The sequence below is a fragment of the Coregonus clupeaformis genome, chromosome 10 (assembly GCF_020615455.1).
Source record: "Coregonus clupeaformis isolate EN_2021a chromosome 10, ASM2061545v1, whole genome shotgun sequence".
NCBI classification, from domain to species: Eukaryota; Metazoa; Chordata; class Actinopteri; order Salmoniformes; family Salmonidae; genus Coregonus; species Coregonus clupeaformis.
Window position 1 is genome coordinate 60,367,834 of NC_059201.1, and position 144,179 is coordinate 60,512,012.

General features: G+C 43.0%; 2 protein-coding genes across 12 annotated transcripts; one reads left to right on the plus strand and one right to left on the minus strand.

The window, feature by feature from the left end:
- Nucleotides 1–24,468: 24,468 nt before the first annotated feature.
- rbpjl (recombination signal binding protein for immunoglobulin kappa J region-like) lies at nucleotides 24,469–54,768 on the minus strand. The gene is made up of 11 exons (XM_045223334.1): nucleotides 54,749–54,768; nucleotides 54,314–54,448; nucleotides 53,944–54,014; nucleotides 53,720–53,835; nucleotides 42,696–42,870; nucleotides 41,945–42,082; nucleotides 41,337–41,449; nucleotides 40,029–40,169; nucleotides 39,419–39,574; nucleotides 38,937–39,040; nucleotides 24,469–25,773 (listed from the first exon to the last, which is right to left on the minus strand). Exons 1-11 carry the CDS (start codon nucleotides 54,766–54,768, stop codon nucleotides 25,500–25,502), a joined length of 1,443 nt encoding a protein of 480 aa, XP_045079269.1. The 3' UTR covers nucleotides 24,469–25,499.
- A 2,195-nt stretch (nucleotides 54,769–56,963) lies between these two features.
- On the plus strand, nucleotides 56,964–118,438 carry matn4 (matrilin 4). Of its 11 annotated transcripts, none has more exons than XM_045223106.1 (16): nucleotides 56,965–57,257; nucleotides 62,289–62,436; nucleotides 62,681–62,856; nucleotides 63,105–63,495; nucleotides 65,562–65,684; nucleotides 66,453–66,575; nucleotides 70,394–70,516; nucleotides 82,317–82,439; nucleotides 82,544–82,666; nucleotides 94,583–94,705; nucleotides 94,808–94,930; nucleotides 95,787–95,909; nucleotides 105,456–105,860; nucleotides 109,349–109,501; nucleotides 109,748–109,852; nucleotides 116,907–118,438. In XM_045223106.1, exons 2-16 carry the CDS (start codon nucleotides 62,364–62,366, stop codon nucleotides 116,963–116,965), a joined length of 2,346 nt encoding a protein of 781 aa, XP_045079041.1. In that variant the 5' UTR covers nucleotides 56,965–57,257; nucleotides 62,289–62,363; the 3' UTR covers nucleotides 116,966–118,438. The 11 variants fall into 11 exon arrangements, with proteins under 11 accessions (XP_045079048.1, XP_045079051.1, XP_045079041.1 ...); XM_045223108.1 differs by having other exon boundaries at nucleotides 62,294–62,436; XM_045223107.1 differs by lacking the exon at nucleotides 56,965–57,257 and adding an exon at nucleotides 57,368–57,568.
- Nucleotides 118,439–144,179: the final 25,741 nt, after the last annotated feature.

A 144,179-nucleotide genomic window follows, 5' to 3' on the forward strand; every position in this document is an offset into this window, starting at 1 on the left:
TAGTTTCTGAGGTTGAAGTTGGGAGAGTTATATTTGGGAGTTGTGGTGAGGGAGGCCCCGCTCTCTCCTTTCCCAGATGTTTAGTTCATTTCATTCCGATCTCCTCTGCATCATTATAGCCATTTGCTACAGCCTGTCAACTATGCCTCTGCCTATCCCTGTTCTCTCCTCTCCGCACAGGCTACACAAACGCCTCACACCGCGTGGCTGCTGCCTCTCTAACCTGGTGGTCCCTGCACGCACCACACACCTGGAGTTCAGGTCTCAGGCAGCCTCTGGAACTGCCGTTCTGCTGCCAACAAGGCTGACTTCATCCCAGCCTATGCTACCCTCCAGTCCCTCGACTTCCTGGCGCTGACGGAAACATGGATTACCACTGAAAACACTGCTACTCCTACTGCTCTCTCCTCGTCTGACCATGTGTTCTCGCATACCCCGAGAGCATCTGGTCAGTGGGGTGGTGGCACAGGAATCCTCATCTCTCCCAAGTGGACATTCTCCATTTTTCCCCTAACCCATCTGTCTATCTCCTCATTTGAATTCCATGCTGTCACAGTCACTAGCCCATTTAAGCTTAATATCCTTGTCATCTATCGCCCTCCAGGTTCCCTTGGAGAGTTCATCAATGAGCTTGACGCCTTGATAAGTTCCTTTCCTGAGGATGGCTCACCCCTCACAGTTTTGGGGGATTTCAACCTCCCTACGTCTACATTTGACTCATTTCTCTCTGCCTCCTTCTTTCCACTCCTCTCCTCTTTTGACCTCACCCTCTCACCGTCCCCCCTACTCACAAGGCAGGCAATACGCTTGACCTCATCTTTACTAGATGCTGCTCTTCTACTAATCTCACTGCAACTCCCCTCCATGTCTCCGACCACTACTTTGTATCCTTTTCTCTCTCGCTCTCCTCCAACACTACTCACTCTGCCCCTACACAGATGGTAATGCGCCGCCGCAACCTTCGCTCTCTCTCTCCCACTACTCTCTCCTCTTCCATCCTATCATCTCTTCCCTCTGCTCAATCCTTCTCCCTCCAATCTCCTGATTCTGCCTCCTCAACCCTCCTCTCCTCCCTTTCTGCATCCTTTGACTCTCTGTGTCCCCTATCCTCCCGGCCGGCTCGGTCCTCCTCTCCAGCTCCATGGCTTGATGACTCATTGCGAGCTCACAGAACAGAGCTCCGGGCAGCTGAGCGGAAATGGAAGAAAACTAGACTCCCTGCGGACCTGGCATCTTTTCACTCCCTCCTCTCTACATTTTCTTCATCTGTTTCTGCTGCTAAGGCCACTTTCTACCACTCTAAATTCCAAGCATCTGCCTCTAACCCTAGGAAGCTCTTTGCCACATTCTCCTCCCTGCTGAACCCCCCCTCCCCTCCTCCCTCTCTGTGGATGACTTCGTCAACCACTTTGAAAAGAAGGTTGACGACATCCGATCCTCGTTTGTTAAGTCTAATGACACTGCTGGTCCTGCTCACACTGCCCTACCCTATGCTTTGACTTCTTTCTCCCCTCTCTCCAGATAAAATCTCGCGACTTGTGACTGCAGGCCGCCCAACAACCTGCCCTCTTGACCCCATCCCCTCCTCTCTTCTCCAGACCATCTCCGGTGACCTTCTCCCCTACCTCACCTCGCTGATCAACTCATCCTTGACCGCTGGCTATGTCCCTTCCGTCTTCAAGAGAGCGAGAGTTGCACCCCTTCTCAAAAAACCAACACTCGATCCCTCTGATGTCAACAACTACAGACCAGTATCCCTTCTTTCTTTTCTTTCCAAAACTATTGAGCGTGCCGTCTTTAGCCAACTCTCTTGCTATCTCTCTCAGAATGACCTTCTTGATCCAAATCAGTCAGGTTTCAGGACTGGTCATTCAACTGAGACTGCTCTTCTCTGTGTCACGGAGGCTCTCCGCACTGCTAAAGCTAACTCTCTCTCCTCTGCTCTTGTCCTCCTAGACCTGTCTGCTGCCTTTGATACTGTGAACCATCAGATCCTCCTCTCCACCCTCTCCGAGCTGGGCATCTCCGGCGCGGCTCACTCTTGGATTGCGTCCTACCTGACCGGTCGCTCCTACCAAGTGGCGTGGCGAGAAGCTGTCTCCGCACCACGTGCTCTCACCACTGGTGTCCCCCAGGGCTCAGTTCTAGGCCCTCTCCTATTCTCGCTATACACCAAGTCACTTGGCTCTGTCATATCCTCACATGGCCTCTCCTATCATTGCTACGCTGACGATACACAACTAATCTTCTCCTTTCCCCCTTCTGATAACCAGGTGGCGAATCGCATCTCTGCATGTCTGGCAGACATATCAGTATGGATGACGGATCACCACCTCAAGCTGAACCTTGGCAAGACGGAGCTGCTCTTCCTCCCGGGGAAGGACTGCCCATTCCATGATCTCGCCATCACGGTTGACAACTCCGTTGTGTCCTCCTCCCAGAGTGCGAAGAGCCTTGGCGTGACCCTGGACAACACCCTGTCGTTCTCCGCTAACATCAAGGCGGTGACCCGATCCTGCAGGTTCATGCTCTACAACATTCGGAGAGTACGACCCTGCCTTACACAGGAAGCGGCACAGGTCCTAATCCAGGCGCTTGTCATCTCCCCGTCTGGATTACTGCAACTCGCTGTTGGCTGGGCTCCCTGCCTGTGCCATTAAACCCCTACAACTCATCCAGAATGCCGCAGCCCGTCTGGTGTTCAACCTTCCCAAGTTCTCTCACGTCACCCCGCTCCCTCCGCACACTCCACTGGCTTCCAGTTGAAGCTCGCATCTGTTACAAGACCATGGTGCTTGCCTATGGAGCTGTGAGGGGAACGGCACCTCCGTACCTTCAGGCTCTGATCAGTCCCTACACCCAAACGAGGGCATTGCGTTCATCCACCTCTGGCCTGCTGGCTCCCTTCCTCTGCGGAAGCATAGTTCCCGCTCAGCCCAGTCAAAACTGTTCGCTGCTCTGGCACCCCAATGGTGGAACAAGCTCCCTCACGACGCCAGGACAGCGGAGTCACTCACCACCTTCCGGAGACATTTGAAACCCCACCTCTTTAAGGAATACCTGGGATAGGATAAAGTAATCCTTCTACCCCCCCCCTAAAGAAATAAATAAAAATTGTAAGGTGGTTATCCCACTGGCTATAGGGTTAATGCACCAATTTGTAAGTCGCTCTGGATAAGAGCGTCTGCTAAATGACGTAAATGTAAATATTCTGAGTCGTCCTTATGTTCGCCATATGTCATATGGCTGGGGGATACACTAGTTCATTTAGCAGATAAGATTTGCTTATAATTGCCATGGCATTATTTTAAATTATTTTATAGTACGACGAATACAATTGAACATAGCTGAATAAATTGAAAGGATATTTGTGCACATGCAGCTATTCTGTGTTGAGTGGTTAACAAAGTGGTAATTTGAAACGGGTCCTTCTTCATACTTCATTTACTGTAGAGTTATTTATGCAACTTTAGTTGTGATACAAACTTAGGCTATATGTTTTGATTTCTAATACATTCTAAGGCTGTATGATGTGACTCTAATGATTATTTGAAAAAAGTCTAATGAAAGGCATGCACTCTGCTCTGTTTCTTGCGCAGACTGCACACACTTCATCAGTCTCTCATTCACAATTTGACAAGCATTTGATAATATTCTCACCCATCAGATTATTCTCAATGTAATCTGGTCTTTACATATAGTCTACTAATATAGAGTTGAAGTCGGAAGTTTACATACACTTAGGTTGGAGTCATTGTTATTGGTTGCGTACACATATTTTGTAGATGTTATCACAGGTGCAGTGCTATTATCGACTTACAGTTAGTGAGTGCATACGTTTTCATACTGGCCCCCGTGGGAATCGAACCCACAACCCTGGCGTTGCAAATGCCATGCTCTACCAACTGAGCTACACGTTACAATACAAAAACAATACACACAAATCCAAAACAGAAAAATAAAATAATTAAGAAATATCAGAACTAGCAATGTCAGAGTCCGGAATATAAATATATACACTGAGTGTACAAAATGTTATGAACACCTGCTCTTTCCATGACATAGACTGACCAGCTGAATCCAGGTGAAAGCTATGATCCCTTATTGATGTCACCTGTTAAATCCCATTCAATCAGTTTAGATGAAGGATAGGAGACAGGTTAAGGAAGGATTTTAAAGCCTTGAGACAATTGAGACATGAATTGTGTATGTGAGGCATTCAGAGGGTGAATGGGCAAGACAATATATTTAAGTGCCTTTGAACGGGTTATAGTAGTAGGTGCCAGGTGTGTCAAGAACTGCAAAGATGCAGGGTTTTTCACGCTCCACGGTTTCCTGTGTGTACTGTATCAAGAATGATCCACCACCCAAAGGACATCCAGCCAACTTGACACAACTGTGGGAAGCATTGGAGTCAACATGGGCCAGAATCCCTGTGGAAGGCTTTCGACACCTTGTAAAATCCATGCCCCGATGAATTGAGGTTGTTCAGAGGGCAAAATGGGTGCAACTCAATATTAGGAAGGTGTCCTAATGTTTTATATAATCAGTTTATGTACAGTATACTGTGTGATGGTGGGTATAGACATTATGGACAGTATATGAATAGAAAAGATGTACGCAGCAGAACTTATATAGGATGAGCCTTGACTAGAATACAGTATATACAGTTGAAGTCGGAAGTTTACATACACTTAGGTTGGAGTCATTAAAACTCGTTTTTCAACCACTCCACAAATTTCTTGTTAACAAACTATAGTTTTGGCAAGTCAGTTAGGACATCTACTTTGTGCATGAAACAAGTAATTTTTCCAACAATTGTTTACAGACAGATTATTTCACTTAAAATGTACTGTATCACAATTCCAGTCGGTCAGAAGTTTACATACACTAAGTTGACTGTGCCTTTAAACAGCTAGGAAAATTCCAGAAAATGATGTCATGGCTTTAGAAGCTTCAGATAGGCTAATTGACATCATTTGAGTCAATTGGAGGTGTACCTGTGGATGTATTTCAAGTCCTACCTTCAAACTCAGTGCCTCTTTGCTTGACATAATGGGAAAATCAAAAGAAATCAGCCAAGACCTCAGGAAAAAAATTGTAGACCTCCACAAGTCTGGTTCATCCTTGGGAGCAATTTTCAAATGCCTGAAGGTACCAAGTTCATCTGTACAAACAATAGTACGCAAGTATAAACACCATGGGACCATGCAGCCATCATACCGCTCAGGAAGGAGACGTGTTCTGTCTCCTAGAGATGAACGTACTTTTGTGCGAAAAGTGCAAATCAATCCCAGAACAACAGAAAAGGACCTTGTGAATATGCTGGAGGAAACAGGTACAAAAGTATCTATATTCACAGTAAAACTAGTCCTATATCGACATAACCTGAAAGGCCGCTCAGCAAGGAAGAAGCCACTGCTCCAAAACCGCCATAAAAAAGCCAGACTACGGTTTGCAACTGCACATGGGGACAAAGATCGTACTTTTTGGAGAAATGTCCTGTGGGGATGCTTTGCTGCAGGAGGGACTGATGCACTTCATAAAATAGATGGCATCATGAGGAAGGAAAATTATGTGGATATATTGAAGCAACATCTCAAGACATCAGTCAGGAAGTTAAAGCTTGGTCGCAAATGGGTCTTCCAAATGGACAATGACCCCAAGCATACTTCCAAAGTTGTGGCAAAATGGCTTAAGGACAACAAAGTCAAGGTATTGGAGTGGCCATCACAAAGCCCTGACCTCAATCCTATAGAAAATGTGTGGGCAGAACTGAAAAAGCGTGTGCGAGCAAGGAGGCCTACAAACCTGACTCAGTTACACCAGCTCTGTCAGGAGGAATGGGCCAAAATTCACCCAACTTATTGTGGGAAGCTTGTGGAAGGCTACCCGAAACGTTTGACCCAAGTTAAACAATTTAAAGGCAATGCTACCAAATACTAATTGAGTGTATGTAAACTTCTGACCCACTGGGAATGTGATGAAAGAAATAAAAGCTGAAATAAATCATTCTCTCTACTATTATTCAGACATTTCACATTCTTAAAATAAAGTGGTGATCCTAACTGACCTAAGACAGGGAATTTCTACTAGGATTAAATGTCAAGAATTGTGAAAAACTGAGTTTAAATGTATTTGGCTAAGGTATATGTAAACTTCCGACTTCAACTGTAAATGCGACATGTTGAAGACCTAAGACAATTTTCTATTATATGTCATGAGGTTCTCATAAGATACGCATTTATTTAATATATTCGACAGTTCTTTGATGATGCGTCTAAGCAGATCAGTGTCTGACTCAAAGGGCTCTCTCCAAGGCATCAGGTCAGAGGATGTGGACTTGCTGAGGTACCTCAATCCTTAATACCCATCACAATGGCACCAGCCTCAGACGGATTCTGACAACTTTGTCTGCTCCGTAAGTCGTCGCCTTATTTAAATACTCAACCTGTGTGTTCCAGATTCTGAACCAAGGGTCTGAATGAAGATGTTCAACTCAATCATATTGTTGCTTATGTATTACAGTTGGCAGAACTCGAGGTTCACAGCCTTATGGTGGAGACACAGGAACTCGTTGAGTCAGCATTGTGGCGTCTTCGTCGATCCCATGCCACGTATGCGGTGACGAAGGTGACGTGACAGGTATGTAATTGGAGTCCACCTCATAGTTGATGCAACATTTTGCAATTGGAATATAACGTTTGCTCTCCACTGCCACCTCGGCATTGATGCCCTCACTAACGAAGACATTGAGGTTATTTTCTTGCCTGAAGAAATTATAATTGTCTCGATGAGTCGCTCAACTAAAATGTGCTTACAATTCACATGACTAAGGGTACCCTTCCACTTAACGATTAAATTGCATACCGGGAGCTTTCCGACGGCACAGTCACAAACGTCTGGATGAGCAAGTAGTTGGATCCTTCAGGATCGTCCAGGGTGAGACAATAAGGCTCCAAGTTTGTTCATCCTGCAGTCTCCAAGTGCCAAGAGGCCCTCATAAGGAAGATATTCAGGGTCATCGCACGGCTGGACAAGGACTTTGACACAGACACCCACTTCTACTTCATTGTAGAAGTTCTGTTCTATGAGGTAATGAAATGTGGTATTAGATGTTTTTGTATGTTATAGGAGTGTACATTTTGCGTCTGTGTGCATTCTTATCTTACAGGTCACAGTGTGGATTCTGCAGAAGCATGAGAGTTTCAGTTGGGAAAAGTTGTACTTAGTTATCCTCACACATATTGCCTCCCCATAACTTGTTTATTTTATTTCACTATTTAGTTGCATCTGCATGTTCATTTGAGAGGCAGACAAAGGGGTTAAGGGGGCCATATCGGAGCTAGCCAACATTCTCTGCCTCGTCAGATGTGCATTGTGTTGAACTGTTTTTTTTTTTTTTTTAAACCTTTATTTAACCAGGTAAGCCAGTTGAGAACAAGTTCTCATTTACAACTGCGACCTGGCCAAGATAAAGCAAAGCAGCGCGATAAAAACAACAACACAGAGTTACATATGGGGTAAAAAAACATAAAGTCAAAAAATACAACAGAAAATATATATACAGTGTGTGCAAATGTAGCAAGTTATGGAGGTAAGGCAATAAATAGGCTATAGTGCAAAATAATTACAATTAGTATTAACACTGGAATGCTAGATGTGCAAGAGATTATGTGCAAATAGAGATACTGGGGGTGCAAAAGAGCAAAATAAATAACAATATAGGGATGAGGTAGTTGGGTGGGCTAATTTCAGATGGGCTGTGTACAGGTGCAGTGATCGGTAAGGTGCTCTGACAACTGATGCTTAAAGTTAGTGAGGGAGATAAGAGTCTCCAGCTTCAGAGATTTTTGCAATTCGTTCCAGTCATTGGCAGCAGAGAACTGGAAGGAATGGCGGCCAAAGGAGGTGTTGGCTTTGGGGATGACCAGTGAGATATACCTGCTGGAGCGCAGACTACGGGTGGGTGCTGCTATGGTGACCAATGAGCTAAGATAAGGCCGGGATTTGCCTAGCAGTGATTTATAGATGGCCTGGAGCCAGTGGGTTTGACGACGAACATGTAGTGAGGACCAGCCAACAAGAGCGTACAGGTCACAGTGGTGGGTAGTGTATGGGGCTTTGGAGACAAAACGGATGGCACTGTGATAGACTACATCCAATTTGCTGAGTAGAGTGTTGGAGGCTATTTTGTAAATGACATCGCCGAAGTCAAGGATCGGTAGGATAGTCAGTTTTACGAGGGCATGTTTGGCAGCATGAGTGAAGGAGGCTTTGTTGCGAAATAGGAAGCCGATTCTAGATTTAACTTTGGATTGGAGATTCTTAATGTGAGTCTGGAAGGAAAGTTTACAGTCTAACCAGACACCTAGGTATTTGTAGTTGTCCACATACTCTAGGTCAGACCCGTCGAGAGTAGTGATTCTAGTCGGGTGGGCTGGTGCCAGCAGCGTTCGATTGAAGAGCATGCATTTAGTTTTACTAGTGTTTAAGAGCAGTTGGAGGCTACTGAAGGAGTGTTGTATGGCATTGAAGCTCGTTTGGAGGTTTGTTAACACAGTGTCCAATGAAGGGCCAGATGTATAAAAAATGGTGTCGTCTGCGTAGAGGTGGATCTGAGAGTCACCAGCAGCAAGAGCGACATCATTGATATACACGGAGAAAAGAGTCGGCCCAAGAATTGAACCCTGTGGCACCCCCATAGAGACTGCCATAGGTCCAGACAACAGGCCCTCCGATTTGACACATTGAACTCTATCTGAGAGGTAGTTGGTGAACCAGGCGAGGCAGTCATTTGAGAAACCAAGGCTATTTAACTGTAATCATCCTCCGTGTATTAAGGTTCAACCTAAAATGCATCGTTCATGTATCGTATCGGAGCCCATATATCTAGATACATATCGAATCGTCTTGAAAGGAAAAGATTGCTCATCCCTATTAACATGTATTTTTTATGTACCAACACACTGTTCTTACAGTATGTCTCTCTTATCATGTCAAGTAAATCTCATTTATGTGTTATAGTTGCACATAGGATTTCATAACTGTTTTGTTTTCTTAAAGATAGCCTGTCCACTTACTGTTTAGGGGTCTGCTTCTTGTTACTTTGTTAGCACTTACTCTTAGCTCAAAGTAGCCTACAGCTTTGTTTACTTATATAATAATAAAGTCAGACACACACTGTATACTCTAATCATTTAATGAATGTGTCAAACTCATTCCACGGAGGGCTGAGTGTCTGCTTGTTTTTGTCCTCCCTTGTACTTGATTGATGAATTAAGGTCACTAATTAGTAAGAAACTCCCCTCACCTGGTTGTCTAGGTCTTAATTCAAGGCCCTCCATGGAATGAGTTTGACACCCTTGATTTAATGGAAAGAACCAACATTTGAGCACCTTCTTCAGGGAGGGTTGAGGAAGCCACATAGGCTGCATTTACACAAGCAGACCAATTCTTATTATTTTCCTACTAATGGGTCTTGTGACCAATCTAATCTCTCGTGGACAGATTCATGTGTTAAACGGGATGTGACAACTTTTGCGGGAATTTTTACTTTACGGTTACTGGGTAACTGAGATTAGACCAATGAAATTAGCTCTTTTGCCTATAATTGGTCAGCGTCGTGGGGGGGTTATCTATCAACTCATTTCATTTGCTTTTTAAAGTGTCATAAACACCTGCTATAAGACAGAGATCGCTGAGACTTTATGCAGGTTTTACATCTAATACTTTTGGTCTGATATCTGCCAGGGGGGAGCCTGTAATGTCTCTCCCCCTCATTCCCTGAAATAAAATCTGTTCACTCAAATATTTCACTGCCAATTTCTGTTATCAACCTACTAATTAAGCATATGGCCATAAATGACATGAAGTACTTGCTTTCTCCTTGGCAATCTTCTGGCAAGCAGGAAGATTGAAGATACAAGCAACTTGAGTGAGACCATTCCGCACATTTTAAAGTTTGAACTGAGTTTCTAGGTTAAACGTGTAGGAGGAGTAGCGTGCTAAATAATAATAATAATAATAATAAGAAGAAGTATGTCGAAGATTGAAGCTGGGGCTTTTGCTGCGCAAGCCCCACAATAACTAGATGGTAACTTTACAAGTAAAGTTGTCGGGCTTGCTAAAGCTCTTTAAAAGTATTTTTGTGGTAGTGGTAGAAGTTTAAAACATTTTACTTTACTTTTTAAAGCAAAAAGGTTTTAAAGTACAGTGGGGAAAAAAGTATTTAGTCAGCCACCAATTGTGCAAGTTCTCCCACTTAAAAAGATGAGAGAAGCCTGTAATTTTCATCATAGGTACACGTCAACTATGACAGACAAATTGAGAAAAAAAATTCCAGAAAATCACATTGTAGGATTTTTTATGAATTTATTTGCAAATTATGGTGGAAAATAAGTATTTGGTCACCTACAAACAAGCAAGATTTCTGGCTCTTACAGACCTGTAACTTCTTCTTTAAGAGGCTCCTCTGTCCTCCACCCGTTACCTGTATTAATGGCACCTGTTTGAACTTGTTATCAGTATAAAAGACACCTGTCCACAACCTCAAACAGTCACACTCCAAACTCCACTATGGCCAAGACCAAAGAGCTGTCAAAGGACACCAGAAACAAAATTGTAGACCTGCACCAGGCTGGGAAGACTGAATCTGCAATAGGTAAGCAGCTTGGTTTGAAGAAATCAACTGTGGGAGCAATTATTAGGAAATGGAAGACATACAAGACCACTGATAATCTCCCTCGATCTGGGGCTCCACGCAAGATCTCACCCCGTGGGGTCAAAATGATCACAAGAACGGTGAGCAAAAATCCCAGAACCACACGGGGGGACCTAGTGAATGACCTGCAGAGAGCTGGGACCAAAGTAATAAAGCCTACCATCAGTAACACACTACGCCGCCAGGGACTCAAATCCTGCAGTGCCAGACGTGTCCCCCTGCTTAAGCCAGTACATGTCCAGGCCCGTCTGAAGTTTGCTAGAGTGCATTTGGATGATCCAGAAGAGGATTGGGAGAATGTCATATGGTCAGATGAAACCAAAATATAACTTTTTGGTAAAAACTCAACTCGTCGTGTTTGGAGGACAAAGAATGCTGAGTTGACTCCAAAGAACACCATACCTACTGTGAAGCATGGGGGTGGAAACATCATGCTTTGGGGCTGTTTTTCTGCAAAGGGACCAGGACGACTGATCCGTGTAAAGGAAAGAATGAATGGGGCCATGTATCGTGAGATTTTGAGTGAAAACCTCCTTCCATCAGCAAGGGCATTGAAGATGAAACGTGGCTGGGTCTTTCAGCATGACAATGATCCCAAACACACCGCCCGGGCAACGAAGGAGTGGCTTCGTAAGAAGCATTTCAAGGTCCTGGAGTGGCCTAGCCAGTCTCCAGATCTCAACCCCATAGAAAATCTTTGGAGGGAGTTGAAAGTCCGTGTTGCCCAGCGACAGCCCCAAAACATTACTGCTCTAGAGGAGATCTGCATGGAGGAATGGGCCAAAATACCAGCAACAGTGTGTGAAAACCTTGTGAAGACTTACAGAAAACGTTTGACCTGTGTCATTGCCAACAAAGGGTATATAACAAAGTATTGAGAAACTTTTGTTATTGACCAAATACTTATTTTCCACCATAATTTGCAAATAAATTCATTAAAAATCCTACAATGTGATTTTCTGGAATTTTATTTCTCATTTTGTCTGTCATAGTTGACGTGTACCTATGATGAAAATTACAGGCCTCTCTCATCTTTTTAAGTGGGAGAACTTGCACAATTGGTGGCTGACTAAATACTTTTTTTCCCCACTGTATGTATGGTTTTGAAAAACGTTATAGTAGTGGTAGTGTCTGCAGTAGTAATTCTGGAGCCCATGTGTGTCTGCGAGCAGGAGTTTTGTGCAGATATGGGATATACATTTTAAAATAGATTATAAGTATAGTTTATTTATTTATTGTCTTAACATGATGGAGCGGTCCCCAACCCTGTACCTTAGACACCCAGCTGAGCGACCCACACACTAAGGAGAAATCCTTATCTGTTTTATAGGCCTACTGCAAGTAGCCTCTATGCGGTAAATTATAAATGATCAATGCGGTCAGAGACCCACTAAAGCAGCACTGGCCCCTCAAGAGGCTGAGCCTGCATGGCAGGGTTGGTCCAACAAAGCCAAAGTCCCCGGATGGGGTGAGCATAATATACAATAAATTTCTCAAAGCTGCTAATGAGAACCTTGGTGACCTTGTACCTAGCTGGTGGGGATTCCGGTGGGGTGCCCCCACCCAGGTTGTGGCAGTGCTGGCAACACTAGCTGGTATAAGCCATGGAGAGGGGGTCACACTCGGACAATCAGAGAGGGGGCAAATTATTGTGGCCCTGGTGGCACAAAATAATCAAAAGGTCTGACTGCACAGAGATGCTTGGGAAAATGGTCACAACGGGGGACCAGTGTGTGTGTGTTTCATGGTAGGGGGGTGTACAGTTTCTCTCTCTCTGTGTGTGTGTGTGTGTATCCCACATCTGTTGCTATGGGGTAATGAAGTTAGGGACAATACAGGATGAATGACAATAATTTTTGGCCAAAAATGTAGTTTTTGTAATGCCAATCCTGGTTATAGGTAACAATCATTCGTATGAACTGCCAGCATTATTACACATATTATTAGTTAATTGTGGAAATAAATTAAGATATGCAAGATTTTTTTATATATATATACAGAACCAGTCAAAAGTTTGGAAACACCTACTCATTCAAGGGTTTTTCTTTATTTTTACTATTAATCAAAACTATGAAATAACACATATAGAATCATGTAGTAACCAAAAAAGTGTTAAACAAATCAATATATATTTAGTTATTTAGATTCTTCAAAGTAGCCACCCTTTGCCTTGATGACAGCTTTGCACACTCTTGGCATTCTCTCAGCCAGCTTCATGAGGAATGCTTTTCCAACAGTCTTGAAGGAGTTCCCACATATGCTGAGCACTTGTTGGCTGCTTTTCCTTCACTCTGCGGTCCAACTCATCCCAAACCATCTCAATTGGGTTGAGGTCGGGTGAATGTGGAGGCCAGGTCATCTGATGCAGCACTCCATCACTCTCCTTGGTCAAATAGCCCTTAGACAGCCTGGTGTGTTTTGGGTCATTGTCCTGTTGAAAAACAAATGATAGTCCCACTAAGAGCAAACCAGATGGGATGGCGTATCGCTGCAGAATGCTGTGGTAGCCATGCTGACCTATTCTATTTATCATAATATATGTTTTTAAACGTACCATTAAAAAGTACCATAATGATTGAGTGTCCATGTAGCTCTACCATAGTATTTGCACTGCTACTGAGTAAACCTCCAATTGTTCTCCACTATTCCACCCGCTAAAACCACCACTCATTCCAAGTTGGATTGTCGTCCCAGTGACTGGCAGACCACCCCTGTCCAACTGTATCCTAGGGCCTTTGAGAGATTGGGATCCATCCTTTAAAAAGAACACAGTGCCACCCACAGAACAGAAGCAGATTAACTGCCAAAGCATTTCCAACGCACTCGATTGTATAAGTAGTTGTGTTCAGTAGTTTTGTGGTTTGTGGTTGTGGTCAGTAGTGATGGTATAGTGATGGTATAGTAATTGTGTTCATTAGTTGTTTGGTTTAGTTCAGTAGCTGTGGTCGGTAGTTGTGGTCAGGAGTAGTGGTCAGCAGTTGTGTGGTTGTGGTCATTAGTTGTGCGGTTCAGTAGTTGCGTGGTCAGTAGTTGTGTGGTTGTGGTCAGTAGTTGTGGTCAGTAGTGGTCAGTAGTTTTGCTAAGTATGTGTGTGGTTCAGTAGTTGTGATCAGTAATTGTGTGTTTGTGGTCAGGAGTTGTGGTCAGTAGTTGTGTGGTTGTGGTCATCAGTTGTATGGTTCAGTATTTGTGTGGTCAGTAGTTGTGGTGAGTAGTTACGGTCAGTAGTGGTTAGTAGTTTTGGTAAGTAGGTGTGTGGTTGAGTAGTTGTGGTAAGTAGTGGTCAGTAGTTGTGGCCAGAAGTTTGTGGTTGTGGTCAGTAGTTGTGGTCAATAGTTGTGTGATTGTGGTCGTTAGTTAGGTGGATCAGTAGTTGTGTGGTCAGTAGTTGTGTGGTTGTGGTCAGCAATTGTGGTGAGTAGTTGCATTCAGTAGTGTTATGTAGTTTTTGTAAGTAGGTGTGTGGTTAAGTAGTTGTGGTCAGTATTTGTGTGGTTGTGGTTCAGTAGTTGTGTGTTTATGGTTAAAGTTGTGGTCTGTAGTGGTCAGTAGTTGTAGTAAGAAGTTTTGTGGTTGTTGTCAGTAGTTGTGGTTTAGTAGTTGTGTTCAGTAATTGGGTGGTTATGGTCAGTAGCTGTAGTCAGTAGTTGTGGTTAGTAGTCATCAGAAGTTGTGGTCAGTAGTTTTGTAGTTGTGGTCAGTAATTTTGGGCAGTAGTTGTGTGATTGTGGTCATTAGTTGTATGGTTTAGTAGTTGTGGTCAGTAGTTGTGTGGTTATGGTCAACAGTTGTGTGGTTCAGTAGTTATGTGGTCAGTAATTGTGGTGATTAGTTGCGGTCAGTAGTGGTCAGCAGTGTGGTTAAGTAGTTTGTAGTTGTAGTCAGTAGTTGTGGTCAATAGTTGTGTGATTTTGTTCATTAGGTGTGTGCATCAGTAGTTGTGTGGTCAGTAGTTGTGTGGTAGTGGTCAGTAGTTGTGGTCAGTAGTTTGTGGTTGTGGTCTGTAGTTGATGTCAATAGTTGTGTGGTTGTGGTTATTAGTTGTGTAGTTCAGTTGTTGTGTGGTCAGTAGTTGTGTAGTTGTGGTCAGTAGTTATGGTCAATAGTTGTGGTCAGTAGTGGTCAGTAATGTTGGTCTGTCGTTTTGGTAAGTAGTTGTGTGGTTCATTAGTTGTGGTCAGTAGTTTGTGGTTGTGGTCAGTAGTTGTGGTCAGTAGTTGTGTTCAGTAATTGTGTGGTTATGGTCAGTAGCTGTGGTCAGTAGTTGTGGTTAGTATTGGTCAGTAGTTGTGGTCAGTAGTTTTGTAGTTGTGGTCATTAGTTGTGATCAGTAGTTGTGTGGTTGTGATCATTAGTTGTTTGGTTCAGTAGATGTGTAGTCCAGTATTTTTAGTCAGTAGTTGTGGTTCAGTAGTTGTGGTCAGTAGTTGTGTGGTTGTGGTCATTAGTTGTGTACTTCAATAGATGTGTAGTCCCGTATTTGTAGACAGTAGTTGTGAAGAGTGGTTGCGGTCAGTAGTGGTCAGTGGTTTTGGTAAGTAGGTATGTGGTTAAGTAGTTGTGGTCAGTAGTTGTGGTCATTAGTTGTGGTCAGTAGTTGTGTGGTTGTGGTCAATATTTGTGGTCAGTAGTAGTGGTCAGTAGTTGTGGTCAGTAGTTTTGTGGTTTTGGACAGTATTTGTGGTTTAGCAGTTGTGGTCAGTAGTTGTGTGGTTGTGGTCATTAGTTGTGTGGTTCAGTAGTTGTGTGGTCAGTAATTGTGGTCAGTAGTTGTGTGGTTGAGGTCAGTGGTTGTGGTCAGTAGTTGTGGTTGTGTTCATTAATGACCAGCCTTTTTGTTTAGCAACTTCAGAACCCCAGAACTAACAACTGGCTTTAGCCCAGGCTATGTCTTCTGGTGGAAGGATAAAATAAAACACATTTAATGAAAAATATGTTGTTATTCTTTACAGAAATATGTTGGCAACCATTTTATAAAATCAATAAGGCCCTCCAACCCTGGAATTATTGTGTGATCACTCCCTCCAAAGGGCTGTTTCCCGGCCCTTGTCTTCACCTAGGGCCTAAGAACAGCCCTTATTTGAAAGTTACACATGATAATCCCTGGGTTCTCATGCCTTATTGCTTAAATATACTACATTATTTTTACTACAGTATTTATACCATAGTAAAGTGTAATTACTATAGTATACTACAGTAGTATCTGCAAAAACACTATAGTAAATACTACAGTATGCTACAGTCCGCAAAAACATTACAGTCTGCAAAAACAATATAGTCCGCAAAAACACGACAGTTTTTTAACTATAGTAATACTACAGTATTTATATTATAGCAAACAATATTATTTTTCCATGTGGGAGATCACAAAGAGCAATCCCCATTAATATTATTCTCATATTTCTCTCTTTGGGATTCCTTTCAGACAGCGTCTTTCACCATCACCAAACTATGAGCAGCTTCTCAATCGATCTGCGATCCCTCAGTCTCCAGATCAGAGGAACAGTTTGCTGTTTGATACGAGGGTGATGAGTAATAGGAAAAGGCCTCTGCTATAAGAGCAGACTGTCTGGACAGTAGCCTCTTTTATCCTCACAGTGGAACACACAGAGCCAGGGGCCTCTGGACTTCACTGTAGGGAGCACTGCCAGAAGAATGCTCCGGGGGCTTTATCACTGGCTCAACACTGCCGGATAATACAATCGTAGGCACGCACACACACGCTGGGCTTGATGACTTGTTTCCGAGGACGAAATGGACTCCTCGGTTCCTTGAAGACCCGTTATATAAAATAGGAGGGGGAAATATAGAATGGAAGTGGGTCTTTCTATAAAGAAAGGGGCCAACGTGTGACATTGGGATCAACATTTCTAAATTATAAAAAAAAAAAAAAAAATCATCCACGTGTACCTTAAGGAATAAAAGTGAATATATGAAGATTAACCCATAACTCCACCTACATAAAAACATATGAAAACATGAACATTTTCCCTTGATGCTTTCTCTGTTAAATCTAACAAGACCCTGCTGTAAATCAAGCACACAACATCAGATGATCAACCTCAATTCACTAGGGATATTAGATCCAACGGGGATCCAGGCACAACTGTCTTCACCGGTGTAACGAATGAGACACCAAAATATTCTGGACATTCATCACAAACACCTTTGTTCATGCACTTGGGATGTTGTTGCATTGCATGCGGTATCACAGCAGCTGTTCGTCACTTTACTGTCCTTCGGAAAATTCCTTCCTGGATCAGATGGGGATATGTGGAAATCACGGCGTAACTAATCAGCTGTACACCAAATGCGCATCCAAGAAGTATTATGCATAATTATTGAAGAACCACGTTAATGACAGTAGCGATTTAGGTTTTAAGCATTAAGGTAAGGTGACTCTTGGTTAGAAGCATTCGATTTTGCCATCACATTTATTATTTGGGATTTGTGTGCCCATGAAAACTGTTTTCACCTCATGACATAAGGAGGCATGAATATTACATAGTTACACTGCATTTCTGAGATTGCTATACAAAAAACTGTCAAAGAGCTAGATCCAGGATTCTTACAGATTTCAAGTTCAATGTCTAATTTAACTAATTAATGCTTAATATATGATATAACAACAACTTACACTGCCATAAATGCAAGGACAGAAAAGTAATGTTTTATGTCACACAATTTTGGACAAATCCATCAAGACACCAACCATGATAAAGGGTTAAACATAGGTTTTAAATTAACTCGTGAATTTGATCGAATATAGCTATTATTCCCCCTTATATTTTAATGTTATGACATGAAACAAATTGGCAGATTATTATCAATGACTTACCAACAGTTGTAACAAGTTGTCCAGTGTAGGAAATCCTCATTGGTACCCTAGTTTATAGAAAGACCCAAGTGCAAGAATGGGCCCTTTCATATTGTGGGTTTGAAGAGTTCTTTGTTCCTCAACACATTAAACAGTTTAGGGGGACCACAGAGATTTCCTCAGCCAGTTGGCCTCCTCTCACGCATGTTTGTCTTGTTAATGACGAAAGGAAGAGAGGCACACGTCTCTATTCCCTCCAGACAATCACACGTGCAATTTCGGTGTTCCTATAGAGCCTACACCGGTAGCACTTTCTAATAATTCCACGTAATAAAGCATTTATAATGGATTAGTAAATAGTTTTTTTTAGCATTTGTTAATCATTACTCCATTCATACAATGTTTAATATAGGTCCTTATAAACAATTTACTAAATCATTAGTTAAGTCTAGTTGCATGGCCTAATCTAGTGTGGGCTATTTCTACTTTACAAATACTTTATAAATGTTTTGAGTGACCAGTGTAATTTCGCACAAAAAGATGGGCATGCCATTGGTAGACATTCCAGCAGTACCTGATGCTCCTGAAGACTCAAAATGTTTCCTAGACATATCAATGGTTAAACAATAAGCATACAATACAGAGGATGTTTAAATATATTAAACATTTTATTCCAAAACAGTCACACTGTTGGAATAGTGTGATGTGTAATTTCAGACACACTCTAGGTAAAATAACGTTTTTCATCCGAAAATGCTAACATTAGCGTTTCTTGGCAGTGACTTTTCTGTCAAAACCAAAGTGTGGATTGTAATCTTTCCTTAGACAAGTTCACAGACTGCTTACGAGGTAAGGAAACAAGTATCTGAACACATCATTTAGCTGAACTATCCCATTATGTTGAAAGAGTTACTACCTTTAAAGGTCCAGTAAAAGTGCAGCTAAACAAAGCCATTTGTGAAAATTGTCTGAAGCACTGGAAGCATTTCAAGGTTATACATGCAACATTTCAACCTGCAAATCATACATGTAACATTTCTACCGCAATCACATATAGGTAGTAATGAAATAATAAAAATCCACTCGAGTCCGTCCAGCTGTTGTGTGTAGGCTACATTTCCCTGTTTTATCATTTGTTTGCATTCACAAGGTTGACAACATTAGCAAAACCTTCACATTACAACTCTTCCGCACGTCCTTGCAACAGTTGTTTTACAAAAGTTTTTGTGAATAAAAACTACCAAAAATGTTCTGATAGTATCAATATTACTGAACACTTCACATCATAGATGATTTGCCCAGAGTGACACACTGCCTGCCTGGCTGGTGTGTGACACAAGGCTGTATTGTTCTCTTTCTCAGGCCTGCTGGTTTTCCCAGGTCAAGTGATAAATATCTGCCTTTAGCTCTCAGGGCAGCTGCACCACAGCAGCAAGAAGACAGCTAGCCAATAAGGACCTATCATGTAGTCTGTAATCTCAGAGCCTTGTAATTGGCCCACTGACTGAGTGTTGTCGCTGCCACCCGATACCTTTAATAAATGGAGCAATAAGTTAATCACGTTGAGAATGACAAATATGCCAGGCATCCTCTGGATTATAGATTAATACACCATGGCCTCGTCATGGCATGTTATAAAAAAATGCTTTGTCTGGGAAATCATACTTGCCAAAAAAGGTATGTTTCTCTCCGAGCTTAACTGAGACATGCGTGCTTATGTTCGCATTCATTATCTACCTATTTTAGGCAACATGTCACAGTTGTTTGAAAACAGGCCTCTTCTGTCCTTACCGAAGAAGTGAAGAGAATACCATTGTAATGAAGATACACTAAGCATTGCTGTGTCATTCCACAAATGGAGTGCCTTTTGGGTAGTGTAATTTGTAAAAGAATAACTATTTATTTCACCAAATTTTAACATTCTGTCATAAAGAGCACATGTTCAACTTCATCAAAAACATGCTTCCCATCTCAAGAGGTTAATTAAGAAAGATTACTATAAAAGTGACTATTACAGCGACAGGGTTGACCGTAACAGGGTTGTGGATTTAATCTTAAATCAGCAATATCTCCCCTTGTGACAGGGGGAATGGGAGCATTTTGCGTGCAACCGGGAGAGGCAATTTTATGCGTCCTTAACAAAAATGCTTACTTGTTAACCTCTTCACGTGTGAGTTCCAAATATCTCAAACCGTTGCCCCTGATTGAGTTTTTTCATGAGCATGATGTTAGAATTTCTCACTGTTCCAAAATGTGATTTTTACACAACAGGACTGTTACTGTCACGATCGTTGACTGATGAAGCGGACCAAGGCGCAGCGTGATAAACGTACATACTTTATACAGTACTTAACACGAACAAAAGGTTAACAACACAAACCTTAACGGAACAAGATCCCACCACCTAAGTATGGTCCCCAATCAGAGACAACGAGCTACAGCTGTCTCTGATTGGGAACCACCCTGGCCAACATAGAAACTAAACGATCTAGAACAAAAACCATGAAAACTAAACATAGAAAATCCACACCCTGGCTCAACATTTAAGAGTCCCCAGAGCCAGGGCGTGACAGTTACCAACGCTACCCTCAAACCAAGACACGCTGCCTGCTAATTATCTATAGGCTGTTTCAACTTGTCAATTTAAAATTATTTTCGAACAAGTTCTATTTTCTAACAACAGTTTGAATTGAGGTGTGTTCCGCCTCCTCGTTAATTCAAATAAGAAGTAGCCCATTTCAGTGTTGCAGACAATTTATGTTTGAGGCTTTACTGAGCCGGACAAACTTCTCTCTTCAATGAGAGCCCAAGCACTTCCCTAGTGTTTCCCCAGATCAAGTATGAAGACATTGTGCATCTCTAGTCAGAACAGGCCTTGCACAAACGTTTTCCCCCAGCACATTTTCTGGCTGGTGCCCGCATTGCCTTCATGGTTGTTTTCCTTAAAAATTGGATTTTGGACATGTGTGCGTTCCTATCAAAGTAAGTGGCTTATTTTCTGTATATCGTGTTGTCGTTTCTGCTGTAGCACACTGTATGAATGTATGGATCATAATGTATTTACTGTTTTATTCACATGTTTTCAAGTACTGGTGACAAATCATGCATTCCGATTCTTGCATAGTAATGGACACATGATGTGTGTAAAATACTTTTTTGAATATTGTACTGATTATGATGAGCTAATGCTAAGCTACTTGCCAGCTATGTGTGGCACCATGTTTGTTGACATTATACAATGCATTCTGGTTGTCACGTAAGCGTCTGTCAGACCAAAGATGTTATAACAAGGGATAGTTCACGACTGACTTATGGTGCTTTCAAGACAACTGTGAATCTGAAAAATACTAGGTAAAATCATGGCGTCAATGATCTTCAGGTTGGAAGGTCGAAGCTCTAGAAAGACGCCCAAGTTCCCGAGGTGGAATTCCGAGTTGGATGACCGTTCAAAACAATTTTTCTCAGTCGGAGCTGGGAGTTGTCGTGCCAGTTGTCTTGAATGCACTGAAGTCGGAAGTCGGAGATTTCCCAGTTCCCAGTTGTTTTGAACGCGGCATTAGATTGTAATTTTGGTAACTCAGGGTTGCCAACTCAGACCCCCTTTCCAGGGGTTTTATTTTTATTTAGTGTATAAACTTCTCTTGTGTTTGCCCCCCTTTTATTGATAAATCCCTCATCATAGTAATATTTCCTGCATCATATCCCCCCATGATACCTTCCCCCATTTCTACCCCCCATGGACTTGAAAACCCCCCACAAACCCCCCAAAAATGGTTTCACCCCTGTTTAGCTTTCGCGCTACGGTTAGGCTAGGCAGTAGGCTTGTATTTGGTGTGATTTGTCAAAAACAGTAAACGACTTGTCAAGTCATGTGCTCCGGTTCTTGTATACACTGTAACAAGTACATCAACGATTTGTAATATGCTGAAAAGTGGCTAAACTAAGTTCATATTTTTCAGGCAATGAGCGCAGCAATCTTTTACTTTTTTGGTTTGCGTCTTATAGTGAATGGCATTCTGGGATTAGGGAGTTTTTGCCAAGTCAAACATAAATAAACATGGCTGCCATCATAAAGAATTTAGCTGCTGTTAGCTTAGCTGACACGCATTTATTTTCTAAACAATATTACATTAGTCTCTTGTGCTCACCAAAGATGTGGTACATTGTAAACTAGTCTAGCTGTTAGGTCGCTAACTTATGTTTTTTTTTTTTGTCAGTGCAACCTGTTTTTTTGACTGGTTTATGGAATGAGTTTGGCTGTGGGTGTGTTCCGTGTGATGCTTGGATGATGAAGTTCGCATTTATCTTTTACAATAAAAGGTACAATTGAGTAATAAAGATGAAGACCTTTATTTTCTATCAGAACCCAAAAATATTTAGATGCTGTTCAGACAACAATGCTGTTTAGACGCGTTTGTTGCGTCATACGTTCTGTTGCTACTGTTCCAATCACATATTTGAGATCGTACGCTGCAGGGACCACTCAACAATGATCACAAATACGTGATCATACGCATCAAAGGGTTAAAACACTTATATCTATTGGTAACAGGGTTGACGTGTTATGCTCGACGCGGTTAAGTTTTCCAACACAAAATACCAGAAAATGGCCAAAAAGAGTAGAACCAGCTCACCTGACCGACACATGTAAATTAATTACTAACTACATTAAATAAGTAAAACATCTTTCAAAATGTCTTTCCCAAAGCTACAAAATTACTAGGGCTTTAAAATGATAGTGAAAACTTGGTGAAATCTTAGAGTTAAGTGGGTTCAATTCTTCCTAGAAGTTGGACGTACATGACGTGGGACATGCCAAAATGGGGATTTACAGAGAAAACAAATAACTTATTTTAATGAAAACAGTAGTTATTTTACTGCATAGATGTATGTATGTATGTATGTATGTATGTATGTGATCCAACTGTTAAATTGAGTGTTCATCAAAATGTACATACATAATTCCTGAGGGACATAAAAAGCACTCTATTCGTGAAACGACCCTACTGTGGGACAAAAATACAAAAAAACTGTTTAATTTGGATGTGAAATTATTTTACTTCAATTATCTTGTGTCCAGGTAATAGTTTATGACTGCACTACATTGCTAATTGAAAATAAATTGATACCGATAAAAGTAACCATGCTTTGTCTAGCAGATTAGCAGAAAATAAGAGGGAAATAAATAAAAAGTGAATTATTATAATGGCAGTGCTGTTCAGTTAAAGGGCAATACAAGCTCAGTCCAATGCAGTCACAAATTTAGATTAAATTACAAGTATCTCTCAATTTTTTCCACATATACAGTATTTGCTTGAAAGGAGTTTCTTGGAGTTATGATATACAGTGGGGAAAAAAAGTATTTAGTCAGCCACCAATTGTGCAAGTTCTCCCACTTAAAAAGATGAGAGAGGCCTGTAATTTTCATCATAGGTACACGTCAACTATGACAGTCAAAATGAGATTTTTTTATCCAGAAAATCACATTGTAGGATTTTTTATGAATTTATTTGCAAATTATGGTGGAAAATAAGTATTTGGTCAATAACAAAAGTTTCTCAATACTTTGTTATATACCCTTTGTTGGCAATGACACAGGTCAAACGTTTTCTGTAAGTCTTCACAAGGTTTTCACACACTGTTGCTGGTATTTTGGCCCATTCCTCCATGCAGATCTCCTCTAGAGCAGTGATGTTTTGGGGCTGTCGCTGGGCAACACGGACTTTCAACTCCCTCCAAAGATTTTCTATGGGGTTGAGACCTGGAGACTGGCTAGGCCACTCCAGGACCTTGAAATGCTTCTTACGAAGCCACTCCTTCGTTGCCCGGGCGGTGTGTTTGTAATCATTGTCATGCTGAAAGACCCAGCCACATTTCATCTTCAATACCCTTGCTGATGGAAGGAGGTTTTCACTCAAAATCTCACGATACATGGCCCCATTCATTCTTTCCTTTACACGGATCAGTCGTCCTGGTCCCTTTGCAGAAAAACAGCCCCAAAGCATGATGTTTCCACCCCGATGCTTCACAGTAGGTATGGTGTTCTTTGGATGCAACTCAGCATTCTTTGTCCTCTAAAGACGACGAGTTGAGTTTTTACCAAAAAGTTATATTTTGGTTTCATCTGACCATATGACATTCTCCCAATCCTCTTCTGCATCATCCAAATGCACTCTAGCAAACTTCAGACGGGCCTGGACATGTACTGGCTTAAGCAGGGGGACACGTCTGGCACTGCAGGATTTGAGTCCCTGGCGGCGTAGTGTGTTACTGATGGTAGGCTTTGTTACTTTGGTCCCAGCTCTCTGCAGGTCATTCACTAGGTCCCCCTGTGTGGTTCTGGGATTTTTGCTCACCGTTCTTGTGATCATTTTGACCCCACGGGGTGAGATCTTGCGTGGAGCCCCAGATCGAGGGAGATTATCAGTGGTCTTGTATGTCTTCCATTTCCTAATAATTGCTCCCACAGTTGATTTCTTCAAACCAAGCTGCTTACCTATTGCAGATTCAGTCTTCCCAGCCTGGTGCAGGTCTACAATTTTGTTTCTGGTGTCCTTTGACAGCTCTTTGGTCTTGGCCATAGTGGAGTTTGGAGTGTGACTGTTTGAGGTTGTGGACAGGTGTCTTTTATACTGATAACAAGTTCAAACAGGTGCCATTAATACAGGTAACGAGTGGAGGACAGAGGAGCCTCTTAAAGAAGAAGTTACAGGTCTGTGAGAGCCAGAAATCTTGCTTGTTTGTAGGTGACCAAATACTTATTTTCCACCATAATTTGCAAATAAATTCATAAAAAATCCTACAATGGGATTTTCTGGATTTTTTTTCCTCAATTTGTCTGTCATAGTTGACAGGTACCTATGATGAAAATTACAGGCCTCTCTCATCTTTTTAAGTGGGAGAACTTGCACAATTGGTGGCTGACTAAATACTTTTTTCCCCACTGTATGGAACTGACAGTATTTCACTTATAACATTCATGTTTCAGCGATGACTGTCATTTCTCCAGAAATAACAACCTCCTCTGCTCTGTCGCCACATGCACTTTCCTTCTCTACTGTAATTTTGCTTCAAGGCATTTACAATTCATTTTCCACTAAAATGTTGTATTTTTCAACAGTGCCATTGAACAGGCTGTATAATGGGTCTCTTTACTGGAAGAGCTGTGACTGGGTAAAGAGATCGTGACTCACTGTGTTAGCATTCTCTTCAGCTTAGCTTAGCCTTCTGTCATAAAGCGTCAAGATTAGCCAGGATACCTAACTGTTTCTGCACTTAGCAATGCTACGTCGTTGTCTTAGTAAGACAATGGACAAGCTGAAAACAAAAACAGAACAGCACCACCCAGGCTACATCACTACTGTATATGTATTCTGCCATCAGCACATAATAACAAATGTGCGAGTGTTCTGCAAATGCTAGCAAGTAAGCTGTACGAGAGATAAGTTGCTCTGGGATAGCACTAGCTCTCCATAGCGCTACAGATGTAGGATCTTAATTTTATTGATTGATTTTGTTGGAAAGAATTTGCAAACTTGTAGTGCAGTTGAGTTTTAAAAAGGCTTCCAAAGTTTGTAATTTCCATTTAGATATGTGCAACCCCTACATAAATGTCCATTAATTATAATTCACATAATAATTCACATTTCCTGTTGCTGCAGGAGTATTTTCCTTCTGTAGAAAACTTGCTCAAATTAAGATCCTACATCTGTAGATGTATTAGCACCCCGGCTACTTTCCGATTCTCTACCCTTCTGCCAAAGTGTGCACTTGTACACTCCCCCAATGGCTATAAAAGAAATGAGCTGCTGTGAGGAATATGGTGGAAACTTCCTCCAGCCTTGCTTGCTCGAATCCAATGCTTTTAAATGCAGGAAGAGGAGTGAATGAGTGCACACTTCAGGAGAAGGGTAAGGAATCGGAATGCAGCCCAGCTCTCCTTAAGGCTATTAGCGCTAGCTAGTTCTGCATGAACAAGTGGAAGTTGGTGCGTGTGAACTCTTGGTGGATGGAGTCTATGAGAGTGTCAGAGTCTGGGGCATTTTGCAGTGCCCCTCTGGCCTGCGGGGGGGCGTTGTGTTCGGGGGTGTAGGTGAAGCTGAAGGTGCTCCTGTAGATCAGACCGTCCAGACGGATGAGGGACAGAGGTACGGTGATGGGGTGCCGCAGCCATCTCCACTCCCCACTGAACACAGACACGTCTGGAACCACACACAGCATGGACTTTGGTGACCTGCAGTGACACAATTGAGAGGTGAGTCGGGCAGCTCTTGCTGTAGAATCCAGGCATGGTCGCTTAGTGCTAAATAAGTAGTGGTTTAAGTTAGAAGTAAAGCAGAGTTGTTTCAAATATTTTTTTGTTGTTGGTTTAAACTGGTTAATCGAAATGTGCTTCTTTTGAAGATATAGAGAACACACTGCTCATGGTCTCACCAATACTAGATTAGACAGGGTTTTAGGCTGGGATTCAAAGACAGTGAAACAAGCTGTATACTGCAATGTACTGCAGGCGATTTCTGCTTGAGCTGACATCCACGTGACCCACAGTGAACACGGACATTGTTGCAATTGAAATTGTCTTTATAGGTTTACCGCTGTGTTCAAGTCGTTAATTGGATTGAATCCCGGCCTTAATCTTCATGGGTTCTGCTGGAAGCATTGGCAAATATTTTCAGTTTTGAGACCAATAATAGCAGAGATGGGACCAAGTCACAATTTATCAAGTCCTAAGCAAGTCTCAAGTCTTAACCTTTGGTTCTCGAGTCAAGTCCCAAGTAACAATGGGCAAGTCTCAAGTCAAGTCCCAAGTTCCAGAGCTCAGGTCAAGTCAAGTCACGTCCCTAATTTTGGGTTTCGAGCCCTCAAGTCAATGGTTAAGTGTTTTATACCAATATCAATGCAATTTTTGAATTCAGGTTATATTTTCTGTTTTCCTTACACAAGGCATAGTAATACAGTACATATGCCTACATAATAAACTTCACAGATCATTAAATAAATGGTTTTTGAATCATCATTACCAATAGAAAGGCCATCCAAATGATGATGTACAGTTAGTGTTGATAGTACAGCTACAGTTTGACTGTTATTGTGACATTTCCAATTAGAATCAAGTGTTGTTGCTTTCTCCCCGCCCACTACATGCGCGTTGAGAGGTCTGTGGTTGGCTGAGAATAAACATTCACGGAAACTCTTGCTGAGAGTGCATATTTTCAAGTGACAAGCGTTGAAAATATAGGACAGTGCTCTATATTTCCCCCTGCCTTTCCGCACCTGCCAGCGCAGCGGCACTAGGCAGAACAGAATTTAACAGTAATTTCCCATATAACCCATTAAGATTCTCTGCTTTGAGTAACATAATTGCCACGAATGTATGTTCACGGTGTAATAACAGAATTTAACAGGAGGTGAAGGTGATGCTGCTCTTTTGGAAGGGGGAAATCCAAGTCTCTCGAGTCTCTTGAGTCATACAGCTCAAGTCCAAGTTAAGTCCCGAGTCATAGATGTTTAAGTCCAAGGCAAAAATCTCGGAATAATAGGATTGATTTTAAGCACTTCATTGAAAAATCATGAATCCAGCCTCATTTACATGGCAGTGGAAGATCATGTTTCTCTCACAAATTGCCTGCAGCCTGGGTACAAAGAGCATATTGTGGATTACGATGTTATACAAACACTGATCTTGTGGTGGTGAGGATATTTGCGGAACCTTATGGCCAGACCCTAGCATGTGATATGTCAGCATTTTGGGTGAGGTTTAAGGGCGGTGATGACGTCAGCACAAATGCTTGGACTTGGTCACATTACCTAAAACCTCAGCGACACCTGATGCTGCAGTGGAACATTCTGTACACCCCTACAAGGGGCTGAAGAGTGGGCCAGCTGAGCCAAGCAAATCCAATGGTACTCAAGCCACTTGAACTCCATTGTGGACCATGGGTCCTATCCATTGGATTAATTAAAGAACATGTTTTGTAGAGGACAAAAATGAATCTTCATCTGAAACACGGTACCTCCTTTTTACATGAGAATGTTGGCTAAGTGGAACAGTCTTTTTAATTGTATTTTTTTATCATCACTTTATGTCTAATAAATGACTGTGTGTGTTCAATTTTAGAATATAACTCCAAAATACAGTGGGGAGAACAAGTATTTGATTAACTGCCGATTTTGCAGGTTTTCCTACTTACAAAGCATGTAGAGGTCTGTCATTTTTTATCATAGGTACACTTCAACTGTGAGAGACGGAATCTAAAACAAAAATCCAGAAAATCACATTGTATGATTTTTAAGTAATTAATTTGCATTTTATTGCATGACATAAGTATTTGATACATCAGAAATGCAGAACTTAATATTTGGTACAGAAACCTTTGTTTGCAATTACAGAGATCATACGTTTCCTATAGGTCTTGACCAGGTTTGCACACACTGCAGCAGGGATTTTGGCCCACTCCTCCATACAGACCTTCTCCAGATCCTTCAGGTTTCGGGGCTGACGCTGGGCAACACGGACATTCAGCTCTCTCCAAAGATTTTCTATTGGGTTCAGGTCTGGAGACTGGCTAGGCCACTCCAGGACCTTGAGATGCTTCTTACGGAGCCACTCCTTAGTTGCCCTGGCTGTGTGTTTCGGGTCGTTGTCATGCTGGAAGACCCAGCCACGACCCATCTTCAATGCTCTTACTGAGGTAAGGAGGTTGTTGGCCAAGATCTCGCGATACATGGCCCCATCCATCCTCCCCTCAATACGGTGCAGTCGTCCTGTCCCCTTTGCAGAAAAGCATCCCCAAAGAATGATGTTTCCACCTCCATGCTTCACGGTTGGGATGGTGTTATTGGGGTTGTACTCATCCTTCTTCTTCCTCCAAACACGGCGAGTGGAGTTTAGACCAAAAAGCTCTATTTTTGTCTCATCAGACCACATGACCTTCTCCCATTCCTCCTCTGGATCATCCAGATGGTCATTGGCAAACTTCAGACGGGCCTGGCCATGCGCTGTCTTGAGCAGGGGGACCTTGCGTGCGCTGCAGGATTTTAATCCATGACGGCGTAGTGTGTTACTAATGGTTTTCTTTGAGACTGTGGTCCCAGCTCTCTTCAGGTCATTGACCAGGTCCTGCCGTGTAGTTCTGGGCTGATCCCTCACCTTCCTCATGATCATTGATGCCCCACGAGGTGAGATCTTGCATGGAGCCCCAGACCGAGGGTGATTGACCGTCATCTTGAACTTCTTCCATTTTCTAATAATAATAACAGTTGTTTCCTTCTCACCAAGCTGCTTGCCTATTGTCCTGTAGCCCATCCCAGCCTTGTGCAGGACTACAATTTTATCCCTGATGTCCTTACACAGCTCACTGGTCTTGGCCATTGTGGAGAGGTTGGAGTCTGTTTGATTGTGTGTGGACAGGTGTCTTTTATACAGGTAACGAGTTCAAACAGGTGCAGTTAATACAGGTAATGAGTGGAGAACAGGAGGGCTTCTTAAAGAAAAACTAACAGGTCTGTGAGAGCCGGAATTCTTACTGGTTGGTAGGTGATCAAATACTTATGTTATGCAATAAAATGCAAATTAATTACTTAAAAATCATACAATGTGATTTTCTGGATTTTTGTTTTAGATTCCGTCTCTCACAGTTGAAGTGTACCTATGATAAAAAATGACAGACCTATACATGCTTTGTAAGTAGGAAAACCTGCAAAATCGGCAGTGTATCAAATACTTGTTCTCCCCACTGTATATTTTTTATAATTTATTCCCTGAGCCTCATTGGGTCACTGAAATGCTCAGTCCGACTGTGTGGACGTGGGGATACATATTTGAATATATTTACATACAGCCCTGATTGGCTGATAGAATCATCTAGAGCACACCCCCTTACCCTTTCAAAAAACAACAACAAAGGCACATGGTATTCAACCTGTCAGTTGGAGCTGGACACTGAAAGCAACGAACTTCCACAGGTGTGTAGGCTACTTTGCCTTGTCATCAAAACAAAAGGCATACATAATTTAATTTGTTAAATCATTGTTGTACTGTTTTCAATAGGTCACCAGAAGATGCAGTAGGTCACCAGAAGATGCAGAAGATGCAGGCCCAGAACAGCCTGTTTGCATGGTGGACCATCCTGGCCTATACCCTGTCTATTCATTGCAGAATGCCATGATTATCTACAGGGCAGACTACATGGTAAAATATTCAGTATCATCACAAAGTTTATTTCATAATTTTACGACAGAAGTTATTTCAATGTTTCTAATTAGTAAACACTATTGAATTATACATTTCTTAATGCTTTCTGCTCTTGACTGTAAGTAAAGACACCAGACTGCAATGAAAGGTTGCTGTCATTCTTCATAAATCCTCAGTTATTACATAACATAATAAACAGATCATAAATAAGGTTATATTTAAAGTCTAAATGGCATGTAAGTATATTTTCAAGTTATTGTTTTACATGTGCTCAAGCTCTTTAAGGGTTTTCCTGTGAGAGGTGTTTCCTGTGAGAGGAAAACAGATTATGGTGAAAGTAAGAGGGTGTTAGCTAAACATAATCAGATAGGAGGTATAAAGTACAACAAAGTAGTGTGTTTATTCATCACCAGCTTTCTCCAACACTGATATTACTATACACACCTATCATCTCATCCCGTGACAGGAAAGATGGAAGAGTTAGTATTGCACACTTCTTGCACACACACACAATTACACTTAACTTCTCAGCAAGAACTTGTTTGGCGGAATCTGTTGTGGTATGTGATGACTGGGGGCGAAAATCTACCGGAGATTAGATCTCCAGGTGGATGGTTGGTGACCACTGCCAGTACACACAATACAATGTGTTTTCAAATAGTCATACAGTCAATCACAGATAGACCCATAGCCCCTACTTATTGTGAATTCCTACTAATCAGTTATAGGGCATGGTTCAACCACTACACTCTCTGAAAAAAGTTATATATATATATAAATATAAACTCTGCAAAAAAAGAAACACACCTTTTTCAGGACCCTGTCTTTCAAAGATAATTCGTAAAAATCAAAATAACTTCACAGATCTTCATTGTAAAGGGTTTAAACACTGTTTCCCATGCTTGTTCAATGAACCATAAAAAAAGAATGAACATGCACCTGTGGAACGGTCGATAGGACACTAACAGCTTACAGACGGTAGGCAATTAAGGTCACAGTTATGAAAATTTAGGGCACTAAAGAGGCCTTTCTATTGACTCTGAAAAACACCAAAAGAAAGTCCCTGCTCATCTGCGTGAACGTGCCTTGGGCATGCTGCAAGGAGGCATGAGGACTGCAGATGTGGCCAGGGCAATAAATTGCAATGTCCGTACTGTGAGACGCCTAAGACAGCGCTACAGGGAGACAGGATGGACAGCTGATCGTCCTCGCAGTGGCAGAACACGTGTAACAATACCTGCACAGGATCGGTACATTCGAACATCACACCTGCAGGACAGGTACAGGATGGCAACAACAACTGCCTGAGTTACACCAGGAATGCACAATCCCTCCATCAGTGCTCAGACTGTCCGCAATAGGCTGAGAGAGACTGGACTGAGGGCTTGTAGGCCTGTTGTAAGGCAGGTCCTCACCAGACATCACCGGCAACAACGTCGCCTATGGGCACAAACCCACCTATGCTGGACCAGACAGGACTGGCAAAAAGTGCTCTTCACTGATGAGTCACGGTTTTGTCTCACCAGGGTTGATGGTCGGATTCACATTTATTGTCGAAGGAATGAGCGTTACACCGAGGCCTGTACTCTGGAGCGGAATCAATTTGGAGGTGGAGGGTCCGTCATGGTCTGGGGTGGTGTGTCACAGCATCATCGGACTAAGCTTGTTGTCATTGCAGGCAATCTCAACGTTGTGCGTTACAGGGAAGACATCCTCCTCCCTCTTGTGGTACCCTTCCTGCAGGCTCATCCTGACATGACCCTCCAGCATGACAATGTTACCAGCCATACTGCTCGTTCAGTGTTCTGCCATGGCCAGCGAAGAGCCCGGATCTCAATCCCATTGAGCACGTCTGGGACCTGTTGGATCGAAGGGTGAGGGCTATGGCCATTCCCCCCAGAAATGTCCTGGAACTTGCAGGTGCCTTGGTGGAAGAGTGGGGTAACATCTCACAGCAAGAACTGGCAAATCTGGTGCAGTCCATGAGGAGGAGATGCACTGCACTTGTCATAATATGGACTTGGTCTTTTACCAAATAGGGCTATCTTCTGTATACCACCCCTACCTTAAGAAGGAAAGAAATTCCACAAATTAACTTTTAAAAAGGCACACCTGTTAATTGAAATGCATTCCAGGTGACCACTTCATGAAGCTGGTTGAGAGAATGCCAAGAGTGTGCAAAGCTGCCATCAAGGCAAAGGGTGGCTACTTTGAAGAATAAACCCTTTTTTGGTTACTACATGTGTTATTTCATTGTTTTGATATCTTCACTATTATTCTACAATGTAGAAAATAGTAAAAATAAAGAAAACCCCTGGAAAATCCCTGGAATGAGTAGGGGTTTCCAAACTTATGACTGGTAGTATATATCTATAATGTTTACAAAAATATATACAGTTGAAGTCGGAAGTTTACATACACTTAGGTTGGAGTCATTAAAACTAGTTTTTCAACCACTCCACAAATGTCTTGTTAACAAACTATAGTTTTGGCAAGTCAGTTAGGACATCTACTTTGTGCATGACACAAGTAATTTTTCCAACAATTGTTTACAGACAGATTATTTCACTTATAATTCACTGTATCACAATTCCGGTGGGTCAGAAGTTTACATACACTAAGTTGACTGTGCCTTTAAACAGCTTGGAAAATTCCAGAAAATGATGTCATGGCTTTAGAAGCTTCTGCTAGGCTAAATGACATAATTTGACTCAATTTGAGGTGTACCTGTGGATGTATTTCAAGGGCTACCTTCAAACTCAGTGCCTCTTTGCTTACACATCATGGGAAAATCAAAAGAAATCAGCCAAGACCTCAGAAAAAACATTGTAGACCTCCACAAGTCTGGTTCTACAATGTAGAAAATAGTAAAAAGAAAGAAAACCCCTGGAAAACCCCTGGAATGAGTAGCGGTGTCCAAACTTTTGACTGGTACTGTTTAATAGGCCTAGCCTATAGAAAGCTGATGGGATCCTCCTCTTTTTAATAGAGGCCATCACTTTTTTCTCACACAATTGCATAGCCGATAGAAATGTTGCGCAACATGAGCTCATGGGCTCTCATGAAGTGTTTGATTCGATTTTTGATACATTTGCATTGATGTCAGAGTGATTAGAGGGACAATAGAGTGCTGAGTACCAGGCAGTAAGCAAGTTTGGTAGGCTACTAATGACCATCAGCAGCATCAGAGCTTGGAGAAGCCTAATTACCATGAATAAACAGTCATCATGACTGCCATCATGACTCATGACCGCTAGTGTGCCGGTATTACGGTCACCGTAACAGCCCTACCCATAACATGATGCAGCCACCACTTGAAAATATGGAGAGTGATACTCAGTACTGTGTTATATTGGATTTACCCCATACATAACACTCTGTATTCCGGAAAAAAAGTTAATTGCTTAGCCAAAGTGTTGACAGTATTACTTTAGTGCCTTGTTGCAAACAGGGTGCATGTTTTGGAATATTTTTACTCTTTACAGGCTTCCTTCCTTTCACTCTGTCAATTAGGTTAGTATTGTGGAGTAACTACTATGATGTTGATCCATCCTCAACTTCTCCTATCACAGCCATTAATAACACTCTATTGACTCACCCGTGCGTCAATCTAAGTAACATAAAACAATCCCCATAAAAGATAAGTCAGTTTAAGATCCAACGCTTATGTTGGCCGTTCGCATCTGCCGTGGCAGGTCGCCGAGCTACAGCAGTGTTTGTCAGACCATGAGACATCCCGAAAATCTGCCTTCTCACGAAAACATCTGTAGGAATTGCCAATGGACACGGGCTACTCGTCTATCTGTGATGGGCTATATGACCAATAGAAGACATTAGTAGATATTACAGGTATCTGGCCTATAGGAGCTTTGTCAGTTGGTGCTGGGGCTATCTGGGCCATAGGAAAAGAGTGGTGCTGCAGCCTGCGTAGTCCTTCGCATCCACCAGGAGTTCCAAGATGCCAAAGGAACCCACCCTGGAGGGGTTTGAGAGCTTGTCTGCAGAAATAAACTGACATTTACATTTTAGTCATTTAGCAGACGCTCTTATCCAGAGCAATTTACAGTAGTGCTGTCATACTTTTTTGTACTGGTCCCCCGTAGGAATGAAAACCACAACCCTGGCGTTGCAAGCACCTTGCTCTACCAGCTGAACCACACAGGACCAGGTGGACAGACAAACAAAATATGAGCTGCAATACATCTGACCCACTTTCATATCGATACCATCATTTGCTAAATTGAAACTGAATATTCACTGCCCTCTTACACCTTACCTTTTGATTATACACTGAACAAAAATAGAAATGCAACATGCAACAATTTCAAAGAGTTTCAGTTCAAATAAGGAAATCAGTCTATTTTAAGGATTTCACATGACTGGGAATACAGATATGCATCTGTTGGTCACAGATACCTTAAAAGAAAGGTAGGGGAGTGATCCTCAACACAGGGGCCCCACAAGGGTGCGTGCTCCGCCCCCTCCTGTACTCCCTGTTCACCCATGACTGCGTGGCCACGCACGTCTCCAACTCAATCGTCAAGTTTGCAGATAACACAACAGTGGTAGGTTTGATTACTAACGACGACGAGACAGCCTACAGGGAGGAGGTGAGGACCTTGGTGTAGTGGTGCCAGGAAAATAACCTTTCCCTCAACGTCAACAAAATGAAGTAGCTGATCGTGGACTTCAGGAGACAGCAGAGGGAGCACGGAACCCCTTCCACATCGACAGGCCGCAGTGGGGAAGGTGAAAAGCTTCAAGTTCCTCGCCGTACACATCACTGACAATCTGAAATGGTCCACCCACACAGACAGTGTGGTGAATAAGACAGAGCCTCTTCAACCTCAGGAGCCTAAATAAATTTGGCTTGGACCCTGAGACCAAGGTGGTTGAGGTGATGGCGGCGGTTGAATGGCACGACAATGGGCCTCAAGATCTCGTCACGGTATCGCTGTGCATTCAAATTGCCATCGATAAAATGCAATTGTGTTCGTTGTCCGTAGCTTATAACCCCACCGCCACCATGGGGCACTTTGACATCAGCAAACTGCTCGACCACACAACGCCATACACACTGTCTGCCATCTGCCCGGTACAGTTGAAACCGGGATTCATCCGTGAAGAGCACACTTCTCCAGCGTGACAGTGGCCATCGAAGGTGAGCATTTGCCCACTGATGTTAGTTATGATGCAGAACTGCAGTCAGGTCAAGACCCTGGTGAGGATGACTAACACTCAGATGAGCTTCCCTGAGACGGTTTCTGACAGTTTGTGTAGAAATTCTTCTGTTGTGCAAACCCAGTTTCATCAGCTGTCCGATGGCTCTCAGATGATCCTGCAGGTGAAGAAGCCGGTTGTGGAGGTCCTGGGCTGGCGTGGTTACACGTGGTCTGCGGTTGCGAGGCCGGTTGGACATACTGCCAAATTCTCTAAAACAACATTGGCTTATGGTAGAGAAATGAACATTCAATTATCTGGCAACAGCTCTGGTGGACATTCCTGCAGTCAGCATGCCAATTGCATGCTCCTTCAAAACTTGAGACTGAAATGATTCAGAACGGTATTGGGAAGTGATAAGAAGATCACCAGGCAATAATTGTGTATGACCTTCTGTGTAGAAAATAACATTATTGCGGTGCTTTTTCCCCCAGTCCCTGGTCCTGTCCACTCACTGCTCTAATAAGTCCTACACAGCTTGTGTTCCTGAGAATCTTAGGTTTCACAGAAATGGGGTCATAATAGCTTATAGCTCCAACTGTTCAAAAGTTAGAGCCACATTTACAGGAGAAAAACAGTAAGCCCTCTGTTTATCACAACCGCATTCTATGAATCGTTTTATGAAATTAGGGACATTTTTATTGTATACATTTTCAAATCAGCCGAACCCTTTGGGAAAGGCGGCAATGGAAGTCGGGTTGCCTCCCACAATGTAAACTGTAAAATGTCCAGCCTACACTTTCCATGTGGATCCAATTAGCAAGGTAGCTAGCTAGCATCGACTGTAGGATACTGACATTACATACATTTACTTAGGTAACTGTACATAATAAAGCAATGTCAGAATCGCAAATATAGCTAAATGTCACGTCAGTATCCTAGTATTATAGCTAATTGCGTCAAAGTTAGCTAACTAACTAACTAACTAACTAGCTTCCTACAAGCTAATGTTAGCTAGCTGAATCACAGACATAGGGGAAAAGTGTAGCTGGCTATGTTGGAACATTGTTTACATTGTGGGAGGCAACGTCTGACCTGGTCCTAGGGCAGCGTTTCCACTTTACGATTCTGACATTACTTTTTATGTAGCTAGCTACAGGTATCTATGTCAGTAGCTAGTTAGCTATCCTAGTTGTGTCAAGGCTAGTAGTTAGCTAGCACCAAAATATTATGTTCTTTACTTTTAATAATAATAGGTAGCTAGAAGAATAACTACTTAGAGACTTACTTCTTGCAATGTTGCTCCCTGCTGCCGCCTGCCTCTGCCGGATGCTAGATGTATGGGACAGAACCTTGATGGAAGATGACAGCTGCAAATCCACTGGCTGGTGTAAGTCTAGCTAGCTAGCTAACCTGATGAAGTTTGCTGTGCATTTGCCAAATCAGACAAAGTGATTGCTCTGATGGAAGACAAACAAGTGGAAGTGCAAACAAACAATTGATGCCTTGCAGCCAACTACTACTGTACAATCTCTCTTGCTTTTGGCCATGTATAACTACCTACCTCTCTCCTGTGCATGTCAACATGAGGAGTACCAATTTAACCGTGCGTGACTGGCAGTAGTAGTAGGAGAAACACAAATCAAAGATGAACTGTCATTGGTCGATTACAATCAGACCGCCTGGTGACGTTATGCGGCGGGCCAAAAACACCAACCCATCTGAACAGGCTAAAATTCCAGGCGCTTTTTTCAAACAGCAGAGGTAACGAAGGTTTTCGATACTCCATTGTCCAGGAGAGAGGCTGCCCGGAAGTTACTCCAGCTTTGGCAAGAATCCCGCAGTGTGGCAGACGATACAGTGAATTTCCGCACGTTGGCAGCTGAGTGTGCCTGGAACCCGGAAGCGCTGTTCAACATGTTCCTGCACAGAGTATCGGAGGAAGTAAAGGATGAGCTTGCAGCTCCGGAACTACTGACGGATCTCGACTCACTCATCGCCTTGACCATTCGGATCGATGGGCGACTACGGGAATGAAGGAAGAAGAGGAAGGATTCCACCTCACCTCCGAGGCATCCCGGAAGTCCCCGACTTCTCCATTTCCGAGAGAACCCGAGTTCCCCCGAGAGTCTCCGAAGTCTGCCAATTCACCTCTTCGCGGGCCGATGCAACTAGGCAGAGCTAGGTTGTCTCCAGCCGAACGGCAATACAGGCTTCACACGAAGAGTTGCCTGTATTGCGGGACTACTGGTCATTTTCGGTCCACTTGTCCACTAAAAGACCAGGCTCACCGGTAGGAGCGAGTACTCTGGTGGGCCATACGGATAACTTTTCCTCTCCCCTTACTCGCACCCCCTTTCATACCATCTTGCTGTGGGGGTACCAGTCGAAAACTATCCTGGTACTCATCGACTCTGGGGCCGATGAGAGCTTTATGGATGCTACCCTGGCATCCGAGCTGGGCATCCCCACTCAGCCCATCTCCATTCCCATGGACGTTAGAGTGCTGGACGGGCACTCTATAGGCCGGGTCACCCACAATACCACCCCCATCAACCTACGAGTATCAGGGAACCACAGCGAGACGATCCAATTCCTGCTAATTAAGTCTCCTCAGGTTCCCGTGGTATTGGGTTTCTCTTGGCGACACAACCCCTTTATTGTCTGGTCTACTGGTGCCATCATGGGCTGGACACTGTCCACTTCTCGGTCCTGGAGGGGGCCCACTTCTCCAGGCTTGCCTGTCACCCGGGCTCCCGTCGGACCCTGGCCTTTGTGCGACAACGCTTTTGGTAGCCTACCATGCTTCCTGACATCTCCACATTCGTCGCCGCCTGCACGATCTGTGCGCAGAACAAGACTCCTCGGCATGCTCGGGCTGGTTTCCTCCAACCTCTGCCTGTTCCTCACCGTCCCTGGTCTCACTAATCCCTGGACTTTGTCACAGGTCTTCCTCCATCTGATGGCAACACCACCATCCTGACAGTTGTGGACCAGTTTTCCAAAGCCACTTCATTCCTCTCCCCAAGCTACCCTCCACCAAAGAGACGGCCCACCTCATGGTGCAGCACATCTTCCGGATCCATGGACTCCCAGTGGACATGGTCTCCGACCGGGGTCCTCAGTTCACGTCCCGGTTCATTGTGTCGTCGGCCAGCCTGTCCTCCGGTTTCCACCCTCAGTCCAACGCCCAGTCGGAGCGAGCCAACCAAGACCTGGAGATGACTCTGCGCTGCCTGGTCTCCGCCAACCCCACCACCTGGAGCCAGCAACTAGTGTGGGTCAAATACGCCGCAACACCCTTCCCTGCTCTGCCATGGGTCTTTCACCCTTTGAGTGTTCCCTGGGTTATCAGCCCCTGTTCTTCCCGGAGTAAGAGGAAGAGGTCGGCATACCCTGAGACTGCCTGCCGTTCTGTACCTTTTGGACTCTGATCTGGATTACGGACCTGCCCTTGACCTGTCGTTTGCCTGCCCCGTTTTTTTAGTAAACTTTTGTTACTTCAACACTGTTTGCATCTGGGTCTTCTCCTGAAACATGATAGTAAGGTCTACACCTGTTATATTCGGCGCATGTGACAAATAACATTTTATTTTATTTTATCATAATTTTCACAATTTTAGTGTTATTTTGACCTCATAGTGTGGAAATATCAGTAAATTTGTGTTGTATACTTGTGTTGTCCCATGTACCACCTGGAGTTCATGTGGTAGAATGAATGAGAGCGGAAGTTTTAAATAAGACTGGGGCCTCTCCAAGTGCTCTTTGGTGTGCTTGTAATCCTCAGGAACAGACTACATTCACCTGGAAGTGGCCATAAAACGCAACTAGGCAATGCAAACTAAAATAGGCCAGAGAGCAATGAAGCCTATAACCCTGGTAACTACAACAATTACACAGGTATTAGTAACTTGAAACAACAAGTTTGCACTGGGCATTTTATATGTGTCCTCCTTTGTAAGCACACAACACTGGTCTGGTTGAGGCATTGCATTTACTTGATTATGGAACAAGAACAATTACTTGTAAGATTTAAAATTCACCTTAACATAGTTTCTGCCTCCACATTTCCAAACCAAACTTTCAGATGGGGGCCAAAGTTTTCTCCATGTACTTCTAGCATGGCTACATGTCCTCCACCATTCACCTAAAAGGACACGTTCAACATTAATTCAATCAAACCATCATATCAACATTACACTTTTTTTTTTTTTTTTTTTAATACCCTCACACACACACTTCTTATTCTGAAAACTGGAATGATCTACCTACAAGGGGAGTCTACCAATAGTAGTAGTTGTAGTACTGTATTATTTGGGTACTATATTGTACAGTACTCTTATACAGTACTCATTTCCCCCATCCACGTCTCTTAAATGGTACAGTGACAATTTACATAAAAAACCCACACTTTCTTGTCTTATTGACAGGAACAGAAAACAAGGTGCAAATCAGCCTTGAATCACTGCAGTTCCTTATTCCTCATCTGATTTTTTTGTCAGCTTCAGTAGTGTTAAGACCTCACCTCCAGTCCTGTGATGACAGGTATTGGGCTGACCGAGCCCTGAACGCAGGCCAAGCCCTCAGAGAACGTATACTCCACTGCTTCTGTACCGATTATGGTCCAACATGATCCATCATTCAGCACCTCTCTGCTCTGCTCCCTCAGACTGGATGAGACCTGGGAAGACCCAAGGTGAAGAGGTTAACGCCTCCATGCCCCATTCCCATTGAACCCCCCCCCTCCCATCCCCACCCCCCACCCCCCATTCCACAACTGTCTCACTGCTAGTGAACCCAGGGCCTGAGGAGAAGGTTCAGTGACACTGTCCCTTAGCTACTAATGTAGGTCTGTGACCTAATTCTGGGCTAAATAATGATTGCGAGAGCTAGCGAGAGTTATAGCATGGACCTGTATCATCATGTCCCTAGAGTGACATTTTACCTCTCATAAGGACTTTTCACACTACTGAGTCAAACCGAGCAAAGCCAAACCAAGCTGTACTAAGCTGGTCTGGTTACCCAATACCACCCACTATTGCTGGAACCGTGCTGAAAAGGATAATGTGAACAGAAAATATCAGAGCAAGCGCAGGCTTGGGTCGGCACAATCGTGTGAATAGGGTAATATTAACCTGGTACTGTATGATTCTCTCATTAGACAGGCAGAGGTACATCTGGCTGTTGTCCTTGAACTGAAAGGCACACTTGTGGAGCTGGGAGACGGGCTCGTCCACATCCAGGATGGTGTGCTGCTTGTTCACCTTGCGGATCACCTGGAGGGAATCCAAAAACATCAAGGATCTAACAGAATCCATCATCCTTTTGACACATCATTGGCCTCCTCTCTTTAAAAAAAATTAACTACAACAATAAGAAATATATGTACTAGTATGATAGGAATCTAATGGAATCCATCATCCAATATGACACACCGTTGGTTTCCTCTCTTTTTAAAATAAACTGGACCTTTATTAAATCTATATACGACATGATAGCTTTGTTAATAACATGACTTAGATGGGCTTAGATGATGTTATGTCTGGAGGAGGCCCCTGAATAAGATTGTTTCTTCCTGTCAGGGCAAGCCAAGGTATCATCTTCACATCATAGAGAACTCCTGGCTGGTCCTAAGCTACACTCTTAGACAAAAAGCTGCTATCTATAACCTAAAAACGGTTCTTCGGCTGTCCTTTTGGTTCCAGGTAGAACCCTTTTGAGTTCCATGTAAAACCCTTTCCACAGAGGGTTCTACATGGAACTGAAAGGGTTCTACCTGGAACCAAAAAGGGTTCTTCAAAGGAGAACTATGTGGACAGCCAAAGAACCCTTTTGGAACCATTTTTTCTAAGCGTGTACCAGAGAGAGCATCACTGGGGTTGCAGTCTACAGCATGACGGTGTGCTACCACTATTTCATCTCCCTCCAAAGCCCTGAGCTGAACCAAACCGTAAGCAAACACAGTGAACGTGGTAGAGAGCACGCTAGAGTTTAAATAGGAAAATATACAAGCCACTCCAAAAGAAAATAAAACAGTCAGCAATTTACCTCAACTAAAATAACATGTATAGGTGTACAATGTAGGTGTATGTTACTCTAAACCATCAGCTGTATTATTCAAATGCCAATTTGGGGGTACGTGAAAGCGGTCTGATCAGCCAATTGCCATGAGGGGTTGCCTAAAAATAATCCCATCCTATGAACATGAGCAAGACAATAATAACAATAGATTCTGCTGTGCAGCAAACCATATAACATCTGCTCAGAGTTCTTACGAGAAGGAAAAACTATAACACGATTATTTTCCCCAATTATGAAATACAGTGGAATTAAGGTGGTCAGACTACAGCATGTAAAGAATACTGAACTGCAGCTACCAAGGTCTCCAGTATAATGGTACCATTGAGGTGATATCCAATTATTGTGCATGTGCGAGTGTTTACCATTGGGGGCAGGGCCACCCCGGAGTCAGTGCATACCAGCTGAACCACACAGCCGTAGCAGATGAAGCCCTCACACACCGTGAACTCTCCTGAGTCAGCATGCTGGTCCTCGACTGCGCACACAGACAGACAGACAGACAGACAGACAGACAGACAGACAGACAGACAGACAGACAGACAGACAGACAGACAGACAGACAGACAGACAGACAGACAGACAGACAGACAGACAGACAGACAGACAGACAGACAGACAGACAATAAGTTAAAACATAATGTAAGTGAATGAGTAGCAGTAGGATGAAAACATGAAAAACAGATGAGTCTATGGAGTCTACTTCTGAGGTGAGCTTGATCTTAGTTTTTGGGATATGATTCCAATCAGAGAAAGGTTGCAAAGTCTGTCTTGGAATACATTACTGCATTAGCAAAGTTTTTTATTTATTTCATGATGGAAAACAAATATTGTCCCAGCATTACCACCAGCTAGAAGATTTACGTATTCCTTTCATAAGGGCTCTGACAAGTCATTCTGCCCACAGCAGTAAAGAGAGAGAGAGTGTGTAGATGGAGGACTGAGAGACAGCGGTTCAGACAGCCGTTCATACCTAGAGTGACTGTAAATGCGGTCCACTGTCTGGCACTGGCTACAAAGGCCCCTCGTTCTACGGCCAGGTAACGTGTGCTGACCGTTTGGGACCGCAAGCGGTTGAACAGAGCCACCCTCGACCCCGCGGAAATACACACTGCAAATGGACACACACGCAAACATACAGACGTGTGTACACACACACACACACATAGCCGTAGTATGCAGCATGACAAATACATTTCACTTCCACATGTTGTGCACATGACGCATTTCCCTACCTCAAATACACATACATGTATTTGTATGTATGAAAAAAAGTATGAAAAAAAATAAATGTATGCACTCACTAACTGTAAGTCGCTCTGGATAAGAGCGTCTGCTAAATGACTAAAATGTCAAATGTAAATAAATACACATCACAAATAAGCCCACAAATAAGCATACACCATTCTCATTAATGACTGATGCAGCATGACAATTGTGGGTATGTTTTCCTTTCACACACAGTGCACCGTGACGCATTCTCCTACGGGTGAGAAATTCGACATTCATCCTACGGGTGATCTCAGCTGTCAAAGCTCTCTGGCGCCTCTCCCTTTTATCTCGCAAGGGGTAGGAGCCTATGTCAACACAACTGGACTCGTATTGTGTGCTCTTAGATCATAAGGTCAAATGTCTGGCCTAACTAGGAGTGGCAACCTGCACCTCCACTCTAGCCCTACTGTGACCCTGGGGACTGTGGCACTTTAGGATCACCTTTCACTCACAGTCAGCGTTCTTCATAGACTGCCTCTTCTGGGACGGTTTGGAGATAACTTTGATCAGCTTACTGAGGAAGGAGCCAATCTCCTGCCCGTTGCCAAGGAAGAGCTTGAGGACCAGGCGAAAGTGCTTCCTTTTGTCTGTGTCGGAGATGTACAGGGACTTGGCGCAGGCAAACATCTGTTAAAAGAAAATGCAAACATTCAGCAGTGCCTCATACGCTGTGTTTGTTCTGTCAACAGTCTCTTGTAATAAAATGTTTTGAAACCTTGTCTGGGTCATTATAGCGGCAGGGTAGGTTACTTTCTAAATGTAATCGTTACAGTTACTAGTTCCATGTCCGAAATTGTAATCAGTAAGGTAACTTTTGGATTACCCAAACTCAGTAATCTGATCACTTTTAGATTATTTTCCACTTAAAGGTACAATCAGCAGTTGCTACATCCATTTTTTGATAAATGAATTATATATACCCAATGATTCTTGTAGAATATAACTTATAAATGCCTCATGAGCTTACTTCAACTGTTGTACCCCATCAGATCCCAAAATATAAGCTTGTTTTACTCCAATGTTTGTAAACAAAATAAATGTAAACAAACACTATATTGCCAAAACATGGTTAAAACTATAATTATTATATCATGAATAGTCAGTCCTTGTATCCATAGCTCTGTCTATGAATTTGAGAGTGGTTAAAGCTGCAATATGTTACTTTTTGGGCGACCCAATCAAATTCAAATAGAAATGTGTCTTATAGATCTGTCATTCTCATTGAAAGCAAGTCTAAGAAGCTGACTTTGAATACGCCTTTGATAAAGTACGACTGGAATTTATATATGGAATATTTCAATTTTTGAGAATTTGTTATATAATGGGTTAAAGTTATGTAAGTAACCCTAGGTTAGTAAATAACGGCTACTTCTCAGAAAGTATTAAACTGTCAAGAGGAGTAAAACAAGGTTGTCCACTATCGGCATATCTATTTATTAGGGCCATCGAAATGTAAGCTATTAAAATCAGATCCAACAATAATATCAAGGGGCTAGAAATCCAGGGCTTAAAAACAAAGGTGTCATTATACACTGATGATTCATGTGAATCCTTAAAGAGATGGGTGGGGCTAAAGCCTAAAAGGGTGTGAACGATGCTGAATAGGTGTAGACAAAGAAGAGCTCTCCAGTAGGTGTACCAAAACATTCAAGGGCCATTTTCTCACAAGTGAGGTTACAAGTTTATCAACTTTCAATGCAGAATTACTTTCACATTGTTCCTCAACTGTAGTATATGATATACTATTTTCTAGCTCTGAGTCTCTACTTTTATCCAACGTAAAAAACACAATTTCAATTTTTGCTACATAAGAAGGAATCGAGCCGGTCGGTCATATATTTAGTTTGATTTTGGTCACAGGTTCAGGAATGGCTGAAGAATTGCAACATTTACCTGCAAATAGCAGATAGCACAACTGGGTGATTTGAAAATTCATAGTCAATCGATCAATAATATTACATTTACATTTTAGTCATTTAGCAGATGCTCTTATCCAGAGCGACTTACAGTTAGTGAGTGCATACATTTTTCATACTGGCCCCCCGTGGGAATCGAACCCACAACCCTGGCGTTGCAAGCGCCATGCTCTACCAACTGAGATACAGGAGGCCCTATAATATAATAATACTCTTAGCAAAAATGTTTATCTTTAATTTACAATCTGTAGAAACTATGACAATAGAAATGTTTAGACTTTTGTGAAACATCACAACACAGTTGAAAAATGTATGGCAAATATAAATAAAAAATGTATGGTCTTCAGAGATAGATGGGAGGGGTTGAGGGTAGCTGAAGAATGGGCCCAAAAACAAATAAAAGAAAACTAAATGTAAAATATACTGTGTCTGTAAAATGTATATAGTATCCATAAGTTGGAAATAGAAGCCTAAGTGTTGTTGTCCATTAGTTTAATCCAATTAGGGGAGGGGTGGTAGGGTTAGGGGAAAATAATAAAGGAAAATACATACATATACATACAGTACAAGTCAAAAGTTTGGACACTGTAGAATAATAGTGAAGACATCAAAACTATGAAATAACACATATGGAATCACGTAGTAACCAAATAAGTGTTAAACAAATCAAAATATATTTTATATTTGAGATTCTTCAAAGTAGCCACCCTTCGCCTTGATGACAGCTATGAACGCTCTTGGCATTCTCTCAACCAGTTCACCTGGAATGCTTTTCCAACAGTAGTCTGCGCTCCAGCAGGTATATCTCACTGGACATCCCCAAAGCCAACACCTCCTTTGGCCGCCATTCCTTCCAGTTCTCTGCTGCCAATGACTGGAACGAATTGCAACAATCTCTGAAGCTGGAGACTCTTATCTCCCTCACTAACTTTAAGCATCAGTTGTCAGAGCACCTTACCAATCACTGCACCTGTACACAGCCCATCTGAAATTAGCCCACCCAACTACCTCATCCCTATATTGTTATTTATTTTGCTCTTTTGCACCCCAGTATCTCTATTTGCACATAATCTCTTGCACATCTATCATTCCAGTGTTAATACTAATTGTAATTATAGCCTATTTATTATACTAATTGTAACTATAGCCTATTTATTGCCTTACCTCCATAACTTGCTACATTTGCACACACTGTATATATATTTTCTGTTGTATATTTTGAGGTTTTTTTACCCCATATGTAACTCTGTGTTGTTGTTTTTATCGCACTGCTTTGCTTTATCTTGGCCAGGTCGCAGTTGTAAATGAGAACTTGTTCTCAACTGGCTTACCTGGTTAAATAAAGGTTAAATAAAATAAAAATTAAGTATTGAAGGTGTTCCCACGTATACTGAGCATTTGTTGGCTGCTTTTCCTTCACTCTGCGGTCCAACTCATCCCATACCATATCAATTGGGTTGAAGTCGGGTGATTGTGGAGGCCAGGTCATCTGATGCAGCAATCCATCACTCCTCTTCTTGGTGAAATAGCTGTTTCACAGCCTGGAGGTGTGTTGGGTCATTGTCCTGTTGAAAAACAAATGATTGTCCCACTAAGCCTAAACCAGATGGGATGGCATATCGCTGCAGAATGCTGTGGTAGCCATGCTGGTTAAGTGTGCCTTGAATTCTAAATAAATCACAGACAGTGTCACCAGCAAAGCACCCCCACACCATCACACCTCCTCCTCCATGCTTCACGAAGGAACCACACACGCGGAGATCATACGTTCACCTACACTGCATCTCACAAAGACACGGCAGTTGGAACCAAAAATCTCCAATTTGGACTCCAGACCAAAGGACAGATTTCCACTGGTCTAATGTCCATTGCTCGTGTTTCTTGGGCCAAGCAAGTCTCTTCTTCTTATTGGTGTCCTTTAGTAGTGGTTTCTTTGCAGCAATTCGACCATGAAGGCCTGATTCAAGCATTCTCCTCTGAACAGTTGATGTTGAGATGTGTCTGTTACTTGAACTCTGTGAAGCATTTATTTGGTCTGCAATTTCTGAGGCTGGTAACTCTAATGAACTTATCCTCTGCAGCAGAGGTAACTCTGGGTCTTCCTTTCCTGTGGCAGTCCTCATGAGAGCCAGTTTCATCATAGCACTTGATGATTTTTGCGATTGCACTTGAAGAAACGTTCAGAGTTCTTCACATTTTCCGGATTGACTGATGTTCATGTCTTAAAGTAATGATGGACTGTCGTTTCTCTTTGATTATTTGAGCTGTTCTTGCCATAAAAATATAGACTTGGTCTTTTACCATCTTCTGTACACTACCTTGTCACAACACAACTGATTGGATCAAACGCATTAACAAGGAAAGAAATTCCACAAATCAACTTTTAACAAGGCACACCTGTTAATTGAAATGCATTCCAGGTGACTACCTCATGAAGCTGGTTGAAAGAATGCCAAGAGTGTGCAAAGCTGTCATCAAGGCAAAGGGTGGCTAGAATCTCAAATATAAAATATACGTTGATTTGTTTAACACTTTTTGGTTACTACATGATTCCATATGTGTTATTTCATAGTTTTGATGTCTTCACTATTATTCTACAATGTGGAAAATAGTAAAAATAAAGAAAAACCCTAGAATGAGTAGGTGTGTCCAAACTTATGACTGGTAGTATATATATATATATATATATATATATATATATATATATATATATATAATGTTTACAAAAATATATACAGTTGAAGTCGGAAGTTTACATACAGTGGGGAGAAAAAGTATTTAGTCAGCCACCAATTGTGCAAGTTCTCCCACTTAAAAAGATGAGAGAGGCCTGTAATTTTCATCATAGGTACACGTCAACTATGCAGACAAATTGAGATTTTTTTCTCTCCAGAAAATCACATTGTAGGATTTTTAATGAATTTATTTGCAAATTATGGTGGAAAATAAGTATTTGATCACCTACAAACAAGCAAGATTTCTGTCTCTCACAGACCTGTAACTTCTTCTTTAAGAGGCTCCTCTGTTCTCCTCTCGTTACCTGTATTAATGGCACCTGTTTGAACTTGTTATCAGTATAAAAGACACCTGTCCACAACCTCAAACAGTCACACTCCAAACTCCACTATGGCCAAGACCAAAGAGCTGTCAAAGTACACCAGAAACAAAATTGTTGACCTGCACCAGGCTGGGAAGACTGAATCTGCAATAGGTAAGCAGCCTGGTTTGAAGAAATCAACTGTGGGAGCAATTATTAGGAAATGGAAGACATTCAAGACCACTGATAATCTCCCTCGATCTGGGGCTCCACGCAAGATCTCACCCCGTCGGGTCAAAATGATCACAAGAACGGTGAGCAAAAATCCCAGAACCACACGGGGGGACCTAGTGAATGACCTGCAGAGAGCTGGGACCAAAGTAACAAAGCCTACCAATGAGTAACACACTACGCCGCCAGGGACTCAAATCCTGCAGTGCCAGACGTGTCCCCCTGCTTAAGCCAGTACATGTCCAGGCCCGTCTGAAGTTTGCTAGAGTGCATTTGGATGATCCAGAAGAGGATTGGGAGGATGTCATATGGTCAGATGAAACCAAAATAGAACGTTTTGGTAAAAACTCAACTCGTCGTGTTTGGAGGACAAAGAATGCTGAGTTGCATCCAAAGAACACCATACCTACTGTGAAGCATAGGGGTGGAAACATCATACTTTGGGGCTGTTTTTCTGCAAAGGGACCAGGACGACTGATCCGTGTAAAGGAAAGAATGAATGGGGCCATGTATCGTGAGATTTTGAGTGAAAACCTCCTTCCATCAGCAAGGGCATTGAAGATGAAACGTGGCTGGGTCTTTCAGCATGACAATGATCCCAAACACACCGCCCGGGCAATGAAGGAGTGGCTTCGTAAGAAGCATTTCAAGGTCCTGGAGTGGCCTAGCCAGTCTCCAGATCTCAACCCCATACAAAATCTTTGGAGGGAGTTGAAAGTCTGTATTGCCCAGTGACAGCCCCAAAACATCACTGCTCTAGAGGAGATCTGCATGGAGGAATGGGCTAAAATACCAGCAACAGTGTGTGAAAACCTTGAAGACTTACAGAAAACATTTGACCTGTGTCATTGCCAACAAAGTGTATATAACAAAGTATTTGTCACGCCCTGGCTCTAGGGACTCATTTATGTTGAGCCAGGGTGTGTAGAGTCTATGTTTTGTGCTCTTTGTGTCTGTTCTAGTTCGTGTGTTTCTATGTTGGCCAGAGTGGTTCTCAATCAGAGGCAACGAGTGTCAGCTGTTGCTGGTTGTCTCTGATTGGGAACCATATTTAGACAGGCTGTTTTCCACAGTGTTTTGTGGGATCTTGTTCCGTATTGGTTTATGTGTGTGAACCAAGGACTTCACGTTATCGTTTGTTGTTTTGTTCGTGTGTACACTTAATTAAATAAAATATGTTCACCTTCCACGCTGCGCCTTGTTCCTCCTTCGACGATCGTGACAGAAGATCCCACCAAAACAGGACCAAGCAGCGTGTCCAGGAGCAAGCGCCGGGTAAGGAGCTGGAGAGGTTGGCGATGGCCCAGGTGGGCCAATGGTGGTCCTGGGAGGACATGCTCGCGGGAAAAGGGCCATGTGCTAAAGTTAAGGCCCTGGCGAGAGAGGAGCAACGGCGTCAACAGTGTCGTCGTCGGACGGACGAGAGGCAACCCCAAAAAATTTTTTTGGGGGGCACACGGCATGGGCGACGGGGCAGCAGGAAGCAGCGACAGGGCGTATTGGGAGGTTAGGTGAGGAGGCCACCAGGTTAAGGGGGCTATTGGTCCAGAGGGAGCAGGAGTTAGTGGTTCAGAGGGAGGAGCTACTGGAGGCTAGAAGGGAGAAGGAGAGAGTAGAGGCAAGGCGAGAGGAACTGAGTAGGCAGCTGAGGGAGCGGAGGGTTATGAAGAAACCCAGTCCCGCTCCTCACACGAAGCAAGTGGTGTGTGTCACCAGTCCGGTCCGGCCCGTTCCTGCTCCCCGCACTAAATTAGTAGTGCGTGTGCCCAGTCCGGCCCGACCCGTTCCTGCTCCCCGCACTAAGTTAGTAGTGCGTGTTCCCAGTCCGGCCCGACCCGTTCCTGCTCCCCGCACTAAGTTAGTAGTGCGTGTTCCCAGTCCAGCCCGACCCGTTCCTGCTCCCCGCACTAAGTTAGTAGTGCGTGTTCCCAGCCCGGCCCGGCCTGTTCCTGCTCCCCGCACTAAGTTAGTAGTGCGTGTTCCCAGCCCGGCCCTGCCTGTTCCTGCCACTCGCACCAAGCCTACGGTGCGCGTCGCCAGCCCGGCCCGGCCTGTTCCTGCCCCTCGCACCAAGCCTACGGTGCGCGTCGCCAGCCCGGCCCGGCCTGTTCCTGCCCCTCGCACCAAGCCTACGGTGCGCGTCACCAGCCCGGCCCGGCCTGTTCCTGCCACTCGCACCAAGCCAGGGGTGCGCGTCGTCAGCCCGGTCCGGCCCGTTCCTGCTCCCCGCACCAAGCCAGGGGTGCGCGTCGTCAGCCCGGTCCGGCCCGTTCCTGCTCCACGCACCAAGCCAGGGGTGCGAGTCGTCAGCCCGGTCCGGCCCATTCCTGCTCCACGCACCAAGCCAGGGGTGCGCTTCGTCAGTCCGGCACAACCCGTGCCTGGGTCACCGGTGCCGGGTCAGGTACCGGTCAGTTGCTCCACATCGGAGCCTAAGCAATCTGCTCCACCGATGTCCAGTCCAGCTCCAGCCAGCGGGGCCAGACCGGACCAGGGGCGCTACGGGGGGATTGTTGGAGGGTGGTGGTCAAGCCCGGAGCCGGATCCGCCTCCGAGGAGGAATGCCCACCTAGCCCTCCCCTGTTCGGGTTATGTTTAGGCGCGGTCGCAGTCCGCGCCTTTGGGGGGGGGGTACTGTCACGCCCTGGCTCTAGGGACTCTTTTATGTTGAGCCAGGGTGTGTAGAGTCTATGTTTTGTGCTCTTTGTGTCTGTTCTAGTTTGTGTGTTTCTATGTTGGCCAGAGTGGTTCTCAATCAGAGGCAACGAGTGTCAGCTGTTGCTGGTTGTCTCTGATTGGGAACCATATTTAGACAGGCTGTTTTCCACAGTGTTTTGTGGGATCTTGTTCCGTATTGGTTTATGTGTGTGAACCAAGGACTTCACGTTATCGTTTGTTGTTTTGTTCGTGTGTACACTTAATTAAATAAAATATGTTCACCTTCCACGCTGCGCCTTGTTCCTCCTTCGACGATCGTGACAGAAGATATCACCAAAACTGGGACCAAGCAGCGTGTCCAGGAGCAAGCGCCGGGTAAGGAGCTGGAGAGGTTGGCGATGGCCCAGGTGGGCCAATGGTGGTCCTGGGAGGACATGCTCGCGGGAAAAGGTCCATGGGCTAAAGTTAAGGCCCTGGCGAGAGAGGAGCAACGGCGTCAACAGTGTCGTCGTCGGACGGACGAGAGGCAACCCCAACATTTTTTAGGGGGGGGCACACGGCATGGGCGACGGGGCAGCAGGAAGCAGCGACAGGGCGTATTGGGAGGTTAGGTGAGGAGGCCACCAGGTTAAGGGGGCTATTGGTCCAGAGGGAGCAGGGGTTAGTGGTTCAGAGGGAGGAGCTACTGGAGGCTAGAAGGGAGAAGGAGAGAGTAGAGGCAAGGCGAGAGGAACTGAGTAGGCAGCTGAGGGAGCGGAGGGTTATGAAGAAACCCAGTCCCGCTCCTCACACCAAGCAAGTGGTGTGTGTCACCAGTCCGGTCCGGCCCGTTCCTGCTCCCCGCACTAAATTAGTAGTGCGTGGTCCCAGTCCGGCCCGACCCGTTCCTGCTCCCCGCACTAAGTTAGTAGTGCGTGTTCCCAGCCCGGCCCGGCCTGTTCCTGCTCCCCGCACTAAGTTAGTAGTGCGTGTTCCCAGCCCGGCCCGGCCTGTTCCTGCCACTCGCACCAAGCCTACGGTGCGCGTCGCCAGCCCGGCCCGGCCTGTTCCTGCCCCTCGCACCAAGCCTACAGTGCGCGTCGCCAGCCCGGCCCGGCCTGTTCCTGCCACTCGCACCAAGCCAGGGGTGCGCGTCATCAGCCCGGTCCGGCCCGTTCCTGCTCCCCGCACCAAGCCAGGGGTGCGCATCGTCAGCCCGGTCCGGCCCGTTCCTGCTCCACGCACCAAGCCAGGGGTGCGAGTCGTCAGCCCGGTCCGGCCCGTTCCTGCTCCACGCACCAAGCCAGGGGTGCGCGTCGTCAGTCCGGCACAACCCGTGCCTGGGTCACCGGTGCCGGGTCAGGTACCGGTCAGCTGCTCCACATCGGAGCCTAAGCAATCCGCTCCACCGATGTCCAGTCCAGCTCCAGCCAGCGGGGCCAGACCGGACCAGGGGCGCTACGGGGGGATTGTTGGAGGGTGGTGGTCAAGCCCGGAGCCGGAACCGCCTCCGAGGAGGAATGCCCACCCAGCCCTCCCCTGTTCGGGTTATGTTTAGACGCGGTCGCAGTCCGCGCCTTTGGGGGGGGGTACTGTCACGCCCTGGCTCTAGGGACTCTTTTATGTTGAGCCAGGGTGTGTAGAGTCTATGTTTTGTGCTCTTTGTGTCTGTTCTAGTTCGTGTGTTTCTATGTTGGCCAGAGTGGTTCTCAATCAGAGGCAATGAGTGTCCGCTGTTGCTGGTTGTCTCTGATTGGGAACCATATTTAGACAGGCTGTTTTCCACAGTGTTTTGTGGGATCTTGTTCCGTATTGGTTTATGTGTGTGAACCAAGGACTTCACGTTATCGTTTGTTGTTTTGTTCATGTGCACACTTCATTAAATAAAATACGTTCACCTTCCACGCTGCGCCTTGGTCCTCCTTCGACGATCGTGACAGTATTGAGAAACATTTGTTATTGACCAAATACTTATTTTCCACCATAATTTGCAAATCAATTCATAAAAAATCCTACAATGTGATTTTCTGGATTTCTTTTTCTAATTTTGGCTGTCATAGTTGACGTGTACCTATGATGAAAATTACAGGCCTCTCTCATCTTTTTATGTGGGAGAACTTGTACAATTGTTGGCTGACTAAATACTTTTTTTCCCCACTGTACACTTGTCTTGTTAACAAACTATAGTTTTGGCAAGTCGGATAGGACATCTACTTTGTGCATGACACAAGTAATTTTTCCAACAATTGTTTACAGACAGATTATTTCACTTATAATTCACTGTATCACAATTCCGGTAGGTCAGAAGTTTACATACACTAAGTTGACTGTGCCTTTAAACAGCTTGGAAAATTCCAGAAAATTATGTCATGGCTTTAGAAGCTTCTGATAGGCTAATTGACATCATTTTACTCAATTGGAGGTGTACCTGTGGATGTATTTCAAGAGCTACCTTCAAACTCTGTGCCTCTTTGCTTACACATCATGGGACAATCAAAAGAAGTCAGCCAAGACCTCAGAAAAAGCATTGTAGACCTCCACAAGTCTGGTTCATCCTTGGGAGCAATTTCCAAACGCCTAAAGGTACCACGTTCGTCTGTACAAACAATAGCACGCAAGTATAAACACAATGGGACCATGCAGCCGTCATACCGCTCAGGAAGGAGACGCGTTCTGTCTCCTAGAGATGATTGTACTTTGGTGCAAAAAGTGCAAATCAATCCCAGAACAACAGCAAAGGACCTTGTGAAGATGCTGGTGGAAACAGGTACAAAAGTATGTATATCCACAGTAAAATGAGTCCTAAATCGACATAACCTGAAAGGCTGCTCAGAAAGGAAGAAGCCACTGCTCCAAAACCGCCATAAAAAAGCCAGACTACGGTTTGCAACTGCACATGGGGACAAAGATCGTACTTTTTTTGAGAAATGTCCTCTGGTCTGATGAATCAAAAATCAACTGTTTGGCAATAATGACCATTGTTATGTTTAGAGGAAAAAGGGGGTTGCTTGCAAGCCGAAGAACACCATCCAACCGTGAAGCAAGGGGGTGGCAGAACTGAAAAAGCTTGTGCGAGCAAGGAGGCCTACAAACCTGACCTGGCGGTGGGGTTATGGTATGGTTAGGCATAAGCTACGGACAACGAACACAATTGCATTTTATCGATGGCAATTTGAATGCTCAAAAATACCGTGATGAGATCCTGAGGCCCATTGTGAGGTCATTTTTTTTTAAAGGTATCTGTGACCAACAGATGCATATCTGTATTCCTAGTCATGTGAAATCCATAGATTAGGGCCTAATTTATTTATTTAAATTGACTGATTTCCTCATATGAACTGTAACTCAGTAAAATCGTTGAAATTGTTGCATGTTGCATTTATATTTCTGTTCAGTATATTTTTCTGAAATTATAAGTAATCCAAGAAGTAACCAACTAGTTTTTCTATAATCTGATTACAATATTTTAGCTGTTAACGTAACCGATTACAGTTACAGGTTTTTTATAATCAGATTACATGTAATCAGTTACTCCACAGCCCTGTACAGTGGTCAGTCTTGAGGTCAGGCTGGAAACACAGGAGGCCATGTTTTTGTCATAAAACGGGAGACCCTTTTCACCTTGATATATTTGTATTTAGATTCCTCCTCTCACCCTGGCATCAGGCTGGTCCTCGAAGGCTAGTTTGAAGGTGTCTGCCTGGGCCACACAGGAGCTGTCCAGGCCCATATAACCACAGAGTCTGTAGCAGGAGTCCCCTGCACCAGTGGCTGGGTAGGATTACAGAGCTTAAGTCAGATCATGTAGTACAGTACTTTAATTGCTTACTGGATAAATAATTGCCAAATGTGTGGGGGAACATGTATCCTCAGGCTCACCTTTCAAAAGGTCTTGTTTCAGTTTCCATCCTGAGCCACTGATGTAAACACAAGGAGGAGGGCAGAAGAACCTATTGTATGTAGACACACAATGTTCCTTCATACCATACAAAACGCACCTGCAATCTGGCTAAGGCTAGTTTGCCCACTAAACTCCCTGCATGTATCACCGACGTCAGTGTGCTAGCTTAGCATATAGCGCTGCCTCCCTGAACATTCTCCTGACTGGGCTTGAACCAGGGTCCTCTACCTTGCAAAACACACGTGACCGCCCACTTTACAACCAGTCAATAGGTCACAAACCAAGAGTTAGATGATTGATGAGAGATATTTGGATAGTGTTTAACAGGTGGGGGCCTTGTCGACTTACCGTTTCTCGTTGCCGTATGATTTCTGGGCGACCTTTGCATGGAGTATTCGCACAGATTGGTCAGGGCGAAACTGCAGATACTGTCTCACTGACTCCCTGGTCACTCTGGGCAGTGGAGAGAAACTTTGGTCCAGTCTGCTGAATGAATAGAAATCAATTAAAAAAGAGACAAACTCTCCATTGTTGTTCCTCTGTTAGAAGAGTGAAGCCTCTGCAAGATTATTGCCATCATTTTCCCATCATTTCAACAGCTATACAATCCCATAATTGATTTAGGTGAACTTATTTTTTTCTCTATATTCAAATTAAAGTAAAATAACAAATTAGCCTACCATTATAAAAACTAATTATTGTTTTCTTGATTGCCATCGCCGGGAAGTGTGGGTTTAAATGGAGAGTGCAACATTTAGGCAATTAATCTCCTTTTCTACTTACCCAGAGTCAGTAGGTACCATCTTTTTATGTACCTGTGTGCAGTTTGAAGGAAGTTGAAGGTAGTTTTGCGAGTCATTGCTAACTATCATTTGCGTAATGACTGGAAGTTTACCAGAACAGCTAGCATGCTGACTCTGGGTAAGTAGAAAAAAGGCTTAATTGGCAAAATCTTGCAATATCCTTTTAATTGACATATTTTAACTGAGATATTCTGAACCCACTATGCTGTAAAGGATATTCCCAAAGGAGTAATACAGGTACCTGGCAAAGAAAGAAGGTTATAATGTCTACAATAAAATGCCGAAGATAGTTTCTACTATGATGTTAGGTGTGCATACGGGTAGGAGAGAGAAAGTGGATGTTTTAATTCCTGAACAATGCAGTGGCAGGATCTCTCTCTCTCTCTCTCTCTCTCTCTCTCTCTCTCTCTCTCTCTCTCTCTCTCTCTCTCTCTCTCTCTCTCTCTCTCTCTCTCTGCTAAACAGTCCATAGAGTGATACTGCATTTTATAAACAGAAACCCTGTGTCATTTCTTCCCCTCCATTTCTGTGCAAAGTACTGTGTGCTGTCAGCGTTTGGTTTGCATTTGAATCACTATGTTCTAATCTCATGATAATTTATGTTTGGAGTATTGTGTCAGGAAAGACATTCTAGATACATTCTGTTCTTATGAAAGACACATTATGCTTGATTAATCTTCCTTCACCCATAAGGTGACGTGATAGAATGCACTTGTTTTTACTACATTTCTTGCTTAACAAATGAACAACATGTTGCCATCAGAATAAAGACTAACTAAATGGCACCGCTCAGCTCTCTGAACAAAGAGAACCACATTTGAGAATTCTCTTTCCAATAATCATCGGCAGCTTCCAGTTGGCTCATTCATTCCCCCTCCTCTCCCCTGTAACTATCCCCAGGTCGTTGCTGTAAATGAGAATGTGTTCTCAGTCAATTTACCTGGTAAAATAAGGGTTAAAAAAACATTGAAATAAAAATAATCTTCTAAGGAATAGCAAGGGAGAGAGAGAAAGAGCTCTTTCTTATTAACCACAGGGCTAGGGCCATATAATGTGCGCTTATATAATTTGATGTGTTGAAAAGGTTATCTGATACGAGTGGAGAGGCGGACATAGAGACGGGAAAGAGGGAAAATAAACTGTTTTGATGACGGAGGACCCATAATTGGTTCTGACACTCTTGCTGTGGCTGTTGTGCAGAGGGCCTAAGTAAAAAACGTCCTCGTAAATTTCCAGAGGTCAAACTACCTGTGAGAAAACTCCAAGATGAGTGCTTAGATAGCGGATCAGTATAATACAATTGGGGCTTGAACACACTGGACAACAACTGCCCATCACTAGCAAACCCATAGGCCAAACACATCATAGCAATACAACAAAAACACCCAAGTTTTCCCACTGACTTTATGTACCAGTGGAATATGTTCAGTTTTAAATGCTGGTCTCAGTTTCTATAGACATAGCTATTGATATTAAAATGTCTCATAGAATTGTCACGCTATAACTTCACTGTCATTTTCCCCTCATATAGACTTTAAAGGGACAATCTGCACTTGCGACATCCATTTTTGGACATAAATTAATCATATGTACCCATTGATTCTTCAAGAATATAACCTATAAAACCTAGAAATAACTGTCATTCCCCATCAGAACCCAAAATAAAAGCTTGTTGTATTTTATTATATCTTTTTTTATTTATTTCACCTTTATTTAACCATTGTAAATAATTGTAAACAAAGTAAATGTAAACACATACTGTATAGCCTGAAAACATGGTTAAAATTATACTTTTGATATCATGGATGGTCAGTCTTGGCATCCATATATGAATTTGAGAGTAGTTCCTTTTCTCCAGCCTCATCCCTCAGCTTTTTACCGAAACGCTTAAAATTACTTTTATTGTTGTTATTGTTAAGTTGTTGTTACAGTTTTAACATTGGCCATTAGAAAAAGCACAGTGGGAAACCTATTAGATCGTTTTATACAACTTTAGAAATACCATAAATGCTACCCATTTTATTAATGCTAAATGTACCCGACTTTTATTTAAGAAAGTAAAAAGCTCGAATTTATTGTAGCCTGTTCTACACTGTACAAAAGCCACAAGAGCATCCCAGTCCTGGCATGTGTGCTGTGCCTTCCCAGCTGTTCCTATTTCAAAGGTGGGTGGGGTCTACACTTTAACTCTCATTGCCTGGTTTCTAATACCTGCACGAGCCTCTGCTCCTTCATTCCATGACAGAATAATAGTTGAGACAAGGCTAAACAACTGCACAACATAAAAGGACAATCTTTCCATTCACTTTTTCCACCGGAACTCTTTCTTCCCAGCTTGGTAACTTTGGAGAGGCTTGGATACCACTGCTTTTGCACTGACATTTTGTGAGTCACAGCAGGAGTTTTGTGTGTGTGTGGATTTTGCATTTACCACAGTACCTGTTCCATTCTGACGCCCAAGGTTCTGTCCTACCCAGCACCGTCGCCAGGTGAGTTAGCGAATCCCCGGGTTGGTACGTGTGGGCGGTGTCCAAGGAATCCGTTATCTGCAGTGATGCTGAAAATGTAATGGAGAGAGTGCGTGTGTCATTTGTCAGTATTCACTGAGTCTAACTGCATCTCTATAGTAAATACATTCTAAGGAATAGCAAGGGAGAGAGAGAAAGAGCTCTTTCTTATTAACCACAGGGCTAGGGCCATAGAATGTGCCCTTAAAATTTGATGTGTTGAAAAGGTTATCTGATACGAGTGGAGAGGTGGACATAGAGACGGGATCAATCATCTAACTGCATCTCTATAGGTCAGTGTGTATTTAAAATGAGAAACCAAACATGTGTTTTGTTTTGCTTCTTGTCTATAGGCTAATAAATAGTTTGGTTAACCAGGCAACATGACCCAGTGAGGAAATGCCTGTCTGATCCTTCATTAGTGCTGCTGTGGGGCTTTTTTAGGTGTTCTGATGTCGTTTCTGATGTTGACACAATAGGGTAGTAGTAAGAGTTGCCAATATGCAGACTAGTCTTGAGGTGTAGCTAATTTATACACAGCCATACACGCTTAGAAAAAATGTAAATGTAAATGTAAAAAAAAAGATACTATCTATAACCTAAAAGGGTTCTTTGGCTGTCCCCAAAGGATAACCCTTTGAAGAACCCTTTTGGTTCCAGGTAGAACCCTTTTGGGTTCCATGTACAACCCTTTACACAGGGGGTTCTACTTGGAACCCAAAAGGGTTCTCCTATGGGGACAGCTGAAGAACCCCTTCGGAACCCTTTTTTTCTAAGAGTGTACTGCTTAGTCATATCGAGGTTAGGTATGCACTACACAGTCATGGTACACTTTGGGGACATATTTTTATTTATTATGAAAGTAAAACTTAATTGATATGACTATTATTATTACAAATGATATTGTTTATAGTAGTGGTAGGCTAGTACATTACTGTATATAGAAATAGCAGCAGTAGCTGCTGGTAGCCTATATCTGTTTGTGCTGGACTAGATTGTTGTCTTTTGGAGAGTTCCTTGGGATGGTATGGAATTCGAAAAATCTGTATTTGCCTATCTAATTTGATGAAATGCTATTTTTAAATTGAAACGTATACATTAAACAACACTTGGCTTACACTATATAATTTAGTAGAATGCATTATTTAGAAACTATCATCAAACAGGATAATATCCAACAAACCCACATCTCCCAGTTAAAAAACCCACATCTCAAAAAAATGTCTTCTTTACAACCCAGTAACCAAATCAACATTGTGTACTTTAGAGTGAGAATATGAGGGTGCTGACTGGCTGTATGTGCTGGGTGCATATTGGCTGACTGGAGGTGAGGAGGTTAGGAGGCAGGAGAAACAGCTAACAGTAGCAAAGTCCACATCTGCTTCCAATCGAGCAAGAACAAGAAGCTGCTGTGTCTTAAACTGAATATGGGCTCAAGCTGTCACTCAACTCCCTACCAGCCACTGAGCCAGCCACATAACTGCTCTCTTCACTCATTCCAAATGTGTCACTCACTCTCCCTTCCTCTCCCACCTCTCTCTCCCCTCTACCTCTTGCTCCCTCCTTTGCTTTCTATCAGCCTCCCCCGTGTGCCTGAGACCCCTGTTAAACTCAAACTGGGAAGAATGTTTTAACTGTCAGGACTTACCCCTTGGAGATCCTTCGGGTTACGCAGATTTTTTACTTATATCATAAACAGATATCCCATAGAGAAATGTAGGCCTACAGCTAACTCACAGTGTGCACACTCTTCCTCCATACCCCCTCCTTATTTCCCCCCTCTCATCTCCCCTAGCCCCAGGTAGACGTTTCTCTTAGGCACAGATCTAGAGACAGCTCAATCTTCCCAAATCCTGATCTTGATGATTACAGGGAAAACGCAAACACTGACCTTCATACATTTTATTTTTTGCCCAACCCATCTGGTTTACCCATTCCTCCTTCTATGCGGCTTATTCTGGAGCTGGTTCACTCACCTTCTCTCCTCTCTTCCCCAGTTTCTTCCTCCCTGATGAGGCTCTGCATGGTCTGGTAGCGGTGCTAAATGTAAAAAGAGGAAGTCACCATGCATGTCCCAACAGGGGTTCTACAGCTACTGTGCTTTACTTCCTCAGAGAAGCCACACCACTCCATTCAACACAGCTCCTCTGCCTGTGACTTCACTGTGACTCACTAATATGGATACTGTGTGTTAGCGCTAATGTTAGTGTATTACTTTTACCCCCACCCCTCTCTCCATTCTTATTCCAGTAGCGGTGTGTGTGTGTGTGTGTGTGTGTGTGTGTGTGTGTGTGTGTCCGGTTGTTTGTATTGAGAGATAGTCACCTGTTTCTCAGGTACAGGGTTCTCACACCCCTTGCTTCCACAAACACTGCAGGAGATAGCAAGAGAATGCCCAAAGACAAGAGTAATGTCCAACCAGGCAGTGAGTGCTTGTCTAACAGCTATGCAGGAGCTGCTAATTGCATTAAGAATTGAGTGGTGTGTCTCTGAAAACAAATAGCAGAGAATGTGTTTTATATAAAGTAGGAAACCAGAATAAAAGTCATCTGCACTTCCAGGGAGCCACAACCCACACAGTAGAACTGATATAATTGATAGTTCACTGTGAACTCAGGGCGTATGGGGGCCGGTGTAAGGGAAGTATGGAAGTTGCATTAGTGGGATTACTCCCCAAGGGTGAGCACTGACATCTAGGCCTGTTATTTTGGGCTTGTCAGCAACATATGCCACATGGTTTTTGAAAAGTTTCACATAAGATCTGTAGAAAGAATGTACATATCTTCTTCCATACTATTTTAGCTACTCCCATGTGATGAAGAATCGTATGCAGAGCTCAATCTGTTTATTTTCATACCTACACTGAACAAAAATATAAACGCATCATGTAAAGTGTTGGTCCCATGTTTCATGAGCTGAAATAAAAGATCCCAGACATTTTCCAAATGCACAATACCACGGATGTCTCAAGTTGAGGGAGCTTGCAATTCACATGCTGACTGCAGGAATGTCCACCAGAGCTGTTGCCAGATAATTCAATGTTAATTTCTCTACCATAAGCCGCCTCCAACATCATTTTAGAGAGTTTGGCAGTACATCCAACCGCCCTCACAACCGCAGACCATGTGCATGGTGTCGTGTGGGTGAGCGGTTTTATTGATGTCAGCGTTGTGAACAAGAGTGCCCCATGGTGGCAGTGGGGTTATGGTATGGTTAGGCATAAGCTACGGACAATGAACACAATTGCATTTTATCGATGGCAATTTGAACCGCACAAAAATACTGTGTTGAGATCCTGAGGCCCATTGTGAGGTCCATTTTTAAAAAAAAAGGTGTTTGTGACCTACAGATGCATATCTGTATTCCCAGTCATGTGATATCCATATATTAGGGCCTAATTTATTTATTTCAATTTACTGATTTCCTCATATGAACTGTAACACAGTAAAATCTTTGAAATTGTTGCATGTTGCGTTTATATTTTTATCCAGTATTGTAGAATAGATCTTATTTTTCTTTTGTGAAATGTGCTATAATTGCTTGATTACAGCTCCAGTATTTAGCATCCAATTACATAGTATACTGTATGGAATTCACAACTCATACCATTACATAATGTAGAATTCCACCACCCATATATACACTGTATCAGTCCATTCAGTGCAGTGGATTAACAGGGGAATATTAAAGTGAACTGAATGTTTTTCTTAATGCCTAATTAGAGTGTATCTGTTGGTATGGGCGCTGCTGTGTCGGTTAGGTAGTAGTGGGGCACACTGAGGCATCTTTGTACCTGCACACATGCACTTGATTACAGAAGGAGGCTACTAAAACACACTTCTAGAGTTCTGCACTGGGTCTCAGAGGGGACTGATCAAGACCACAATGCATAAGGGACTCTCTGAGCTGGATGTGGGCTCTTTGCAAGGTCCTGATCTCTCCATCTTTGTGTCTCTCTTAATAAACCTCTGTCTACTCCTTAATTTGCTCTCACTTGCTAGGTTTCCATCCAATTGGTGACAGATTGTCATGCAAATATACTAAAATCCACATAAAAACAATATGTGTTTCCATCAAATTGTCTTGTTGCATATAAAAAGCTGTGCGTGATGATGTAGTGCACTTCAAATACCTTTTGTGGTTCAATTTCCTCTTACCGAATAAAAAATAAAAAGCAAAATGGGTTTCCATCGCATTTTCAACTCTACTGATGGTATTGGCTTGTGCGCTCTAGCCAACAGTGCTATCTGCACGCTGTTGGATAGAGCGCACATATAGCCTACGTGATGAGATTATTATTATGGACAAAAGAGCAAGCCAAGCATCGATTATCATGTCACCATATTAAGACCCTTAATATTTATTGGAAGGCGCATCAAGCTCATCACCTTGCACTTTCACCACCCTGTGAAGTTAATAATTGATTTCATCTGTAGCCTAATAAACTGCATGCTTTCTCGACAAGTCGTAGTGGGAGGACCACACAACATATCATCGAGTGACTCCAAGTTTACTTCGATATGATGGTTATTATATCAATATTTGTGCATAAAAGCGTTTCCACCAACATTTCTCACATAATTAATTTTACAGACACAAAAAAATCCCAAGTAGGCAAAGCACACTGCACAGTTGTTGTCTTTGATGTGATGTCTGCCTACGCTCTCTGAGGAAGTTGCTTCCATTGGGCATTCACAAATTGACCAAAATGAGGCCAATGAATGACAACAACTATTCTTCGAGGTACAGTTATCTGAGCGATAACGATAAACTTCACCAGGACACCTCTCTCAGGACTGAAGAAGAGAAGTCCCTTTTATAATGCCTGTTTGAATTGACAGCATGCCTTTCGCAGATTAATCCTTTGTGTAGCCGTCTATTAGGATAGGAATTACTCCTCTATACCTCCGCCATCTGTTTGGTGTCAAGATGTTTATCATAGGGCTGGGCAGGAATGTGCTAGTGGTAAAGTACTGTAGATTACCTGTTTTGTTCTGTGTTCTCTCGTTGCAGTGCAGTTTGAAGCCTGCCTAAACTCAGCTCTAACCCAGCCCCGAGAGGTCCGGCTCCCAGACCAACGCCCTGAACATGAGAGAGCTGTGTGTCTGTGTGTCTGTCCTGCTAGCTTTGGCCACCCAGGCCGCGGCTAGGCCTAAAGCAGGTTAGCCAAGTCCAACTGTGAAGTAATAAAAAGACCATGAATGGATTGCAGTTCAGCCCACATTCAATTGCTTCTTGCATCTTATATCTTCTTCCAAGATTAAATCAAAATGAGAACTTGCTTTGCAAGGAAGTTAATGAAATTAATACAAAATTACTGTTTAATTGTATGCTTATGCCGTAGCTAATGTGATATTCATGATTTCCCACTCTGGCTTCACACATTCTCACATCGCCTAAACCAGGACCGGAGCAGAAGTGCAAGTCCGGCCCAGTGGACCTGGTGTTCATTATTGACGGCTCTCGAAGTGTGCGGCCCCACGAGTTCGAGACCATGCGCAAGTTCATGATTGACATCATCCACACTCTGGACGTGGGGGCGAACGCCACCCGGGTGGGCGTGGTGCAGTACTCCAGCCAGGTCCACAACCTCTTATCAACTTCACAATTTATCCTTGTGTTTATACACATTAGTGAAAAACTATGCTTGGAAAGGGAGGATCATTCTTGCCTTGAAATTCTTAGCTTGGCTTCCCTTTCCAATTGTAGTTCTTGTAAAGGCTAAAAGCCACTGGTGAAGACTCAGTTGTACCTAAATAGAGATAGCTAGACATGCAAACCCTGCAGATGAAGAGATGACTGATGCTTTGCATGCTTCTATGACTCTAGGTCCAGAACGAATTCTCTCTCAAGACCCACGGCAAGCTGCAGGGCATGGTTAAAGGCATCAATGAGATCATCCCCCTGGCGCAGGGCACCATGACAGGCCTGGCCATCAAGTACGTCATGAACCATGCCTTCACGGCAGCCGAGGGCGACCGACCCAAGGTGCCCAATGTGGCCGTCATTGTAACGGACGGGCGGCCCCAGGACCGCGTGGCGGAGGTGGCAGCCGAGGCTCGAGACAAGGGAATCGAGATCTATGCGGTGGGTGTCGCCCGGGCGGATATGACCTCGCTGCGTGCCATGGCGTCACCGCCCTACGAGGACCATGTCTTCCTGGTGGAGTCTTTTGACCTGATCTACCAGTTTGGCCTGCAGTTCCAGGACAAGCTCTGCGGTGGGTTGGGTCGATAAGTGATATTATCGAATTATCGTCAAACGTACAGTTGAAGTCGGAAGTTTACATACACTTAGGTTGGAGTCATTAAAACTCGTTTTTCAACCATTCCACACATTTCTTGTTAACAAACTGTCGGTTAGGACATCTACTTTGTGCATGACACAAGTAATTTTTCCAACAATTGTTTACAGACAGATTATTTCACTTATAATTCACTGTATCACAATTCCAGTGGGTCAGAAGTTTACATACACTAAGTTGACTGTGCCTTTAAACTGCTTGGAAAATTCCAGAAAATGATGTCATGGCTTTAGAAGCTTCTGATAGGCAAATTGACATCCTTTGACTCAATTGGAGGTGTACCTGTGGATGTATTTCAAGGCCTACCTTCAAACTCTGTGCCTCTTTGCTTGACATCATTGGAAAATCAAAAGAAATCAGCCAAGACCTCCACAAGTCTGGTTCATCCTTGGGAGCAATTTCCAAACGCCTGAAGGTATCACATTAATCTGTACAAACAATAGTACGCAAGTATAAACACCATGGGACCACGCAGCCGTCATACCGCTCAGGAAGGAGACACGTTCTGTCTCCTAGAGATGAACGTACTTTGGTGCGAAAAGTGAAAATCAATCCCAGAACAACAGCAAAGGACCTTGTGAAGATGCTGGAGGAAACAGGTACAAAAGTATCTATATCCACAGTAAAACTAATCCTGTATCGACATAACCTGAACGGCTGCTCAGCAAGGAAGAAGCCACTGCTGCAAAACCGCCATAAAAAAGCCAGACTACGGTTTGCAACTGCACATGGGGACAAAGATCGTACTTTTTAGAGAAATGTCCTCTGGTCTGATAAAACAAAAATAGAACTGTTTGGCCATAATGACCATCGTTATGTTTGGAGGAAAAGGTGGTTACTTGCAAGCCGAAGAACACCATCCCAACTGTGAAGCACGGGGGTGGCAGCATCATGCTGTGGGGGTGCTTTGCTGCAGGAGGGACTGGTGCACTTCACAAAATAGATGGCATCATGAGGAAGGAAAATTAGGTGGATATATTGAAGCAACATCTCAAGACATCAGTCAGGAAGTTAAAGCTTGGTCGCAAATGGGTCTTCCAAATGGACAATGACCCCAAGCATACTTCCAAAGTTGTGGCAAAATGGCTTAAGGACAACTAAGTCAAGGTATTGGCGTGGCCATCACAAAGCCCTCAATCCTATAGAAAATGTGTGGGCAGAACTGAAAAAGCGTGTGCGAGCAAGGAGGCCTACAAACTTGACTCAGTTACACGAGCACTGTCAGGAGGAATGGGCCAAAATTCATCAAACTTATTGTGGGAAGCTTGTGGAAGGCTTTCCGAAACGTTTGACCCAAGTTAAACAGTTTAAAGGCAATGCTACCAAATACTAATTGAGTGTATGTAAACTTCTGACCCACTGGGAATGTGATGAAAGAAATAAAAGCTGCAATAAATCATTCTCTCTACTAATATTCTGACATTTCACATTCTTAAAATAAAGTGGTGATCCTAACTGACCTAAGACAGGGAATTTTTACTAGGATTAAATGTCAGGAATTGTGAAAAACTGAGTTTAAATGTATTTGGCTAAGGTGTATGTAAACTTCCGACTTCAACTGTATATGTTCAGCAATATGTGTGACATAAGCAATTATTAATACACCACTCAGTTTCCATTATATATCAACGTTTATTGTTCCAACCATAGCATCCCACTTTACAAATCCCACTTTACTGTTGCTGAAGTGTGTCAAGGTCACCAGTGTTCACAAAGACTTGTATTTGTACTTGAGACTTTCAAAGCTTGTAAAATGTTCCATTATCCTCATAAACTCAACTCAGAATAAAGCTCTGTGGGATTTTTAGCTCTCGCTCTTAGTTGCATCCTTGACAGCACAATATCAAGCATCTAATTCTCACAACAGCATCACTAGGTTTTGGGAACTTTCAAACAGTATGAGGAAATCTTTGATATTTCCTAATGCCAATATTATGAGAGTGATTAAAGGTTGAATTGTTGCTTGTCTGCTGGGGTTCCAGGGATGGATCTTTGCCTGGAGTCTGACCATGGCTGTGAGCACCTCTGTGAGAGCTCCCCTGGTTCTTTCCACTGCCTGTGTCTGCCAGGGTACACTCTCAACGAGGATGGCAAGACCTGCAAAGGTATAGGATGTCAATGGGGCTAGACATGAGCCAACTTAATAATTTTGTATTATTAATGAACTGAATATACCAAACATTAGGAACACCTTCCTAATATTGAGTTGCACCCCCACACACACACTTTTGCCCTCAGAACAGCCTCAATTTTTTGGGGCATGGACTCTACAAGGTGTCGAAAGCGTTCCACAGGGATTCTGGCCCATGTTGACTCCAATGCTTCCCACAGTTGTGTGAAGTTGGCTGGATGTCCATTGGGTGGTGGAACATTATTCATACACACGGGAAACTGTTGAGCAACCCAGCAGCGTTGCAGTTCTTGACACAAACCGGTGAGCCTGGCACCTAATACCATACCCCGTTCAAAGGCACTTACATTTTGTGTCTTGCCCATTCACACTCTGAATAGCACACATACACAATCCATGTCTCAATTGTCTCAAGGCTTAAACATCCTTCTTTAACCTGTCTCCTTCCCTTCATCTACACTGATTGAAGTGGATTTAACAAGTGACATCAATAAGGGATCATAGCTTTCACCTGGATTCACCTGGTCAGTCTGTCATGGAAAGAGCAGGTGTTCTTAATGTTTTGTATACTCAGTGTATATAATGTCGGTCACGTGCATGCATAGCTGTAACTGGGTCTGGTTCTTGTATATATCAATGGGAAATTAGTGAGAAGTTGTGAGCATGTAGGATAGGTCATGTTAGGATTCAGCAGTTACTGACTTAATAGCAACAGTGATTTTTGTCTCTTTGTATGATACAGCCATAGACCTGTGTGCTGAGGAGAAGCATGACTGTGAGCAGATCTGTATCCCCTCCCCGGGATCCTTCACCTGCGGCTGCAACACTGGCTACACCCTCAACGACGACAAGAAGACCTGCACAAGTTAGTGAAGCCACCGTCAGGCCAAACAATACAATGCACTAAAAGCAACATGATTAACATAATCCTGCCATCCTGATGGACATACAGTACCAGTCAAAAGTTTGGACACACCTACTCATTCAAGGGTTTTTCTTAATTTTTACTATTTTCTACATTGTAGAGTAGTGAAGACATCAAAACTAAGAATTAACACATATGGAATCATGTAGTAACCAAAAAAGTTTAAAGAAATTTACTCAATAGATGAATGCGGTCATAAGACCCAATCCAAAAGACATCTCTAAGTCAACACTTATTGATGTTATTCTAAATAACAATCTGCATAAGTACTCGGCCGTTGGTATTTTTCCTAATGATTTAAGCGATTATTGTACAGTTGGTTGCATTAGAGACACTTACATCCTGAAGTGCCCCCTCGGTACATAGTCAAACAAAATTCTAAGCAGTTCTGTGAGCAGGCATTCCTGCACAAACTTTATGCATGCAACTGGGATAGGATTGCAGTTTTTGCCGGACAGAGGAGGCATTCTCCTATTTTCATTCCATGTTTTCTACTATCTGTGATAAACACGCCCCTCTCAAAAAGTACCGGGTAAGCGGTAGAGACAATCCCTGGTTTACAGAGGAATTATCTGATTTGATCCAAAAAACGAAATAGACAACGGGTCAAAGCCAGAAAGGGTAACTGTATTTCAGGGCACTGAGAAACAAGTGTACCTTGTTAATATGGAAATGCAAATCTAACTTCTATTACGAATCTACCCAGGCAAACCTCAATAACCCGACGAAATTATGGAAAACCATTAAGTCCATGAATGCTAACATGAACTCCTCTGGTCTTCCTCTGAAATTGAACTCAAATTCAATCAACTTGACAGACAAGAATCAACTGCTTGATATTTTTTATGAGCATTTTGCTAAGGCTTGGCATTTATTTGATAATGAACTCCATCCTAACTTCTCGAATGAGGCTGTGAATGAAACTGCCGACTGCTGGCCTACGGTTCATCCATTTCATTTTACAGAGATTGAGCTTTCAGAAGTTGTAAAGGCACTCAAATCTATTGATATTAAGAAAGTGGCTGGAATTTAACACTTAAATATATATATATATATATTATTGCTGCAGAGAGCATTGCTCCCTCTCACTCATATATTAAATCTTTCATTGGTGAGTAATACGATTCCAAAAGTCTGGAACGCAGCCTACGTCAACTCTTTACATAAGCGTGGAGATCCGTCCCAGTTGGATAACTATTGTCCCATATCTAAACTTTCTGCACTGGAAAATGTTTTGGAAAACCTGGTGAACTGACAGTTGAAAGACTTTCTTTACAATAACTCAGTTTTATCTAAATTCCAATCGGGTTTTAGGGCCAAGAATAGTACCATTACTGTGGTAACTAAAGTTGTAGGTGATATTCTAGATGCTCAGGACAAGAAACCTCACTGTTTCACTTTTTATTGACTTATTGAAGGCCTGCGACACTGTTGACACATGCCCTGCTGTTGTATAGATAAAAAAAGGTTGGTTTAAGTGTTGAAGAATTGGATTGGTTCCAAAACTACCTTTCTGACAGAACAATGTGTAGCACAGGAGGGTATGAAATCTGAGTTTCGAAGTCTTACGAAAGGAGTTCCCCAGGGCTCAATTTTAGGTCAGATCCTTTTTACACTGTATGTAAATGACATAGGGAAGACTGTTGACTCTGCTTTCAGGACTTATAGTTGGCTTGTGATGCTGTTCAAAAGCAACTTTTCGAATTGAAACTGATGCTTAATGCAAGGCAAACTAAATAAATTATATGATTTACTCTTCTCTGAAAGTAGAGAGATGGAGTCACTTGCAGATTTTAACTCTAAAAGTCCAGCAAATTGATAGGGGCACCTCCTGTAAGTATATTGGGATTTGGTTAGATGAAAAGCTGAATTTTAAACAGCACATTGATAACTTGACCAAGAAACTGAAGTTGAAATTGGGTTTTTATTTTAGGAACAAATCTTATTTTCAATTTCAGTCAGAAGGGCTCTTGTTCAAAGCACTTTTTTATCGGTGCTGGATTGTGCTGATATTGTCTATATGCAGGTCTCAGCAATTACCTTAAACCAGTTAAATGTAACGAAATGTAATTGAAAATGTAATCTACTGGAACGACTCAATAGGCGTAGCTGGTAGGTGACTGGTAGGAAGGCAGCGAGGAGGAACAATGACAGAAGTCCAACACACAGGGGCACAGCTTAAACTAGGCTAGCATATTTATTCAAAATAAAAGGTTCACAAAGCTGGTTCTCAAATATTAACTGAAAACAAAACACTCTCCCACTCTACTTAACTGAACCTAACGATAGCCTTAACTTTAAAGAAAACTAGCCGGGCTGCTATCCAGCTTACCAGCTTCACTTGTAGACCGGTCACTTCTTCCTATGGAGAACACAATGTTCAGGGCTTCAAACAGATGTCCCTAGAGCTCTGCCTCTGGCGTCTAGCCCCTGTGCTGAACTAAAGCAGGCTCTTACATTTCCCCAGGTGCGTTGCAGCCTAACGATGCCGAGTGGCCTCAGGTGTGGGCGTAGCCCTGCAGCTTAGTTTGCTGCCGCCTACATTGCTGGTTGTGGGGCGTGGCTGACACTCTAAACAGTGGCTTTCCCCGGCCATATCACTGGGGGCGCCACACTACGTAATCCCCAAAAGTAATTATTTATCATTAGAGGGCCATAAAGAATAAATAGTAATGCTGCGTACTCCAAGAAAGGCTAAAATCTAACCTTTCTGGTACAAATAGTAATACATTGTTGAGGTGTTTGAGGACACAAGCTCAAGTACACGGTACAAATATATATTTTTTTAATATATGAAAATATGAACAAAACTGTATGAATAAGGCTTGAAATGACATGTGCTTTCTAAATATACTATAAAATGACTAACAATAAGATTTCACCTTAATTATAACTGTAAAATATGTGTATGTTTAGTGTTAGAGAAAATGTGAATATTTTCTTAAGGTCTCTCTTGATCAAAACGTCTGCCCCCGTCGCTGTGAACGTCTCACATAACTCTAACTTAGATTCCTGAACTCGTTAGGAACTTGCCTTTCATCTCATAGTAATCTTGTCCATCTGTGACAAACAAAGTGTTTTTTGTATAAAGTCTATTCATTATTTTAGATGAATGGCTATAAATTGATCTGAATGTGCTACAGCGATGGAAACACTCTCTCCTGCTGCACTGCGATGTATGGATTGCAAGCATGTGCTTTGTCAGTGGCTGTGACGTAGGGTTCAGCCAGGAGTTGATGGACAGTCAGAAGAGCGAATGAAATGGTAGGAGGGACAGCCCAGCTTCAAGTGGTTTCAGATTTCACATCCTACATCACACAGGCACTACTGTGTCCGTGGGAACCGGGGCTATTGCTCAATGCAAGCCATTTCGATCTAAGGTGTCCACAGATCGATTTATAAGCGAAAACGTCGATCGGAACCAGTACCAGAACCATGAAGGTCCCTTTACATCTAAGAGGATTATTACATACTCTGGACAGTGTATCATGGTGCTTTAAGAATTTTCACAAATGCTAGATCACTCACCCATCACTGTGATTTATTATGCCATGGAGAAAACCTGGGTGAGGAAATAGTTTTAAAAACAGTACATCCACTGTAAGTATACTTCCACTCAGAAACATTATTCATTATACTATAAAGATCATTATTGAATTACTATTTAATACTATGCATTATAACTTTACAATTTCTATAAGCATAATTAATCATTGCTGCTTTTGCATATCATTTGCTTCCATTCTTTTCTCCTTCAGTGATCGACTACTGTTCATTTGGGAATCACAGCTGTCAGCATGAGTGTGTGAGTGTCCTCAATGGCTATTTCTGCCGCTGTAATGAGGGATACACACTCCAGGAGGATGGAAAGACCTGCCAGAGTAAGTTAGACACACTGTAAGATGATTTAACCTTTATAATGTCAAAGGTCTGCTTCAGGGGAAACTAACTAACAGAAACAACTATTTAACCCAAATACCGAAGCAAAGTCTCTATGTAAGATACATTGACAAAAATGTTGACTCTACACATAGCCATTTGGGTGTACTGCTGTTTTAATTTACATGGGGAAAGAATTAACTGTAATTTGGATGTTCATAGAAAGTGGTGACCAATATATGTGTGTACTGTTACATGCAGTCCATACATCTTACTGTTTTATGTTCTGAACCAACACTAGCTTAATAAGCGTTATGACCTTTATGACCGCCTCTCTACTTAAAAACAAACATACTAAAAATCTAACCAGCCAAACCTTTGTTATACAATTCACTTTCATTGAGTTATGCAACTCACTAAAATCCACTTTACTCAACTTGATATGATCACTTGCCTAGTAATACTCAAGAAAATCTCAAGAATGTTCAGATCAACATAACCACTCTTTGAAAGATAGGTCCCCTGAAGTGAACCTAATATTTTTCCCAGACCACATCCATAGATGACTATACCGCCAAACATAATATCAAAGCCTTTATCCATTCATTTATGACTTCATCATACAGTACATCTGCTCCCATTGGTCTATTAAATGCACGCACGCATACGCACACACACAAATGTATGCAATTATCTCCTGGTAATACATATTTACCATAGCAATACTTTTGTACTGCTCTTGGAGATTTGTTTTGTTTTGTCTACAAATACTGTACTTGCCAAACACACCTAGGCTATTAGACTGGTAATACAATAGAAAGTACACTAGATAGACTGGTGGAAGATTTTGAGATGATATGCTTCTCAGCTGATCCTCAAATCCACATTACGTTCAAGATGATCCAAAGACAGAGGTTGTGATGATGATAATAATAATAATAATACTTTTTATTTGCGCCTTTCAAGATACCCAAGGACACATGGGGCCCGATTCAGACATAGACATTTACGACTTTCCTACACACGTCTTTCCTACACACTTCTCAGTAGTTGGTATTCAGACTTACCTTATGCTGGTGCATAACGGGCTTTGCAGGTGTAGTTCCCTTACGCGTGCTGAATACATTTAATTCAACCACTGAAAACCCTCCCACTTGCTGGCCAACAGATTTTCTTGTGGAGTTTTCATTCAATAGGGGTTTCAGCACATTAACTAAAGCCATCCTTTTAAATTTGGTGTACCTTTAATTTGAGTTTTCTCGACAGACTCACTAGAATATATGGAGAGAACGGTTCAGAATATTAGTGAACAATGACAGAAAGCCATGTAGGCTAAACATGTAGGCTAAATACACGCATATTCGTCTCCTTTTCAGCACCAATTGGTAGATTTAAAAATACTCTGATCTTGTAGAAAACTGTTTGGAGAGCCTTATTGGTGAATCAAAAATACAGTGGTTTGATTCATCCTGAAAGTTGCCATATTCAATCCATGAAATATTTGAAAGTGAGAAAAGTGTACAACAGGGGTTGAACAGTAGTCCTATAAATCTACCCTAATAATTCTCACTAATCATGGAACTGTGATAACGATCCAGTCGTTGTGAACCGTGCTCCAGGTTTAAACTGCTACGTATGGTCTGCGTTCAATAATGATTCAAATAGGCTACATGTCCCAAATTATTGAACAACTTATAATACATTAGCCTAATATGATTCACTATTGCTAGCGATACTCAAGAACTACCACACGAACGAACGTGACAGAGGAAAGAAAGGTAAACTAACAATGGAATGGAATGGAATGATGCAAAATGTTAAGAAACTAAAGTGAAATGTACAGTGCATTTGGAAAGTATTCAGACCCCTTGACTTTTTCCACATCATCCTTGAGATGTTTCTACAACTTGATTGGAGTGTGGTAAATTCTATTGATTGGCACACACCTGTCTATATAAGGTCCCACAATTGACAGTGCATGTCAGAGCAAAAACCAAGCCATGTGGTGGAAGGAATTGTCCGTAGAGCTCCGAGACAGGATTGTGTCAAGACACATATCTGGGGAAGGGTACCAAAAAATTTCTGTAGCATTGAAGGTCCCCAAGAACACAAGAACACAGTGGCCTCCATCATTCTTAAATGGAAGAAGTTTGGAAACACCAAGACTCATCCTAGAGTTGGCCGCCCGGCCAAACTGAGCAATCGGGGGAGAAGGGCCTTGGTCAGGGAGGTGACCAAGAATCTGATGGTCACTCTGACAGAGCTCCAGAGTTCCTCTGTGGAGATGGGAGGACCTTCCAGAAGGACAACCGTCTCTTCAGCACTCCACCTCTACGGTGAAACATTGTGGTGGGAACATCTTGCTGTGGGGATGTTTTTCAGCGGCAGGGACTGGGAGACTAGTCAGGATAGATAGAAAGACGAACAGAGCAAAGTACATAGAGATCCTTGATGAAAACCTGCTCCAGAGTGCTCAGGACCTCAGACTGGGGCGAAGGTTTACATTCCAACAGGACAACGGCCCTAAGCACACAGCCAAGACATCACAGGAGTAGCTTCAGGAAAAGTCTCTGAATGTCCTTGTGTGGCCCAGCCAGAGCCCGGAATTGAACCCGATCTAACATCTCTGGAGAGGCCAAAAAATAGCTGTGCAGCGACGCTCCCCATCCAACCTGACAGAGCTTGAAAGGATCTGCAGAGAAGAATGGAGAAACTCCCCAAATATAGGTGTGCCAAGCTTGTATCGTCATACCCAAGAAGACTCGAGGCTGTAATCGCTGCCAAAGGTGCTTCAACAAAGTACTGAGTAAAGGGTCTGAGTACTTATGTAAATATGCCTTTTCCGTTTTTTTTTTTTTATACATTTGCTAAAATTTATAAAAAACAGTTTTTGCTTTGTCTTTATTGGGTATTGTGTGTAGATTGATGATGGAAAAAAACCAAACAATTGAATCCATTTTATAATAAGGCTGTAACGTAACAAAATGTGGAATAAGTCTGAATGCTTTCGAATGCACTGTATGCGGGTGGTGGCTACCAATAGCAGCTAATATTTAACACGATACAAATTCTAAAAGATACAGTGCAAAGTCTGGGCATATAATTAAAACATTCTTGACATCATTAATCAACTCGGTAGGTTTGGCACTATACTGTCATTTGCGCAAGGCGACAAAAGCCTATCGCTTGGGTCCCTGCAGATTGTAAGGCCAGCATTTCATAAACCCATTCAAGTCATGGGACCGATATTATAAAATCAAATCAAATTTTATTGGTCACATGCGCCGAATACAACAAGTGCAGACATTACAGTGAAATGCTTACTTACAGCCCTTAACCAACAGTGCGTTTATTTTAAACAAAAAAAGTAAGAATAAAACAACAACAAAAAAAAAAAAAGTGTTGAGAAAAACAAAGAGCAGAAGTAAAATAAAGTGACAGTAGGGAGGCTATATATACAGGGGGGTAACGGTGCAGAGTCAATGTGCGGGGGCACCGGCTAGTTGAGGTAGTTGAGGTAATATGTACATGTGGGTAGAGTTAAAGTGACTATGCATAAATACTTAACAGAGTAGCAGCAGCGTAAAAAGGATGGGGTGGGGGGCAGTGCAAATAGTCCGGGTAGCCATGATTAGCTGTTCAGGAGTCTTATGGCTTGTGGGTAGAAGCTGTTGAGAAGTCTTTTGGACCTAGACTTGGCACTCCGGTACCGCTTGCCGTGCGGTAGCAGAGAGAACAGTCTATGACTAGGGTGGCTGGAGTCTTTGACAATTTTGAGGGCCTTCCTCTGACACCGCCTGGTATAGAGGTCTTGGATGGCAGGGAGCTTTGCCCCAGTGATGTACTGGGCCGTACGCACTACCCTCTGTAGTGCCTTGCGGTCAGAGGCCAAGCAGTTGCCATACCAGGCGGTGATGCAACCAGTCAGGATGCTCTCGATGGTGCAGCTGTAGAATTTTTTGAGGATCTGAGGACCCATGCCAAATCTTTTTAGTCTCCTGAGGGGAATAGGCTTTGTCGTGCCCTCTTCACGACTGTCTTGGTGTGCTTGGACCATGATAGTTCGTTGGTGATGTGGACACCAAGGAACTTGAAGCTCTCAACCTGTTCCACTACAGCCCCGTCGATGAGAATGGGGGCGTGCTCAGTCCTCTTTTTTTTCCTGTAGTCCACAATCATCTCCTTTGTCTTGGTCACGTTGAGGGAGAGGTTGTTGTCCTGGCACCACACGGCCAGATCTCTGACCTCCTCCCTATAGGCTGTCTCATCGTTGTCGGTGATCAGGCCTACCACTGTTGTGTCGTCGGCAAACTTAATGATGGTGTTGGAGTCGTGCCTGGCCATGCAGTCATGGGTGAACAGAGAGTACAGGAGGGGACTGAGCACGCACCCCTGAGGGGCCCCCGTGTTGAGGATCAGTGTGGCAGATGTGTTGTTACCTACCCTTACCACCTGGGGGCGGCCCGTCAGGAAGTCCAGGATCCAGTTGCAGAGGGAGGTGTTTAGTCCCAGGATCCTTAGCTTAGTGATGAGCTTAGAGGGCACTATGGTGTTGAATGCTGAGCTGTAGTCAATGAATAGCATTCTCACGTAGGTGTTCCTCTTGTCCAGGTGGGAAAGGGCAGTGTGGAGTGCGATAGAGATTGCATCATCTGTGGATCTGTTGGGGCGGTATGCAAATTGGAGTGGGTCTAGGGTTTCTGGGATTATGCTGTTGATGTGAGCCATGACCAGTCTTTCAAAGCACTTCATGGCTACAGACGTCAGTGCCACGGGTCGGTAGTCATTTAGGCAGGTTATCTTAGAGTTCTTGGGCACGGGGACTATGGTGGTCTGCTTGAAACATGTTGGTATTACAGACTCGGTCAGGGACATGTTGAAAATGTCAGTGAAGACACTTGCCAGTTGGTCAGCACATGCTCGGAGTACACGCCCTGGTAATCCGTCTGGCCCAGCGGCCTTGTGAATGTTGACTTGCTTAAAAGTCTTACTCACATCGGCTACGGAGAGCGTGATCACATAGTCGTCCGGAACAGCTGGTGCTCTCATGCATGCTTCAGTGTTGCTTGCCTCGAAGCGAGCATAGAAGTGGTTTAGCTCGTCTGGTAGGCTTGTGTCACTGGGCAGCTCGCGGCTGTGCTTCCCTTTGTAGTCTGTAATAGTTTTCAAGCCCTGCCACATCCGACGAGCGTCAGAGCCAGTGTAGTATGATTCAATCTTAGACCTGTATTGACTCTTTGCCTGTTTGATGGTTCGTCGGAGGTCATAGCGGGATTTCTTATAAGCTTCCGGGTTAGAGTCCCGTTCCTTGAAAGCGGCAGCTCTACCCTTTAGCTCAGTGCGGATGTTGCCTGTAATCCATGGCTTCTGGTTGGGGTATGTACGTACGGTCACTGTGGGGACGACATCATCGATGCACTTATTGATGAAGCCAGTGACTGATGTGGTGTACTCCTCAATGCTGTCTGAAGAATCCCCGGAACATGTTCCAGTCTGTGCTAGCAAAACAGTCCTGTAGCTTGGCATCTGCGTCATCTGACCACTTTTTTATTAACCGAATCACTGGTGCTTCCTGCTTCAGTTTTTGCTTATAAGCAGGAATCAGGAGGATAGAGTTATGGTCAGATTTGCCAAATGGAGGGCGAGGGAGAGCTTTGTATGCGTCTCTGTGTGTGGAGTAAAGGTGGTCTAGAGTTTTTTTCCCTCTGGTTGCACATTTGACATGCTGGTAGAAATTAGGTAGAACGGATTTAAGTTTCCCTGCATTAAAGTCCCCGGCCACTAGGAGCGCTGCATCTGGATGAGCGTTTTCCTGTTGATTAATGGCCTTGTACAACTCATTCAGTGCAATCTTAATGCCAGCATTGGTTTGTGGTGGTAAATAGACAGCTATGAAAAATATAGCTGAAAACTCTCTTGGTAAATAGTGTGGTCTACAGCTTATCATAAGATACTCTACCTCAGGCGAGCAAAACCTCGAGACTTCCTTAGTATTTGATTTTGTACACCAGCTGTTGTTTACAAATATACAGAGACCGCCACCCTTTGTCTTACCGGAGCCAGCCGTTCTGTCCTGCCGATGTAGCGTGTAGCCTGCTAGCTGAATGGTATCATTGTTGTCGTTCAGCCACGACTCCGTGAAACATAAGATATTACAGTTTTTAATGTCCCGTTGGTAGGATAACCGTAATCTTAAATCGTCAATTTTATTCTCAAAAGATTGAACGTTGGCTAATAGTATTGATGGGAGAGGCAGTTTACTCGCTCGCCGTCGGATCCTTACAAGGCACCCCCGACCTACGTCCCACGATATCTCCGTCTCTTCCTCAGGCGAATGACGGGGATCTGGGCCTTGCCGGGTGTCTGTAGAATATCCTTCGCGTCCGACTCGTTGAAGAAAAAGTCTTCGTCCAATGCGAGGTGAGTAATCGCTGTCCTGATATCCAGAAGCTCTTTTTGGTTATAAGAGACGATGGCATAAACATTATGTACAAAATAAATTACAAATAACGCGGAAAAACACACATAATAGTACAATTGGTTAGAGGGCTGTAAAACGGCAGCCATCTTCTCCGGCGCTGTTTCATATATATTTTTTATAATTATAAAGTATCTACAATTGATTGTGAACTTCAACAAAGTCAGTTATAGATGATTTGAACATTATGCGTGAAAAATTCTAACATGACTTGAATAGGATTTGTGCCACAAATTATTAAATGTTAGCATGAGGAAACAATGCGAAGGAAACTAAACCAAAGCATGGATTGCTGTCCCATCTTGTCCATAGACTATTAGAGGGTAAAGAAACCAATGTCATTTTGTAATTTGGGTGAACTATCCCTTTCAGTTGAAGATTTCTTCGAAGTGCTCTCCCCACCAGAATTTGATTGGTTCATCATCCTTCAGCAGCTTTTGTCCATCTTTGGTGCGAAGGATAGTCACCCAGACTATCGTTGTCCATCTTTGGATAGTCACCCAGAATATTGTTGTTAAGTCTGGATGAGGTGAGGGTCTGTACAACAGTTGTCTGTACTCGTCATTGCTCATCATTGTCACATCACAACAATCCTTGGCTTGGACATTGACATACAGTAAGCCCCGTTTAAACCTGTCGCTAACATGGGTCCTGTGTCTTGATCTTGTACACATTCTGATTGTCCTCACAGAACAGAATTCATGGTTCCTTCTATTAAGGCAAGTCATCCAGGTCCTGAGGCAGCAAAGCATCCCCAAACCATCACACTACCACCATGTGTCACGGTCGTCGTAAATAGAGGAAGCGGACCAAGGCGCAGCGTGTCCAAGAAACATGACTTTATTAAATAACGTATCCAAAACAAAAGACGACTCAAATGAAGTCCAACAGCAACACTGACTGAAAGGAACAAAAACCCACAAAATACAAGGTGAAACCACACAGTTTAAATATGGCTCCCAATCAGAGATAACGAGCCGACAGCTGTCACTCGTTACCTCCGATTGGGAGTCACATGAATACAAACAAGGAAGACAACCACCTAGACACCCCAACCAAACAGCACACAACAAAACGAACACACCCTATACCCAACCTAACCCACACAACACCCAACAATACAAACACACCCTGGTTCTATAACAACGTCCCGGAACCAGAGCGTGACAGTACCCCCCCCTAAAGGTGCGAACCCCGGGCGCACCAACATAAAGACTAGGGGAGGGTCTGGGTGGGCGTCTGTCCACGGTGGCGGCTCTGGCCCCGGTCGTGATCCCCACCCCACCACAGTCACAAACTGCTTAAGTAGCCTCCTCCCACTGACCACCCTCCAAACTAACCCACCTGGATAAAGGGGCAGCTCCGGACTAAGGGGCAGCACCGGGCTAAGGGGCAGCACCGGGCTAAGGGGCAGCACCGGGCTAAGGGGCAGTACCTGACTAAGGGGCAGCACCGGACTGAGGGGCAGCACCGGACTGAATGGCGGATCCTGGCTGGCTGGCTCTGGCGGATCCTGGCTGGACGGCTCTGGCGGATCCTGGCTGGACGGCTCTGGCGGATCCTGGCTGGCGGAAGGCTCTGGCTGATCCTGTCTGGCAGAAGGCTCTGGCTGATCCTGTCTGGCGGAAGGCTCTGGCTGATCCTGTCTGGCGGAAGGCTCTGGCTGATCCTGTCTGGCGGAAGGCTCTGGCTGATCCTGTCTGGCGGAAGGCTCTGGCTGCTCCTGTCTGGCGGAAGGCTCTGGCTGATCCTGTCTGGCGGAAGGCTCTGGCTGATCCTGTCTGGCGGAAGGCTCTGGCTGCTCCTGTCTGGCGGAAGGCTCTGGCTGATCCTGTCTGGCGGAGAGCTCTAGCGGCTCCCGGTCTGGCGGGACGGCTCTGAAGGCTCATGGCAGACGGGCGGCTTTGCAGGCTCAGTACAGACGGGCAGTTCCTGCGGCGCTTGGCAGACGGACAGTTCAGACGGCGTTGGGCAGACGGGCAGTTCAGGCGCCGTTGGGCAGACGGGCAGTTCAGACGGCGTTGGGCAGACGGACAGTTCAGGCCCCGTTGGGCAGACGGCAGACTCTGGCCGTCTGAGGCGCATCGTAGGCCTGGTGCGTGGTGCCGGAACAGGAGGTACCGGGCTGAGGACACGCATCTCAGGGCTAGTGCGGGGAGAAGCAACAGGGCATGCTGGACCCTGGGGACGCACCGTAGGCCTGATGCGTGGTGCCGGAACTGGAGGTACCGGGCTGAGGACACGCATCTCAGGGCTAGTGCGGGAAGCAGCAACAGGACGCACAGAACTCTGGGGACACACAGGAGGCTTGGTGCGTGGTGTATGCACTGGTGGTAAAGGGCTGGAGACACGCACCATAGAGCCAGTGCGTGGAGGAGACACAGGGCTCTGAAGACGCACAGGAAACCTGGTGCGTGGTGTAGGTACTGGTGGATCCGGAAATACCGGACCGTGCAGGCGTACTGGCTCCCTTGAGCACTGAGCCTGCCCAACCTTACCTCGGTTGATGCTCCCCGTCGCCCAACCAGTACGGGGAGGTGGAATAACCCGCACCGGCCTATGTGGGCGAACCGGGAACACCATGCGTAAGGCTGGTGCCATGTAAGCCGGCCCGAGGAGACGCACTGGTGACCGGATGCGTGGGGCCGGCCTCATGACATCTGGCTCAATGCTCAGTCTAGCCCGGCCGATACGTGGGCCGGAATGTACCGAACCGGCCTATGCCTGCGTACAGGAGACACCATGCGCTCTACTGCGTAACACGGTGTCTGCCCGTACTCTCGCTCTCCACGGTCAGTCCAGGGAGTAGGCGCAGGTCTCCTACCTGACTTCGCCACACTCCCTCTTAGCCCCCAAGAAATTCTTGGGTAGTACCCACGGGCTTCCAGTCTTGCCTCCGTGCTGCCTCCTCATATCGCCGCCTCTCGGCTTTAGCTGCCTCCAGCTCTTCACGAGGACGGCGATATTCTCCCGGTTGTGCCCAAGGCCCCTTACCATCCAGAATCTCCTCCCATGTCCATGAATCCTTTATGGGTGGATATAAATCCTGTGTAGGTGTATCCTGTTGCCGCTTGACACGCCGCTTGGTCCTTTTGTGGTGGGTTTTTCTGTCACGGTCGTCGTAAATAGAGGAAGCGGACCAAGGCGCAGCGTGTCCAAGAAACATGACTTTATTAAATAACGTATCCAAAACAAAAGACGACTCAAATGAAGTCCAACAGCAACACTGACTGAAAGGAACAAAAACCCACAAAATACAAGGTGAAACCACACAGTTTAAATATGGCTCCCAATCAGAGATAACGAGCCGACAGCTGTCACTCGTTACCTCCGATTGGGAGTCACATGAATACAAACAAGGAAGACAACCACCTAGACACCCCAACCAAACAGCACACAACAAAACGAACACACCCTATACCCAACCTAACCCACACAACACCCAACAATACAAACACACCCTGGTTCTATAACAACGTCCCGGAACCAGAGCGTGACACCATGTCATCCAAAAAGTTATACTTTTGACTCATCTGTCCATAGAACATTCTTCCAAGAGTCTTGATGATCATCCAGGTGCTTCCAGGCAAACTTGAGTCAGGTCTTTGGACGAAATGGGTCCCATTATGTCAGGGTAAAACCAAACACTGTATTCCACAGTAAAAACCTTATACCACCGGTCAAGAATGGTGGTGGTAGTGTGATGATTTGCTGCCTCAGGACCTGGATGACTTGCCTTAATAGAAGGTACCATGAATTCTGTTCTGTATCAGAGAATTCTACAGGAGAATGTCAGGCCATCTGTCTGTGAGCTGAAGCTGAAGCGCAGCTGGGTCATGCAGTAACACAATGATCCAAAACACACAATCAAGTCTACGTGAAAATGGTTAAAAAGCAACACATTTTAATTTTTGGAATGGCCTAGTCAAAGTCCAGACCTAATCCCAATTGAGATGTTGTGGCAGGACTTCAAACGAGCAGTTCATGCTTGAAAACCTCACAAATGTTGCTGAGTTAAAGCAGTTCTGCTTGCAAGAGTGGGCCAAAATTCCTCCACAGCGATGTGAGAGACTGATCAACAAGTATAGGAAGCCTTTGTTGCAGTCATTTCAGCTAAAGGTGGTACAACCTGTTATTGAGTGTAAGGGGGAATTACTTTTTCACACAGGGGAATTGGGTGTTGCATAACATTGTTAATTAAATAAATAAAATAAGTATCCATTTTTTTGTTATTTGTAAACTCAGGTTCCCTTTATCTAATATTAGGTTTTGGTTGAAGATCTGATAACACTCAGTATCAAAGATATGCAAAACTAGAGAAATCCCATCAGGACCAGCGGCCTTGTTATTTCTCATCTTCCTGATGGCATCTTGTACCTTCTGCTAGCTGTGTTGTTGTCCCATGTCTTCCTTTATGGGTTGCTGAAGAATTTGGTCAATGACCTCCATCTCAGTGATTGTACTTCAGTTGAGGAGTGCTTCAAAGTGTTCCTTCCACCAGGATTAGATTGCTTGACATGTGGTTCTCCCAATATAAATCATCCTTCAGCAGCTTTTCCAGGGTATTTCTGACCGAAGAGTATGTTGCTGATGATGAGGTCATTTGGTAAGGAGAAGATTTCCATTTGAGTTGGTATTGCCTCGATACCTTGATTTTCAATTGTGCCTCTCCAATGGTTGAGTACAAAGCCGAACCCCATGAATTCTGGGTTAATCAGCTGTTTTTTCTCCTCCTTCAGTTGTCCTTCATCTACAAGTTTCGGAGAGTGCAGCACTGTCAATCCAATATCTTCTCAGGTCTTTTGGAATGATCACAGTTAGTCTCTCAGGTTGATCAGTGGTTGCGCTCTCCATCAGGGTTTGCACGTTCCATGCATATATTTTGTTTCAGACTGTAAAGAGGTGATCCTACTAGCAACTCCAATGGCATGGAGACCATGACAATTGGGGACCTCTCGCCATTGTGACCATCATCTTCTGCCTGCTCCGCAGTTAAGGTCTTTGTTGGATCGCGTTTTGTCTGTAACCTCCCCATTGAACTTACCGCCATGGGTGATCCTACCAGGAGCTTAAGCTCCAGACGGCATCGCTTGTGATCTCAGGAACTCACAAGAATCTCCACCACGGCAAGGTGGCGATTCCTGGTGACTCAGGATCATTATGGGATGATACTAAGACATTATGAAAATGTCATATAATGCTTATATTGACTGCAGGATTATGCATTATATGTGTGTGTCTTATTGAAGTCTAACCTGGACATGAATCCACAGCCTTGCCTTCAAGCAGTAATCAATGCCTCTGTTTTTTCTTCAATCACACAGTGATAGACCTGTGTGCTGAGGGGAAGCATGACTGTGAGCAGCTCTGTATCGCCTCCCCAGGCGCCTTCACCTGCGATTGCAACGCTGGCTTCACCCTCAATGACGACAACAAGACCTGCACAAGTTAGTGAGGCCATCATTAAGGCAAACAATAGAAGAAGCCTGGACATGAAACAACAACCTTCCCTTCAAGCAGTAATGAGTGTCTCTGTTTTTTGATGATACAGTGATAGACCTTTGTGCTGAGGGGAAGCATGACTGTGAGCAGATCTGTATCGCCTCCCCAGGCGCCTTCACCTGCAACTGCAATGCCGGCTTCACCCTCAACGACGACAAGAAGACCTGCGCAGGTTAGTGAGGCCATCATTAAAGCAAACAATAGAATAAGTGTAGACGTGCCGGAGTCTGGCATGGTGGTTGGCCCTCCCGACTCCGAAGCAACTTTCCGGTCTTTGCCACTCTGCTTTCTGCTGTCCGCCTCTTCACTTTCCCACGGTTCTTTAAATCAATCAATAACAAATTCTTATGGTAGATCGGACCTCGGACCACCCCTAGTTAAAAGGTAAAATCTGGTGAAAATGGGCATAATGGAAATAGTCATTGAATTAGGTGAAATATCCTGAAATTATCAACAAAAACTGAGTGGATTATCAAACATAAACACTTAGACTATGGAATGGATTCAATAGTTACTTTTCATACAGTTATTATGCTTTAAGACATGCAAATACTGTATACAGATGTTTTCAGCTACAGTTGTGGTCTGTAGCACCACCAAGGGCCCTTCTCAGATGGGAGCCTCTTAGAAAACTGTGGGAGATGGGAGCCTCTTAGAAAACTGTGGGAGATCCCACTGAACCAGGATAACTTTACCTCGTAAGAATCTGACTTTTTGGGCCAGGGTTATTGAAACTGTAAAGTCATTTTTAAGGGGTAAAATGTACAATCAGCCAAATAGGACAGTCACAGATTCTGACAACACATACTGAACATATACAAATAAACAGACTATTTAATCATACATACATACATATATAGACTATGGAATAAACATATTTATAGTTATTTTTGTCATAATTATTATGCTTTAAGTCATGCATATACACAGTAAAAGCATATTTCATTTTGGTCAAACTTGGGCATTAGTGAATACAAATACATTTCTCAGATAGTGTAGATCCTACTCAGAAAGAAACTTCTGAACAATAAGCACTTTACCTTGTGAGGATCTGACATTCTGGGGCAGAGATATTGGAACTAAGGGGGCCAGTATAAATGCAGTCAAAGTTGACATTTTTTAGGTAATGGTAGGCCATATTCTCTAAATATATGACTAACATCCTAATGTATACTTGAATATGCATACTTGGAAAATGGCAACGTCCATCATGACAATTTATTGAAGATTTGTGGTTCATGACATACAAATACTCAGACTTTCTAATGCCTGGACGTCATTTGTGCAGAGCTACCTCTAATGTTTGTCATAATTAAAGCACTTCACCCAAATATATATTCTATTGCAATCATACTGTGAAATTAATGGAATCAAACTTTTAGTTTATGTGAGCGACAGTACAGACTATACATTCCTTAGTTACAGTATCAGTCCAGTCCAGTTACCATACTTAATTTAGAATTTGGGAATTTGCTACAAACACAATACTTTTCTCATTGTTCTTTTTAATACGCACACAATAAAATATAAACCTGAAATTAACTAAATGGATCACCACATCGCAATTTTTATGTTTAATGTATTTACACTGAACAAAACTATAAACGCAACAAGAAACAATTCCACGTGACTGGGAATACAGATATGCATCTATTGGTGACAGATACCTTTAAAAAAAAGGTAGGGCCGTGAATAAAAAAAACAGTCAGTATCTGGTGTGACCATCATTTGCCTCATGAAGCGCGACACATCTCCTTCGCATAGAGTTGATCAGGCTGTTGATTGTGGCCTGTGGAAGGTTGTCCCACTGCTCTTCAATGGCTGTGCAAAGTTGCTGGATATTGGTGGGAACTGGAACATGCTGCCGTACAAGTAGATCCAGAGCATCCCAAACATGCTCAATGGGTGACATTTCTGGTGAGTATGCAGGCCATGGAAGAACTGGGACATTTTCAGCTTCCAGGAATTGTGTGCAGATCCTTGCGACATGGTGCTGTGCATTATCATGCTGAAATGTGAGGTGATGGCGGCGGATGAATGGCACGACAATGGGCCTCAGGATCTCGTCACGGTATCTCTGTGCATTCAAATTGACATAGATAAAATGCAATTGTGTTCATTGTCCATCGCTTATGCCTGCCCATACCATAACTCCACCGCCACCATGGGGCACTCTGTTCACAACGTTGACATCAGCAAACCACTCGCCCACACGACGCTGTCTGCCATCTGCACGGTACAGTTGAAACAGGAATTAATCTGTGAAGAGCACACTTCTCTAGCGTGCCAGTGGCCATCGAAGGTGAGCATTTGCTCACTGAAGTCGGTTACGACGCCAAACAGCAGTAAGGTCAAGACCCTGGTGAGGATGACAAGCACACAAATGAGCATCCCTGAGACGATTTCTGACAGTTTGTGCAGAAATTCTTCAGTTGTTCAAACCTACAGTTTCATCAGCTGTCTGGGTGGCTGGTCTCAGACCATCCCGCATGTGAAGAAGCTGGATGTGGGGGTCCTGTGCTGATGTGGTTACGTGGTCTGTGGTTGTGAGGCCGGTTGGACGTACTGCCAAATTCTCTAAAGCGACTTTGGAGGCGGCTTATGGTAGCGAAATGAACATTCAATTATCTGGCAACAGCTCTGGTGGACATTCCTTTAGTCAGCATGCCAATTGCAAGCTCCCTCAAAACTTGAGACATCTGTGGCATTGTGTTCTGTGACAAAACTGAACATTTTAGAGTGGCCTTTTATTGTACCCAGCACAAGGTCCACCTGTGTAATGATCATGCTGTTTAATCAGCTTCTTGATATGCCACACCTGTCAGGTGGATGGATTATCTTGGCAAAGGAGAAATGCTCACTAGCAGGGATGTAAACAAATTTGTGCACAACATTTTAGAGAAGTAAGCTTTTTGTGCTTATGGAACATTTCTGGGATATTTTATTCAACTCTATTCAAGTATGTGTATGTATGTGTCATAAGGAACATTAATCATCTTCAATAAACTGTCATCATTTTATACAAGGTGTCGAAAGCGTTCCTCAGGGATGCTGGCCCATGTTAACTCCAATGCTTCCCACAGTGGTGTCAAGTTGGCTGGATGTCCTTTAGGTGGTGGAACATTTTTGATATACACAGGAAACTGTTGAGCATGAAAAACCCAGCAGCGTTGCAGTTCTTGAGACAAACTGGTGCGGCTGGCACCTACTACCACACCCCAAAGGCATTTCAATATTGTGTCTTGCCCATTCACCCTCTGAATGGCACACATACACAATCCATGTCTCAATTGTCTCAAGACTTAAAAATCATTCTTTAATCCTTCTTCATCTACGTTAAAAAAAATCTGACTGCATTTACACTTGTCCCCTTAGTTCCAATATCTCTGGACCAGAATGTCAAATCCTCACAAGATAAAGTGCTTATTGTTCAGTAGTGTCTTTCTGAGTAGTTAGAGGGGATCTACACTATCAGTAATTAGAGGGGAGAAAGGTTTTTGTTAGCTAATGTCCATGTTTGACCATGTTTTCTGTGTATATGCATAACTTATAGCACAATAATTATGACAAAATTAACTATAAATATGTTTAGTCCATACTCTAAGTATGTATGTATGATTAAATAGTCTGTTTATACGTTCAGTAATATGTTCAGTAAATTAGTTCAGAATCTGTGGCTATCCTTTTTGGCTGCTTGTACATTTTACCCCTTAGAAATGTCATTTGCTAAGATTCTTAAATCCTTGGTAAATGTACAACTTTGCTCTTTTTTATCTGAGAAATATATTTAGAATGTAAATCAATCAGGGTTTAGGCCTGGGCAGAGCACTATTAAAGTACCGTAACCACTTTAATGATCTTGTCAATGCTTTAGACACTAAAATAAAATGTGTTTGTGGACCTGGCAAAAGCTTTTGATACTGTTGATCATGCTATTTTATTGAAGAAGTTGTCCTCAATAGGCCTGAGCACTGACGCCTGTCATGACTGCATGACTATCTTAGTGACAAAACTCAGGCCATCGTGATTGATGGGGTTAAGTCCACATTTCTTGAAGAACATAAGGTGTTCCGCAGGGGTCGATACTAGGACCTGTTCTTTTCACTATTTATATAAATGCTATTGGTCAATCTGTTAAATTGTTTAAATGTAATCTATATGCAGATGATACTATTATGTACGCAATTCACCCCGACTGCTGACCTGGCTGTGATAAGGTTACGGTCCAATTTTGCAGTTGTGCAGGAAGCCCTTGTTGATATAAAACTTGTACTTAATACGGGCAAAACTAAATACATGTTGTTTTCAAGTTCTCGTAAGATTGTCTCAGATGGATTACATCTTTACTCATCGGATGGTTCTATAATCGAACGAGTCTCTGCATACAAATACCTTGGTATTTGGATTGGCAATGATTTATCATTTAAAAAACAAAAGACTGAGCTTGTTAAGAAACTAAGATTCAAAGTGGGCTTTTCCACCTTACGTGTGGAATGATCGACAATACACTTTAAAATTGAAGGAATGGGTGCCTCTAGGGCATTTCAAATGGTTGTTGGGGGACCTTTGTACCAGCATTGAATCCCTGTCAAAATAAAGATTAAATAAAACAATTACAGTTTCAATATTTCTGGCCCAGAAAGTCAGATTCTTATGAGGAAAATGTATCCTGGTTCAGTGGGTTCTCCCACAGTTTTCTAAGAGGCTCTATATCATCTGAGAAGGGTACTTGGTGGTGCTACAGACCACAACTGTAGCCGAAAAATCTGCATTTTCGTCCTTTCTGTATATCTGCATGCCTTAAATAGAACTTCAAGAAAAGTAACTATTAATGCATCCATTGCATAGTCTAAGTGTTTATGTTTGATAATCCACTAAGTTTCTGTTGTGAATTTCTGGATATTTGACCTAAATCACTAGATTTAACCTTTTGCCCATTGAAAATTGCCTTAAGAATCCAACATACACTTATTTATTTTTACTATTTTCCACATTGTAGAATAATAGTGAAGACATCACAACTATGAAATAACACATATGGAATCATGCAGTAACCAATAAAGTGTTAAACAAATCAAAATATATTCTATATTTGAGATTGTTCAAATAGCCACCCTTTGCCTTGATGACAGCTTTGCACACTCTTGGCAATGTAGAAAATAGTAAAAATAAAGAAAAACCATTGAATGAGTAGGTGTTCCAAAATTTTTGACCGGTGGTGTAAATTGTTATGGCCGGTGTTGTCTTGTCTGGTGGGGGCTTGGTGGATGACGTGTCTTTTTATGTTCAGGGCCAGACCCAGGAGTGTGTACGTCTTTTCAAAGGCATCCAGAATGCCCTATATGTCTTCTTCCAAGTGGGCAGGGATTGCTTTGTCATGTACATAAAATGGAGACAGATGGCGGCTCTGAAGAGGGCCGGCGTCTTCCTGGTTCCTGCTCGTCTTTACTTTTTTATGGCTATTTTTGCGTTAATTATTACTTTGTTTTCTCCGAATTTTCATGCAATAATTTCCTACGGCTGACAAACACTTCTGGATCATGAATCGGAAGCTACACACTTATTTCTCAGCCTCCCAGATCTGGAATGCTACATTTGCTCCTTTGTTCTCCACGCAGCGGGCTTACCTGTTGCTGCTGAACAAGATGACCGAAGGCAACACCAGTGACTAAGAAGAGGAAGGAAAGGGGTCTCCAAGCTAGGCTGAAAGGATGGGCTACACAGCCTCCTCTTCCTAGTATCCTGATGGCTAATGTCCAATCGCTGTGAAATACACTTTGAACTCAGAGCAAGGCTTCAATCACAGAAGGACATCACGGAATGCTGTGTTTTTACAGAGACATGGCTTACAGACGATACACTTGACTCTGCTATTCAACCAGACGGCTTTTCCCTTTTCCTTATGGATCGAACGGAGGCTTCTGCTAAGAGTAGGGGGAGGGGTATGTTTCTTCATCAACAATTCCTGGTGAACCAAAGTTGAAAACACCTCGAGCTCCCATTCTCCCAACCTGGAGTTCCTGATGCTAAAATACCGACCCCACTATGTGCAGAGGGAATTCACGGGTTATTATCACAGCTGTGTACATACCTCCACAAGCAAACACCAAGGCAAACTGTACAAGATCATTAGCCAACAAAAATCCTCTTACCCGGAAGCAGTCTTTATTGCTGGATCATGTATATACAAACATCCGTGACATGTAAAAAACCATCCCCCACCCCCATTTCGTCCAATCAGATAACGTCTCTCTGTCCCTACTTCCCACCTACAAGCAGCAACTCAAGAGAGAGCCACCAACACAGAGAATAGTGAGGTGCTGGACAGAGGAGGTAGACTCAATGCTGCAGGATTGTTTTGAGAATACTGATTGGAATATGTTCAATGATTCATCCACCCAGGACTCATCCATTAACATTGAGGAATATACATCGTCAGTCACAGGCTTCATTAGGAAATGTGTTGATGATGTTGAACCCACAATAACAACCCCAACCAAAATCCCTGAATGAAGTGCAGCTTTCAACGTAAGCAGAATGAACCCCGATGACTCGGTGGCGCACGACGCATACACGGCAAGCAGGTACAAGCTCTGCAAATTCATTAGGGATGCAAAAAGACAATACAGACTCAAACTTGAATTGATGTTCGACAACTCAAATGCATGTGGGAAGGACTACAGACTAATACAGACTACAAAGACAAAGCCTCGCTCCCAGACAAGCTTACCACATTCTATGCTCGATTCGAGGCAGACAATGCAGAGCCATTCAGGAAGACTCTAGCTGTTCTGGATGACCAGGTGTTTCGCTCTCAAATCAAATCAAATTTTATTTGTCACATACACGTGTTTAGCAGATGTTATTACGGGTATAGCGAAATGCTTGTGCTTCTAGCTCCGACAGTGCAGTAATATCTAACAAATAATATTTAACAATTTCACAACATATACCCAATAAACACAAATATAGGTAAAGGAATGGAATTAACAAATATACATATATGGACAAGCAATGACAGAGCGGCATGGACTAAGATACAGTAGAATATGATAGAAAACAGTATATACACATATGAGATGAGTAATGCAAGATATGTAAACATTATTAAAGTGACTAGTGTTTCATTTCTTAATGTCGCCAATGATTTATATAGGCAACAGCAGCCTCTAATCTGCTAGTGATGGCTATTTAACAGTCTGATGGCCTTGAGATAGAAGCCTTTTTCTCAGTCTCTCGGTCCCAGCTTTGATGCACCTGTACTGACCTCGCCTTCTGGATGATAGCGGGGTGAACAGGCAGTGGCTCGGATGGTTGATGTCCTTTTTGGCCTTCCTGTGACATCAGGTGCTATAGGGTGTCCTGGAGGGCGGGTAGTTTGCCCCTGGTAATGTGTTCGGCAGACCGCACCACCCTCTGGAGAGCCCTGCGGTTGCGGACCGTGGAGTTGCCGTACCAGGTGGTGATACAGCCCGACAGGATGTTCTCAATTGTGCATCTGTAAAAGTTTGTGTGGGTTTTAGTTGCCAAGCCAAATTTCTTTAGCCTCCTGAGGTTGAAGAGGCTCTGTTGCGCCTTCTTCACCACACTGTCTGTGTGGATGGACCATTTCAGTTTGTCAGTGATGTGTACGCCAAGGAACTTGAAGCTTTCCACCTTCTCCACTGCGGTCCCGTCGATGTGGATAGGGGGGTGCACCCTCTGCTGTTTCCTGAAGTCCACGATCATCTCCTTTGTTTTGTTGACGTTGAGTGAGAGGTTCTTTTCCTGGCACCACACTCCCAGGGCTCTCACCTCCTCCCTGTATGCTGTCTCATTGTTGGTAATCAAGCCTACTACTGTTGTGTCGTCTGCAAACTTGATGATTGACTTGGAGCTGTGCTTGGCCACGCAGTCATGGGTGAACAGGGAGTACAGGAGGGGGCTGAGCACGCACCCAGCGAAGTGGAGGTGTTATTTCCTACCTTCACCACCTGGGGTTGGCCCGTCAGGAAGTCCAGGACCCAGTTGCATAGGGCGGGATTCAGACCCAGAGCCTCTAGCTTAATGATGAGCTTGGAGGGTACTATGGTGTTGAATGCTGAGCTATAGTCAATGAACAGCATTCTTACATAGGTATTCCTCTTGTCCAGATGGGATAGGGCAGTGTGCAGTGTGATGGCGATTGCATCGTCTGTGGATCTATTGGGGCAGTAAGCAAATTGAAGTGGGTCTAGGGTGACAGGTAAGGTAGAGGTGATACGATCCTTGACTAGTCTCTCAAAGCAGTTCATGATGACAGAAGTGAGTGCTACGGGGCTATAGTCATTTAGTTCCGGCAGCCTTGCGGGGGTTAACATGATTAAATGTCTCCGAGACTGAGGTGAGGAAAACTCTCAAAAGAGTGAATACTCGCAAAGCCGCCGGCCAGATGGAGTGTGTGGTGACCAGCTGGCAGGCGTCCTCTGACATTTTCAACCTGTCCCTGTCCCAGGCTGTAGTCCCCACCTGCTTCAAGGAGACCACCCTCGTCCCAGTGTCCAAGAAAAACAAGGTGACATGCCCAAATGTCTATCGCCCTGCCGCACTCACCCTGGCCATCATGAAGTGCTTCGAGAGGCTGGTCATGGCTCACATCAAGGCCAGCATGCCAGGCACACTGGACCCATTCCAATTTGGAAGGATGGCAGCAATGAAGATTGCAAAAAGGGTGGGGCAATGATGCAGCCCTGTTTCATCCCAGTTTCCATCTTCAAGGGTTCCATTTTAGCACCACTGTAAATGATCAGTGTTGCCGACATGTCCTGCAGCAGTCACAGTACCCTGGTGAGCTTGTCAGGTTAGCTGATATTTTACAGAATCAGCCAAAGGGCATGACAGTTCATAGTCAAATCATTTTGTAAGGTCTATAAAGGTCATGTAAAGTGTTTGCTTTTTCTCTTGCAGTTATGGTGTTGTGAAAATCATGTCCGTTGTGCCTCTGGATGGGCGAAAGCCTCATTGTGATTCTGGGAGGGGTAGGAGTTGGTTGGCCAGTACGTGATTTAAGTATTTTCCCAGTGGTGGACAGTAGGAATATGCATGCCTATGTAGTTCCCACAAATGTTCTTGTCCCCCTTTTTAAAGATGGTAACAATTTGAGTTCTGTGGGAATTCTCTCCTTGTGCCAGATCTTCAGGAGCAGGGCATGTATGCGGTGTAAGAAAGAGCACTTAGGCTCAGGTATGTGGCCTTGCTATTTCTTACCTTCTTGATGGCATTTTGTGCCTCCTACTTGCTAAGTGGTTTTCCTAGGTCTTCCTTTATGATTTGCTGAGGGGTTTGGTCGAGGATCTCCATCTCAACGGTTGTACTTCGGTTTGAAGAGTTCTTCTAAGTGTTCTCTCCAATGGGATGTGATTGATTCATCATCCTTCAGCAGCTTTTGTCCATCTTTGGAGCGAAACAGGTTTAGGCCACGGGAACTGGGTCTGTATACTGCCTTGGTGGCATCGAAGAAGCCTTGGGTATCGCCAGAGTCTACCAGCTACTGCAATTCCAGTGCCTTACCTGTCCACCATTTTTTCGAGTCCCTTCACCCAGGGTTGGACATCCACCTTCGCTCTGGCGTGAGTCTCTCTTTTGCCTTAACAGCTTACCAAAAACAGTCTTGTGGTATTGCAGTTTCCTGTTATCACCCAGACTATGTTGAGTATTGGCTGTCTTAGCCCTAGTTTGCACCATTCTTTTTTGCATCAGTCTAATGGACATAGTGGAGTAGATCAAGGAATGGTCTGTCCTGTCCAAGAGTCATCTGGACTTGTGATGTTCATATCACGACAATCCTTGCCTCAGACAATGACATAGTCAATGATATGCCAGAGTGGGGATGTCACGCCCTGGCTCGGGGGACTCTCGTATGTTGAGCCAGGGTGTTAGTTTCTATGTTTTTGTTGTGGGTCTAGGTTACTTATTTCTATGTTGGTCTGAGTGACTCCCAATCAGAGGCAACGAGTGTCAGCTGGTTGTCTCTGATTGGGAGCCATATTTAAACAGTCGGGTTTTCATTCGTGTTTGTGGGTTTTTGTTTCGAGTCTGTTTATGGTAACCGTGTACTGTCACGTATCGTTCGTTGTTTTGTTCGTGTTGCCTTCAGTGAGAATAAATATGTTTGCATTCAACGCTGCGCATTGGTCCACTCTGTTAGACGATCTTGACAGAAAAACCCACCTTTACTGGACCAAGCAGCGAGTCGAGGAGCCATCGCCAGGGAAATCGCTGGCAGATCTCCGTGGCAGCTTCGACTGGGTCAAGCCCATTGAGGAGCTGAGTGACGAGGGTTGGAGACAGAGGAGCGAGAGGTGGGCGAGAACGATGGAGGCCTGGCCCACGGGGAGGAGAGACCCCCAGAAATTTTTTAGGGGGGGGCTCACGACGTCGGGGCAGCAGGAGGCCGCTATGGAGCGGTCCAGCGGGGTTGCAGAGGAGGCCGCCAGGTTACGGGGGCCACTGGTAGAAGAGGGGATGGAAGGTGTAGAGGCACGGCGAGAGGTACTGGGGTGTGTTACCAGTCCGGTCCGGCCCGTTCCAGATCCCGGTGTAGGGCCAGTGGTGTGTGTCCCTAGTACGGTCCGGTCTGTTCCTGCTCCCGCACCAAGTCTGTGGTGCGTCTCGTCAGCCCGGCTCTGCCCGTTCCTGCTCTCCGCACCAGGTCTGTGGTGCGCGTCGCCAGCCCAGTCCGGCCCATTCCTGCTCCCCGCATCAAGTCTGTGGTGCGTCTCGTCAGCCCGGCTCTGCCCGTTCCTGCTCCCCGCACCAGGTCTGTGGTGCGCGTCGCCAGCCCAGTCCGGCCCATTCCTGCTCCCCGCATCAAGTCTGTGGTGCGTCTCGTCAGCCCGGCTCTGCCCGTTCCTGCTCCCCGCACCAGGTCTGGGGTGCGCGTTGCCAGCCCAGTCCGGCCCATTCCTGCTCCCCGCACCAAGCCTGTGGTGCGTCTCGTCAGCCCGGCTCTGCCCGTTCCTGCTCTCCGCACCAGGTCTGTGGTGCGCGTCGCCAGCCCAGTCCGGCCCATTCCTGCTCCCAGCACCAAGTCTGTGGTGCGTTTCGTCAGCCCTGTCCGGCCCGCTCCTGCTCCCCACACCAAGCCAGTGGTGTGCGTCGTCAGTTCAGCACGGCCCGTGCCTGTTCCCCACACCAAGCCAGTGGTGTGCGTGCGTCGGTCCGGCACGGCACGTGCCTGTTCCACTGGTGCCTGGTCCGGCGCCGGTCAGATGCGTTACGCCGGAGCTAGAGCAATCCGCTCCACCAGTGTGCAGTCCAGCTCCGGTCAGCAGGACCAGACCGGACCAGGGGTACTTTGGGGGTTAGAGAGCGAGTGGGGATCATGCCCGAGCCGGATCCGCCGCCTAGGCGGAGTGCCCACCCGGTCCCTCCCCTGTTGTGTTTCGTTGGCGCGGTCGGAGTCCGGGCCTTTAGGGGGTACTGTCACGCCCTGGCTCGGGGGACTCTCGTATGTTGAGCCAGGGTGTTAGTTTCTATGTTTTTGTTGTGGGTCTAGGTTACTTATTTCTATGTTGGTCTGAGTGACTCCCAATCAGAGGCAACGAGTGTCAGCTGGTTGTCTCTGATTGGGAGCCATATTTAAACAGTCGGGTTTTCATTCGTGTTTGTGGGTTTTTGTTTCGAGTCTGTTTATGGTAACCGTGTACTGTCACGTATCGTTCGTTGTTTTGTTCGTGTTGCCTTCAGTGAGAATAAATATGTTTGCATTCAACGCTGCGCATTGGTCCACTCTGTTAGACGATCTTGACAGGGGATAAATCCAGGATATTTTGTTTTTCTGATGGAAGAGTGTGTTGGTGATGATAAGGTCATGTTCTACAAATTTGGTTAGGAGAATAACTCCATTTGAGTTGGTTTGCTGACACCTTCCTTCCCAATCATGCCTCTCCAAATGTTGTGGTCCTGGCCGACCCTGGCAGTAAAATCCCCAAGAAGAATGATTGTGTCTTCCTTAGGAATACTTGAGAGTCCAAGTTGGTATAGAAGGTCTCAAACAATGGAAGAACTTTGGGCATTAACCACAACCTTCCCTTCAAGCTGTAATGTGTTTCTGTTTTTTATGATACAGTGATAGACCTGTGTGCTGAGGAGAAGCATGACTGTGAGCAGATCTGTATCACCTCCCCGGGCACCTTCACCTGTGACTGCAACACTGGCTACACCCTCAATGACGACAAGATGACCTGCACAAGTTAGTGAGGCCATCATCAGGCCAAATAATAGAGGAAGCCCAGATATGAAACAACAACCTTCCCTTCAAGCAATAATCAGTGTCTCTGTTTTTATGATACAGTGATAGACCTGTGTGCTGAGGGGAAGCATGACTGTGAGCAGATCTGTATCGCCTCCCCAGGCGCCTTCACCTGTGACTGCAACACTGGCTTCAAACTCAACAATGATAGGAATACCTGCACAAGTTAGTGAGGCCATCATTAGTGAGGCCATCATTTACTGTAGCTAGCAGCAGCATATTTGAGGCGGCTGCTGGGTGAGATTTGCAGTGAACATTGTGAGCGCAATAAACCTAAAGTATGTACTCAGCCGTGTTTATCAAGCTTGAGACCCAGCATTAAAATACAGATATTGGAAATCCACATTTGAAAATAGGTTTTGAAAATTAAAGGAATATTCATATTTTTGGTCCATATTACTTGCACACAACAGGACTTGATCTGCGTTCAAATTGCATGTGTTTTCTTTCTAATATTTTCAGCACTTGATTGAGCCTGACTGGAATGCTAGATGGGCGGCGTTTGCACTTTTGGGACTATGTCAGTCCAAGTCAGCTCAATCAAAAGCGGCTAAAGTATTCAAAACAATACAAATACTATTTGAACCCAGGTCTGTTTCTTAATAGAAACATATGTGCTGTTGGTCACAATCAAATAACATTAACTTGCTTTTATGCCATGTAGTTACTTTTTAACTACATTAGTAACAAGAACGCAATTACTGGCTATCTATGCTATCAGATACAAATGGGAGTTAGCATTTAGCAAAAAAAATCTACACCCGAAAAGGACAACATCTAAATATTATGCTGCAAAAACAGCCAAATATATCCAAATTGGATTTTAGTAACCACATTAGAAATGTTATAAAATGTGCACGTTGTTAGTATCAGCTTTTTTGAATGGTGCCAATAACGGCATCCTTGTGCTGTCCCTCATGGCGTCCCATTGATCCTGGACCAAAGCTATGACACCACACACTTCTCATCCACTGCACCTCAGTTTTTCAGTGTGTCCATGTGTGTGTTTGTCCCTCCACAGACCTTGACCTGTGTAACACAGTGGAGCATGGCTGTGAGCACCAGTGTATCAGTACACCAGGATCCTACTACTGCATCTGCCCTGAGGGACAGCTACTGGCAGAGGATGGCAAGGGCTGCGGAAGTAAGTATACTTCACACACCCACTGAATACAATAACGTGAACACCCTCACTACACTCACTTCCAAAATGGTTCTTTCTTCTCATCTGAAGAACCCTTTTTGGAAGATGAGGGTTCTTCATAAGGCAAACGGTTCTTCCTAGAACCCTTTTCTTCCTAAAAAGCTGTTTTTGGAAGAAATTGTTATTTGATGATTCATTGGTAGGCAAGAAGGGTTCTACATAGAACCCTTCTGAATCTGAATAAGCATTTTCATAGATTTTTTTTCTTTATTTTGAATAGTGCCTAATCATTAATGTTTGTATCAGTTAAAATGTTAACATCAGTTTGAGTAATCAGAGTTTAAAAAGATAGGTATGAGGAATTGTACCTATATGGGAATATTTGTGCATGTACCTGGTATTCCCTTAATAATTTTACATAGACAGTACTGACATAGTTGATATCTTTGCCATGATTTCTGTCTTTCAAATTAGTATTTTCTGTGATTTAATTGAGCAGTGAGTAGGAGAATAGAAGTATAAGTGAACCAGCAGTGTAGTGTATGGTTCACAGAAAATTGGTCAGTGTAACCTAGAGTTGATTATTCAGTGTAACATTTTTAGTGTTGATTCAGGAGTTAAATAATAATTTGAGTGTGATTGTGTCATTCAACTCTGTGTAGAGTAAAACACGCAAAACCACACCCATCTTATCATACTGTATTTCCCATCATGTTCTAGTGTAGGTTGATTTTCAGAATTGTTTCTTTCAATGTCTGTGTTTTTCATGTACGTTGATTGGTTGATTAATCAAATGCTACACAACATAAGTAACATACACTACCAGGCAAAAGTTTTACAACCCCTACTCATTCAAGGGTTTTTCTTTATTTTTACTATTTTCTACATTGTAGAATAGTGAAGACATCACAATTATGAAATAACACATATGGAATCATGTAGTAACCAAAAAAGTGTTGAACAAATCAAAATATATTTTATATTTGAGATTCTTCAAATAGCCATCCTTTGCCTTTATGACAGCTTTGCACACTCTTGGCGTTCTCTCAACCAGCTGCATGAGGTTGTCACCTGGAATGCATTTCAATTAACAGGTGTGCCTTCTTAAAAGTTGATTTGTGGAATTTATTTCCTTCATAATGCGTTTGAGCCTATCAGTTGTGTTGTGACAAGGTAGGGGGAGTATACAGAAGATAGCCCTATTTGGTAAAAGACCAAGTTCATATTATGGCAAGAACAGCTCAAATATGTAGAGAGAAACGACAGTCCATCATTACTTCAAGACATGAAGGTCAGTCAATACGGAACATTTCAAGAACTTTGAACGTTTCTTCAAGTGCAGTCGCAAAAACCATCAAGTGCTTTGATGAAACTGGCTCTCATGAGGACCGCCACAGGAAAGGAAGACCCAAAGTTACCTCTGCTGTACTATTATGTGTGTTTTTCCGCGTTATTTGTAATTTATTTTGTACATAATGTTTATGCCATCGTCTCTTATAACCAAAAAGAGCTTCTGGATATCAGGACAGCGATTACTCACCTCGCATTGGACGAAGACTTTTTCTTCAACGAGTCGGACGCGAAGGATATTCTACAGACACCCGGCAAGGCCCAGATCCCCGTCATTCGCCTGAGGAAGAGACGGAGATATCGTGGACGTAGGTCGGGGTGCCTTGTAAGGATCCGACGGCGAGCGAGTAAACTGCCTCTCCCATCAATACTATTAGCCAACGTTCAATCTTTTGAGAATAAAATTGACGATTTAAGATTACGGTTATCCTACCAACGGGACATTAAAAACTGTAATATCTTATGTTTCACGGAGTCGTGGCTGAACGACAACAATGATACCATTCAGCTAGCAGGCTACACGCTACATCGGCAGGACAGAACGGCTGGCTCCGGTAAGACAAAGGGTGGCGGTCTCTGTATATTTGTAAACAACAGCTGGTGTACAAAATCAAATACTAAGGAAGTCTCGAGGTTTTGCTCGCCTGAGGTAGAGTATCTTATGATAAGCTGTAGACCACACTATTTACCAAGAGAGTTTTCAGCTATATTTTTCATAGCTGTCTATTTACCACCACAAACCAATGCTGGCATTAAGATTGCACTGAATGAGTTGTACAAGGCCATTAATCAACAGGAAAACGCTCATCCAGATGCAGCGCTCCTAGTGGCCGGGGACTTTAATGCAGGGAAACTTAAATCCGTTCTACCTAATTTCTACCAGCATGTCAAATGTGCAACCAGAGGGAAAAAAACTCTAGACCACCTTTACTCCACACACAGAGACGCATACAAAGCTCTCCCTCGCCCTCCATTTGGCAAATCTGACCATAACTCTATCCTCCTGATTCCTGCTTATAAGCAAAAACTGAAGCAGGAAGCACCAGTGATTCGGTTAATAAAAAAGTGGTCAGATGACGCAGATGCCAAGCTACAGGACTGTTTTGCTAGCACAGACTGGAACATGTTCCGGGATTCTTCAGACAGCATTGAGGAGTACACCACATCAGTCACTGGCTTCATCAATAAGTGCATCGATGATGTCGTCCCCACAGTGACCGTACGTACATACCCCAACCAGAAGCCATGGATTACAGGCAACATCCGCACTGAGCTAAAGGGTAGAGCTGCCGCTTTCAAGGAACGGGACTCTAACCCGGAAGCTTATAAGAAATCCCGCTATGACCTCCGACGAACCATCAAACAGGCAAAGAGTCAATACAGGTCTAAGATTGAATCATACTACACTGGCTCTGACGCTCGTCGGATGTGGCAGGGCTTGAAAACTATTACAGACTACAAAGGGAAGCACAGCCGCGAGCTGCCCAGTGACACAAGCCTACCAGACGAGCTAAACCACTTCTATGCTCGCTTCGAGGCAAGCAACACTGAAGCATGCATGAGAGCACCAGCTGTTCCGGACGACTATGTGATCACGCTCTCCGTAGCCGATGTGAGTAAGACTTTTAAGCAAGTCAACATTCACAAGGCCGCTGGGCCAGACGGATTACCAGGGCGTGTACTCCGAGCATGTGCTGACCAACTGGCAAGTGTCTTCACTGACATTTTCAACATGTCCCTGACCGAGTCTGTAATACCAACATGTTTCAAGCAGACCACCATAGTCCCCGTGCCCAAGAACTCTAAGATAACCTGCCTAAATGACTACCGACCCGTGGCACTGACGTCTGTAGCCATGAAGTGCTTTGAAAGACTGGTCATGGCTCACATCAACAGCATAATCCCAGAAACCCTAGACCCACTCCAATTTGCATACCGCCCCAACAGATCCACAGATGATGCAATCTCTATCGCACTCCACACTGCCCTTTCCCACCTGGACAAGAGGAACACCTACGTGAGAATGCTATTCATTGACTACAGCTCAGCATTCAACACCATAGTGCCCTCTAAGCTCATCACTAAGCTAAGGATCCTGGGACTAAACACCTCCCTCTGCAACTGGATCCTGGACTTCCTGACGGGCCGCCCCCAGGTGGTAAGGGTAGGTAACAACACATCTGCCACACTGATCCTCAACACGGGGGCCCCTCAGGGGTGCGTGCTCAGTCCCCTCCTGTACTCTCTGTTCACCCATGACTGCATGGCCAGGCACGACTCCAACACCATCATTAAGTTTGCCGACGACACAACAGTGGTAGGCCTGATCACCGACAACGATGAGACAGCCTATAGGGAGGAGGTCAGAGATCTGGCCGTGTGGTGCCAGGACAACAACCTCTCCCTCAACGTGACCAAGACAAAGGAGATGATTGTGGACTACAGGAAAAAAAAGAGGACTGAGCACGCCCCCATTCTCATCGACGGGGCTGTAGTGGAACAGGTTGAGAGCTTCAAGTTCCTTGGTGTCCACATCACCAACGAACTATCATGGTCCAAGCACACCAAGACAGTCATGAAGAGGGCACGACAAAGCCTATTCCCCCCTCAGGAGACTAAAAAGATTTGGCATGGGTCCTCAGATCCTCAAAAAATTCTACAGCTGCACCATCGAGAGCATCCTGACTGGTTGCATCACCGCCTGGTATGGCAACTGCTTGGCCTCTGACCGCAAGGCACTACAGAGGGTAGTGCGTACGGCCCAGTACATCACTGGGGCAAAGCTCCCTGCCATCCAAGACCTCTATACCAGGCGGTGTCAGAGGAAGGCCCTCAAAATTGTCAAAGACTCCAGCCACCCTAGTCATAGACTGTTCTCTCTGCTACCGCACGGCAAGCGGTACCGGAGTGCCAAGTCTAGGTCCAAAAGACTTCTCAACAGCTTCTACCCACAAGCCATAAGACTCCTGAACAGCTAATCATGGCTACCCGGACTATTTGCACTGCCCCCCACCCCATCCTTTTTACGCTGCTGCTACTCTGTTAAGTATTTATGCATAGTCACTTTAACTCTACCCACATGTACATATTACCTCAACTACCTCAACTAGCCGGTGCCCCCGCACATTGACTCTGCACCGTTACCCCCCTGTATATATAGCCTCCCTACTGTCACTTTATTTTACTTCTGCTCTTTGTTTTTCTCAACACTTTTTTTTTGTTGTTGTTTTATTCTTACTTTTTTTGTTTAAAATAAACGCACTGTTGGTTAAGGGCTGTAAGTAAGCATTTCACTGTAATGTCTGCACTTGTTGTATTCGGCGCATGTGACCAATAAAATTTGATTTGATTTGATTTGATTTGCAGAGGATAAGTTCATTAGAGTTAACTGCACCTCAGATTGCAGCCCAAATAAATGCTTCACAGACACATCAACATCAACTGTTCAAGGGAGACTGTGTAAATCATGCCTTCATGGTTGAATTGCTGCAAAGAAACCACTACTAAAGGACACCAATAAGACGAAGAGACTTGCTTGGGCCAAGAAACATGAGCAATGGACATTAGACCGGTGGGAATGTGTCCTTTGGTCTGGAGTCCAAATTTGAGATTTTGGGTTCCAACCGCCGTGTCTTTGTGAGACGCGGTGTTGGAGGACGGATTATCTTTGCATGTTTATTTCCCACCGTAAAGCATGGAGGAGGAAGTGTTATGGTGTGGGGGAGCTTTGCTGGTGACACTGTCTGTGATTTACTTAGAATTCAAGGCACACTTAACCAGTGATACGCCATCCCATCTAGTTTGGGCTTAGTGGGACTATCATTTGTTTATCAACAGGACAATGACCCAACACACCTCCAGGCTGTGTAAGGGCTATTTTACCAAGAAGGAGAGTGATGATGACATGGCCTCCACAATCCCCCGACCTCAACCCAATTGAGATGGTTTGGGATGAGTTGGACCGCAGAGTGAAGGAAAAGCAGCCAACAAGTGCTCAGCATATGTGGGAACTTTTGAAAAATCATTCCAGGTGAAGCTGGTTGAGAGAATGCCAAGTGTGTGCAAAGCTGTCATCAAGGCAAAGGGTGGCTATTTGAAGAATCTCAAATATAACATATATTTTGATTTGTTTAACACTTTTTTGGTTACTACATGATTCCACGTGTTATTTCATAGTTTTGATATCTTCACTATTATTTTCCAATGTGAAAAATAAGAAAAAGAAAGAAAAACCCTTGAATGAGTAGGTGTGTCCAAACTCTTGACTGGTAGTGTATGTAATGTATTGTCATAAAGTGTAGTGATGGACGTTCCATGTCTTTTCCGTAAGCCGGATCTTTTGGCTCTTTTCACCTAAATGAGCACTTCATTTGGCTCCCAAACGGCTCTTCATTCAGTAGTGCTTAAAAAATGTATGAAAATGTATAGCAAATTTGTAATGTAAAGCCTAAAAGGTTGCCCATCATTATGTCAGATCGTGAAATGTGTGTTCAAATACATTTTACCTAACGAAATTAGATCGCTTGCAAAAAAAAAGTACTATAATTTTAACGCACTGCAAAAATTGAGTGTGGACAAGATTGAGGCTCTCTCCTCACTACTTATTATTCCTGCAGTGAGGAATTACCATCTTCAGATAATGTTTTTATAACTTATAGATAATCGTTGTGTGGAGCTCAAAAAGCAGTAGTAACAGTATTCAAATCAGGGAACCAAATGAACAGCTCTTCACAAATATGATTCGGTTCCCGACGTTCACCAAAAAGATCTGTTCAAAAATAGCAGTTCAATCGCGAACGACTCATCACTAATAGAGAGTTGAATTTTCAAGGCTAATAAGACTGGTGGAACCGTTCATATAGGGTTCTAGGAAGAACCCTTCAAAGATAAAAGGGTTCTTGGTAGAACCATTTATAGAGGGTTCTACCTAGCACCAAAAAGGGTTCCCTTATGGAGACAAGCCGAAGAACCCTATATTGTTCTAATAAGCACCTTTTTTTCTCAGTGTACATCTCCTGTGATTCACCAGGGGTTTAATCATTAGTCCAAACAGTTGTGTTTGCTTTGTTATGTTTTGCAACTAAAACAAGAGTTTCTATTGGACAAATTCAGGTAGGTCCCTCCCCGTTTCGTTCCGTTTGCTTCCGTTTAAGATATGTTTTGCAACCGAATCGGCGTAATAAATACACCCCTGGATGCAATGGCACTATACAACTACTTCTATTCAGTTGTCTCTCTGTAGTATCTAGAATACAGTATCTAACGTGCTCTAAAACTAAAATGAGCAACAGTCGTCAAAATGGATAAAAGGTCAAAAATAAAGTTCTGATAAATGTAACAGATGCATAATGGAGTAAGACACTCAACTCATTTTGAATAAAACAAATCCTTCAAATATCGACTGTATTATAGCACATAAACAATTGTATAATGAGAGCAAATCTATGGAATCGAGACATTTGTGGGATTTTAATGATTCAATTGAATGTCAAATGTAATTGTTTCTTCTTTGAAATGATACAAATGTTTTTAAACCACATATGGCCCTTTTATATGTTTTGCTATTATATTGATAGAATAATGAAGTTTGAAAATAACTAATTTCAATATACTGTACATACAGTGCCTTCATAAAGTATTTGTATTTGTATTTATTAGGGATCCCCATTAGCTGCTGCCAAGACAGCAGCTACTCTTCCTGGGGTCCAAACACATTAAGGCACTTACATCACACATAAAACAAAAGATAAAACAGCACATCATTTAACATTATTACACCACTACATATCTACAATACAAAATGTATAATACCACCATACAACAACATTACAATGTACATGTGTGTAGAGTGCGTGTGCTAGCGTGTGTGTGTGTATGTGTGTGTCTGTTCCTGTGTGTGTCTCTCTCTTCACAGTCCCCGCTGTTCCATAAGGTTTATTTTTAACTGTTTTTTAAATCTGATTCTATTGCTTGCATCAGTTACCTGATGTGGAATAGAGTACAGTGGGGAAAAAAAGTATTTATTCAGCCACCAATTGTGCAAGTTCTCCCACTTAAAAAGATGAGAGAGGCCTGTAAATTTCATCATAGGTACACGTCAACAGACAAATTGAGAAAAAAAAATCCAGAAAATCACATTGTAGGATTTTTTATGAATTTATTTGCAAATTATGGTGGAAAATAAGTATTTGGTCACCTACAAACAAGCAAGATTTCTGGCTCTCACAGACCTGTAACTTCTTCTTTAAGAGGCTCATCTGTCCTCCACTCGTTACCTGTATTAATGGCACCTGTTTGAACTTGTTATCAGTATAAAAGACACCTGTCCACAACCTCAAACAGTCACACTCCAAACTCCACTATGGCCAAGACCAAAGAGCTGTCAAAGGACACCAGAAACAAAATTGTAGACCTGCACCAGGCTGGGAAGACTGAATCTGCAAAAGGTAAGCAGCTTGGTTTGAAGAAATCAACTGTGGGAGCAATTATTAGGAAATGGAAGACATATAAGACCACTGATAATCTCCCTCGATCTGGGGCTCCACGCAAGATCTCACCCCGTGGGGTCAAAATGATCACAAGCAAAAATCCCAGAACCACACGGGGGGACCTAGTGAATGACCTGCAGAGAGCTGGGACCAAAGTAACAAAGCCTACCATCAGTAACACTCTACGCCGCCAGGGACTCAAATCCTGCAGTGCCAGACGTGTCCCCCTGCTTAAGCCAGTACATGTCCAGGCCCGTCTGAAGTTTGCTAGAGTGCATTTTGATGATCCAGAAGAGGATTGGGAGAATGTCATATGGTCAGATGAAACCAAAATATAACTTTTTGGTAAAAACTTAACTCGTCGTGTTTGGAGGACAAAGAATGCTGAGTTGGGGGTGGAAACATCATGCTTTGGGGCTGTTTTTCTGCAAAGGGACCAGGACGACTGATCCGTGTAAAGGAAATAATGAATGGGGCCATGTATCGTGAGATTTTGAGTGAAAACCTCCTTCCATCAGCAAGGGCATTGAAGATGAAACGTGGCTGGGTCTTTCAGCATGACAATGATCCCAAACACACCGCCCGGGCAACGAAGGAGTGGCTTCGTAAGAAGCATTTCAAGGTCCTGGAGTGGCCTAGCCAGTCTCCAGATCTCAACCCCATAGAAAATCTTTGGAGGGAGTTGAAAGTCCTTGTTGCCCAACGACAGCCCCAAAACATCACTGCTCTAGAGGAGATCTGCATGGAGGAATGGGCCAAAATACCAGCAACAGTGTGTGAAAACCTTGTGAAGACTTACAGAAAACGTTTGACCTGTGTCATTGCCAACAAAGGGTATATAACAAAGTATTGAGAAACTTTGGTTATTGACCAAATACTTATTTTCCACCATAATTTGCAAATAAATTCATTAAAAATCCTACAATGTGATTTTCTGGATTTTTTTTCCTCATTTTGTCTGTCATAGTTGACGTGTACCTATGATGAAAATTACAGGCCTCTCTCATATTTTTAAGTGGGAGAACTTGCACAATTGGTGGTTGACTAAATACTTTTTTTCCCCACTGTAATTGTTTAATCAAAACCCAACCCTTTCGCACCAACGCCAGCTATTGCACTCAATTCCCGCATGTGAAAATAGCTAAAATATTTTTGATACACCCCCGGACCTATAGCCCTACTGCCAGCGCTAAGATTTATCATTGCGCTAGGTTTGTAAAAATAGAACCCCTATAGCCCATGTCTACGATTTCCAACAATACCCCATCCTTTTGAGGCATAGTTTCACACTTCTCCACGATAGTAAAGCTCATAGAAAAGGTGGTTTGCACAGGTAATCGTATGAATATTGTCCGTTTCTATTTTGAAATCTATCGGTGACGTGACAATTAGTTGACAAATGGATTATCCACTTCTCAAACAAAACCAAATGAAAGCTGAACTGAGCTGTATTCTCAGGTGGGCGTGGCTTGAGCCTTGCTACTGAAATGACATAACCTACAAATAAAACCAGCTCTTCCAAAATAAAAATATTTAGCCAGGTAAGTCTTTGAGAACAAATTCTCTTTTTCAATGCCGATCTGGTAAAATGCATAATAACTGCACATCCCACAGTGTTTTATGAAAGACCTACAATCCATGCATGGTAAATGAAAGGGGCATGTTACTGTATGAAAAGGGCCCTAATTACCCCCAATGTCCCACCCAGCCTGCAGATCGGCCAACATCGACCTGGTCCTCCTCATCGATGGCTCAAAAAGTGTGCGTCCTCAGAACTTTGAGCTGGTCAAGCAGTTTGTCAACCAGGTGGTGGACTCCCTGGATGTGTCGGCCCATGGGACACGAGTGGGCCTAGTGCAGTACTCCAGCCGCGTGCGAACCGAGTTCGCCCTCAAAATGTACCAGAAGGCGGATGACATCAAGAAGGCGGTGATGAACGTGGAGTACATGGAGAAGGGCACCATGACGGGCCTGGCCCTCAAGCACATGGTGGAGAACAGCTTCTCGGAGGCAGAGGGTGCCCGCAAGAACATCCCTCGTGTGGGCCTGGTCTTCACCGACGGCCGCTCTCAGGACGACATCACCGAGTGGGCCAAGAAGGCCAAAGAAGCAGGTAGGTGACAAGGGGGCTGAGATATTTAATTGCCTGGTGTATTATAAAGCGCCTGCAGTAATGTTTACATAAGGCCAAGAGAATGACAAAGATTGCATATAACATGATTAGGAAATATGGAATCAATTGGTTCATACATGAAAACAGTTTAATAACTTTTTCTTTAAAGCATACTACTTACTACAGTGGGGAGAACAAGTATTTGATACACTGCCGATTTTGCAGGTTTTCCTACTTACAAAGCATGTAGAGGTCTGTAATTTTTATCATAGGAACACTTCAACTGTGAGAGACGGAATCTAAAACAAAAATCCAGAAAATCACATTGTATGTTTTTTAAGTAATTCATTTGCATTTTATTGCATGACATAAGTATTTGATACATCAGAAAAGCAGAACTTAATATTTGGTACAGAAACCTTTGTTTGCAATTACAGAGATCATACGTTTCCTGTAGGTCTTGACCAGGTTTGCACACACTGCAGCAGGGATTTTGGCCCACTCCTCCATACCTTCTCCAGATCCTTCAGGTTTCGGGGCTGTCGCTGGGCAATACAGACTTTCAGCTATTGGGTTCAGGTCTGGAGACTGGCTAGGCCACTCCAGGACCTTGAGATGCTTCTTATGGAGCCACTCCTTAGTTGCCCTGGCTGTGTGTTTCGGGTCGTTGTCATGCTGGAAGACCAAGCCACGACCCATCTTCAATGCTCTTACTGAGGGAAGGAGGTTGTTGGCCAAGATCTCACGATACATGGCCCCATCCATCCTCCCCTCAATACGGTGCAGTCATCCTGTCCCCTTTGCAGAAAAGCATCCCCAAAGAATGATGTTTCCACCTCCATGCTTCACGGTTGGGATGGTGTTCTTGGGGTTGTACTCATTCTTCTTCTTCCTCCAAACACGGTGAGTAGAGTTTAGACCAAAAAGCTATATTTTTGTCTCATCAGACCACATTACCTTCTCCCATTCCTCCTCTGGATCATCCAGATGGTAATTAGCAAACTTCAGACGGGCCTGGACATGCGCTGGCTTGAGCAGGGGGACATTGCGTGCGCTGCAGGATTTTCTTTGAGACTGTGGTCCCAGCTCTCTTCAGGTCATTGACCAGGTCCTGCCGTGTAGTTCTGGGCTGATCCCTCACCTTCCTCATGATCATTGATGCCCCTCGAGGTGAGATCTTGCATGGAGCCCTAGACCGAGGGTGATTGACCGTCATCTTGAACTTCTTCCATTTTCTAATAATTGCGCCAACAGTTGTTGCCTTCTCACCAAGCTGCTTGCCTATTGTCCTGTAGCCCATCCCAGCCTTGTGCAGGTCTACAATTTTATTATTGATGTCCTTACACAGCTCTCTGGTCTTGGCCATTGTGGAGAGGTTGGAGTCTGTTTGATTGAGTGTGTGGACCAGTGGCGGCTCCTGAAAAAATTCTCAGGAGGGGCAATTTTTCTGATGATTTAGGTGACCTACACACATTTAAAAAAAGATATGTCCAGCAACAACATGAAGACAGGGGCAGCATATAAGTCAATACCAGAAGCATTTATTGACTGATCTGGGGAGATGGATTCCAGTTTCTGTGACAGATTATAAATAATCTCTGATGCCTTTGTTATATTAGCTTTTGGTTGAATGTACTGTCGTAGTAAATATATAATGTTATAGCTTGGTCTGACTAAAATCTTGTGCATGACCCATTTTGTGTTGGGCGTTTGTTTTCAATCAATGCTGTTCCTATCCTATAACAATGGACAAAAGAGTCCTATCTTGTCAGCCTTGTCAGCAGGTGGCCAAGGACAACACCCACGCCATAGGTCTCTCAGTTCTTCCAACTCACGAGTTCTTGCTCTGAGGACACACACACACACACACACACACACACACATCATCACTGATAACACACACACACACACACACATCATCACTGTTAAACACACACACACACACACACAAAAATCCCTCTCTTTAGGCTGAACATTTGAAGACAGAGAACCCGACTCAGAGCCAATGCAACAGTGGAGGGGACCTCGCCCAACTCATCAGGACCAATCAGAAGATCAGAACTACTAGATTCAACCTACATCATTTATTGTATAAAATGTCTGCACACAATGTTTTCGGGGCTCTCTTCTCCCTAAGAGTTTGACGAACGAGTCCGTGCACGCGATTCCAGATATCTTTACCTCTGAATAAACTGCCTTTATTATACCATATCCACCCTGTCCAAAGTCTCTACTTGGTCTCAGTTCTCCAGTAAACTTGTGATTATCAACAGTACACAACGGTAACAAACAATTGGGGGAACTCACGGGGCAGATAGTAAGGTCGCAATGACACAGAAAGCAGTTCAATGTCGGGGTACAGAGTCGCTCTCTTACCAGGATCGCGGTCCGCTCTGACCAGGGTGAAGCCGGCCGGCTCCACTTCTCTGTCCGGGACTCTGTCATCCAGCCAAGTCTCCCAGCTGTATTGGGATTCCGCTGCCAGCAGCGTTTTCATTATTTAGTCCGTTCGTAGCGGGTATGTACACGATCAACAAGATCAGTCCAAAACCAACCACTGGAAATCCATGGTTGGCAGAATGTTTGTAAACTAAGTCTACAAATTAAAAACATAAAATAACGCCACACTGCAGGTCGCAAAAGAGACGCTGCTAGCCGCTATTGTCTTAGTTACGTTCATGGTTACGTCACGTATGACGAAAGCGCGTAAGTGCAAGCCCACAGACACCCATAGAGAATGTATTGAAAGCTTTGAAATTTGAAAAAAATAGATTTTACATGACAGGCTATGAGAGACTTCTGGGCGATTTTCAACTTGACTGAAATCGCCCCAAAAACGGGCGGGGCCATTTGAAGCACGACTTTAGCCTGATTTGACATTTAGTGGCTGGCAGATCAGACGTGAACACTGATAACTACTGTTGCCGTGATATAATTGATTAGAAAAAAAATCCCTTCCTTTTCCCGTTTGGCAGTGCGTCGCCCATATCGCCCTATTGAACAGGCCGTCCCTGGTGTGGACAGGTGTCTTTTATACAGGTAACGAGTTCAAACAGGTGCAGTTAATACAGGTAATGAGTGGAGAACAGGAGGGCTTCTTAAAGAAAAACTAACAGGTCTGTGAGAGCCGGAATTCTTACTGGATGATAGATGATCAAATACTTATGTCATGCAATAAAATGCAAATTAATTACTTAAAAATGATACAATGTGATTTTCTGGATTTTTGTTTTAGATTCTGTCTCTCACAGTTGAAGTGTCCCTATGATAAAAATTACACACCACTACGTGCTTTGTAAGTAAGAAAACCTGCAAAATCGGCAGTGTATCAAATACTTGTTCTCCCCACTGTACTTACAGACAAATGGGCTGCCATTTGCTACTTTGGTGTGTGACTGCCTGTTTCAACAAAACAGTTCTTGCAATCAAATACAATTTAGGACTTCCTCCAACATTCTAGTGATATATTGTATTGTCCTCTGTGCCAGGAATCACCATGTATGCTGTTGGCGTTGGGAAGGCCGTGGAGGATGAGCTACATGAGATTGCCTCAGAGCCACTAGACAAGCACTTCTTCTATACCACTGACTTCACTTTCATCAACCAGATAGCAGAGAACCTCAAGCTCAATGTCTGTGCAGGTACTTATTTCTATGATCAAAGCAAATCACAACACATCAGAACATGTTATTTTAGAACACTATCTACAGTCAGGCAATGTGTGTGTGTGTGTGTGTGTGTGTGTGTGTGTGTGTGTGTGTGTGTGTGTGTGTGTGTGTGTGTGTGTGTGTGTGTGTGTGTGTGTGTGGTGTTAGTGTTTGTGTGTGTGTTGTGTTCCCCACAAAGATAGTAAAACAAACGTGTGTTTGTGTGTGTGTGTGTTTCAGAGGAGAGCCAGGGAGAGATTGAGGTGAAAGACCCATGTGCCTGTGAGAGTCTGGTTGAGTTCCAGCAAGCAACAATGTCCACTCTGGAGCAGCTGAAAACAAAACATATCCTTCTATATATTGCACCTGTTCATTAAAGGTGCACTTTGTAGCTTGTCTTTTCCCTGTTGTAGCATGACCAATTACTGTATATGCGACTCATTTCAGGAAACTAGGCGTATGTTTCACGTCACTACTTCACAGAAGCGGTATTTGAACCTAAACATCGTATTTACAAATGCCTTCCGGAACATGTGAACTTTCATGTGCCTTAATAACATACTTGTATGCCATCTGTAAATACGAATACAATTGTTAAATTACTAGCCTAGTTGGTTTAGCCACGGAAAAAGAGGAACCTTCCCGCTAGCCATAATTGGCTGAGATAATGGATGGGCTGGACATGCCGAGAGATGAGTTCGGATTGGTCTTCCATGTAGCATGCGCTGTTCAGTATGTGTAGGTAATCCTTTCTACTGTGGCTTTTTGTGAAAATATCATGAAGAACTGCAAAAGTGTTGCTAATGCCCTCCACTTTCTGGAGGACTATCGTGCCATGCTGACTCTAAAAATGAATCAGACCATGAGAAAATCCCTGATTTACTTAAGTTACACGTGGTCTGCCACTGCGAGGACAATCAGCTGTCCGTCCTGTCTCCCTGTAGCGCTGTCTTAGGCATCTCACAGTACGGTCATTGTAATGTATTGCCCTGGCCACATCTGCAGTCCTCATGCCTCCTTGCAGCATGCCTAAGGCAAGTTCACGCAGATGAGCAGGGACCCTGGGCATCTTTCTTTTGGTGTTTTTCATTGTGAGTAGAAAGGCCTCTTTAGTGTCCTATGTTTTCATAACTGTGACCTTAATTGCCTATCGTCTGTAAGCTGTTAGTGTCTTAACGACCGTTCCACAGGTGCATGTTCATTAATTGTTTATGGTTCATTGAACAAGCATATATATACACACACACACACACACACGTATGTATATACGTATATACGTATATACATATACACATACACATACACATACACATACATATACACATACACACACGTATGTACATATATACATACATATACACATTCACATGTACATACACACACACACACACACACACACATACATATACACACATACATATACACATACAGTGGGAAGAACAAGTATTTGATACACTGCCGATTTGCAGGTTTTCCTACTTACAAAGCATGTAGAGGTCTGTAATTTTTATCATAGGTACACTTCAACTGTGAGAGACGGAATCTAAAACAAAAATCCAGAAAACCACATTGTATGATTTTTAAGTAATTAATTTGCATTTTATTGCATGACATAAGTATTTGATACATCAGAAAAGCAGAACTTAATATTTGGTACAGAAACCTTTGATTGCAATTACAGAGATCATACGTTTCCTGTAGGTCTTGACCAGGTTTGCACACACTGCAGCAGGGATTTTGGCCCACTCCTCCATACAGACCTTCTCCAGATCCTTCAGGTTTCGGGGCTGTCGCTGGGCAATACGGAGTTTCAGCTCCCTCCAAAGATGTTCTATTGGGTTCAGGTCTGGAGACTGGCTAGGCCACTCCAGGACCTTGAGATGCTTCTTACAGAGCCACTCCTTAGTTGCCCTGGCTGTGTGTTTCGGGTCGTTGTCATGCTGGAAGACCAAGCCACGACCCATCTTCAATGCTCTTACTGAGGGAAGGAGGTTGTTGGCCAAGATCTCGCGATACATGGCCCCATCCATCCTCCCCTCAATACGGTGCAGTCGTCCTGTCCCCTTTGCAGAAAAGCATCCCCAAAGAATGATGTTTCCACCTCCATGCTTCATGGTTGGGATGGTGTTCTTGGGGTTGTACTCATCCTTCTTCTTCCTCCAAACACGGCGAGTGGAGTTTAGACCGAAAAGCTCTATTTTTGTCTCATCAGACCACATGACCTTCTCCCATTCCTCCTCTGGATCATCTAGATGTTCATTGGCAAACTTCAGATGGGCCTGGACATGCGCTGGCTTGAGCAGGGGGACCTTGCGTGCGCTGCAGAATTGTAATCCATGACGGCATAGTGTGTTACTAATGGTTTTCTTTGAGACTGTGGTCCCAGCTCTCTTCAGGTCATTGACCAGGTCCTGCCGTGTAGTTCTGGGCTGATCCCTCACCTTCCTCATGATCATTGATGCCCCATGAGGTGAGATCTTGCATGGAGCCCCAGACCGATGGTGATTGACCATCATCTTGAATTTCTTCCAATTTCTAATAATTGCGCCAACAGTTGTTGCCTTCTCACCAAGCTGCTTGCCTATTGTCCTGTAGCCCATCCCAGCCTTGTGCAGGTCTACAATTTTATCCCTGTAGGAGTCTGTTTGATTGAGTGTGTGGACAGATGTCTTTTATAAAGGTAACGAGTTCAAACAGGTGCAGTTAATACAGGTAATGAGTGGAGAACAGGAGGGCTTCTTAAAGAAAAACTAACAGGTCTGTGAGAGCCGGAATTCTTACTGGTTGGTAGGTGATCAAATACTTATGTCATGCAATAAAATAAAAATGTATTACTTAAAAATCATACAATGTGATTTTCTGGATTTTCTGGATTTTTTTTTTTTGGGATTTAGATTCCGTCTCTCACAGTTGATATGTACCTATGATAAAAATTACAGACCTCTACATGCTTTGTAAGTAGGAAAACCTGCAAAATCGGCAGTGTATCAAATACTTGTTCTCCCCACTGTACATATACATACACACACATACACAGCCTTCAGAAAGTATACACACAATACCCAATAATGACAAAGCAAAAATAGGTGTTTTGATTTTTTTGCAAATTTATAAAAAATAAAAAACTGAAATATCACATTTACGTGAGTATTCAGACCCTTTACTTTGCTGAAACACCTTTCGGAAGCGTTTACAGCCTTCCTCCACAGAGGAACTCTGGAGCTCTGTCAGAGTGACCAGCGGGTTCTTTGTTCACCTCCCTGACCAAGGCCCTTCTTCCCCGATTGCTCAGTTTGACCAGGCAGCCAGCTCTAGGAAGAGTAATGGTGGATATAGACTTATTCCATTTAAAAATGATGAGGCTACTGTGTTCCCACAGCATGATGCTGCCACTCCCGTGCTTCACGGTTGGGATGGTGTTCTTCGGGCTTGCAAGCCCCCCTTTTTTCCTCCAAACATAACGATGGTCATTATAGCCAAACAGTTCTATTTTTGTTTCATCAGACCAGAGGACATTTCTCAACAAAAAAAACGAACTTTGTACCCATGTGCAGTTGCAAACCGTAGTCTGGTTTTTTATTGTGGTTTTGGAGCAGTGGCTTCTTCCTTGCTGAGCGGCCTTTCAGGTTATGTCGATATAGGACTCGTTTTACTGTGGATATAGATACTTTTGTACCTGTTGTTTCCTCAAGCATCTTCACAAGATCCTTTGCTGTTGTTCTGGGATTGTTTTGCACTTTTCGCATCAAAGTACGTTCATCTCTAGGAGACAGAACCCGTCTCCTTCCTGAGCGGTATGACAGCTGCGTGGTCCCATGGTGTTTATACTTGCGTACTATTGTTTGTACAGATGAACGTGGTACCTTCAGGCATTTGGAAATTGCTCCCAAGGATGAACCAGACTTGTGGAGGTCTACAATTTTTTTGCTGAGGTCTTGGCTGATTTATTTTGATTTTCCCATGATGTCAAGCAAAGAGGCACTGAGTTTGAAGGTAGGCCTTGAAATACATCCACAGGTACAACACAAATTGACTCAAATTATGTCAATTAGCCTATCAGAAGCTTGTAAAGCCATGACATCATTTTCTGGAATTTTCCAAGCTGTTTAAAGGCAGAGTCAACTTAGTGTATGTAAACATCTGACCCACTGGAATTGTGATACAGTGAATTTGAATCTGTCTGTGAACAATTGTTGGAAAAATGACTTGTGTCATGCACAAAGTAGATGTCCTAACCGACTTGCCAAAACTATAGTCTGTTAACAAGAAATGTGTGGTTGAAAAACGAGTTTTAATGACTCAAGTGTATGTAAACTTCCGACTTCAACTGTATACAGTACCAGCCAAAAGTTTGGACACACCTACTCATTCAACGGTTTTTCTTTATTTTTACTATTTTCTACATTGTAGAATAATAGTGAATACATCCAAACTATGAAATAACAGATATGGAATCATGTAGTAACCAAAACAAGTGTTAAACAAATATATTTTATATTTGATATTCTTCAAAGTAGCCACCCTTTGCCGAATTGACAGCTTTGCACACTCTTGGCATTCTCTCAACCAGCTTCATGAGGTAGTCACCTGGAATGCATTTCAATGAACTGATGTGCCTTGTTAAAAGTGAATTTGTGGAATTTCTTTCCTCCTTAATGCAGTTGAGCCAATCAATGTGTTATGACAAGGTAGGGGTGGGTACCTATTTGGTAAAAGACCAAGTCCATATTATGGCAAGAAAAGCTCAAATAAGCAAAGAGAAACTACTGTCCATCATTATTTTAAGACTTGAAGGTCAGTCAACACGGAAAATGTCAAGAACTTTTCAAGTTTCTTCAAGTGCAGTCGGAAAAACCATCAAGCGCTATGATGAAACTGGCTCTCATGAGGACCGCCACAGGAAAGGAAGACCCAGAGTTACCTCTGCTTCAGAGGATAAGTTAATTAGAGGTACCAGCCCCAGAAATTTTAGCCCAAATAAATGCTTCACATAGTTCAAGAAACAGACACATCTCAACATCAACTGTTCAGACGAGATTGCGTGAATCAGGCCTTCATGGTCGAATTGCTGCAAAGAAACCACTACTAAAGGACACCAATAAGAAGAAGAGACTTGCTTGGGCAAAGAAACACGAGCAACGGACATTAGACCGGTGGAAATCTGTCTTTTGGTCTGATGAGTCCAAATTAGAGATTTTTGGTTCCAACTGCCGTGTCTTTGTGAGACGCAGAGTAGGTGAACGGATGATTTCTGCATGTGTGGTTCCCACCGTGAAGCATGGAGGCGGTGTGATGGTGTGGGGGTGCTTTGCTGGTGACACTGTCTGTGATTTATGTATGACACTGTCTGTGATTTATGTATTATTCAAGGCACACTTAACCAGCATGGCTACCACAGCATTCAGCAGCAATACGCCAGCCCATCTGATTCGCGCTTAGTGGGACTATCATTTGTTTTCCAACAGGACAATGACCGACCACCTCCAGGGTGTGTAAGGGCTATTTGAACAAGAAGGAGAGTGATGGAGTACTGTATCAGACGACCTCCACAATCACCCGACCTTAACCCAATTGAGATGGTTTGGGATGAGTTGGAACGCAAAGTGAAGGAAAATCTATCTATCTATCTATCTATCTATCTATCTATCTATCTATCTATCTATCTATCTATCTATCTATCTATCTATCTATCTATCTATCTATCTATCTATCTATCTATCTATCTATCTATCTATCTATCTATCTATCTATCTATCTATCTATCTATCTATCTATCTATCTATCTATCTATCTATCTATCTATCTATCTATCTATCTATCTATCTATCTATCTATCTATCTATCTATCTATCTATCTATCTATCTATCTATCTATCTAGACCTCCACAAGTCTGGTTCATCTTTGGGAGCAATTTCCAAACGCCTGAAGGTACCACGTTCATCTGTACAAACAATATTACGCAAGTATAAACACCATAGGACCACACAGCCGTCATACCGCTCAGGAAGGAGACGCGTTCTGTCTCCTAGAGATTAATGTACTTTGGTGCGAAAAGTGCAAATCAATCCCAGAACAACAGCAAAGGACCTTGTGAAGATGCTGGAGGAAACAGGTACAAAAGTATCTATATCCACGGTAAAACGGTCATGTCCTATATCGACATGACCTGAAAGGCCGCTCAGCAAGGAAGAAGCCACTGCTCCAAAACTGCCATAAAAAAGCCAGACTACGGTTTGCAACTGCACAATGGGACAAAGATCGTACTTTTTGGAGAAATGTCCTCTCGTCTGATGAAACAAAAATAGAACTGTTTGGCCATAATGAACATTGTTATGTTTGGAGGAAAAAGGCGGTCGCTTGCAAGCCGAAGAACACCATCCCGGGGGTGGCAGCATCATGCTGTGGGGGTGCTTTGCTGCAGGAGGGACGGGTGCACTTCACAAAATAGATGGCATCATGAGGAAGGAAGATTAGGTGGATACATCTCAAGACATCAGTGAGGAAGTTAAAGCTTGGTCGCAAATGGGTCTTCCAAATGAACAATGACCCCAAGCATACTTCCAAAGTTGTGACAAAATGGCTTAAGGACAACAAAGTCAAGGTATTGGAGTGGCCATCACAAAGCCCTGACCTCAATCCTATAGAACATTTGTGGGCAGAACTGAAAAAACATGTGCGAGCAAGGAGGCCTACAAACCTGACTCAGTTACATCAGCTCTGTCAGGAGGAATGGGCCAAAATTCACCCAACGTATTGTGGGAAGCTTGTGGAAGGCTACCCGAAACGTTTGACCCAAGTTAAACAATTTAAAGGCAATGCTACCAAATACTAATTGAGTGTATGTAAACTTCTGAAACACTGGGAATGTGATGAAATAAATAAATCATTCTCTCTACTATTATTATGACATTTCACATTCTTAAAATAAAGTGGTGATCCTATCTGAGGGGAATTTTTACTAGGATTAAATGTCAGGAATTGTGAAAAACTGAGTTTAAATGTATTTGGCTAAGGTGTATGTAAACTTCCGACTTCAACTGTATCTATCTATCTATCTATCTATTTATTATTGTATTTATTATTACCTTAGATACTTTATAAATATGCATTTAAGTGATATATTGTAGGCCCAAATCCTAACGCCTAGGTGGGTGTGTGTGTGTGTGTGTGTGTAACTCAAGTTGTTGCACAGATCTTCCGTTGACATCAATGCATGATTTATACCAAAGTCCAAATTTAGTGCACACATTTCAAGTTAGGATTCAGCCCAACATCAATCCCATTCTACTACTACTACTGACCACAATATCATTCAACTCAGCCCAATGTTTTTCATACAGCCCATTTGACAATAAAATGGAATGGAATGATGTGTTTATTTCCTTAACCCATTTCTACTGGTGGGTATGACTGCACGATTGGAGTATATGGAGGACCAGCTGCTGTCACGGAAATGAGGGATGTCATCCAAGTAACCCAACAAGAATGAGGAGATGCGTTGAGTATAGAAGAGTCTTCCTGTCAAGAATGTAACAGTAAAAACACAGGTCCTGTCAATATTGAATTTCCATGATGTAAATGACCCAAAACAATATGTAATGTAGAATATCTTATTTCAGCGCATGAATGTTTACATGCACTGGACTTAAGTCATGTCAAGCACATCCATACTTAATGTAGAGGTAAGCACAGGCAACTAGAAAGTACAGCCATTGTTGATAACTTAAAACTCCAATATCGAACTTTTTGGGCGACCTGACCAAATTCACATAGAAATATGAGTTATAGATCTGTCATTGAAAGTAAGTCTAAGAAGCTGGTAGATCGGTTCTCTGTGGGCTATTTCTATGCTTCCCGGTCATACGTTTCGTTTGTGCGTCTTTTACTTTCAGTTTTGTACATCTTCAAACAGCTGAAAATACAATATTTTAGGTTATGGAAAATGGTACAATGATTCTCTACACTATAATTGCTGATGTTGTCACTATAAACTTCAATTAGGCAAACTATTAGAATTTTTGCAACCAGGAAATGCTGGGGCGGTGTCTGCATAGTGCATCTTTAATACACAGTATTTTTCCATTCTCACACCAGTAGGTTTCTTTGTGCTCCATTTATCCTTAATCTGTTTTATATGGTTTGTTAATGTAATGTGTTTATAGCAAGTTTGATACCAGCAGTAGATATCTGGGAAAAGAGAAATTAACAAGTATTATTATTACCACTCCATATGATTTGGCCAAAGTCATTTCAAATCACAAATCAGTGATTCAGTTATTTCAAATTCAGACGCATTCTCTCATAGAAAGTAATATAATCCAATATTTTTTTTAGGAATAAATGATAGGAGAGATGTAAAGAGTACAAAGTAGGGTTCCTGGATTCACAAAAGTGAAACCAAGCATTACAAAATTACCCAGATCAAACCAAAACATTACTGTCAAGAGGATGACAGAGTTCTGTATTAATTTGAGCTCCAAAAATACATCCTAAATTAATCATTAAGATCACATTGATTGTTACTTTGTAACTATGTATGAAATTGAATGAGGTCATGGATTTACTGGTATATTATGTGAAATCAAAATACCACCACAAAGGAAGGGACATTTATGCTCCACTATTGCTGTGGTTTACTTTCTTTTAAATGGAGTGAGCTTTTACAGTTGAACTGATTTGCCCTATCTTTTAAGCATTTTACTACATTTTCTAGAGACTGAGAGAATGTCACTGAGCTATGTAAATGAACAATAGGGCCTTTTAGTTAGTTGTTGTTCTTTATTTAGTCTTGTATTAAACGACCATGTGATGGAAAGATTTATACCCCTGTATTTGGTTACCTGTACTTTTTGTATTTATTCTAATAACCTTTTTTGTAATGGTTGAAGACTCTTTATTCTGGCACAGATGGCAATAAAGACTGAACTGTTCGCTGTGTTGTTTCTTCCTTAACTCTGAACCGACTCGTAGGATCATTGCAACCAGAGAGCAGTCACCCCGTAATTGGGCTGAGAAGTATTGTGGTGTGTACCCCTGAGGGACTAAATTGACAAGTAATGTGTAATGGGAACTTGCTTCATTATTGTTTGCAAACAGATACATAATTTATGGTGATCAACTTCAGTTCTTATCTCCATAGACGTTCTAATAAGTCCCTGGGATGCCATGTTTTCTTTTCACAAGTGTCCTGCCATGGATGACCTTTGTCAGTAGCTTCTAATTAAGGCTAATGGGATAGAGCTCCCCTTTCAATTACTGTGTTTGCCGACTCCCAGCTAAGACTGGAGAATGTGAAATGCCAGATGGTCCCCCAAGCCTTGGTAAAGACATGTTAATTGTCCCAATAGGTAGTCTGGCCTTCGACTCTCACAAGGAGCTGTGGAAAAACATAAGCCTCTAAAGTTTTCAGTCTGGTGTAACATTGCCAAGTGAGCGGAAGAAGCAGACCTCAGACAAGGAAGTGTTGGCACACAGCATATAGCTGTGTAAAAGTAAAACCACTTCCTGAAACACCTGTATTGATTCAGCTGCCCTTCATACCATGCTTTATGTGTTGGTTTACTGGGTTTGATTACAGAACATTGAGCTGAAGAACACAATGTTCAGCCAATCAAATCATTTATTTTGGCCTCAATGGCCATGATGGCACAAGACCAGGCACATATGAGCCTACCTATGACCCTCCTGTGGGTCCTGAAGTGGGGCCCACTACACCTTTAATACCAAACAGTCTGTGTGGCCTTGTATATTCACCAGGTGTTAAATGCATCACGGTTTAGTTGTTTTGGTTTATTTGGGATGAAAAATAAAATGTTTTAATAATCACATCAAGTGATAAATCATAGATGAGTGGACAGAATATATACCAAATATTCCACTCTTTAAAACGGAATAGTAAAAGAGACCCCAAAAAAACGAACTTGCATTTTGCAATTAAGCACTCAGTAAACAATGCCAGCAATTTACTGGAAAGAGTTCTTCAACGAAACAATAGCAGTTGTACATAGCTGAATATGTTGTAACCTTTTTAAAATCAGTGCATGGTCTACAGTATCAAAATGCCTTTAAGTTAATAAACAGACTTGCACAGTGTTATTTAGAGTCTAAAGCACTGATGATATATAACTTTGGTGAAGCAGTTCATTTGAGGAGTCAAAACCCTTTAGCAACTAATACATTAACAGTGATGTTTCCCTATTCAGGAACCACAAGAAACTTGCTGGTAAAATAAATTAACCTTTTAATGATCTGACCCTTTTTTTCAATTTTCGCCTAAAATGACATTCCCAAATCTAACTGCCTGTAGCTCAGGACCTGAAGCAATGATATTCATATTCTTGATACCATTTGAAAGGTAACACTTCGAAGTTTGTGGAAATGGGAAATTAATGTAGGAGAATATAACACATTAGATCTGGTAAAAGATAATACAAACAAAAAAACATGCGTTTTCTATTTATTTTTTGTTCCATCTTTGAAATGCAAGAGAAAGGCTACAATATAATATTGCATTTTAGGCGCAATTTAGACCACTAGAGGGCAGCAGTGTGTGTGCAAAGTTTCAGATTGATCCAGTAATACTGGACTATTTTGTATCAAGTCTGCCCAAATGTGCCGAATTGGTCAATTGATACATTTTCAAGTTCATAACTATAGAGAACATACAAAAATGATATGGTAATGCAAAATGTACGTTTACACACTCCCAGGAATGTTATACATGGATCATTATCTTATACACTAACATTCACACATCTAGATGGCTGGGTGTGGAGCCAGAGACAGCAGGGGTTCAAACTGTAGAACCCAGTTCCTACATTTGAATATAAAAATGGATTTTATCAAACAAAACTATGGTACATTTTAGATCTGGGAACCTTAGGGTGACAAATCAGAGCAAGATTACTGACTGTAAGTACATTATTTACCTTCATAGGTGAATGTATCAAACCAGTTGCCGTGGTAAGTTTTTTGTTGTTGTGCACTCTCCTCAAACAATAGCATGGTATTTTTTCACTGTAATAGCTACTGTAAATTGGACAGTGCAGTTAGATTAACAATAATTTAAGCTTTCTGCCCATAAAAGACATGTCTATGTCCTGGAAAGTTTGCTGTTACTTACAACAGTCACGCTAATCACATTAGCGCACGTAAGCTCAACCGTCCCGTATATGGGACACGTAGAGGTTAAACAATATGTTAAACATATGTAAATCGTCATATTGATGCTAACAGGGATAACACATGTTTAAATCATAGTGTTAAAGTGGCATTTGCAGTCAACTTAAACCCACTTGGACTTCTTCAGAGGTTAGTAAGTACATAATGTACTCATTGGCTGTGAGCCAGAAATCTGAGCGAGAGAGGCATAGGCTCTCCACAGGTCCAACTGTGGAGATTGGAGATTGAATATGTACAATGTATTTGTTTAGGCTATGTCAATAAACAGTTAATTAGATGTGTGTGGACCAAAGCGTAGTTAAACAAAAATGTTTGTAGGCTGTGAGCATAAATATATGAAAATATATTTAGGTATGGGCTTTGTAGCCTACCCTTGATTATGAACAAGCTGTGAATGATCTAATGTGTCCATTGGGGATGAGGTCTAGATTATTTTCAAGGGGATGCTGATGTGAAATTGAATGTGAGAATGACAAATATAATAAAAAAATGACCATTTATCAAATCCCAAGCAGCAGAAGAAAAAACAAATAAAAATCACAATTAAAAGGAATATATTTCGCTAGAAAATATCAACACATATTAATGACAGCCAAGGTAAGTGGGAAAAAGGTGTTACATTCTATTAGGAGTCGAACATCACTTAAAAAATATAATGTAATCATGTTTGTTTTGTTTTTTTTACACCCTCATGTGGGAAAGCTGCATGTGTGAGCAATATGGCCCGTGTTAAGGGAATGACCCTCCTTGTCAGAAGTTAGTTCCAGGACTCAAATTATACTATATAAACTCATGCCAGAGATGAAGACTCACATATTGTGTCAGGTTGATATTGAGATTAGAGGACATCTAGAAAGGTGAGTAGATGGTACATTACTGTACCTAACCATAAGTCATTATTACAGCAAGATTTAGAAATAGCAGCAGTATCATAAACTCATGGATGGTGAGCTAAATATCTGAACTTTTGAGGATGTAAATGACAAAACGCGAATTGATTTAACTTATATTTCAGGACAAATATTGCTAATCTACTGCATTTACAGGTTTGCGAGCGCCCAACCATTGAGCGATTAATTTATCAGTCGATGGCAACGTCACGTACATCTCTCAAGGTGAGAGACACGTTTGTCACGGCGTTGACAAAGAACATTATCGTGGTGGCGCTGTGCATCTCCATCAACAGCACCTTCTTCAAACAAGAGACCTTCAATGTAAACCCTCGCTACATCCTCTTCATCCACCTGGTGATCAATAACATAATCCAATTGACCATTGCTGTCTTCCTGCATGTCATAAGCTACATCAGAATCAATGTGTCTTTCTGCTGCTTTCTTTTGATGATCGCCATTTTTACCACTCTGACTACTCCTGTGAACCATGGCCTTAGAGCGCTACATAGCTACAGTTTAAGTCAGAAGTTTACATACACCTTAGCCAAATACATTTAAACTCAGTTTTTCACAATTCCTGACATTGAATCCTAGTAAAAATGCCCTGTCTTAGGTCAGTTAGGATCACCACTATTTTAAGAATGTGAAATGTCAGAATAATAGTAGAGAGAATTATTTATTTCAACTTTTATTTCTTTAATCACATTCCCAAAGGGTCAGAAGTTTACATACACTAAATTAGTATTTTATATATTTTATTTAGTATTCAATTAGTATTTGGTAGCATTGCCTTTAAATTGCCTTTAAATTGTGTAACTTGGGTCAAACATTTCAGGTAGCCTTCCACAAGCTTCCCACAATAAGTTTGGTGAATTTTGGCCCATTCCTCCTGACAGAGCTGGTGTAACTGAGTCAGGTTTGTAGGCCTCATTGCCCGCACACACTTTTTTCAGTTCTGCCCACAAATTTTCTATAGAATTGAGGTTAGGGCTTTGTGATGGCCACTCAAATACCTTGACTTTGTTGTCCTTAAGCCATTTTTCCACAACTTTGGAAGTATGCTTGGGGTCATTGTCCATTTGGAAGACCCATTTGTGACCAAGCTTTAACATCCTGACTGATGTCTTGAGATGTTGCTTCAACATATCCACCTAATCTTCCTTCCTCATGATGCCATCTATTTTGTGAAGTGCACCCGTCCCTCCTGCAGCAAAGCACCCCCACAGCATGATGCTGCCACCCCCGTGCTTCACGGTTGGGATGGTGTTCTTCGGCTTGCAAGCGACCCCCCTTTTCCTCCAAACATAACGATGGTCATTATGGCCACACAGTTCTATTTTTGTTTCATCAGGCCAGAGGAAATTTTTCCAAAAAAGTAAGATCTTTGTCCCCATGTGCAGTTGCAAACCGTAGTCTGGCTTTTTATGGCGGTTTGGAGCAGTGGCTTCTTCCTTGCTGAGCGGCCTTTCAGGTTATGTCGATATAGGACTCGTTTACTGTGGATATAGAAACTTTTGTACCTGTTGTTTCCTGACTACTCCTGTGAACCATGGCCTTAGAGCGCTACATAGCTACAGTTTAAGTCAGAAGTTTACATACACCTTAGCCAAATACATTTAAACTCAGTTTTTCACAATTCCTGACATTGAATCCTAGTAAAAATGCCCTGTCTTAGGTCAGTTAGGATCACCACTATTTTAAGAATGTGAAATGTCAGAATAATAGTAGAGAGAATTATTTATTTCAACTTTTATTTCTTTAATCACATTCCCAAAGGGTCAGAAGTTTACATACACTAAATTAGTATTTTATATATTTTATTTAGTATTCAATTAGTATTTGGTAGCATTGCCTTTAAATTGCCTTTAAATTGTGTAACTTGGGTCAAACATTTCAGGTAGCCTTCCACAAGCTTCCCACAATAAGTTTGGTGAATTTTGGCCCATTCCTCCTGACAGAGCTGGTGTAACTGAGTCAGGTTTGTAGGCCTCATTGCCCGCACACACTTTTTCAGTTCTGCCCACAAATTTTCTATAGAATTGAGGTTAGGGCTTTGTGATGGCCACTCAAATACCTTGACTTTGTTGTCCTTAAGCCATTTTTCCACAACTTTGGAAGTATGCTTGGGGTCATTGTCCATTTGGAAGACCCATTTGTGACCAAGCTTTAACATCCTGACTGATGTCTTGAGATGTTGCTTCAACATATCCACCTAATCTTCCTTCCTCATGATGCCATCTATTTTGTGAAGTGCACCCGTCCCTCCTGCAGCAAAGCACCCCCACAGCATGATGCTGCCACCCCGTGCTTCACGGTTGGGATGGTGTTCTTCGGCTTGCAAGCGACCCCCCTTTTCCTCCAAACATAACGATGGTCATTATGGCCACACAGTTCTATTTTTGTTTCATCAGGCCAGAGGAAATTTTTCCAAAAAAGTAAGATCTTTGTCCCCATGTGCAGTTGCAAACCGTAGTCTGGCTTTTTATGGCGGTTTGGAGCAGTGGCTTCTTCCTTGCTGAGCGGCCTTTCAGGTTATGTCGATATAGGACTCGTTTACTGTGGATATAGAAACTTTTGTACCTGTTGTTTCCTCCAGTTCTGGGATTGATTTGCACTTTTCGCACCAAAGTACGTTCATCTCTAGGAGACAGAACGCGTCTCCTTCCAGAGTGGTATGACAGCTGCGTGGTCCCATGGTGTTTATACTTGCGTACTATTGTTTGTATAGATGAACGTGGTACCTTCAGGCGTTTGGAAATTGCTCCCAAGGATGAACCACTCTTGTGGAGGTCTACAATTTTTTTCTGAGGTCTTGGCTGATTTCTTTTGATTTTCCCATGATGTCAAGCAAAGACGCACTGAGTTTGAAGGTAGGCCTTGAAATACATCCACAGGTACACCTCCAATTGTCACGCCCTGACCTTGAGAGACTGTTATTATCTAGGTAGTTTGGTCAGGGTGTGAAAATCTATGTTATGTAGTTCTATGTTTGGCCGGGTGTGGTTCCCAATCAGAGGCAGCTGTCGCTCGTTGGGGATCATACTTAGGCAGCCAGTTTTCCTGCCTGTGTTGTGGGATCTTGTTTGTGTTCCTGTTAGGGTTGTTTCATGTATAGCCCATAGGACGTCACGGTTTAATAAACATGTTCACATAGAACGCTGCACCTTGGTCTGACCCGTTCCTCAACGTTCGTGACAGAAGATCCCACCAACAATGGACCAAGCAGCGTGTCCGGGAGAAGCAGACTCCTTGGACACATGTGGGGAAGAGTTTTTGGACATGGGAGGAGATTTTGGCAGGTAAAGGACCCTGGGCGAAGGAGGAGGCCCAGGCAGGAGAAGAACACAGAAGGCGCCGGCCGAGGAGGAAGCCAGAGAGACAGCCCCAATAAATATTTTTGGGGGGGCTAAAAGGGTGGTCGCGGATCGATAGAGAAGAGCCCTCGTGGGGGCTCAAGGAGGAGTCCTCACTGGAGGAGGACTGGGTGCGGAGAGTAAAAGACTGGTAAATTAGATTACCAGGTTCATTTTTCATTAGGTTATATTAATCCATGCCTTCTGTGAATGTTAAAAAGTCAAAAAGTTATGGGTGGAGTTAGAAATTTGGCTGTCAGAAGTATTAAAATCAACTGTCAGCCTTTAAATGCTTTATTATCCAAATGTTTAAAGTGCGTGTGGGCGACTGACAGAAACAAAATGGTGCAGTTTGAGGCAATGTGGCAGAGAGTGATGTGGGCGCTGGAGATGGGGGTGTGAGCAGGTGGGTCTGGGCAGGTGTGATGTAGTTGTCGTTTGTATGTGTATGTTTTGTATTGTCTAAAAATATTCATACAAAATAAATAAGGAAAAATGAAAAATTTGCAACAAGCATCTGATTATCATTATGAATAGGATTTATTTGATTTATTTAGTTTACATTCTTCATTGTAACCACAACATCACAAATAATTGAAGACACACAACATGAGCAGATTAACTTGGTCAAAACAGTCCAGACATTTCTTTATTAAAGACTATCAGAAAGAATGTTGGTTCTTATTTATTTTGAGTGAGTCACTCAGCTTTATGCTGACAAATCCTCGCTGGACTGTCTTTCATTCAGTTTCTTCTTGTCACGGTTTCGGCCGAGGCTGCTCCTCCTCCTGGTTCGGGCAGGCTTCGGCGGTCGTCGTCCCCGGAGTACTAGCTGCCACCGATCTATGTTTCATGTTCGTTTGGTTTTGTCTTGATGTTGTACACCTGTGTCTTGTTAGTCCTCGTTAGTGTCCTATTTAGTTCTCGTTGTGTGTGTTTGTCTTTGTGTGTGATTGCTCTTCTGTTTCGTGTTGGAGCTACGTACTTCCCTCCAGTGTTTTGGAGAGGTTTTTCGCACGTTAGTGCGCCGTTTGTTTGACGCCTGTGTGCGCCGTTATTTCGCCTTCGGGCTTATTGTGCTTATTTTCTACGTGAATATTGCACTAAAATCTTTTGGACTGAGCTTCTGCGTCCTGCGCTTGATTCATGCACCACACCCACCTTCAGCACCCCTTGACACTTCTTCACATCAGCAAAGAAGGACTCCGTGTTTCAGAAACTCACTTCATATAGTGGGTCTATCACTCTTTCACACTGTGGTAAATAAAGCCAGTTTGTTATTTATTTCTGTTTTTAGAGGGAGAAAAACCAAAAGCCCAGTGTGCCTATTTTTCGAAAATCGTCAGTCCACATGTCAAATGTAATTGCGCCATTGTAATTACCCAAGTTCTCTCTCAACTCCAGGACCACCGCCAGCTATTTTTTGTTGTTACCTTTTCTGTCTCCCTTTCCTCCAACCCTAACCACTCAGCCCCTAGCCAGATGGTCATGCAACGCCGCAATCTTCGCTCTCTATCCCCCACTACTCTCTCCTTTTCTATTCTATCATCTCTCCGTTCTGCGAAATCCTTCTCCCTCCTGTCTCCTGATTCTGACTCTTCTACCCTACTCTCCTCCCTTTCCGCATCCTATGACTCGCACTGTCCCCTTTCTTCCCGGTCGGCTCGGCCTTCCCCTCCTGCTCCGTGGCTGAGTGACTCATTGCGAGCCTACAGAACAGGGCTGCAGGCAGCTGAGCGTATATGGAGAAAAACTAAACTTCCGGAGGGCCTATCATCCTTTCATTCCCTCCTCTCTACCTTCTCTTCCTCTGTATACGCTGCAAATTTCAAGCTTCTGCCGCTAATCCTAGGGAACTCTTTTCCACCGTCTCCTCCCTCCTTAATCCTCCACCTCCTACCCCTCCCTCCTCTCTCTGTGGGCAACTTTGTCAACCACTTTGAAAAGAAGGTTGACGACATCCTCTACACATTCATTCAGCCTATTGCGTCCACTGGTCTCACTGACACAGAACTACCCTACGCCTTGACCTCTCTCTCCAGATTAAATCCTGTGACTAGTGAGGTCTGGCCGCCTGACACTGGTCTCCCCTCCTCCCTCCTCCAGACCATCTCTGGAGACCTTCCCCCATTCCTCACTTCCCTCATCAACTCATCCGTGACTACTGGCTGCCAAATCACTCCCTTCCTCAAGAAACCAACACTTGACTCATCTGACATAAAAAACTATGGACCTGTATCCTTTCTTTCTTTTCTTTCCAAAACACTTGAGCGTGATGTCTCTTGTTATTGCTCTCAGAATGATCTTCTTGACCCTAACCAGTCAGGCTTCAAGACAGGTCACTCAACCGAGACTGCTCTCCTCTGTGTCACGGAGGCTCTCCGCACTGCCAAAGCTGACTCTCTCCTCTGTTCTCATCCTTTGAGATCTATCCGCTGCCTTTGACACCGTGAATCATCAGAGCCTCCTCTCCACCCTCTCAGCGCTGGGCGACTCAGGCTCTGCACACTCTTGGATTACATCCTACCTGGCAGGCCGCTTAAGAAGTGGTCAGCAGTTGTGCGCTTGTGGTCATTAGTTGTGTGGTTCACTCGTTGTGTGGTCAGCAGTTGTGGTCATTGGTTGTGGTCAGAAGTGGTCAGTAGTTTTGATAGTTGGTGTGTGGTTCAGTAGTTGTGTAGCTGTCATCAGTAGGTTTGGCAGGATTTATGGTCAGTAGCTGTGATCAGTAGTTTTTGTAAGTAGTTGTGTTGTTCAGTAGTTGTGGTCAGTAGTTGTGTGGTTGTTGTCAGTCGCTGTGGTCAGTAATTGTGTGGTCAGTAGTTGTGTGGTTGTGGTAATTAGTTGTGTTGTTCAGTAGTTGTGGTCAGTAGTTGTGTGGTTGTTGTCAGTAGCTGTGGTTAATAGTTGTGGTCAGTAGTGATCAGTGGTTGTGGATAGTAGTTTTGTGGTTGTGGTCAGAAGTTGTGGTCAGTAATGGTAAGTGGTTTTGGTAAGTAAATGTGTGGTTGTGTTTATTAGTTGTCATCGGTAGTGGTGGTAAGTAGTGGTCAGCAGTTGTGTGCTTCTGGTCATTAGTTGTTTGGTTGTGGTCAGTAGATGTGGTCAGAAGTTTTGGTCAGAAGTTGTAGTCATTAGCTGTGGTCAGCAGTTATGTGGTTGTGGTCAGGTGTTTGGTCAGTAGTTGTGGTCAATAGTTTTGTTGTTTTAGTCAGTTGGTGTGGTCAGTAGTTTAGTTACTCTGGTCAGTTGTTGTTTGGTTGTACTCTATTTGTGTGATTGTGGTCAGTAGTTGTGGTCAGTTGTGCTCAGTATTTGTGTGGTTGTTGTCAGTAATTGTCTGTAGTGGTGGTCAGTGGTTGTGTGGTTGTGGTCAGTAATTGTGTTGTTCAGCAGTTGTGTGGTCAGTAGTTGTGGTCAGTAGGTTTGTGGTTGTGGTCAGTAGTTGTGGTCAGTAGTTGTGTGGTTGTGGTCATTAGTTGTGTAGTTAAGTAGTTGGATTTAGTAGTTTTGTTGATGTGGACAATAGTTGTGGTTTAGTAGTTGTGGTCAGTAGTTGTGTGGTTGTTGTCAGTAGCTGTGGTCAATAGTTGTGGTCAGTAGTGGTCAGTAGTTGTGGATAGTAGTTGTGTTGTTGTGGTCAGTAGTTGTGATCAGTAGTTGTGGTCAGTAATTGTCAGTAGTTTTGGTAAGTAAATGTGTGGTTGTGGTCATTAGTTGTGTTGTTCAGTTGTTGTGTGAGCAGTAGTTGTGGTCAGTAGTTGTGATTAGTAATTGTTTGGTTGTGGTCTGTAATTGTGTGGTTGTGGTCATTAGTTGTGTGCTTCAGTAGTTGTGTAGTCAGTAGTTGAGTTCAGAAGTTGTGTGGTTTGGTCTGTAGTGGTCAGTAGTTTTGTTAAGTAGGTTTGTGGTTCAGTAGTTGTTTTTTAGTAGTTGTGGCCAGTATTTGTGTGCTTGTGTTCAGTTTCATGGTCGGTAGTTGTGGTAAGTAGTTGTCAGCAGTTGTGTGCTTCTTGTCATTAGTTGTGTTGTTCAGTAATTGTGTGATCAGTAGTTGTGTTCAGTAGTTGTGTGGTTTTGGTCAGTAGTTGTGGTCGTTAGTGGTCAGTAGTTGTGGTCAGTCGTTTTGTGGTCGTGGTTAGTAGTTGTGGTTTAGTAGTTGTGCCCAGTAGTTGTGTGGTTGTGTTTAGTAGCTGTGGTCAGTAGATGTGGTAAGTAGTGGTCAGAAGTTGTGTGCGTGGTTTCAGTAGCTGTGGTCAGTAGTTATGTGATCAGAAGTTGTGGTCAGCAGTTGTGTGGTTGTGGTTTGTAGATGTGGTCAGCAGTTGTTTTCAGTAGTTTTCAGTAGTTTTGGTAAATAGGTATGTCGTTCAGTAGTTGTTGTCAGTAGGTGTGTGGTCATGGTCAGTAGTTGTGGTCAGTAGTGGTCAGTAGTTATGGTAAACAAGTGTGTGGTTGTGGTCAGTAGTTGTGGTCAGTAGTGGTCAGTCGTTTTGGTAAGGAGTTGTGTGGTTCAGTAGCTGTGGTCAGTAATTGTGTGGTCAGTAGTTGTGTGGTTGTGGTTATTAGTTGTGTTGTTCAGTGGTTGTGGTCAGTAGTTGTGTGGTTGTTGTCAGTAGTTGTGGTCAGTAGTTGTGGATAGTAGTTTTGTGGTTGTTGTCAGAAGTTGTGGTCAGTAGTTGTGTGGTTAAGTAGTTGTGTGGTCTGTAGTTGTGGTCATTAGGTGTGTGGTTGTGGTGAGTAGTTGTGGTCAGCAGTTTTGGTAAGTAGGTGTATGGTTCATTAGTTGTGGTCAGTAGTTTTGTTGTTGTGGTCAGTAGTTGTGGTCAGTAGATGTGGTCAGTAGTTGTCATTAATTGTGATCAGTAGTTGTGTGGCCAGTAGTTGTGTTATTGTGGTCAGTAGTTGTGGTTCGTAGTTGTGTGTTTGTGGTCAGTAGTTGTTTGGTTGTGGTCAGTAGTTGTCATCAGTAGTATATGGTTGTGGTCAGTAGTTGTGTGGTTGTGGCCAGTAATTGTTGTCACTCTTCACCCTCGTTATAATTTTTTCCTATGCTGCAACGTGCTCCTCTGCTTCTGTGAGTATACACAGCAACGGTTCCATTTGGGCAGCTCAATGATTAGACAGAGAGCTGTTAGCTGATGTTAGCTAACCTTTTATTGATAGAATATATTTATTTTCCGATTTTTATTTGAAAAAGGACTTATGGTCAGTAGTTCTGGTTAATAGTTGTCAGTGGTTTATTTCAGTAGTTGTGTGGTTGTGGTCAGTAGTTGTGGTCAGTAATTGTGGTTAGTAGTTTCGTGGTTGTAGTCAGTACTAGTAGTATTTGCCAGTAGTTGTGTGGTTGTGTTCAGTAGTTATGGTAAGTAGTGGTCAGCAGTTGTGTGGTTCAGTAGTTGTGTGGTCAGTAGTTGTGGTCAGTAGTTGTGGTAAGTCATTTTGTGGTTGTGGTCAGTAGTTGTGGTATAGCAGTTGTGGTCAGTAGTAGTGTGATTGTGGTCAGTAGCTGTGGTCAATAGTTGTGGTCAGTAGTGGTCCATAGTTGTGGTCAGAAGTTGTGGTCAATAGTTGTGTGGTTGTGGTCATTAGTTTTGTGGTTCAGTAGTTGTGTAGTTCAGTATTTGTGGTCAGTAGTGGTCAGTCGTTTTGGTAATTAGTTGTGTGGTTCAGTAGATGTGGTCAGTTGTTGTGTGTTTGTGGTCAGTAATTGTAAGCAAAACTACTGACCACTACTACTCACCAAAACTACTGATCACAGCCACACAACTACTGAGCACAACTACTGACCACACAATTACTGAACCACGCAACTAATGACCACAACCACACAACGACCACAGCTACTGAACAACAACTACTGATCACAACAAAACACATACTAACCACAAGTACTGAACTACACAACTACAGAACCACATAGCTAATGACCACAACCAAATATATTCTAAAGTTATAGCTGTTTGTTGGAGTTTAGAGTGACAAAACCTTAGCTAACATCAGCTAACACCTCTCTGTCTCATCATTGAGCTGCCCAAACAGAGCTGTTGCTATAGATACTCACAGATGCAGAGGAGCACATTTTATTTTTTATTTAGTTATAGGGGACAATGCACATTAATCAACATACATTTTACAATAATGCAACATCCATGTAAATGTGCCGGGGTTTGCCAAAAGCTCATTTGCACCCGTTGTCCCAGGACAGGTAAGGGCAATTACACAGCCACAATACAATACTCACTAAAACAATACAAAATACAAATACATTACATCCAATAATATATAATTCTAACAAAAACAACAACTTATTCGTAATAAAAACACTATCATCAATTGTCGTCTTACATATGAGAAACCACATATAACTCATGTGTACAGGTTTGGATAGATTTGAGCCATGTTTTCAATTGACATTTAAAAGTTCAATCATCAGTGCAGCTTTTCAAGTCCATTGGTATTGCATTCCAATATATTGTAGCTCTAACAGAGAAGACCGATTGACCAAATTTACTGTGTCGAAAAGGGACAACACAATCCCCTCTAGTTACTGCCCTTGTTATCCTGGAGGTGGTTTCCTTGAGCATTCTATGCCAGCATAGCGGTGGAGGGGCAAGACGATGCAGGATCTTGAAGATAAGGCTTGCATCTACAGTACCAGTCAAAAGTTTGGACACACCCACTCATTCAAGGGTTTTTCTTTATTTTTACTATTTTCTACATTGTAGAATAATACTGAAGACATCAAAACTATGAAATAACACATATGGAATCATGGAGTAACCAAAAAAATGTTAAACAAATCAAAATATGTTTTACATTTGAGATTCTTCAAAGTAGCCACCCTTTGCCTTGATGACAGCATTGCACACTCTTGGCATTCTCTCAACTTGCTTCATGAGGTAGTCACCTGGAATGCATTTCAATTAACAGGTGTGCCTTCTTAAAAGTTAATTTGTGGAATTTATTTCCTTCTCAATGCGTTTGAGCCAATCAGCTGTGTTGTGACAAGGTAGGGGTGGTATACCGAAGATAGCCCTATTTGGTAACAGACCAAGTCCATATTATGACAAGAACAGCTCAAATAAGCAAAGAGAAACGACAGTCCATCATTACTTTAAGACATGAAGGTCAGTCAATATGGAACATTTCAAAAACTTTGAACGTTTCTTCAAGTGCAGTCGCAAAAACCATCAAGCGCTATGATGAAACTGGCTCTCATGAGGACCGCCACAGCAAAGGAAGACCCAGAGTTACCTCTGCTGCAGAGGGTAAGAGGATTAGAGTTAACTGCACCTCAGATTGCAGCCCAAATAAATGCTTCACAGAGTTCAAGTAACAGACACATCTCAACATTAACTGTTCAGAGGAGACTTCGTGAATCAGGCCTCCATGGTCGGATTGCTGCAAAGAAACCACTACTAAAGGACACCAATAAGAAGAAGAGACTTGCTTGGGCCAAGAAACACGAGCAATGGACATTAGACCGGTGGAAATCTGTCCATTGGTCTGATGAGTCCAAATTGGAGATTTTTGGTTCCAACCGCTGTGTCTTTGTGAGACGCAGAGTAGGTGAACGGATGCTCTCCGCATTTGTGGTTCCCACCGTGAAGCATGGAGGAGGAGGTGTGAAGGTGTGGGGGTGCTTTGCTGGTGACACTGTCAGTGATTTATTTAGAATTCAAGGCACACTTAACCAGCATGGCTACCACAGCATTCTGCAGCGATACGCCATCCCAGCTTAGTGGGACTATCATTTATTTTTCAACAGGACAATAACCCAAAACACACCTTCAGGCTGTGTAAGGGCTATTTGACCAAGGAGATTGATGGAGTGCTGTATCAGATGACCTGGCCTCCGCAATCACCCGACCTCAACCCAATTGAGATGGTTTGGGATGAGTTGGACCGCAGAGTGAAGGAAAAGCATCCAACAAGTGCTCAGCATATGTGAGAACTCCTTCAAGACTGTTGGAAAAGCATTCCTCATGAAGCTGGTTGAGAGCATGCCAAGAGTGTGCAAAGCTGTCATCAAGGCAAATTGGGTACTTTGAAGAATCTAACATCTAAAATATATTTTGATTTGTTTAACACTTTTTTGGTTACTACATTATTCCATATATATTATTTAATAGTTTTGATGTCTTCACTATTCCACAATGTAGAACATTTTTCAAATACAGAAAAACCCTTGAATGAGTAGGTGTGTCCAAACTTTTGACTGATACTGTACATACTGCTTAAAGATATCCAGATGGAATAAAATATGTTTGTGAATGATGTGACAATGGTGGTAGCTCTTTGGTTTGTTATCAAAAATCTTAAGTGTTTGTTTGTAGAGTGATTCAATTGGTTTCAGAATAGTAGCTCCTGCTTGTGACCAGCATGTGAGGAAATATCTCAGATGTGAGAAGATCATAGCATGCATATATAGTTTGGTGGCCTCCAGAGGAGGGTAAGGTCTTAGAAACCTAAGGTTAGATAATCCAAACTTGACCGTGTTAACCACCTTCTTCATGTTTCTTAAATGTCAAGTTGGAGTCCAAAATTACGCAGAGATACCTGAAGTTTGACACAACTTTCAGATTCTCCCCATTAACAAGAACAGCTCGTTGGGAAGAATCAATGGATTTCTTAGAGAAGTACATACAAACAGTCGATATTTAAATGCAGGCAAGAATCAGTCATCCATTTAGAAGCATACCATATATAATGGGTTGAAAACAAAGTCACTAAAAACAGAGGAGGAGAAAATATAATGGGTTGAAAACAAAGTCACTAAAAACAGACACCCCTTTATTTATTTATTTTTTAAACCAATTTGTTTATATATTTGTCTTAATTAATCTAAATGTGCCAATAGTTGGCGCTGTTGCACTGTGGTAGTAGGAGAAACAGCAAGTTCTGGACAAGCACGCGCACCATTCTTCAGAATAAAGAAAGCGCCAGAACATTGCAGACGTAAATTTGTGTCCGTTCTTTTTACTATTACAGGCCACCTCAGCTACAGACTGAGGCCGGTAACACATAGCGTCAGTTAACTTGTTAACAACTTGTTGTCTATTTTTGTAGTGTACATACAGGACTGTATCATCTGCATGTTAACTTGTGGGCAAGCAAGTGGGAGATCATTTATATAGATGGTAAACAGAAGGGGCCCTAATATTGACCCTTGTGGGACCCCAATGTTATAGTAAAGAGAGTCCAACTGAGTGTCCCCCAGACAAACCCTTCGAAATGGTCTGTGATCTCTTTGAGTTTTTCCCTGCAAGTTTTGTTTTCCCAGTTCATATTGAAATCACCCATGAAGATGATCTCCTTCTTTAAGCATGGCATTTAGATGGTCATAAAACGAGATATCAGATGTTGGTGGTTGATATAATCCAATAATAGTGAGAGACATATGAGGGTACAGGAAGACATTCAGCCCCATACATTCAAGGTCATTGGCATGTTTCCATATGATACGATTGCATTTAAAGTTATCTTTCATGTACATAAGCAATCCACCCCCTCTGCCCTCTCACCTGTCCCGCCTGAATATGGAATATCCAGCGACATTAAAGGCAGAAGGAGAAGATTTCTTCAGCAATGTCTCAGAGAAACAGAAAAAATCAAGATTAGAGTCTTTCAATAAATGTTCTACCTGTTCGCTCTTAGAAATAATGCTATGAACATTCAGATGACCTCCTAATATTCCTCTAGGCTTGTAACGAGGGTCCCAGAGCATTTTGGCCTGATTAACGGTTTGAAAAAGTTTCATGGTACAATGTTTTCTTATTTATTAAATAATTGATAATAATTTTACAGACCATAACATCTTTACAGACCGTGTTATGGGAGTGATGGGTGCTGCTTGTAAGTTGACCCTTGTATCTTATCATGTGCCTCATCACTCTCCCCACCACCTTACATCCAGCTTTAGCCAGAAACTCAGTCACAACACTATCATCTGCTGATTCAGGAAGTTCTCTAATTGTAACTTGAATTGAGTTCTGGTCAGCCATGCCCGACTTCACACTGAAAGGATTATTCTCTTTGAACACAGCATGTTTTCCTCTGACTGTTATTCCTCTGATCAGAAGCTTTGCCCTTGCTTCCTTACTGAGAAGATATATACGCCACAGTGCACGTACTCTCTGTATAGTAGTTGTGGTCAGTAGTTGTGGTCAGTAGTTGTGTGGTTGTTGTCAGTAGTGTTGGTCAGTAGTTGTGGTTGTGGTCTGTAGTTGTATGGTTATGGTCAGTAATTGTTGTCACTCTCTTTACTCTCGTCATAATTTTTGCCTAAGCTGCCACTTGTGTTCCACTACGTCTTCTGGTATCCATAGAAATGGCTCCGTTTGGGCTGCTCAATGATGAGACAGAGCTGACAAACAGCTGTTCTTTTTATTGGTAGAAGATATTTCTGTTCCGATATTTGATTTGAAAAGCAAAGAAGTAGATAAGTGGACTTGTTGGGGGAGTGGTGCAAACGGCAATTGTTTGGAAAAAGTTTGGGGAAAATGTGTTAATGCAGTTACTAAAACATCTGTATATTAGATCCATAGTGGATATTTTTGTTCCGTGAACAGATTTTAATAGCCGAGAAGTAGACCCGAGATGTCATACCCTCTAACTGTTTGTCTAAGTTATTGGCAAAGTGGTCAAAGAAACTGATTTGTCTCAAAAGGTACATTGTTTACAGTGAGTGTTGGAAGTGATGATGTCACAATGGGGAGCGTTAGAATTTTTTGGAGAAGTCATGAAGGTGAATGAAGATGGATAAAAATGACCAAAAAAAGTATATCTTAAAAGTATTAAAGATATCAAAAAGTTGAATTAAATTAAGTCAATCCAGACCAGTCTACAAGTGTAGTTACAGTTGAAGTCCGAAGTTTACATACACCTTAGCCAAATACATTTAAACTCAGTTTTTCACAATTCCTGAATTTAATACTAGTAAAATGTCCCTGTCTTAGGTCAGTTAGGATAACCACTTTATTTTAAGAATGTGAAATGTCAGAATAATATAGAGAGAATTATTTATTTCAGCTTTTATTTCTTTCATCACATTCCCAGTGGGTCAGAAGTTTACATACACTCAATTAGTATTTGGTAGCATTCCCTTTAAATTGTTTAACTTGGGTCAAACGTTCCGGGTAGCCTTCCACAAGCTTCCCACAATAAGTTGGGTGAATTTTGGCCCATTCCTCCTGACAGAGCTGGTTAGTTTTGTAGGCCTCCTTGCTTGCACACGCCTTTTCAGTTCTGCCCACACATTTTCTATAGGATTGAGGTCAGGGCTTTGTGATGGCCACTCCAATACCTTGACTTTGTTGTCCTTAAGCCATTTTGCCACAACTTTGGAAGTATGCTTGGGGTCATTGTCCATTTGGAAGACTCATGTGCGACCTAGCTTTAACTTCCTGACTGATGTCTTGAGATGTTGCTTCAATATATCCACATAATTTTCCTTCCTCATGATGCCATCTATTTTGTGAAGTGCACCAGTCCTTCCTGCAGCAAGGTACCCCCACAGCATGATGCTGCCACCCCCGTGCTTCACGGTTGGGATGGTGTTCTTCGGCTTGCAAGCATCCCCCGTTTTCCTCCAAAAATAACGATGGTCGTTATGGCCAAACTGTTATATTTTTGTTTCATCAGACCAGAGGACATTTCTCCAAAAAGTACGATCTTTGTCCCCATGTGCAGTTGCAAATCGTAGTCTGGCTTTTTTATGGCAGTTTTGGAGCAGTGGCTTCTTCCTTGCTGAGCGGCCTTTCAGGTTATGTCGATATAGGACTCGTTTTACTGTGGCTATAGATACTTTTGTACCTGTTTCCTCCAGCATCTTCACAAGGTCCTTTGCTGTTGTTCTGGGATTGATTTGCACTTTTTGCACCAAAGTACGTTAATCTTTAGGAGACAGAACCCGTCTCCTTCCTAAGCGGTATGACGGCTGCTTGGTCCCATGGTGTTTATACTTGCATACTATTGTTTGTACACATGAACGTGGTACCTTCAGGCGTTTGGAAATGAACCAGACCTGTAGAGGTCTACAAACTTTATTTTGATTTTCCCATGATGTCAAGCAAAGAGGCACTGAGTTTGAAGGTAGGCCTTGAAATACATCCACAGGTACACCTCCAATTGACTCAATTGATGTAAATTAGCCTATCAGAAGCTTCTAAAGCCATGACATCATTTTCTGGAATTTTCCAAGCTGTTTAAAGGCACAGTCAATTTAGTGTATGTAAACTTCTGACCCACTGGAATTGTGATACAGTGAATTATAAGTGAAATAATCTGTCTGTAAACAATTGTTGGAAAAATTACTTGTGTCATGCACAAAGTAGATGTCCTAACCGACTTGCCAAAAACTATAGTTTGTTAACAAAAAATGTGTGGAGTGGTTGAAAAACGAGTTTTAATGACTCCAACCTAAGTGTATATAAACGTCCGACTTCAACTGTATATGCGTGTTTGTATTGGGCTTCTTCCCCATCGTTTTTCATGACGTACCTTGTGTTGGGTGGAGTAATAAAAAAAACGGATACGTATTCCTGCGCCTGTCTTCGAATCATTATACAACGTGACAGCCTAAGAGTCCTTTAGGTGCCTTTTGGCAAACTCCAAGCGGGCTGTCATGTGCTTTTAATTGAGGAGTGGCTTCCGTCTGGCCACTCTACCATAAAGGCTTGATTGGTGGAGTGCTGCAGAGATGGTTGTCCTTCTGGAAGGTTCTCCGATCTCCACAGAGGAACTTTGGAGCTCTGTCAGAATGACCATCGGGTTCTTGGTCACCTCCCTGACCAAGACCCTTCTCCCCCGATTGCTCAGTTTGGCCGGGCAGTCAGCTCTAGGAAGAGTCTTGGTGGTTCCAAACGTCTTCTATTTAAGAATGATGGAGGCCACTATGTTCTTGGGGACCTTCAATGCTGCAGAAATGTTTTGGTACCCTTCCCCAGATTTCTGTCTCGACACAATCCTGTCTCGGACCTCTACTGACAATTCCTTCGACTTCATGGCTTGATTTTTGGACGAATGTGAAAGCAGTATTTTCAGTAGAGCGCAAAAAGTGCTTGTCAGACGCGTCAAACCGCTCTGGCCCCACTGATTCAGGGAGATCCCCAGATGTCCGAGAGACATTCTCATGAACGGTTAATCAGACTACACTGACATTTACACACATTATTCACAACATATCAAGGAATATATTTATTTAAAAATATTCAATTTAATTCACAGTTTATGAAAATATAATGATTTAGAAAATGAGCACCAGCGTCAAAAAGTAGAATTCTCGCTCACCGTCCAGATTTTGTCACGTGACCTAACACCCTAATAAATGTATCTACACTCAAGCTGACCATGTTTGTCCACATGTAGTCTACACCCGTAGGGATATTAGTTCCGGGATTTGTCCCCCGGTAAAGATCTAACAGCGGACATAAGGAGAGACGAAACAAAACTAGCCAGTTATAGACCTTTTCAACTGTCAAAACAATAACATGTTCTATATGAACGCGCAACCAAGAGGTTCACCAGTAACCATCCGGCGCTGCAGCACGCCATAATTGCTAGCTAGCTAGTTAGTTGGCTAGCTAGCACAAAATGACAAGTTCGTATTTCTTGATCCAATGAAAAAACGGAACAAACAAGTTATATACGCACATCGACTTGTTGTTACCAGATCCACTAAACAAAATCATCAGACAAAGTTTATTTCTGGTTTATTATCAGTTTGCTCTGGTGGTGTTACATTTGGCTAGCACAGCAAATTACCACAGAGCTAGTGTGATGTGAAGGTAGAGAAAGATCAGCTTACCTTGTTAGCTAGCTAGATAGATGCATTTCTCTCACGACAACCAACAATATAACTAAACTAAATGTAGCTAGCATACGATTTCAATGTTTGGCAGCCACATTGTTTACATCATAAATTTGCTAGCAGCAGTAATTACCCCACTATAAACCTCTCTCCCCCCTCACCAATATGTCTCTCCTAGCTCTTCCTCTAAAATGCAACTACAGTGAGGGAAAAAAGTATTTGATCCCCTGCTGATTTTGTAAGTTTGCCTACTGACAAAGACATGATCAGTCTATAATTTTAATGGTAGGTTTATTTGAACAGTGAGAGACAGAATAACAACAACAAAATCCAGAAAAACGCATGTCCAAAATGTTATAAATTAATTTGCATTTTAATGAGGGAAATAAGTATTTGACCCCTCTGCAAAACACAACTTAGTACTTGGTGGCAAAACCCTTGTTGGCAATCACAGAGGTCAGACGTTTCCTGTAGTTGGCCACCAGGTTTGCACACATCTCAGGAGGGATTTTGTTCCACTCCTCTTTGCAGATCTTCTCCAAGTCATTCAGGTTTCGAGGCTGACATTTGGCAACTCGAACCTTCAGCTCCCTCCAAATATTTTCAATGAAATTAAGGTCTGGAGACTGGCTAGACCACTCCAGGACCTTAATGTACTTCTTCTTGAGCCACTCCTTTGTTGCCTTGGCTGTGTGTTTTGGGTCAATGTCATGCTGGAATACCCATCCACGACCCATTTTCAATGCCTTGGCTGAGGGAAGGAGGTTCTCAGCCAAGATTTGACGGTACATGGCCCCATCCGTCGTTCCTTTGATGCAGTGAAGTTGTCCTGTCCCCTTAGCAGAAAAACACCCCCAAAGCATAATGTTTCCACCTCCATGTTTGATGGTGGGGATGGTGTTCTTGAGGTCATAGGCAGCATTCCTCCTCCTCCAAACACGGCGAGTTGAGTTGATGCCAAAGAACTCGATTTTGGTCTCATCTGACCACAACACTTTCACCCAGTTCTCCTCTGAATCATTCAGATGTTCATTGGCAAACTTCAGACGGCCCTGTATATGTGCTTTCTTGAGCAGGGGGACCTTGCGGGCGCTGCAGGATTTCAGTCCTTCACGGCGTAGTGTGTTACCAATTGTTTTCTTGGTGACTATGGTCCCAGCTGCCTTGAGATCATTGACAAGATCCTCCCGTGTAGTTCTGGGCTGATTCCTCACCGTTCTCATGATCATTGCAACTCCACGAGGTGAGATCTTGCATGGAGCCCGAGGCCGAGGGAGATTGACAGTGCTTTTGTGTTTCTTCCATTTGCGAATAATGGCACCAACTGTTGTCACCTTCTCACCAAGCTGCTTGGCGATGGTCTTGTAGCCCATTCCAGCCTTGTGTAGGTCTACAATATTGTCCCTGACATCCTTGGAGAGCTATTTGGTCTTGGCCATGGTGGAGAGTTTGGAATCTGATTGATTGATTGATTGATTGCTTCTGTGGACAGGTGTCTTTTATACAGGTAACAAACTGAGATTAGGAGCACTCCCTCTAAGAATGTGCTCCTAATCTCAGCTCGTTACCTGCACCTGGGAGCCAGAAATCTTTCTGATTGAGAGGGGGTCAAATACTTATTTCCCTCATTAAAATGCAAATAAATGTATAACATTTTTGACATGCGTTTTTCTGGATATTTTTATTGTTATTCTGTCTCACACAAATAAACCTACCATAAAAATTATAGACTGATAATTTCTTTGTCAGTGGGCAAACGTACAAAATCAGCAGGGGATCAAATACTTTTTTCCCTCACTGTATATTATACCCAGGTGTATTGCCCACTTAGTTTCAATTAAGAAACATACTGTGGTTTTATTGAACTGCTAGCTTGTGCTAGGCATGTATTATTGACCTCACATTACTAGACCTAGCTAGTGATTTGTTTACATGTAGTAAAGCTAGACTAAAATACAAATGCTAGCGCTGACACCTTATTGGTGATAATGTTGAACTGTATATTAATTACACCAGGATGATACATAACATGAAGCAAACAAATTGCAACTTAATTTCAAGCAACATGTGTTTTGAATTAAATCAAATTAACCTTCAAATATTCCTTTCTGCACACCCTCATGATAGTGATATTTGCTAATAATGTCTCTCTCCTGTGCATGTCATCCTTAAGGCCTACCTTCATTACAAGGGTAAGGCTTCTGGCAAACAGTTGTGGCAAACCTTTGGCCAATTTGCCTCAAATTTGCGGCAACATCATATTATCGCATTACAAATAGTTTTGTGGCAAACTGTTGCGGTAAATTTGCGGCAACTTGTGAACTTTCTTGCAAACAATTCTGGGAAACTTGTGGCGAACATTCTGTTTGCTGCAAACTCAATATGAATATTTAAATTAGATCAGGTTTTTGGTTACTGTGTGTTAAACAACATTTATGTCACACCCTGGCTCTGGGACTCATTATGTTGAGCCAGGGTGTGTTCATTTCTATGTGTGTATTTCTATGTTGGTGTTCATTCTAGTTTGTTGTATTCTATGTTTGCCTGAGTGACTCCCAATCAGAGGCAACGAGTGTCAGCTGTTGGCTGGTTGTCTCTGATTGGGAGCCATATTTAAACTGTATGTTTTCCCTTTGTGGTTGTGGGTTTTTGTTCCGTGTTCGGTCATTGATACCGTGGACGTCACGAGTCGTGTTTTGTTTTGACGCTTTAACTAATTAAAGTCATGTTTGTTCATCACGCTGCGCCTTGGTCTACTCCTTACCTCGACCTTGACAATTTAAATGTTTCTACATAACCCAATTCACATAACTTTAAATTAACTTACTTCACCGAGAAAAAAACGAAACTATATGTAGTAAATATTCTAAAGAACAAGTATTGAATGTCTTTAACAGATACAAAATTAATCCAATACAACTTGAAATCATCAGCATGGTAATTAAGAAAATAGCAAAGACTGGATATTTCCCAAAAAAAAAAATTATTTTTTTATGTAGCTACAACATTTACATGAGAGAAATGTGAACACTATGGGGATGTTGACCTTAGGATGTTTAATTATTTACATGAGACAAGTGAGAACTGGCCAATAGATTAACCAATGGAAGTTTAAAAGATAATTAACAACATTGTAATAATTAAAACTAAAACTAAATCAAACCCAGTTTAGAACTATTGTCTTTTTGAGTGAACTTTGGAGATGGCGGCCCTGTATGAGTCCTTCGTCCAAAGCTTTTTGAATGCATGCATTGAAACAATCAGAAAACAAAACAAAATGAGGATACTGAAAACTATATTTTGGCATCTTAAAGGGTAGAATTTAGTTAAGCCTAATATGGCAATTCATATTTTTCCAAATGAATTATTGTTACAAAAAAAAATGCTGGGTTAAAAATTACCCAGTTTGGGTAATTTTGACAACCCAGCGCTGGGTCAATATTGGGAAAAACACAGCAATGGGTTAATTCAACCTAGCAGGTTTGGGTTGTGCTTCTAACCCAGCACTTGACCCAACTGATGGGTAAATTAGACTATATTGCTAGGTTAAAACAACACAGTGTGTTGGGTTGTGACATGAACCCAGCACATTGGGTTGGGGGATTGACCCAGCAGCTGCGTCATTTTTTATGTAATCAAATCCTTGGATTATTTTCAGTGTCATCCTAATTTCAATTTTGCTTACATATTTTTGCCTTCTCTACCATCCCATCCCATCCCTTAACTACTACACACAAACAGTATACAATGTTTAATTTCAAATAATTAATTTATATTGCCTGCATTTCAGAACATACATCATGTCAGAGAATGTACAAGAATATATACATTTATTAAATACCAAATTCAAACAAAGTCCTATTGTCTAAATATGTATTATTTCACAAGATAAGATTTCATAAGATAGGATTGATTATTATAATTGATTTATATTATTTCATGAACCAAATATTACCCTTTCTATGAGCTTACAATATAAACTCCAACGCGAAAGGTACTGTTTACTTGAATTTGAATTATGTCAGCACGATGTAACATCAGTTTACAACATTTTTTGTTAGTTTTTCTTCCTTTCCCCGTCCACTTAAACTTTTCTTCTTTATTTCCCATGGGCTTCACCCGAGTTCCCCCTAGTCGTTGGAATACAACTGTATTAAGCCCCTTACAACACCCCCCTGCAAAAATTAAATGTTGTCTCACACATTTCACTGGCCTCAAAACAAACACAGAGGACGTAAATACTGGTCATGAGAACACCTGAGAAAACTGGACTAACACCCATATAACTATATAGACATGCCCAGTCTACCTACATGGGCAAAGACGCAACCCCCTCTAAACAATATCAGACTGTGGTTAGTAAATAAAATAAAATAATAATAATAATAATCTGAGCATCTCTAGTTCGTATCCTGATAAGAGCTTGGCAGCCCTAAAGTGTTATAAGTTAGGATGTCTCTGGGTCTCCTCTGCCGGGCTGAACGGCGGGGCAAGGTCATGGGTGACCCCAATGAATCAGTGTCCACTTCATAATGGGATGATTGAGTCTCTGAGCCCTCAGATGTTTCAATATTTACCCCTGTCCTCTCCGGGGGCCCCCTGAGGACAGGCTGGCACTCCTTCACAGCGAAGTTTCTATCAGTCTGACCATGTTCCTCACTATTATCTGATAATACCTGTGTGCTACTCTGTCTGCTCTCTTCATCCCTATGTGGCCTGTTGATGAATACTGGATAAGAATCCTCGTCTGAGCTCTCAGACTCAGCGCTCTCAGCATTTTGCTGCTTTTGCTGGGGTGGTTCCCTTCTCCACAGACCTCTACTCAGTGCTTGAACGGGTTCCTCAAATGGTAGAGAATTCCATGACATGAGCATATTGCGATGCAGAACTTGGACCCTGCCTGTACCCCTCTCGGGTTTGACCTCATACAGTAGACAGGGCTGTCATCACCTTTCCTGGTTACCACCACGTGTATTTGGTCCTCCCAGTGTGATCTTAGCTTTCCTGGTCCCCCATGTTCTGACATGTTCCTCACCAGTACACGATCCCCTGAGACCAGAACCGAACTCATTTTCTTCGTAGGCTTCCGCCATCTGTTGCTGCCACTTCTTGGCATAATCCTGGTATGATTTCTCCTGTTCCTTTATCTGTAACCCAAAGACAAGGTCAACAGGTAGCAGTGGAACCCTTCCGAATAGCAGGAAATATGGTGAGAACCGAGTAACATCACTGGTGGTAGAAGTATATGCATTAATGACCTTGTTTAAATAATCACCCCAGTTGGCCTTTTTCTCTTCATCTAGTGTGCGCAACATTGACAGTAGTGTACGGTTAAATCTCTCCGGATTCCCATGTGGATGATATGGAGAGGTTCTAGAATTGGCTATTCCCGTACAATTCTGCAAGGCTCTGAATAACTGATTTTCAAAGC

Coding starts and splice junctions, on each gene's coding strand:
- rbpjl (XM_045223334.1), bottom strand. CDS start 54,768: ATGGTACCTACTGACTCTGG. Junction 54,449..54,748: donor ATGGTACCTACTGACTCTGG/GTAAGTAGAAAA, acceptor TTCATTCAGCAG/ACTGGACCAAAGTTTCTCTC. Junction 39,575..40,028: donor AGAGAATCATACAGTACCAG/GTTAATATTACC, acceptor GGGTCTTCCCAG/GTCTCATCCAGTCTGAGGGA.
- matn4 (XM_045223106.1), top strand. CDS start 62,364: ATGAGAGAGCTGTGTGTCTGTGTGTCTGTCCTGCTAGCTTTGGCCACC. Junction 70,517..82,316: donor GGATGGAAAGACCTGCCAGA/GTAAGTTAGACA, acceptor TCAATCACACAG/TGATAGACCTGTGTGCTGAG. Junction 94,931..95,786: donor TGATAGGAATACCTGCACAA/GTTAGTGAGGCC, acceptor GTCCCTCCACAG/ACCTTGACCTGTGTAACACA.